Genomic DNA, 144,179 nt, shown 5'->3' with positions numbered 1-144,179 from the left:
CTTATGACTTTCTCCAATTCCACATTCTCTTTTGGGCCCCTGATTAAGGGTTCTGCTGTGGCCTGCGTAGTGGTCCCAGGGGTGTCTCATACCTGAGTCATCAAGTACCCTTTTCCCATCTTTGATAGCTTTCTGCTGGAGGATAGTGTGACCATCCACTCCCAACCCCTGTAGGGGGCCCAAGATTCCTCTTTGCCTCCCAGCATTTGCTTTGTGTCTGTCACCCACTCAGCTGCCCGTCTAGCCCTCTGTGGCTCTCTGGAGAGGCCGGGGTACCACCTCCCAGTTCACAGGTGCCCAGGTGAGTCTGAGCACCAGCCAGGTGTGGCGGGCACTATCTGGTCCTTTTCTCCCTGTTTGGCCCCTGCCGGCATTGCCCCCTACCCTGGACTCTCCATCCTTTCTGCCCCCACCTCTGTGGGGCACGTTTGTTGCTAGATGCCACCTTTCTGAAATTCAGATAGGACCATAGCATTTTTCAGCCTAAAATCCTTCAGTGATTCTTCTTCACTTTTAGGAAAAGATAAAACTGTTTGGCATAGAAGGTCTTTATTTCCCCACTGCTACCCACTCACGCCTTCACCCTTAGACTCTCTATGTACCTGTCATTTTTAATTATTCTTTCTTCTCTTCATGTCTTTGTAGAAGCCAGTTCCCCGCTTGCTGGAATTCTCTTTCCTAATCTCTCCTTGGTTGGCTTTAGCTTGTCCTGTGAGCCAAATCATTATCATCTTCTGGGACATGCTCCCTGGAAGGTCTGAGTTAGACATATGGGGGCTGGAGAGGAAGAGAAGGAAATGAATCCCTGAAGATGAGTTGAGTTGTTTCCCCCTCTCTCAGTGTCGTAACTGCCCCAGGCATGGACCCCCTTCTACTTCCCGTTGTCTTGGTCCTGATGGGCTCTTTCCCTTCTACCTAGAGCCAGGGGAGGGAAGAGGATGAGGTGAGGACACATCACTCAGAAGACTGAGTGATGTGGGGATTTGGGTTCTCAGGATTCAGTATAAGACTGGCATCTCATGTGTCCCCAGAGAGCCTGAGTGCTGGGTTTATAGATACGGTGCACAGCCATGCAAAGCACTGAACCCCAGGGCTGGACGCGTGCTGTCTACTCCTTAAAATGCTTAGTAATAATAGAAATGATTTGGTAGATAAAGGTCATTGCTGAAGACAGAAATGCAGGTGATGTGTCAGGGTTCACACATGTGTGCTGTGTCTGGATTACATGGATGTCATCAGGGACGGGTCCACTATGAGTGAGGGACATGAGTGCGTCCTAAAAATGATGGGGTTTAGGAATAGGAACCTGTAAAATCACCACCTAGAGCCAAATTCTGGAGCCTCAGGAGCAAGGGGTTTTCTACAGATGTGAACAAGGGGGTCTGTAAAGTGGTGCCCTGGATGCGCAGGAGCTCTTACTCAGAGATTAAAACATAGGCTCACTGGGGCTTTACACAAGGAATACAACCTGTATAAGATCACATAAGATTATAAGATCATATAGGATTATACAAATGGTTATAAAAATAATGATTGGACAGTCATAAAGGGTAATCAGGGGAAACAGCTATGTTCTGGAGTGTATCCTGAATGTCTGAGTACACCTCAGGTGTGCAGTCCATTCCCCACCAGAGTTTTACCAGCCTTGATGCCAGATTTAGGACTGTGTAGGCTAGGGGCCCTGGTTCATGTTGTCATGAATAAGAGCCCTCTTCCCAGCTCCTCCCCCTGGGTGCATGCAGCTGTACATGGAGGTGAGGAGCTAAGGAAAACGCTCCTTATTGTGATGGAGGGCTTTTCATGTTAAGGTCACCAGCCAGCTCTTATAAGGAGCTCGGGAGAGCTGAAAGGAGCATTTTCCATAGTCTTGGAGCATGACAAAGCAGTACAATCCTGAAACTCCAGTTGAGTAACTTAAAAACTAACCCTTTGCAGCTGATGAATGATTGTCACAAGTCCAGATCTGTCCCTGAAGCAAGATGGTAAATGACTGGATTTATCATGGGGAAAGCCATTAGGCTCTGGTGTTTTCTAGCCTTTTAGCTTTTAGTATTCAATTGAGGCTCGTAATCTCAGAATGCAAATGATGGTTGTTACTTTTGAATAGGCTTGGTTCAGTCTTGGTATTTATTGTTGATTTTAAAATGAGATAGACTAACTTGTTTCTGTCTGTCCATTTTAAGTGAAACTTGTAGAATCAAGCTGTAAGTAAAAAAGTTACTTAATTAGGCATTATGAATTTTTCATCCCAAATATTTAATTATGTGTAATTGTATGTAAACCTGAATTTAAAGCATTCATCCTGTTTTATCTCCTTTTTCAAAAAGCACTGCCAGTGAAAGATGTAAAAGAGAAACCTGAACGACAGATCAGGATGAGAGACCCTGAAAAATCAGCCAGCAGTACTGACCCTCAGCAACCACCAAGTGCCTTAGCTGCCCGAGGAAGCAGGAAAACCAAGAGTCCTCAGAGGTCATCCACTAGAATAAAAGAACACAGGCACCCGTTTGCCCTCTATGGGTGGGGAGAGAAACAGACGGATACAGGAAGCCAGAAAACTCACAATGTCTGTGCTTCTGCACCCATGCATGAGGTAGGTGCCAGTGAACGGGCTTCTCTGCTTTCCCCTGGAGGGTGGGGTTGGCCTGGCTGCCACTGGCTATCATACCTGTGGTTGCTGTGATGTTTTGGGACATGGTAGGTCTCAGATGGGCCAAGGAAAGCCCAGGACTTGGCATCTGATTGCAAACAGGATGCAGGATGTTAGCTGCCTAGAGATTGGGGTTTTGCTGGGAGTTTTTGCTGACACCGAGCCAGGTATGCAGATGACTCCACTCTTATGGCAGAAAGTGAAGAGGAACTTAAAAGCCTCTTGATGAAAGTGAAAGAGGAGAGTGAAAAGGTTAGCTTAAAGCTCAACATGCAGAAAACTAAGATCATGGCATCTGGTCCCATCACTTCATGGGAAATAGATGGGGAAACAGTGGCTGACTTTATTTTTCTGGGCTCCAAAATCACTGCAGATGGTGACTGCAGCCATGAAATTAAAAGACGCTTACTCCTTGGAAGGAAAGTTATGACCAACCTAGATAGCATATTGAAAAGCAGAGATATTACTTTGCCAACAAAGGTCCATCTAGTCAAGGCTATGGTTTTTCCAGTGGTCATGTATGGATGTGAGAGTTGGACTGTGGTCTAGTCAAGGCTATGGTTTTTCCAGTGGTCATGTATGGATGTGAGAGTTGACTGTGAAGAAAGCTGAGCGCCGAAGAATTGATGCTTTTGAACTGTGGTGCTGGAGAAGATTCTTGCAAGTCCCTTGGACTGCAAGGAGATCCAACCAGTCCATCCTAAAGGAGGCCAGTCCTGGGTGTTCATTGGAAGGACTGATGCTGAAGCTGAAACTCCAATACTTTGGCCACCTGATGCAAAGAGCTGACTCATTGGAAAAGACCCCGATGCTGGGAAAGATTGAGGGCAGGAGGAGAAGGGGACGACAGAGGATGAAATGGCTGGATGGCGTCACTGACTCGATGGAGATGAGTTTGGGTGAACTCCGGGAGTTGGTGATGGATAGGGAGGCCTGACGTGCTGCGATTCATGGGGTCGCAAAGAGTCAGACACGACTGAGTGACTGAACTGAACTGAACTGGTAGCTGGAAGGTTTTACTGACACCGAGCCAGGTGGAGAAGAGGCAGGACGCGGGGCTCTCAAGTTCCTGGGGCCCAGGAGGTAGAGCCGAGGGGCACAGCCAGGGCTAGCAGCTGCCGGTCTAGATTTGCCTCTGGCCTCCTGAGAGGCTCCTGCTCTGTTGGACTTGATAACTGGCATCTTACGCCTCAGCCCCTTTGTTGCTATCTGTCTATCAGATCACATCTGTGGTTCTCCACAGCTATCTAGACTCCTGTTTTCTCTTTGGATTAAATTAGAGTGATTGCATGTCCCCTGATCCGTCCCCCAAGGTTTAGTTCTCCTTGGACCCAGGCCTGGCATGTCCCCGTGCAAAGACCTGAGAACAAGGCAGACGAGGGCGCCTCACATGTGGGGTCATACAGCAATGATTGTGTTAGTGCTAACAGCATCCACCAGCCCAAAGCAAAGAAGGAGTGAAGAGAAGCAGAGGTGCAGGCTGTTTGAATTCCCATTAAATACTGCAGTCCAAGTTTACTGAACAGACTTCTGAACTCTAGCAGATAGTGTTGTTTGGAGTGATATTTGAGATAACAGAGTTGTCCTCTGGCAATCCTGTGGAGTTTAGTTGAATGGGGTTCATTAAACATCTTAGGTGGTAAAATCTTGAAATTTGTTAGTATTTTGCTATAAAATATATAAATTCCTTCAATGGAATACTTATTCTTGCTTAATGCTAAGGAGTTCCAATCCTTTTCCAGAGCCAGTTTCTCAAGGCACATGTAGATTAGTTGCTTACCATTTAAACTGAAATTTAGTCCGGTGGACATTTTCTGTTGCCTAGTTTCTGTATTGCTGACAATGGGTAAGACAGAACTCAGGGGAATGGCTCTTCTGGAGAAACTTTTATTCACAGAAGTCTTGAATATGGTGAGACTGACTTGCCTCTGCCCTGCTGCAGGTGACCTGGAGGAAGCTTCATTGTGAATATTCTGGAAAATTAGTGCCAAAGCCACTTGAGTGACTGTTCATTCATTCTGACTCCCCTTAGATCCATGAATCAGCATTGCGAGCCAAGAGCAGAAGGCAGGTGGAGAAGAGGAGGCTGGCGGCTCAGAGGCAGCGGGCTCACTCTGCTGATGTGGAGAAAAATAGGCGGGTCAAGCCTGCCTCCTCAGAGAACCCATGGATGACAGAGTATATGAGATGCTACTCTGCCAGAGCTTGAGGGAAGGAACAGTTGCTTGGACAACCTCTTTTTAAAAGTGTAAATGAAAGAAAAGAACAAGACAAAAACTATCAAAAGCAATTGGACACAGGTGTAAGAAACCAACTGATTATGCAAGATTTTTCTTGGGGAATTTCCGAAAGATTGCCTCTTTTGATGAATCCTGGTCACCTACCTCAGCAGTAGGGTGACAACTGAAGCCATAGAAATTTGGTTATTTATGAGGAGAATTCCCTAAATCTTTGATATTCTTATAAGGGTTTTGTTTTAAAGCATCTTAATCTTTTAAGATACTGACACCAAATGCCTTTAAATGGCTGACAGATGCTTAACTTCAGTATCTATGCTCAGTTTAGGTGAAGCCTGTTTTCCTCCTGTTCTGAACAGCTTCTCAGATTCCATAGCTGGTAAGGTCACGCCAGCTTGCCACAGAAGATTCCTTTTCCTTATGTGTAGTTTGCTTTGAACATCAAGTTAAAAGTGAGTTTCAACACTACTTTTGATTCCATGTATAGTGAAAGTATTGTAGAACATTGGTAGTTCCTAAGCAATTAAATGTTTTTTGCGTTTCAGTTCAAGTACCACTTCATGTGGACTGTGATAGTTAAGAACTATCCGGGCTGGATGAGGGTCATCTTTTCTCTTTAAATTGTCATCTAGGCACTTATTAATAGTTTAGTTCAAGTGCATTCCAGTAAATGAAGTGTTTAGAAGTAGTACTGAAGTTTCTTTTGAGTCAAAGACTCACTTTTTAATTGAGATTTTTTAAGGACACTTGATGGGGTACCAGTCACTTGCTGCAGTCTCGCCTTTTGGCAGTCACCCACTGTGGACTTTTGCCTCTTCTAGAAGAGTTTAGCAATGATACTTACAATTTAAAATCTGAAATTTTACTTAGTAAATTGAGATTGTCTTGCTTACTGGGGGTGGGGGACAGATTTTAAGCTACCTATTAGAGATGTGGATCACCCCTACTTTTCTCCTCCATGGAACTTACCAATAACAAAGCCTTGATGATGTACATTGTTCAGACATTTGGTTGAAATACATTCCTCACAGGTTCCTAGCTGATAGGTTTTGTGTAGAAGCTAATGTGAGGGGATGTTGCTGTGTGTATGGGCATAGATGTGAGCATTTCAATGAAGTGTTTCCTTCCCTCCAGTACATTTGCTTTTGGGGTAGAAAGTGGTTTTGAGAAACATTTTTTCCATTCAGCAGAGACAGGAATCTACAGTAAGGATGAATGCTAAATTCCTGATAAGAGAGAAAAAAGTTCTTTGCCAGCTTACCATGTAGAGATGTGTGAATGAAAATTTGGTGTTTGATGTGCATTTGAGCATTTCCTTGATATTTTTACTCTGGGTCTTTGAAGTATTATGGTTGATTTCTACAAAAATGTTTCATTCCATGTAAAATCTTCACACAGTATCATCTTACACAATCATATTAAGCTTTGCAAATTCGTATTGAAGAATCATGAGCTTTTAAAAACAACTTAAAATATCTGCGTTATTTTGAGGTGAATATATAGAGAGCTCTCCTAGTCACTACGATGTATGTTTAGTAAGAGAAAGGTCTATGTGTTGTCCAAAATGTCCTTGCTAGGGATTCTGGTGAATCTTGCTGTTATTATAATCCTTAAACACTCCAGGTATCTAAAGATGAAATTTCTGTGGTAATGTGGTGGCAACTGCCTTTAAGACCACTTCCGGCATGTATAGTTTCAAACACCAGCTCCAGTGTTCTGTTCCCGTTGTAGCTGACAGTCTTAGGAAGAGGCTGTGGGGAGTAGCTCAGGTCTACACTGATGGACTGCCTTAGAAACCCGACCCCTCAAGACCCTGAGCAAGCCAGACTCTCTCCTTTAAAACACAGACTTGTATTTAATATGGTTAATTACTACTGCAAACTCCACATGCAGATCTGGAAGAACCTAGAGGGTGATATTGGCCAGTATTTACCCCCCTTTTAAGTAGAAGACCAATGAACAAGATTTTTTAAAGTTTTTTAATGTGCATGAACAATGAATGAGTCAATATGAAGTAACTGGGAGTCCCCTTCCTGTGTCCAAGCCATTGGTTGGTTAGGGTTTCATTTTGTTCTTTCTCTTTAGGGGTAAAGATGATCTTTTGAACCTACAAAAATTTTTAAGTTGTAACAACTTGATGTCCTACTTTTTCCTTCTCACTAATGTCATTGTGATCATGTTCTTATTCCTTAAGACAGCTTATGAAACAGCGAGGTAATTTAAAATTGCCTATCATGTTGAAAAATTTGAAACTGAGAATCCAGTGATATTTAAATTATAGATTGAAATAACTGCTGCATAAGAGTCTCCTTTTAAAATTTTAGTTTTTAAGTTCTTAATTAAAACAACTTGTAACATGTTTTCTGTGTTTACTAAAAGCAATAATAAAATATTAAGTAACACCTGAATACTTTTGCTGGACTGAGGTGAATAAGAATAGGAATCTGTCCTTTTTCTTCCTTTTAAAACCTAGAAGACTGCTCTATTTATGAGGTGTCAAATGCTTGTACTCTCCCATTGCCAGAAAATTCCCAAGTACCTATATACATTTCTTTTAAAGTCTACTAAAAGTAAAATAGGGTATAGTTTATCTGAATTGCTTGTAATGTAGTAAGCATACACTTGTGGTGCTTCTTATGAAATAGCTTTGTCATTGATTCATCAGATGTAGATTACTAGTAATTTGAAAGCTTTAAGCACTTTGATGAGAAAGTACTGACATTTCCGCTGATAAAGTTTACGTCCAGCACAGCCTCAGCACTGAAAAGCCACCTTTCTGTTGTCCATTTTAGCTGGCTGAGTTTGCATGACCCAGCTAAAATGCACAACAGAAAGGTGGCTTTTGAGTGCTGAGGCTGTGCTAGACGTAAACTTTATCAGCGGAAATGTTAGTACTTGCTCATCAAAGTGTTCAAATGTATTGCTGGCAAAGAGGAAGAGGGGCCAAGCATATGTTAAAAGTGAAAACAACTGTCTTGTTGACTACTTCAGTGAAAAATAGCTCAGTGGGCACTTTTACGTTTCACTGGACTAGATAAAAAAATGGTGCTAATATTTATACAGTCTGATTCTGTAGTTGGTTTGGGATCAAATTGCCAATGCCTGACTCATGGGTCCTTACCATAGTCTTATAATCAGTTAAATAGTATTTAAAAAGTGGTCCTAAAAGTGTAACCATGTATAATATTTGAAATGGATTTTGTACAATAGGCTGAATAGGGAGCTGTCCACTCTGTTTACTTAGTACCAGATTCTGTGAGAGGAGCCACGTCCAGGGTTGAGGCCCAGGTTTCCTCCCAGCCTGCTGGTGTGAGAGGAGCAAGCTGCTCCTTTATTATTTATTTCCATTTTGAAAGTCAGGACACCTGAGTGAAGACACTGGAGGCCTCTTTTTGGATTTCTTTACAATTAGCAGAACTGTTTTCCAGAGCTGTGTGCCTGTGTTGTTGTTGTATGTGTATTTTGAGCACTGCACTCACTTTAACATTCTGAAGGCACTAAGGCCGTGCACCTGCGGTCACAGAGCTCAGGCGGTGGGCATTCGGGGCTGTGTTTTCTAAGAACTGTGTGTTGCTTTTAGCTTGTATTTAATATTGTAGTTACTTGGAAAAATGTGAATAAAGTTCATTAATACTACAGGCTAAGCTTCTGTTTTGTGGGCAGTAATTCTGATTAGTACATTAATGGTTGAAGAGAATTCGATGATTATATGGACTCCTAAATGTATTTTTCATTAGATAAATATTTAGTAAGGTATATTACATCCAGGAAAAGATACTTTCTGTGTATACACTTTGAAATAAACTCCACATTTTCCCAGTCTTTCCCTCATACCTTATTGCTTTGAAAATTACAAAACGGATAGGGCATGGGCAAAAGAAGCTTAAAGAGATTTGTTGTTTAGTTTCATTCAGCTCGTTGTGAACCCATGCACTGTAGCCCACCAAGCTTCTCTGTCCATATGATTTCCCAAGCAAGAATACTGGAGTGGGTTTCCATTTCCTTCTCTAGGGACCTTCCTGACCCAGGGATCAAACCCAAGTCTCCTACACTGGCAGGCAGATTCTTTACCACTGAGCCACCAGAGAAGCCCTAACTCAAAGAGAAGTATAGAGTAAAAAGTCAAAGTTCCTTTCAATACCACCCCCTCACCAATATTCTACATCCCTTCTTAGAGGAAACCAGACCTTTTTTCACAGGCACTTGGAGGTACATATACACTGTACTGTTTTGTTTTGTTTTGTTTTGCACAAATATGGAATAATGCAATGCATATTCTGTAACTCCCCAGCTTTCCCTCACCTGCTCTCCTTGTTCATACTGTCCCCCTGATCCTAATTAGCCAGCCAAGCACCTTTGAGAGTGGGCTGCCTGGCAGACCCCTCCTCAGGTCTCAGACTGACCACAAAATTCTGTACATGTGAGGCAGGTCCAAAGAGCACTGCAAAAGCTTTGAAGGCTGAACTGGCATTGGATCCAGCATGCCAGGACTTGGGGCCTGAGCCTAAACAGATTGATTACTTGATAAAACAAAAATGCCAGCATTCTCCATAGGACTTGGTTGTGTTTCATCATGTAATATTCAAAATACCTATGAGGCCCTCCAAATTACTCAGCATATGAAACCATGAAAATGGCTATCATGGAAAAAGGCAATCAGCTGCCATCATAGCCTTGAAGGAAGCTATTATTGAAAAGTTCAAATGAATGATCACACTCTTGAAATAAGTATTAAAATAGAAATTGTCAATAGAGAAATAGATAATAGGAAAATCAAGTGACAATATTAGAACTGAAAAATACTTCAACTGAAATTTAAAAAATCTTGCTGGATAGACAGAATAGCAGGTTGAAGATGACAAAATAAAATAATAGATCAATACAAATCATCCAATCTGAAGAACAGAAAAGGGCTGGAGAAAAGTTTCCAGGTTGTGTTATAGGAATCATAGAGAAGAGGAAGAGTGTAGTGCTTTAAAATCATCTGCAGAAATGATGGCTAAAATCCTTCCAGGTGAGCTGAGTGAAGCTGAAACAGAATAAACCCAAGAAATCCAAGCCCAGATAACATCATTAACTGTTGAAAACTAACAGACATCTTGAACGCAGCCAGGGAAAAGTGAGAGTGACTTACAGGGGGACAGTTCATATGCCGATGCATTTTTTTCATCAGAAACTATGGAGGCCAGAAGTAAGTGGCACATTTCTTAAGGTGCTGAAAGAAAAGAACTGTCAACTTAGAATTCTATATCCAGTGAAATATCCCTTAGGAATGAGGGTGAAATAAAGACATTCTCAGATGCAGGAAAACTAAGAGAATTGAGAGCCAGAAGACCTGCTCTAAACAAACAGCCAAAGGATGTATTCAGACAGGAGAGAAGTGATACCAAAGGAACCTGGGAGCATGGGGAATGAGAACAGCAGTTCTAGAATTTGGTCATTTGTTCTCGGTCCCAGAAACAGCTCCAGAGCCAGAAAGTTGAAAGGAGTACCTTGTCATTCATAATAAGCCCCCTTTTCAACACACATTTTTGAAGTGACTTTTGGCCAGCCCTAAGAATACTGTCTGGTTGCCAGGGAAACTGACTGCAAAGAAAGGGTTGGGACTTTGAGTCCTACCCCCGACCTCTGACCTCCAGGGAGGAGAGAGGGGCTGGAGATTGCGTCAGTCACCAATGGCCAATGACTTAATCACTCACACCTATATGATGAAGCCTCTGTAAAACCCAGAAATCCAGGGTTCATGGAGTTTTCTGGTCAGTGAACAGGTGGAGATGTGAGAATGGTGCCCACAGAGCAGGGAAACTGCACCCTTTCCCCTACCATGCCCCCTACATGTCTTCCATCTGGGTGTTTTTGAGTTATATCCTCTACAATAAGGCAGTAATCAAGTAAGTAAATTGTTTTTCTGACTCCTGTGAGCTGCTGTAGCAAATTAGTTGAACCCAAGGAGGGGGTCCTGGGGTGGTTGCTCAGAAGCACAGGTGACAGCCTGGACCTGTGATTGGCATCTGAAGTTGGGATAGGGGCAGGCTCATGGGGCTGCCACTCTCTCCAAGTATGTTGTCAGAATTGAGCTGAACTGAAGGACACTCAGCTGAGGTTGAAAAACTGCTTGATATGTGGGAAGCCTCTTCTCACCTGGGGTCAGAGTTGGTCAGAGGCGGACAAGTTCTATAGTGGAGGAGACACAGCAGTGGGCTTTCACTCAGACCCTAACAACAGAGCTTGCAAAGAGATGAGCATCTGTGCCAACAGTGAGAGTGTGAATGTGTGAATGTTCCTAAAATCTGCCAGACTCTTGTGGGGAGCATGGCAGACAGCATCTCTACAAAATGACAGAATGCAAGATGAACTGGGGCTCTTGCACGCATGGGGACAGCAGCACTATGACAGGAAACAAAGTGGCTCTGGTGGCTGGATTTTACTGATCTGCCTGTCCTCTTAGTGTAGTCTCTTAAACTGGTTTTCCAGTAAAAGGGAAAAAAATAAATAGTTAAAAAAAAATTACATGCCAATCATCTTATAAAGTTTTAAGGTTTTTATAGCCTGGACTCAGGGCCTTTGATATAGCTAATACTCCATACATCACAGAAGCCATATAAATCACTGTCTTTAATATGGATTATACAATAAAATAAAAATTGCTGCTGCTGCTGCTAAGTCGCTTTAGTCGTGTCTGACTCTGTGCAACCCCATAGACGGCAGCCCACCAGGCTCCACCGTCCCTGGGATTCTCCAGGCAAGAACACTGGAGTGGTTGCCATTTCCTTCTCCAATGCATGAAAGAGAAAAGTGAAAGTGAAGTTGCTCAGTCGTGTCTGACTCTTAGCGACCCCATGGACTGCAGCCTACCAGGCTCCTCCGTCCATGGATTTTCCAGGCAAGAGTACTGGAATGGGGTGCCATTGCCTTCTCCGAAAATAAAAATTATTACTCTATTAAAAAAAATTTAAAAACTACAAAGCAAATTGTCCTGAGGCAAAATATTATGAAGGAACACATCTGACTCCTGAAAAGAGAACTAGACAAATTTACAATTAAAGACTTCAATACTCCTATCAGTAATAGAACTAGTAGACAAAAAATTAATAAAGATATTAGAAGGGCTAGACAACACCATTAACCAACTCACTGACATTTATAGAACACTTTACCAAAAAAGAAGAACAAAAAATTTTCACTGCACATGGAACATTCATCAAGACAAGTCCATATCCTGGTTATTAAAATAATCTTACATTAAAAATTATACAACTCATGTTTCTGACTATGATGGAATTAAACTAGAAATCAGTAAAGAAGGGAAAATCTCAAATCAGTTGGAAATTAAATAACGTGCTCATAAATAATCCACCAAAAAGATGGTCTCAAGAGAAATCAGAAGATATTTTAAATGGGAGAAAAATGAAATGTTGTAATTTAAAAAATTTTGGGCACAGTTACAGCAGTGCTTAGAAGAAACTGATTAGCATTGACAGCTTATGTTAAGAAAGAAGATCTCAGCAATAATCTAAGCTTCCATCTTAGACTAGAAAAAAATAAGCAAAGCAAGACCACATCTTCAAGAATGAAGGAAAAAGAAAAGAGCAGAAATCAATGAAATTGAGAACAAAAACAAATGAAGCCAAAAGCTGTTTCTTTGGAAAGATCAATAAAATTGATAAGCCTCTAGCAAGCTTGACAAAAAAGAACAAGCCATATATTAGCAATATCAGGAATAAAATGTGGTTACACTGTTGGTGGGAATGCAAACTAGTACAGCCACTATGGAGATTCTCCAGTGTGGAGATTCCTTAAAAAACTGGAAATAGACCTGCCTTATGATCCAGCAATCCCACTGCTGGGCATACACACTGAGGAAACCAAAAGGGAAAGAGACACGTGTACCCCAATGTTCATCGCAGCACTGTTTATAATAGCCAGGACATGGAAGCAACCTAGATGTCCATCAGCAGATGAATGAATAAGAAAGCTGTGGTACATATACACAATGGAGTATTACTCAGCCATTAAAAAGAATACATTTGCATCAGTTCTAATGAGGTGGATGAAACTGGAGCCTATTATACAGAGTGAAGTAAGCCAGAAAGAAAAACACCAATACAGTATACTAATGCATATATATGGAATTTAGAAAGATGATAACAATAACCCTGTGTACGAGACAGCAAAAGAGACACTGATGTATAGAACAGTCTTATGGACTCTGTGAGAGAGGGAGAGGGTGGGAAGATTTGGGAGAATGGCATTGAAACATGTAAAATATCATGTATGAAACGAGTTGCCAGTCCAGGTTCGATGCACGATACTGGATGCTTGGGGCTGGTGCACTGGGATGACCCAGAGGGATGGAATGGGGAGGGAGGAGGGAGGAGGGTTCAGGATGGGGAACACATGTATACCTGTGGCGGATTCATTTTGATATTTGGCAAAACTAATACAGTTATGTAAACTTTAAAAATAAAATAAAATCAAAAAAATAAAATAAAACAAACAAACAAACAAACAAAAAAAAATGTGGTTATCTGAATCTGAATTTCACTATTAGCCAGGGTTAGCTTCTTTTTCATGTTGATCAATCATCTATTTTTTTGATGAATGGCGTATTTATGTGCTTTACCAAGCTTAAAATTCTTTGGGAAAAACTGGAAAAGCACACTGCCTTTTAATTTTTCAGTGGGTTTCTATCTGCTTAACTAGCTAGGATCTCTGTATATCTGATACCAATCTTCTGGTAAACACGTTGCAAATACTTTGTCATAGTCCAATGCTATGCTGTGCTACGCTAAGTCACTTCAGTCATGTCCGACTCTGTGCGACTCCATAGACGGCAGCCCACCAGGCTCCCCCGTCCCTGGGATTCTCCAGGCAAGAACACTGGAGTGGGTTGCCATTTCCTTCTCCAATGCATGAAAGTGAAAAGTGAAAGTGAAGTTGCTCAGTCGGGTCCGACTCTTAGCGACCCCATGGATTGCAGCCCAACAGGGTCCTCCGTCCATGGGATTTTCCAAGCAAGAGTACTGGAGTGGGGTGCCATTGCCTTCTCCGATAGCCCAATGCTAACTTTATGCTTTCTTTTGTTGTATTGTTGTTCAGTCACTAGGTGGTATCCTACTCTTTTTGACCTCGTGGACTGCCACACACCAGGCTTCCCTGTCCTTCACTATCTCCCTGAGTTTGCTTAAACTCATGTCTATTGAGTCGGTGATACCATCCAACCATCTCTGGAGCAACCAAGACTGTTGCTCCTCTTTCCTCTTGCCCTCAATCTTTCCCAGCATCAGGGTCTTTTCCAATGAGCTGGCTCTTTGCATCAGGTAGCCAGAGTATTGGAGCTATAACATCAGTACTTCCAATGAATATTCAGGATTGATTTCCTTTACAATTGACTGGTTTGATCTCTTTGCTGTCCAAGGGACTCTCAAGAATCTTCTCCAGCACCACAATTCAAAAGCATCAATTCTTTGGGGCTTGGCCTTCTTTATGGTCCAACTCTCATATAAGTACATGATTATTGGAAAAACCATAGCTTTGACTATTCAGACCTTTGTCAGCAAAGTGAACTGACTGCTTAACTTTGTCATAGGTACTCTTCCAAGGAGCAAGCATCTTTTAATTTCATGGCTGTAGTCATGGTGATTTTGGAGCCCAAGAAAATAAAATCTGTCACTGTTTCCATTTTTTCCCCATCTTTTTTCCATGAAGTGATGGGATCAGATACCATGATCTTAGTTTTTTGAATGTTGAGTTTTAAGCCATTTTTTTTCACTCTCCTCTTTCACCTTCCTTAAGCTCTTTAGTTCCTCTTCGCTTTCTGCCATTAGGGTGGTATCATCTGCATATCTGTGGTGGTTGATATTTCTTCTGGCAATCTTGATTCCAGCTGTGATTCATCCAGCCCAGCATTTCACATGATGCAATCTGCATGTAGGTTAAATAAGCAGGGTGACAATATACAGCCTTGACATACTCCTTTCCCAATTTGGAACCAGTCCCGTTGTTCCATGTCCGGCTCTGTTACTTCTTGACCTGCATATAGGTTTCTCAGGAGGCAGGTAAAGTGGTCTAGTATTCCCATCTCTTTAAGAATTTTCCAGTTTCTGGTGATCAGTGCAGTCAAAGGCTTTAATGTCATCAATGAGGCAGAAGTAGATGTTTTTCTGGAATTCCCTTGCCTTTTCTATGATCCAACAGATGTTGGCAATTTGATCTTTGGCTCCTCTGCCTTTTCTCAATCCAGCTTGTACATCTGGAAGTTCTCAGTTCACATACATACTGTTGAAGCCTAGCTTGAAGGATTCTGAGCATTACCTTGCTAGTGTGAAACTACTGTGTGGTAGTTTGAGCATTCTTTGGCACTGTCCTTCTTTGGGATTAGAATGAAAACTGATCTTTTCTAGTCCTGTGGCCACTGCTGTGTTTTCCAGATTTGCTGGCATATTGAGTGGAGCACTTTAGCAGCAGCATCTTTTAAGATCTGAAATAGCTTAGCTGGAATTCTATCACCTACACTAGCTTTGTTAATAGTGATGCTTTCTAAGGCCCACTTGACTTCAGACTCCAGGATGGCTGGCTCTAGGTAAGTGACCACACCATTGTGGTTATCCAGGTCATTAAGATTTTTTAAATACAGTTCTTCTGTGTATTCTTGCCACCTCCTCTTAATCTCCTCTGCTTATGTTTGTTGTATAGGAAATACTAATTTGTGATGTCAAACCTCAAACACTTTTACAGATGAGGTATTTAGTGTCACCTATAGAAAGAGTCACTCTTTGGTCATAATAAAAATTCTGTATGTTCTTCCAGTGCCTTAAAAAACAAAACAAAACAAACAAACAAAAAAAAACCTCACCTTTTGCTTTTAGACCTTTAATCCAACTAGAATTAATTTTTAGTGAATATGAATTTGAGATCAACCTTTTTTAGAAAAAAATTGAATTAAATGGGTAGAAAAAGGACTTAACACCATCCAGTGAAAGAGCTTTTACTGATTTAAAATGTCACATCGTACTTTTTCATAAACTGCAACAGATACAAGGGAAAGGTATGCTGCTCCTCTATGGATCTACACCTGAGCTCAAAGGTTTTAATTTTGCAGTGAATTTTAGTATTTGGTATGGCAAGTCTTTTTCTTGGGGATGGTCTTGATTTCTGTCTCCTGTACACTGTCACGAATCTCCGTCCATAGTTCATCAGGCACTCTATCAGATCTAGTCCCTTAAATCTATTTCTCACTTCCACTGTATAGTCATAAGGGATTTAATTTAGGTCATACCTGAATGGTCTAGTGGTTTTCTCCACTTTCTTCAATTTCAGTCTGAATTTGGCAATAAGGAGTTCATGATCTGAGCCACAGTCAGCTCCCAGTCTTGTTTTTGCTGACTGTATAGAGCTTCTCCATCTTTGGCTGCAAAGAATACAATCAGTCTGATTTCAGTGTCAACCATTTGGTGATGTACATGTGTAGTCTTCTCTTGTGTCATTGGAAGAGGGTGTTTGCTCTGACCAGTGCATTCTCTTGGCAGAACTCTATTAGCCTTTGCTCTGCTTCCTTCTGTACTCCAAGGCCAAATTTGCCTGTTACTCCAGGTGTTTCTTGACTTCCTACTTTTGCATTCCAGTCCCCTATAATGAAAAGGACATCTTTTTGGGGTGTTAGTTCTAGAAGATCTTGTAGGTCTTCATAGAACTGTTCAACTTCAGCTTCTTCAGTGTTACTGGTTGGGGCAAAGACTTGGATTACTGTGATATTGAATGGTTTGCCTTGGAAACAAACAGAGATCATTCTGTCGTTTTTGAGATTACATCCAAGTACTGCATTTCAGACTCTCTTGTTGACTATGATGGCTACTCGATTTCTTCTGAGGGATTCCTGCCCGCAGTAGTAGATATAATGGTCATCTGAGTTAAATTCACCCATTGCAGTCCATCTTAGTTTGCTGATTCCTAGAATGTCCATCTTAGTTTGCTGATTCCTAGAATGTCGATGTTCACTCTTGTCATCTCCTGTTTGACTACTTCCAATTTGCCTTGATTCATGGACCTAACATTCCAGGTTCCTATGCAATACTGCTCTTTACAGCATTGAACCATGCTTCTATCACCAGTCACATCCACAACTGGGTGTTGTTTTTGTTTTGGCTCCATCCCTTCATTCTTTCTGGAGTTATTTCTCCACTGTCTCCAGTAGCATATTGGGCACCTACTGACCTGGGGAGTTCATCTTTCAGTGTCCTTTCTTTTTGCCTTTTCATGCTGTTCATGGGGTTCTCAAGGCAAGAATACTGAAGTGGTTTGCCATTCCCTTCTCCAGTGGACCACATTCTGTCAGACCTCTCCACCATGACCTATCCATCTTGGGTGGCCCTACACAGCATGGCTTAGTTTCATTCTTAAACAAGGCTGTGGTCCATGTGATCAGATTGGCTAGTTGTCTGTGATTGTGGTTTCAGTCTGTCTGCCCTCTGATGCTCTCTCTCAGCGCCTACCGTCTTACTTGGGTTTATCTTATCCAAGATTCTTAAATTTCTCCAAGCCAGGCTTCAGCAATACATGAACTGTGAACTTCCAGATGTTCAAGCTGGTTTTAGAAAAGGCAGGGGAACCAGAGATCAAATTGCCAACATCTGCTGGATCATCAAAAAAGCAAGAGAGTGCCAGAAAAACATCTATTTCTGCTTTATTGACTATGCCAAAGCCTTTGACTGTGTGGATCACAATAAACTGGAAAATTCTGAAAGAGATGGGAATACCAGACCACCTGACCTGCTTCTTGAGAAACCTGTATGCAGGTCAGGAAGCAACAGTTAGAACTGGACATGGAACAACAGACTGGTTCCAAATAGGAAAAGGGTACGTCAAGGCTGTATATTGTCACCCTGCTTATTTTTTTTTTTAATTTTATTTTATTTTTAAACTTTACAAAATTGCACTGTTTCCCCATCTATTTCCCATGAAGTGATGGGACCAGATGTCATGATCTTAATTTTCTGAATTGTTGAACTTTAAGCCAACTTTTTCACTCTCCTCTTTCACTTTCATCAAGAGGCTCTTTAGTTCTTCACTTTCTGCCATAAGGGTGGTGTCATCTGCATATCTGAGGTTATTGATATTTCTTCCGGCAATCTTGATTCCAGCTTGTGCTTCACTAGGCTGGAAGAAGCACAAGCTGGAATCAAGATTGCCGGAAGAAATATCAATAACCTCAGATATGCAGATGACACGATTCTTATGGCAGAAAGTGAAGAACTAAAGAGCCTCTTGATGAAAGTGAAAGAGGAGAGTGAAAAAGTTGGCTTAAAGTTCAACAATTCAGAAAACTAAGATCATGACATCTGGTCCCATCACTTCATGGGAAATAGATGGGGAAACAGTGGAAACAGTGGCTGACTTTATTTTTCTGGGCTCCAAAATCACTGCAGATGGTGACTGCAGCCATGAAATTAAAAGACACTTACTCCTTGGAAGGAAAGTTATGACCAACCTAGATAACAAATTAAAAAGCAGAGATATTACTTTGTCAACAAAAGTCCATCTAGTCAAGGCTATGGTTTTTCCAGTGGTCATGTATGGATGTGAGAGTTGGACTATAAAGAAAGCTGAGCACAGAAGAATTGATGCTTTTGAACTGTGGTGTTGGAGAAGACTCGAGAGTCCCTTGGACTGCAAGGAGATCCAACCAGTCCATCCTAAAGGAGATCAGCCCTGGGTGTTCACTGGAGGGACTGATGTTGAAGCTGAAACTCCAATACGTTGGCCACCTCATGAGAAGAGTTGATGCATTGGAAAAGACTCTGATGCTGGGAGGGATTGGGGGCAGGAGGAGAAGGGGACGATAGAGGATGAGATGGCTGGATGGCATTGCCGACTTGATGGACATGAGTTTGGGTGGACTCCGGGAGTTGGTGATGGACAAGGAGGCCTGGCGTACTGTGGTTCATGGGGTCGCAAAGAGTTGGACACAGCTGAGCGACTGAACTGAACTGATGGCAAGTCTCGCCCACCCCTACCTTGTTCTTTACTTTCCTTGGTTATTTTCTTTACTATATGAACTTTTGAACGAGCGTGTTGATTTCTATTTTAACATTCCATTCGGCAATTTTATTAAACTGTATTGAATGTACTAATTTTGAGGCGATTGACATCTTTATAGTAGTAGTGAGTCTTTGTACTCCCAAATAGAATATGTCTCCTTTTAAGTTGGGTCTTTACGTATTTATTTAATAAAGTCTTCATTGAAAAAGTCTTTCATATTTCTTGCTGGATTTCTTTTCCCCTTTCCATCCGATTTTGTAAACTGTTCTTAGAAGAGGCTGAACTAGGAGGAATGATGTTACTTTTCTAATGAATGTCAATGAAGACAGAAATTGATGATGCTATCACTAATCATATATTTTGGAATTACCTCATGAGAACCAGAGAATTGGAAACAACCCAGTTGTTTATCAATAAGGAGCTGGTTACAGAAAACATGGCATAGCTGCACAATGGAACATTCTGCAGCCTTCAGTAAGGAGAAAGCTCTCACTCCAAGATACAATGTATATGGAAAAAGACAATGTGTATAACATGTTGCTTTTTGCTTAAGAAAGGGAGGAGTAATAACATCTGTATCCATGTCAAGAAACTGGAGGGATACACACACTACCAGTGGTTACTATGAGGTGTAGGGAAGGCAGGGAGCCAGGGGGAGGCAAGGAGGCCCCAGGGTGACTTTCCACACTGCTTTGACTTTTGACACATAAGAATGTATTATCATTAAAAAAAAAAAACTCCTGGAGAAAACAGGAAAAAGCAGAAACTAAATACCCACCATTTGAAAATATGTATGCCCCTGAAAACCCATACCTTGAACATTTGTTGTTGTTTACTCTCTAAGTCGTGTCTGACTCTTTTGCAACATCACGGACTGTAGGGTACCAGGTTCGTCTGCCCATGGGATTTCCCAGGCAAGAATACTGGAGTGGGTTGCCATTTCCTTCTCCAGGGGATCTCCCTGGTCCAGGGACCAAACCCGAGTTTCCTGCACTGGCAGGCAGATTCTTTACCATATTCAAAACATGGAGATTGTTGGATAGTGAGGTATAAGTCCTAAATTTACACCAAATAGACTAACCTTTCCTAGCAATAAAATTTTAACTTGATTACACTAACAATAGGAGCTTATCAAGTTTTTCAGAAGAACCCGGGCTTGCTTAGGTGATCCAGGCTGCTGGTTTTTCAAGCGTTCCCTTCTGGACACACAAACTCCGCTCCACTTTCCTCTACAGCAGGACTGACTTCCCAGGAACAACTGTGGTGTCCACTTCACGACAACAGCACTCCTAGCCTGTGACTGCTGTTTATAGATTAAACAATACCTTCTTCATGACCACCAAAGGTTAAAATTTAATAAAGACAAAATATAAACCTTAATTGAAAAAAACAGCATGAATTTAAGCTTGGGTCTCCAGCACTGTTGGCCTTCCCTGGTAGCTCTGCTGGTAAAGAATCTGCCTGCAATGCAGGATACCCTTGTTCAATTCCTGGGTCAGGAAGATACCCTGGAGAAGGGGTAGGCTACCCACTTCAGTATTCCTGGCTTCCCTGGTGGCTTAGAAGGTAAAGAATCTGTCTGCAGTGCAGGAGATCTGGGTTTGATCCCTAGGTTGGAAGATCCCCCAGAGGACATGGCAACCTACTTGAGCATTCTTGCCTGCAGAATCCCCATGGACAGAGGAGTCTGGTGGCTGCAGTCCATGGGGTCACAAAGAATTTGACACAACTGAGTGACTAAGCACAGCACAGCACTCCTGCACTGTTAGCGGGAGGGTAAATTGGCACAAGCTCTCTGGGGGGCAGTTTGGCTTTATGGCCCTTAAAGATGAGCACATCTCTGACTGGCAACGCCACTCCCAGGCTTCCCCCATATCCACACGCGGGCAGATGCCCTGGCCCGGGGAGCTGATGACAATGCAGCATCCCAAGCAGGAGGAGCTAATTCACATGCTACTCCCCTCCACCCATCAGGGGCTACCTACAGGGGGTACAATGAAGAAAGGGAAGTGAGGGGTGTCTTTAGCATCAGGAAGGTCCAGCAGATGCCCTCTGCCCACGTCCGCACCGGCGCAGGGAGCCTGGTGGCCTCTGGGCAGGGGACACTATGCCCGTTGCCTAGGATCTTGCTGTGAATGTGGCTTCGATTTAAAGCCAAAACACTGGCCATGTTGACTGTGGGAGGTAGACTGAACTAGTTAAGAGTGAGTACTTGTGACAACTAGGCATCCCTGGTGGCTCAGAGGGTACAGAATCCACCTGCAGTGCAGCAGTCCCAGGTTCAATCCCTGGGTCAGGAAGATTCCCTGGAGAGAGAATGGCAACCCACTCCAGTGTTCTTGTCTGGAGAACCCCATGGACAGAGGAGCCTGGTGGGATACAGTCCGTGGGGTTGTCAAGAGTCAGACACAATTGAGCACTAAGCACACAAGTCCTTGTGACAACTATCATTGCTGTTAACCCATCCTTTACTGGTTTTATGACCTAGGTGTTGACTGGGGCCTGAGATCTTTGAGGACTTCACAAGAATGGGGGCATAGGGAGATTCTTCTGTCTCTATGCTTCTGCCCCTTGAGAGGAACCTTGGGGGTCGGGACCAAATACCTGCTTCCTGCCAAGAGCCCCGTTCAACAGCCCACCTTGCTGGGGCCCTGTGCCGGGCACTGCACCTGGTCCCTCATGGATGGTGCCCGCCCAACACTGCTGGCTGTGCCTTCAATGATGTTTTCTATGAACTAGACTTGTACCCACATGAGGTACATGAGGTGCCACATGAGGCACCCACATGTTCTCATGAGGTCACCCCATGAGAGCAGCTCTGACAGTGAGTGAGACACCATCCACTGCAACGTACCTGAGGACAAAGAGGAGACTTGGCCTAAAGTTGAGGCTGATACATAGATCCCAAAATGTAACTGAATTGGGTAAAAGTCTGAAGTCACCCCCCAGTGTTTAAAGCCAACATTGCTCTTGGAAATTAGAAAAGGAAAGCCAGAGTAGAATAATCAGATAGTTACAAATCAAGTAAAAATAAGTGTGTAAAGACTTTTCTTCTATTGTTGCTCAAGGACCAAGTTAAATAAGCAGAGAAGAGCAGCAGCACAGATGAGGGCCAGCCAGGGTCAGGACTTTATTGGCAGATGGCACAGGAGTGTTGCCATAGGAACCACATACAGTACATGTAGTGGGAAGGGGTGTGAGGCAGAGACCACCCCCACGCCCCCGCTCCAGGCCAGGAGGGCCAGGCCAGAGCACAGGCCCTCAGGCAGGGTCTCACCTTTACAGAGTAACATCTGACCCACAGCAACTTCGATACAGCTTTCACCACAAAACACAAGAATACTGTGACAAGCATTCTGAAAACCAGCTGGCATGCATTTTCAGTCATGCATTTTCAATTGATAATGTTTTCAATGTGTTGAAGGCAAGGACAACAAAACAAGTTATCAAACTTGCAAATTGCTCTTTTTTAAAGCATGGCTTCACAGTGATGAAGTCAACTTGTTTCCCACCTTGAACGGTTAGCACTAAACATGGAAAATACTCTTACCAGTTAGGGTGGGGAGGGACGTGGGAGAGGGGTTCAGGATGGGGGGGCGACACATGTATACCTGATGTATCATGCTGATGTATGGCAAAAACCATCACAATATTGTAATTATCCTCCAATTAAAACAAATAAATTAATTATATAAAAAAGAATGCTTTACAGTTCTTGAAATTCCAATACACATGTGTGTTTGAAATTGCCATCAATTTTGAAGGAAAAAAAAAAAGATTCCAGTCAACAGAAAACCCACTGCTCTGTCTGATGGTGCTGCATGGTGGAAGCACAGGGCTTCCCCCTGGACCTGCCGTCCACTTCCTGGGGGTGGTGGCCCCTGCCTCCGCATCTCAGGCACCTGGGCTGTGGAGTGGACCTACTTCTGTTCTGTGCCACTGCAAAGGGCTGTTTTGAAGGTTCAATCAGATGTTTCATGTGAGAACACTTTTAAATTGTAAAAAATGCTATGCCCCTTTAGGTCTCAGTTACAGACATTTCAAATGACAATATTAAAAATGAGCATTAAACTAAAAATTCTCCATAATTTCTTGATAAACTGTGTTTTTTTTTTTGTTGTTTTTGTTTTTTTTAAAGGAAGAAAAGTGGGCACGAAATCACCTTGATCAGAGACACAGTGAACAACCAAAGCAGCACTTGGGTACTGAATTTCACCAAGTGCAAAAGTAGAGTTCTCACAATTCAGGTAGGACTAAACTAGCTGATTTGAAAAATCAGCTAAAAACAGGTATAAACAACCTAAATAGAAAAACAAATTTAAAAGCTTCAGGTGAAATCATTTCATCTTAAAATTAGAGTAGGGAAACTATTATTTGCCATTCCTCTACTACTGCTTTGAAAAGGCAGCAGTTAATTTTTATAGCTCCAGCTTCTGCTTCGACACAAGGACTTGTCAATTGTAACAGAGTGTGTGTGAACAGAATTGAGAGATTTCACACATTTAACCCCAAACATTTATGACCCATCCTGCAAGTCTTGGATAGCTGAGCGGTTCTAGGTCTGAAAGCAGACGTTTATTGACAATCACAGCCTCATGTACCGCTCAGTGCAGACAGACAAAACAGCATCCTGGACAACTGCTTGCCCACAGGCTGTACGTCATGTAACAATAGGCCAACTAAGAGTGTACAGATGGAGTTTCCAAGAAATACTGATCCAAACCACAAAACTTGCAACTTAAACAGTAAGGCTCTTCACCTAGAATGTAAAACAACTGGATAACTATGCACTGAAGCCAACAGTCACGAATGCCTCTTCATTTGAGAGATTTTAGACAGTTATGATTTTAGACAGTTTTGTTAAAATGTGTCTTGGAGAAGAGTGTTTTGGACGGAAACTTGGATGTCCAAATGCCTACCTAGGTTTGGGAAGTTCTCAGTCATCATTTATTTAAACAAGCTTCCTGCTCTTCCTCCCCCTCTTCTCCTGGGGCTCCATTGATGTGCAGACTGTTTCCTAATGGTGTCTCAGAAGTCCTGTAAGCTTTTCATTTCTTTTCATTCTTCCCCCCAACCCCTTCTCTGGATAATTTCAAATGCTCTGTCTTCAAGCTCACTGATTCTTTCTTCTGCTTGATCTAGTCTGTTGTTGAAGCTCTGTATTAAATTCTTCAGTTCAGTCATTGTGCTCTTCAGCTCCAAAATTTGGTTCTTCTTCATGTTTTCTATTAAACTTCTCATTTTGTTCTTGCTTTCATGATTTTGTTAATGTTTTATCTATGTTCTCCTGTAGCTCTCCGAGCATTTTTAGAACAAGTTTTTGAAATCTTTGTTGGGCAACTCATGTATCTCCATTTCTTTAGGGAGAGTTGCTGGAAATTTACCATGTTCCTTTGGTGGTCTCATGATTCCCTGATTGTGTGATCCCTGAAGTCTTGCATATAGGTGTGTATGCAGTTACCTCATCCAAACTTTATGAGCTGCCTTTGGTATAAGACCTTAGGTTGGGGATGTGCTGGAACATGCTGTGACCCAGGCCCAGTGGTACAGGGTGTCAAGGGCAGGTGTGTGTCTGGGTGGAAGGGATATTGTCATTGACTCAGGTCACTGAGGGTCACAGCATCCACTGTGTGGTTCCTGACAAGCACTGTCAGGGGTCTGCAGTGTCTGCAAGGGCTGGTGGGTTCCCCAGTGGCACCTCCAGGTTCAGCATCTAGGGCAGGGAAGGAAGCAATGATGACCTGGAGCTTGAGGCATGTACACATCTGGCTGGGGAGGCCACCTGATCAGGGCAGGAAGCAACGATGACCTGGAGCTTGAGGCACGCACACATCTGGGTGGGAAGGCCAGCTGATCAGTGAAGGAAGCAACAATGACCTGGAGCTTGGAGCTTGAGGCATGCACACATCTGGCTGGGAGGCCAGCTGATCAAGGCAGGAAGCACTGATGACCTGGAGCTTGAGGCACGCACACATCTGGCTGGGGAGGCCAGCTGATCAGGGCAGGAAGCAACAATGACCTGGAGCTTGAGGCACGCACACATCTGGCTGGGAGGCCCGCTGCAGGTGCACGTGTGACGGCAGGGGCTGGTTGTAGACACACACAGAGTGGTGGGGAACGGAGCCAGTAGCAAGGGTCTGGGCCAACTGTGGGCCCATCAGGCAGGTGGTGTGCTTTCCCAGAGCTGCAGTATCTTCCCACAGGCATGTACACAGCAGTGGAAGCTGGCGATGGGGATCAGCCTGGGCGTGTGCAGGTACACAGCTGGAAGGGGCTGGCCACAAGTGTGCACTTGGCAGTGGGGGTCAGCCTCAGGGCCTAGCCTGGCATCTTACACCTGTGTAGCTTCAGAGGTCTGGGTAGGTTGCCAGTCCAGATCCTGGGCTCTAGTGGGGCCAGGGGAGGGTGGGGAGCAGGTAGCAGATGGTTGGGGACTGGAATTCCCATGGGGTGGTGCTGCAGAGGACTGGGGACCAGGGCACTAGGAACCATGGTTTTTAACAGCTGCATGGTTGACACTTTCTCTGTGTCTCAGCTTTGCCAGTCTCTGAGTGGGATAAACTCAACAGGACCTTTGTTTGATGCCCCAAAAGGCTGGGGAAGCTGGTCACGCCTATGCCCTTTCCTGGGGTGGGGAACTCTTCCTAGTCTGGGAGGTTTCTCTTGGTGCTGAAAAGAGCCTGCCTAGGGGATGGGATGGAGAAGGCAATGGCACCCCACTCCAGTACTGTTGCCTGGAAAATCCCATGGACGGAGGAGCCTGGTGGGCTGCTGTCTATGGGGTTGCACAGAGTCAGACACGACTGAGCGACTTCACTTTCACTTTTCACTTTCATGCACTGGAGAAGGAAATGGCAACCCACTCCAGTGTTCTTGCCTGGAGAATCCCAGGGACGGGGGAGCCTGGTGGGCTGCCTTCTATGGGGTTGCACAGAGTCGGACACGACTGAAGTGACTTAGCAGCAGCAGCAGGGGGTGGGAGATTGCAGACAAAATGAAGCTCTTTTTCCTTCCATTTCTGTGTGATTATTCTCAGGTTTTTGTCCCACTGAGTTGCTGAATTTTCTTAAGTAGACTCCTGAGCTCTCTCAGAGCTGTTTATCTCTGCAGATAGCTAATTGTTGGTCTTTGGGCGGGTGGGTGGGCGGATGGCGGCTGGGGCCTCCTATTTCACCATCTCAGTGATGTCAATTGAAAATGAGCTCTAGGAGTTATGAGGCTCCCTCCCAGGAAGGAAGGGACTGAGCGGGATCACATGACCACTTTTTAGGGGACTTTGTAAAACAGGCACTGTGCAGTGGATAGGCTTGATGTCCATGTACTTTAGAAGGACCTGGGAACAAACCCAACTCCGATCATCTGTTCTTTTCACAAGCACTTCAGTCCCTTCTATGTGCCAGGTCCTGGGCACACAGAAGGCACCCTTTTCAAAGGACATCTCAGCCCAGCAGAGAAGACAAAGACAATACATGGATCAGTGTGACCAACAGCAAAAGAAAGGCCAGGACAGAGACATACTGAAGCAGCGTGTGTCTGCGTGTGTCAGGGGTCAGGGCTGGGGACGGCTCCCAACTGTACCTGTCAGGACAAGAGGGCTTCAGCCTGAAAGACCTGGACAAACAGTGGGGTGCAGTATAGGTGAGGATAACCAAACACAGTCCATACAAAGGCACAGAGGTGATGAGAAATCAAGGGGCGTTCAGACAAACACAAGTGTCCTGTAAAAGCCCCATTTTCCCCAGGAAACAGGCACAGCATGAGGGCATATGACCAATGTTTATGACTACAGAAACCAATATGATGGCTTTTCTGATGCTGTAGACTTACCCAGAAGTAATCGTATCACAAAATTTCCTCATCAGTGTAAAATGATTTGAGGGCTCCTACCCAACATACATAAATCAGCAGTTTTACTCTCATACAGAGTTAGCTGGCCCACAAATATTTAATGAATCCAATTATTTCTATGGTATTTTGGAATATGACATTTTCAGAAATTTAGCATTTTTTCTTAAAATTTTTCTTAAAATGCTAGTTTTCCTTTAAAATGAAATTTACACATGACATCAAGAAATTAGAGAAGGGAGCTATCAGAGCACAGGCTATCTACTTTTCATCCAGTTCCCACAGGTGAAGGACAACATCCATCCTTTAGCATGAAGGAGCAAGCTGACATTCCTGCAGACTCAACCACATCATCCTTGGTTAGCGTTAAGTTCCATAGATGTGTACATCACGTTCAGTACATTCCTTCATGTGGACACACTGAGAAGAATTGATTAAGAGGGCCTTGCGTTACGACAGTGGCCGGGGTGATACTGAGAATGTCTTAACAACCAGCATGACAAGGGCTCCCGCTTCCGAGGCTGCACTGGCTGTGGGTGGCAGGTTGGCTGCCCTGTGTCCCTCTTGAAGGTACACTGTCCTCTGGGCTCGGAGACAGAACTTCCAGTACAATTAGCCACATGCTGGGAAGTCACCTCTAGTAATATTGGATAAAGGATGTGTATCTTGCTTCTTCAATACATCTAGAAAAACAACTATATAATTCCAAGAAAAAAACCATAACCATTCTTGGCTTGTAACAGTATCTCTTCTGAAGTTCCCAATGGTATATTGACAATAACAAATTTTAAATATATATTCTTGTTGAGATGTATGCTGAACTATTTTTGGGTGAAATGACAGAGGTTTTGGATGTTTCCAAACACTACAGTGTAAAAAAAGTGGGGCAAAGGTAGATAAAGCAAGACTGGCATAATGAATAGTCAATTGTGGAAAATAGCTGATGTAGTGGTTCTATATGCTATTTTCTCCATACTTGTGTATGTTCAAAAACCCTCAAAATTTAAAAAAAAAAAAAAGGAAAACAACATAAATTCTATTTTAAAAGAAAAAAAGACTCCCTGATCACATTATTTTCTAGCGGTTAATTTCTAACGTTAGGGGGTGATGGCCAACAATTTATTTCTTCTTCCTGAACCTGGCAAGTTGAGTGCTCTCAAATAAATCCCTCTAAAAATTTCTAAAAACAACTCCTTAAAGAAGTAAACATAATCAGGAAGCAACCAAGCAACAACTGGGACAAACTTGGACTGTTTTCAATTGATTAATAAAATCACTTTTAACTAGTACAAAAAATTATTTAAAATTTACAGGTGTTTTAAAGACTAACTTTCCCCTCTGAAAAAAAAGCAAAAAATAGGACAAATTTGACAGAAAATAAAGTACCATCTACTGTGTCACAGTATGAAATGCAAATCATTTAGATGACTAATTTTAGCATTTTCTTCATTCTGAATAATATTGATCTGCTAGGAATCAATGTTCTTAAGATTTCAAGAACTCTTTTACATTTTCAAGAACTCTTATTATTTTTCAATAAAACCATTACAGTATCCCAATTTGTAATGTTTTCATTTTCACTTAGATGCTGGACTGTGAAAAAATAAATTAAAATCTCAAGTCTAAATGGAGTATAGAATTTTCTTCTAGGAAGACTGAGAAAACGCTTTTCTAGAAATGTAAATTAAGGACATCCTGCAAACTTAACAAATTGTGGGAAATGTACACATTTAATAACATTCACTATTAGATATATTTGGTTTTTATCTCTGGTTCCTGACACAAAGCTCCTAAAAGATAAGAATTTCCTGAGTTTTAGGGGTCCCTTTTGAGCACAGTTTATGCCAATGAAATGACTTCAGGGTCAGCCTGGAGAGGTTCAGGGTGCAGCTGGTCACAAGAAAGATCTAAGGAAGTTTTAGCTCCACCCACTGACCTCAGAGAAGGGGTTGCTAGAGATTAAGATCTAGAAAAAATCTTAAACAAGATTTGAGGAGCCTGCTGTTTGGTGAACAGGAAAACAGCCATGAGCCAGGAGGGTGGGGCACCCCAAACTCCATGGGGACAGAGGCTCTTGTGCTCTTGCCCTTCCAGGCCTGGCCCTATGTGTTCTTCATCTGCTGTTCATATGTAGCTTTTGTAATAAACTAGTAATCTCATGGGCTTCCCTGGTGGCTTAGTGGTAAAGATCCATCTGAAATGCAGGAGCCACGGGTTTGATCTCTGGGTTGGGAAGATCCCTTGGAGGAGGGCATGGCAACCCATTCCAGTATTCTTGCCTGAAGAATCCCATGGACAGAGGAGCCTGGTGGGCTACGGTCCATAGGGTCGCAAAGAGTCAGACACGACTGAAGCGACTTAGCACACACCATAATCTCATAAGGAAACTTTCAGTTCTGTGAGCTGCTCTAGGAATTAATTAAACCCAAGGAGTGGGTCATAGGAACCCCAGGTTTAGGGCTGGCTGGGAAAGCACGAGTGACACCCTGGACCTGTGACTGGCGCCTAGAATGTGTTGGTTTGGGTGGTGGTGGGTGTTGACGCAGGCTTTAACTTGTGCGATCTGATGCCATTTCCAGGAAGACAATGTCAGAACAGAACCCATCTGGTGTCAGAAGAATCAGAGGATTGGCTGGTGGTAGGAAACACTCCAGGGACCAAATACCACATCTTCTCTCCTCTTCATTTTTTCCTAAAGGCCTTTATTATGAACCACCAGGGTTTGGTTCTCCAGCAAATTTTATTGGTCAAGGGATGTGGAATTATATGCAATACCTGGGGTTTAAATTAACAGGCTCACTTATAAACCAACATTTATCTTATTTTTTTAAAATTCTGCTTTTGCATAAACTGATGTAGTCAAACAGACATGCTCCTACCCCATGCAAAAAGCTGTTCAAAAATGAGCAGCTTGCAAACCCACTGTTAACAAGACACTGAATCAAACATTCTTCCAGTGAGGTCCAAGAAGCAGATCAGTCTGAGAATTTGCTTCATATTCTGACTTTTCAAAATCAAATATTCAAGATATAAAGAAGCAAAATTAAAATATCTAAAACAGTTACATCCTGATATTTTTATCCAAGTCACTTCCAGAGTTTGTAGTGCTTCTGTGCTCCATTGGTTAAAACAAAACAACAAAAGCAGTAGGCAGCTTCTAACTTAAAGGTAATCAAATTTACCAGTTTGAGCTAAAAGTCACAGTGGAAGAACACATGTAAGGTGAAGAATGCTATTTAAACCTTTCAGTTTTAAATAGTACTGTATTTTAGCTTTAAAGAAAAGTTCTATTATATATTTTTGCATAAACATTTTAAAATATTAGAACAAGTCTTTGTAATACAATATACATTAACGCATGTGAATTAAAAACATGTCAACTTGATAACTGTTGTAAGGCATTTAAGTATTTAGCAAAAGTGTACAGAAATTTCTTAGAGGTGTCCCTTTAATATTAACTTTAGTGGGTGTCCTTAAAATGAACGCAAAACAAAAGACTAAAAAGGAGGCAGTGATGCTCTAATACTGAATGCCAGAAAAAGCACAGTAGCAAAAATGTGTTTTCTAACAGGAAGACCATATGATCAGCAAACTGGGACCAGGTAAACAGCCCTGTTTCCGCTACTGCACTGACCAGTGCTGAGAGTCACATCTGTTGCCTAGGAAGTTTGTTGAAAGGTACCAGCATCCTTAGTGCCTGAAACACATCAGGTGCTCGGCTCTACTTCCTGAACTGAGTTGATGAAGATGCTTTAAAATCAGAGTGCTAGACAGTTCGTGAGAAAATTTCATTTACCATTTTATTTCAGTATGTGAGTAAATTCTAGTATTTCCAATGTGGCTCATGTAACGCCTTGTGGACTGTTTGTAAATGGAATTAACTAAGTATTGCATCGGCCATCAATGCCAGAATCTCTGAATATCAGGTCACGACATAACCAACTGTGCAATATAACCAACATAATGATCAGAGCACACCTCACAATGAACAGATTTTAGCTCAGACAATTAAAAAAAAAATAAAGTATCAGACTGCATTGAGTGCAGTGCTCTATCATACCGTACGTCAGACACCATGCTGTGGAGATGCACTGCACGAGCGTATGAACGGTACCCAGCCAGGGTCCAAACCAGGCGAAAGGGCGTGTATGGGACAGAACACTTTTACGTACGTGTATACATTTAATGGTCTCGTCCACTGAACTGGATTTATTATACAGTTTGCTGTGCCACATCTACTAGCTTGTATAATATACCAAATTATTATTATTATTTTTTTTTGCACAAAGATCTACTTCCATATAAAGTAGAAAAAGATGGTGGTTAAAAAAAACCTTCTTCTTCAAGCTTCAATAATTGTGTCCCAAATACCACTGTATGAATACCTAAAAAATATTAAGAACGATTTAGAAATATGCATAATTATAAATGTCCAAACATAGCTTAAAGTCACAAAGGGAACCAGTGAACACTTCCAACTTTTATTTAAGCTTACTTATGCCTATTGCCTGGAGAATCCCAGGGACGGCAGAGCCTGGTGGGCTGCCGTCTATGGGGTCGCACAGAGTCGGACACGACTGAAGCGACTTAGCAGCAGCAGCAGCATGCCTATTAGATAATGTTGACTATACATAAAAAAGAGGAAGCTTTATAAAGTTAAAATATCAATTTGCAAATTTTATAAATAAGCCTTAGCTAGAGGCACATTCTATTAGACTTCAACTAACCCAAGAAAGACTCGTCACTGACATGAAGGCAGGAGAGTCTCTAACCCAATCATTGCCATCAACTTTCCTTTCTTTCTGAGCAAGAGCATAAGGATTTCCTACAAATTATTTCAAGCAGAATATCTAATTTTTTTTTAATAGGGAAGGTTTATGCTAGCATTTTGTTCCATATTTTCCCTGTTTGTTCTATGTCCTTTTTCCTTCTTTTACTGTCTCCTTTCAGATTATTTAGAGTAATTATGTGGTTATTCCATTTTAATTCCCATATTGATTTAAATTTGCCAACACTCTTTGTTGTGTTGTTTCAGTGGTTGCGTTAGGTTTTTTCTTAAGATTTAATTTTTTTTAGTGCAGTTTTAGGTTCCCAGTAAAACTGAGGAGGAAACAATTGTATACAGTTCCCAAACACCCCTGACCCTCACACATATACAGCCTCCTCCATTATCAACATCCCGCCAGCTGGTACATTGTTACAGGTGATGAACCTACAGACACATATTAATCACCCAAAACCCATAGTTAAACCACAGTTCACTCTTGTAGATTCTATGGGTTTGGACAAATACACGAAGACATATATTCATCCCTCTCATCCCCAATCTTTTCACTGTCTCCATAGTTTTGCCTTTTTCAGAATGTCACATAGTTGCAATCAGGTAGCATGTACCCTGGCTGGCTTCTTTTACTTAGTTATATGCGTTGAAGGTTCTTCTTTCATTTAGTTATATGCATTGAAGGTATATGCTAAGTCTTTTCATGGCTTGATAGCTCATTCCTTTTCAGTGCTGAATGATATTCCATGGTCTGGATGGACCATGGTTAACCCATGTGCCTTCTGAAGTACATCCTATTTGTTTGCAAGTTTTGGCAATTACGAACAATGCTGCTATAAGCATCCATGTGAGGGTATTTGTGTGGACATGAGTTTTCAAATACTTTGTGTAAATACCAAGCAGTGAGACTGCTGGATTATATAGTAAGAATATGCTTAGTTTTATAAGAAAATGTCAAACTGTCTTCCAAAGTAGCTGCACCATTTTGTACTCTTACCAGCAATGAAAGAGAATTTCTATTGCTCTCCATCCTCACCAGCATTTGCTGCTGTCCCTGTCTTAGATTTTGGCCATTCTAATAGGCTTGTAGTCACAGCTCATTTATGAAGTATCTTTTCCTGTACTTACTGCCATCTGGATACCTTCCTTGGCAAGGTATCTGTTAAGAACTCCAGTGTTCCTGGCTGGAGAATCCCAGGGACGGGGGAGCCTGGTGGGATGCCGTCTATGGGGTCGCACAGAGTCGGACATGACTAAAGTGACTTAGCAGCAGCAGCAGCAGTGGCAGCTCGTTTATGAAGTATCTTTTCCTGTACTTACTGCCATCGGGATACCTTCCTTGGCAAGGTATCTGTTAAAGTCTTTGGTCCATTTTTAAATCGGGTTTGTTTTCTTTCTTACTGTTGAGTTTTAAGAATTCTTTGTATATTTACAGTAACAATTATCAGATATGTCTTTTGTAAACATTTTCTCCTGGTGTGTAGCTTGTCTACTAATTCTGTTGACAGTGTCTTTTGTAGAGCAGAAGTTTTTCCTTTTCATGAAGTTCAGCTTACCAATTATTTCTTTCATGGATTGTATCTTTAGTGTTGTATCTAAAAAATCATCAAAATACTCAAGGACATCTACATTTTCTCTCATTTTATGTTCTATGAGTTTTATGATTTTGCATTTTACTTTAGATCTGACTCATTTTGAGCTAGTTTTTGTAAAGGGTGTAAGGTCTGATGTCTAGATTCATTTTTTGCATATGGCTGGCCAATTGTTTCAGGTCCGTTTGTTGAGAAGACTATTTCTGCTTCACCGTATTGCCTTTGCTCCTTTGTCAAACATCAGGGTCTGGGTCTGTTTCTGGGCTCTCTGCTCTGTCCCACTGATCTCTTGTTCCCCAATACCATACTGTCTTGACTACAATAGCTCTACAGTGCTTTGAAGTTGGGTACCGACAGTCCTTCAGTTTTGTTCTTCTCACTCAGTGCTGTGTTGGCTATTCGGGGTCTTTTGTCTTTTCTCCACATGAACTTTAGAATCAGTTTGGTTTTCCTCATACAGATGTTGTTAAGAGTTCTGCCTAAGTATTTCCTTTTTGGGGAAACTAATGTAAATGGTATTGTGTTTTTCAATTCAGATTGCACTTGTTCATTGCTGGGATACAGAAAAGTGATGGACTTTTGTATATTAACCTCGTATCTTGCAACTGTGCTATTAATATATAATCACTTATATGGGAGTTTGTGGATTCTTTCGGATTTTCTACATAATCATGTCATCTGCCAGCAAAGTTAGTTAATTTCTTCCTTCCCAATCTGTATATCTTTTATTTCCTTTTCTTACTGCATCAGCTAAGACTTCTGGTTTGATGCTTAAAAGGAGTGCTGACAGGGCACAATCTTGCCTTGTACCTGATATTCATAGGAAAGCTTCAACTTTCTCACCATTAGGTCTGATTTTAGCAGTAGGTTTTGGTAGACTTTACTAAGTTGAGTTGATTCCCCACTATTCCTAGTTTACTGAGAGTTCTCATTGCAAAAGGATATTGGAACTTGTCAACTGATTTTTCTACATCTCTTGATGAAATCATGTGATTTTTGTTCCCTGTTGATGTGATGATTACATTAATTGATTTTGGAATGTTAAACCAGTCTTGTATATCTGGGATAAATCCCACTTGGAAGTATGTAATTCTTTTTATACATTGCTGGATTCAATCTACTATTGTGTTGAGAATTTCTGTGTTTACAGAATCTATGTTTACAGGAGATACTAGTTTGTAGTTTTCTTTTCTTGTAATGTCTCTGTCTGGCTTTGGGATTGAGATAACACTGGCCTCATAGAATGCGTTACGAAGTGTTCTGTCTGCTTTTGTTCTGTGAACAAGACTGCAGAGACCTGGCATAATCTCTTCTTTAAATGTTTGGAAGAAGTCACCAGTGGAGCATCCTGGGTCTGGTACGTTCTGTTTTGGAAGGTGACTAGTTATTGGTTCAAGCTCTTTAAAACAGATATAGGCCTTATTCACATTATCTGTTTCTTTTTGTGTGAGTTTTGGCAAATTCTGTCTTCGACAGAATTGGTTTATTTCGTCTATGTTATCAAATTTTTGGGCACGGAGTTGTTCATAGTGTTCCTTTATTATCCTTTCAATGTCCATAGAATCTGTAGTGATATCCCTGCTTTCATTTCTGATATTAGTAGTTTATATTGGTTTTTTTTTTTTTTTTTTTTTTGGCCTGGCTAGTCATTGACTTTACTGTATTTTTTCAAGGAACCAACTTTGGTTTCACTAATTTTTTTCTATTGATTTCCTGATCTAATTTTTATTATTTCTTTTCTTCTTTCTACTTTGGATTTCATTTGTTCTTCTTTTTCTAGTTTTTTATGGAGGATGCATATGATTATATTTAGATCTTTCTTCTTTTCTAATACATGCCTGCAATGCTACAAATTTTACTCTAAGTACTATTTGTGTTGAATCTCCCCCAAATTTTGATAAGTTGTGTTTTTTTCATTTAGCTCAAAATACTATTAAATTTCTCTTGAGACTTCTTTGACCCACTTATTATTTAGAAGTATGCTGCTTAATACTCACATTTCTGGATTTCCAAGTTATCTTCCAACTACAGATTTCTAGTTTTATTCCACTGTGCTCTGAGAGAAGACACGGAATGACTTCTGTTCTTTTAAATGTCTTCATGTGTGTTTTATGGCCTAGGATGTGGTCTGTTTTGATGAGTGTTCCATGTGAGCTTGAGAAGAATGTGTATTCCACTGCTGAGAATAAACTTTTAGTTATGCAATCACCTCTCCTTTTCATAATGCACCTTCAAAAAGCAACGACAACCTGTGTGGGGCTCTGGGTGGGAAAGAGGACAGGTCTGAGGGCGACAGGACTGCTGCAATGTGGGCACCTACCTGCGCGCCTGAGCTGCCTCAGCAGCCACACTCCTGCGCGCTCGGGGCCTGGGCACGGCGCGGGGACCGCAGCTGTCTCAAGGCCGCATCTCCGTACTGGATACCTGAGCCCATTCTTTCTGGGTCCAGCTCACCTGAGGATCAAGTAAATCTTTAGAAAAAGTTTTTATGTTTCTGTGATCCCCAAAATATATTAAGTGAAAACAGCAAAGTGCAGAACACTGTATATATAAAACATTATTTTGAATAAAAAGGAAAAATACACACATATTTGCTTACATGGGCATAAAAATATCTTTGGATGGGTACATAAACTGGTAATTGTGGCTGACTTCAAGAAAGAGCTCTAGACGCTAGGCGATAGGAGATGGGGGAAATAGAGGGTGACTTTCATTGTATCCTCTTTACTTGAATCTGGAATTATGTGAATATATTATGTATACAAAAAGCATTGAAATGAAACCACAAAGACACCATTCTTCACTATGAGACTGGTAAAGACCCAAACATGATAATACACCCTGTGGACATGGCTTTAGTGAGATAAAACACCTTCATTTGTACTAGTGGGATGATAAACTGCCTCAAGCTTGAAAGGAGGAATCTGACAGCCTCTACATAAATTCCAAATGCCTATGTTCTTTGACCCAACAACTCCATTTCTGGGAATTTATCTTACATATACACTCACACACATGTGAAATGATATACAAAGGTTATTTACTGCAACGTTGTTTTTAACATCTGGCAACAACTCAAATGTCCAAAGCAGACTGGTTAGATAAATTATGTCAATATACAAAATTGAATATTACACATACACACTATGCATGTATACATACATTAGCACAATGTGTATGTGGAAGTCTCTAATATTGATTTGTAATGATTGGTAGGTACAGTAAGTGCAGAATGTATAGTATGCTAACTTTTCTGTATAAAGTGGTAGAGAAAATAAAGGTTTTTGGACCATATGAATATTCTGCCTATTTAGAAGATTACAATGAAAAAGTACTGCTGAAGAATTCTAACACATCTGTATATTTTTTTTTCACTTGATGTAATTATGATTTTGATGATTTTAGGAGAAAAAGATCTTGAAAGCTTTATGTGTGTTAACTTATATGCACTGTCTTCATGGGTGGATACCAAAGGGGGAAGGTAATCTAAATAAGTTGAGCCTGATTGTACTCAACACAATGTCAATTTTAATGTTAACTACTTATGCTATAGACTCTTTAAAAAAATAACAGTACTGTACCAAGTTGAGTAACTATTTTGTTGCTATGTTCAGACCAAAAGCCCACAGAGGGATGGAGCACCCCTCTTTCTGCTGAGACCAGAGGTCTGGGCCCCAACACTCTCCCACCACCTTCCCTGCCCTACCCTCTCTGTCAGTTCCCCTCTCACCTTCTCTCCTTTACCTTCCTCTCTCTTCTCCCTCAGCATTTACAGGTGCTAAGACTTCTTCCATTCCTGAAACCTCTCATGTTAAATTAACCCTCTGCCTCCTCCTCCAGGGAGGCACCCAGGCTCTGCTTCCTCATCTCCTCTATGCTCAGTTACTCCATCTCCTCCCTGAATCATTCTGCTGGTAAAGATGACTAGTGACTTCCTCTTGCCCACCCCAGGGATACTTTTCAGCTCCAGTCTTAGCTTACAAGACTTTTCTCCCACGTATTTGATAATGAACAACCTTTTGGCTGAATGAGGGCAGAAGTGACACTCATGTTCCTGGGTATCTTCCTGTATCTCTGACCTTTCCCCTCCTTCTCTCATCCTTCAGTCTCCAAGGCTTTGTTCTGGGCCACTGCTCTTCCCATTCTTCACTGCTCTCTGGGGGAATCACATTCCTTCCCCAGGTGCACCTACTCCTATAGACCGACGGCTCCCAAGTGGGTTCTTCCCACAGGTTCCTGGATGACGCCCTGTGCCTGTTCCAGTGATGCCACCCAGGGAACATTTCAAAACACAACCATCCTGATTCACATGAACTGGCTTCTCCTCTGGTTCTGCCATCTCATCACTGAGCTACCCAGCTGTGACATGGAGTTACCTGTGGCTCCTCCCCTCTTCTGATCCCTGCTCTTCCAATACCCCACAAAGTCAAAAGGCCCTGCCCTGCTATTTAGCATCTGAGTCAGGATGCCACTGCCAACATGTTTCTTAGACTCATCTATGTCTCTTCCTCTCTGCTTCCACATCCTTGTTACAGCTTTAATCAGGCATCTTTTCTTGAATTACTCAAACATGCCTCAGTTGGTATCCTGGCCATCAGTCCTGGGCTCCCTTTGGTCTGTCACTGATGTGAATGCCTACACACACAATGTGTCTCCAGCCACAACCTGACCATATCACTCTTTGCCTCCCACCCTCGAATGGCTTCTCAGCCCTACGGCAGTGGTCCTCTATCTTGGACGAACATGAGAATCACACGGGACAGTTTTTTAAAATGGTGATGCTGAGATTTTAACTCAGCATCTCCAGAGGTGGGGCCTAGAATTAAAAGTTGTATGTATCCCAGGCGACTCTTGCGTCCAGCCAAGGTGGAGACTCAGTCACCCATGGAGCAAAGTTCGAGCCTGGGTGAAGATCACTGGCCTGGCTGCTGCCTCTCCTCAGTCTTTTCTCCTGCCATTCTCCATTGTGGTCTTTCTCTTCTAGTAACTGCAACTTTCCCCCAAATCTCCATTCATGCTGCCCCTCTGATGGCCTACCCTCCTTCCCGGTTCCTCCTCCTCACACTTTGAAAGCCTGAGCTCAGTCACTGTCTCCTCCTAGAAGCTCTTCCTGATATCACCTCCTAAACAAGCAGGCTCTTCTTTGTGTGGCCCCAAGATCCGGTGTACTTCTCAGTTACTGTAGTCACCACACTGTGTTATAATTATATTTTGAGTGTTTCCCTTGAAAGACAGTTTCTTGAGGGCAAGGGTTGGGATTAATTTATTTTTGTATCCTAGCACCTGAAAAGAATAGGCATTCAGTTAAATGAATCAATTAAAAATGTAATGCCCACATGTGATTTTGGTGATATTTACACAAAAATTAACTCCAATAAATGATTACATATTATTTTGTCAGCTGCCTATAGTAGGGTTGTTTTAAACTTATTTTTACTGAAGCAACAAGTAGAACAATAATGAGACAGGTTATTACTGTGACAAGCTCAGTTAGCTTTGGAAACAAATTTTCCGCAATGCCTGATCTGTAACCAGCAGCATTAAGCGAAGTGCCCATAACTCATTTCCCGTCACACAGCTGCTTCCCTGCCACCACACAGCTGAAGAAGTTCCTGTGAAGGAGGCCTGGGCTTCCACCTCCAGTGCAGACAAGACCTTCAAACCCCTAAGAGGCCACTGCAGGTCGGCAGGTAGAGAGAGGAAACTGCATGACCAAATCACTCCTGGAAATACTGAAAAGTGACACTACTGAGCTAGAGAGGAGAATGTGCTAAAGGAAAGTTTATTAATGGGAAGTTCTTACCTGATTCAATTTTGTTAAGTATTTTTCTTGCACACTGTACAAAGGCCTCTTCCACGTTCTCCCCTGTTAGTGCACTTGTTTCCAGAAACATCAGCTCTAAAATCAACATCAGACAAAACATGAAGCCATATTTAGAAAATAATCACAATTATTCAACTCATAACTACGTGCTTAATATATTATTCTCTTAGCAGACAAAATAGAATTTTGTCCTTTTAACCAGGTATTTCTGCAAATATAAAATCAATAAATGTCAATACATATATATTTTTTAAGTCTTAAAAGAATCCCAACTTTTTCTGAAAAGTAACTAGCAGTGTGTGCTAGCACTTAGTGTGTTGAAGAAGAAACTAAGCAAGCAGGATGCTGGTAGGGAAGCAGGCTGGCTGAAGGCACCCAGCTGCTGACATGAGACAAGCAGCAACTTCCGTTCCAACGGGCTTCAGGTCACCACAGATACAGCCTGCAAGTGCTGGCATCTGGGGGCCACATGGCGTGTGGTCCCTGACAGTGAGAGATCTTATACGAACAAGCCCTCCGCTTTCCACCGGGCAGTCACTCACCCAGGGAAACGCCTCTCTCCTTGCTTTTGTGAGCAAACCACAACCTCTCCAGACACTTGTTTCCTTATTAGTAAAAATGAGTGCATGTAAATGATAGAGAAATTCCTTTTGAACATCTAAGCTTACATATTTCTAAACAGCTTCTTTACAAACTCATAACGGCTTATGTTTTTATTGCATGCTTATTTTCTTAGCAGAAAACCTGTTTGTCCCATTGAAAGTTGCTATTACGTATTTTATTTCCTGACTGGTTCTAAAAATTAAAGTTATTTTAAAATGTCTGAATTCTCGTCATTCTGCTGTCTATAAGGAATCATTCATTTTATGTGTCATCCTTATGTATTCTAAATAAAAATTCAGCAAGTTTCAAAGGCATCTTTAGCCAAATGACTTAAATTTAATGTAAGCAAAATAAAGCCAGTAAGTCCAGTATCTCATCTACTGCTTCACTTTCTATTTAGATCTAATATTTCACCAACTTAGCTTCAAATTACATTTTAAAAATGATAATTTCATCGGATTAGGGCCTTTAAAAATTGTTATAGTTTTCACTTCAAACCAAGAGCTGTGATATTAAAGATCCTAAACTGAAACACCATCACAAAATGCAAAGAGATTAGCTTTTATCATCATAGCAACCTCTGCAGGCACAATGCAACAGGGTGAAAATATGCTAAATGTCTAAATGTCTAATAAAAACAAGAGGAGGTTCCACACTCCCCAAATACAGCTTCATCTTAAACCTCCAGAAGCTGTGACAGGTGAAAGGCCACTTGCCATTTTCCTGAGCAAATCGGGAGGCCTCCAGGAAAGTGACTTCCCGATCGGTGTCCAAGTCCTTCTTGTTCCCGCAGAGGATGATGACGATGTTCTGGCTCGCGAGCATTCGGGCATCTGTTAACCAATTAGTAAGCGCATTGTAGGTTTCTCGGCTGCGTAATATAAGATTGTGAGAACAGTACATGTATTTTATAAAGCTAGCAACTCTTTCCAGTCACTCACACCACTCACACCGCCTCTACACACGCAGGGCAGTGCCCACATCCTTCAAAGCACTCAGAGGACCTGGGCGCCCCAAGAGCATACCACATGCTAAGGGTGTGTTCCACCTTGTTTCCAGGGAGATGCCACAGTGAGTCAGACAGCTTGCCACCTGTTGTTTCCCCAAGCAGGGTGCAGTATTTACTGGGGTCTTGGTTCACACAAAATGCGAGCAAGACCTAAGGCTAACTGCTGTCACTCGACGAATCCGTGCAATATCATGGTCCTTTGTTTCACAGGAATTTATCACACTGATTCTCTGTGACACACTCTTATCATCTCCCATTTACATGAGAAACCTGAGGCCCAGAGAGACTAGTTAAGTTGCCCAAAGTCACACACGCAGAGCCAGGACTTGACCAGGTCTGTCTGCCTCCAAGACTGTGTTCAGCTCTTATCTATCTAAGGGCAAAATCCTCATATGTTCTAAGGACCGACCAAGGAACTGAATTTTGAATTAAATTTAATTGTGACACCAAGGTGACAGCTACATGCAGGACAGTGCACTCGGATCCTTAAGATGGGCCAAGAGCTTTATAGGAACCAATTTAACCACCCAACAGCCTCACGAGTATTATGTGGTCATCATGACTCAGTGGAACAGACAAGGAAACTAAAGTCCAGAGGGCTCACACTGCTTTGGGACAGGAACCAGGATTTGAACCCAGGCCATTGCAGCATAGAGCCTGTGCTTGATGGAGGACAATTACTAACAATTTACCACGTGCAAAGCTTCAAGCTGTGAACCTTAAGGAAACACAATGACACTGGAGATACTTTATCTATCTGAAACTTGGGAACATGTTTCACATGGTAAAGGGGTGAAAGGGGCTACTCTGAAAACCTGCAAGACCCTCAGGGAAAGGGCAGAGTGTCTTGCTGAGTCCCACCTCTGCTGTCTGCTGACACACCAGCGGCCTATGGGGAGGTGCAGACCCCAGGGAGCATAGGCTGAGTAGGGGTGTTATTACCTGGTGATGTCGTAGACAAGCAGTGCCCCCGCTGCACCTCTGTAGTAGCTTCTTGTCACAGACCTGGAAGAGTTACAGGCTTTTACTTTCACGGGAGCAGAGCCCTTGCTCATGAGCAGCAGCCTCCCATGCAAACACCCATTTTTTGCCTTGACAACTCCAATACAATGACAGATACCGCTCTAAAGAGAAATGATACAAAGACATTTGAAAGCAGACACGAAGGGCTGTTCTGTCCAAAACAGTATCACAGTATTGATAAGGAGGTGAGGCCATGAGGCTGGGGACGAGTGTGCCCCTCATGGAGTGGGGGAGGCCCCAGCAGAACTGAGGGGACCTTTGAGAACATGTAGGGGAAAGACAGGAAAGCGGCAGCAAGACTACAGCGCACGAGGCCCTCAGTGGCTCCTCTGCTTGCGTGAGGTCCATGTCTTCCAGGGCACGGGCCATCGCATGCTCTGCCCCAGGCCCGGTGGTGCAGCTTGTGCTCCCTCCCTCCTGGGGGCACACCAGTCTGAACTGAGTGCCCACCCAGGTACATCACGTCCATTCTCACAACCTCCGGGAGTTTTCCTTCAGTAAACACTTGCCTGAATCATGACTCTTTCCTTGTTAATTAGATTTTCCCAGGGGCAGAATAAAATGTGCTTGGCACCTCCTGTCTTGAATAAGCATGGTGCAGGCAGCAGGATGCTCCTGCTACTGTTCCAAAGGGGATTCTTTTGCACCCAGACTTCTCGGTAACTGCTTCACCAGTGCCTCTTCCTCCTCCTCCTCCATGACACAGCCCGTCTGGGCCACACAGCTCCACGGACAGATGACCCAGTGCCGCCTGCCCTTCCCCTCTGCTCTTCCCCTCTGCCTTGACCCCCTGCCTCCTCCCTCTGCTCTACAGCCCACTCTGTGTTGTATCACTAGAGACACTCTGATTTCACTCTCATACTTAATGGAGAGTGTGGCTGAGTGTACAATTTTAGGTTGGAAAAAAATTTTTATGATGAGTTTTGAAGTCAAGGTTGTAATTATCCTCCAGCTTTCAACTGCTGCTGCTGAAAAGCCCAGTGCAATGGTCATAGTGATCCTTGAGATGTGCCTGCTTTTCCCTTTTAGAATCTCTGGTATCTCCAGCCCACCCCTGGCGTTCTGAGATTTCACATGGCAGACCCTGGCCTCATCTGTGTTTGGTGTAAGATGGAATTTTATAGACTCATTTCCTTTAGTGGAAAATCTTCAATTGTTGCTTTTATTCTTTCCTCTTCTCCTCTGCCTTTAGGAAGGCGTTACTGGTCAGGTCTTGGCCTTCCTGGACTAACTCTGGATGATTCTCTATATTGTCTCTTCTCTTTCTCACCTTGGGTTTATTGTTTAACTTTCTGGAAGAGTATTACTTTATTTAATACATTATTTTAATTTCTCTTTTATTTCCTTGATGCAACCTTTACTTGTGAGGACATAGTAGTTTTTACTTTTTGTCTATTCCCTGAGAGTTCTTACTTATTTTGGGCTCTTTCTTTTATTTTAGAAGCTTTCTTCACATGTCTGGTGATCCACGTATCATTTATATCGAGCAAGGAATACCAAAGTGTAAAAGATGCTCTTTATGTGTGGGACTGGGGGGCTCCACTGTGAGATGGCTGGACAGAGATCGGGCTATTTCATTGGGGAAACCAAAATGTTAGTACCTTTAAGCCTTTTCCTTGTGGCTATTTTTCTGTGGAGAAGAATCATTTCCTCTGCCTGAGACATACACACCTGGCTGTCAGTAACTAAGGAGGATGTGGGGGAAGAGATAAGGGTCAGCAGCTTTCAATTAACTTCCATCTTTCTAGTCCTTGCTTCACTTACCCCTGCCCTCTAATGGGCCCCTACTTTTAGTTTTTTCAGGAATCTCCACACTACTCTCCTTAGTGTTTGCACCAACTTACATTCCGGCCAGCAGCGTAGGAGGGTTCTTTCCTTTCCACACCTTCCTCAGCATTTACTGTTTGTAGATTTTTTGTGATGGCCATTCTGACAAGTGTGAGGTGATATCTCACTGTAGTTTTGATTTGCATTTCTCTAATAGTTAGCAATGTTGAACATTTTTTCATGTGCCTATTGGTCCTCTGTATGTCTTCTTTGGAGAAATGCCTATTTAGGTTTTCTCCCCATTTTTTTGATCGGGTTTTTTAAATACTGAACTGTACGAGTTTGTGTATTTTGGAATTTAGTAACCCCTTGTCAGTCATATCATCTGCAAGTATTTTCTCCCAGTCTGTAGGTTGTCTTTTTGCTTTGTTTATGGTTCACTTTGCTGTGGAAAAGCTTTTAAGTTTAATTAGGTCCCATTTTTTAAATTTTTGCTTTTATTTCCATTATTTTAGGAGATGGATCCAAAAAAATATTGCTGTGACTTATGTCAGAGAGTGTTCTACCTCTGTTTTCCTGTAGAAGTTTTAGAGTATCTGGTCTCACATTTAGGTCTTTAATCCATTTTATTTTTGTGTACAGTGTTAGAGAATGTTTTAATTTCATTCTTTTACATGAAGCTGTCCCCTTTTCCCAGCACCACTTATTGATGAGACTGTCTTTTTGCTGTTGTATATTCTTGCCATCTTTGTGGAAGATTAATTGTGTGGATTTATTCCTAGGTTCTCTGTTCTGTTCTATTGATCCATATGTCTGTTTTGGTGCAATACCACGCTGCTTTGATTACTGTAGCTTTGTATTCTTGCTTGAAGTCTAGTTATGATACTTTTTGAAGCAAACAATTATTAAGCATTTAAAATACTATACCTGACTTTTTAAGTGAAATGCTGGCACTGGGATTGAATTTTATTTAACTGAATTTTGAAATTGTGAATATCTTTTGTTTGACTTTGTGTACTAACTCAAAAAACACAACCAGAATATTAATCTAGTTTCCTGCGTTAGCAGTTATTATTTGTTGTTTAGTGTTTAAGTTGTGTCTGATTATTTTGTGACCCCATGAATTGTAGCCTGCCAGGCTCCTTTGTCTATGGGGTTTTTCCAGGCAAGAATACTGGAGTGGGTTGCCATTTCCTTCTCCAGGGGATCTTCCCTACCCAGGGATTGAACCCACACCTCCTGCAGGGGGATCGTTTACCACTGACCCCACTTCAGTAGTTATGGAATATCAAACATGGAACTTATCTGCAGTGATCTGGCAGTTATTATTCCAAATTTTGACTATGACTTGAGTGTAACAAAAGTGCTAAGGAGAGAATATTTTGTGGACTGTTTTCAGTTCAGTTCAGTTGCTCAGTCATGTCTGACTCTTTGCAACCCTGTGAATCATAGCATGCCAGGCCTCCCTGTCCATCACCAACTCCAGGAGTTTACCCAAACTCATGTCCATCGAGTCAGTGATGCCATCCAGCCATCTCATCCTCTCTCGTCCCCTTCTCCTCCTGCCCCCAATCCCTCCCAGCATCAGAGTCTTTTCCAATGAGTCAACTCTTCACATAAGGTGGCCAAAGTATTGGAGTTTCAGCTTTGGCATCAGTCCCTCCAATGAATGCCCAGGACTGATCTCCTTCAGAATGGACTGGTTGGATCTCCTTGCAGTCCAAGGGACTCTCAAGAGTCTTCTCCAACACCACAGTTCAAAAGCATCAATTCTTCAGTGCTCAGCCTTCTTCACAGTCCAACTTTCACATCCATACATGACCACTGGAAAAACCCATAGACTTGACTAGACGGACCTTTGTTGGCAAAGTAATGTCTCTGCTTTTGAATATGCTATCTAGGTTGGTCATAACTTTCCTTCCAAGGAGTAAGCGTCTTTTAATTTCATGGCTGCAATCACCATCTGCAGTGATTTTGAAGCCCCCCAAAAATAAATTCTGACACTGTTTTCCCATCTATTTCCCATGAAGTGATGGAACCAGATGCCATGATCTTAGTTTTCTGAATGTTGAGCTTTAAGCCAACTTTTTCACTCTCCTCTTTCACTTTCATCAAGAGGCTTCTTAGTTCCTCTTCACTTTCTGCCATAAGGGTGGTGTCATCTGCATATCTGAGGTTATTGATATTTCTCCTGGCAATCTTGATTCCAGCTTGTGCTTCTTCCAGCCCAGCGTTTCTCATGATGTACTCTGCATATAAGTTAAATAAGCAGGGTGACAATAGACAGCCTTGATGTACTCCTTTTCCTATTTGGAACCAGTCTGTTGTTCCATGTCCAGTTCTAACTGTTTCTTCCTGACCTGCATACAGGTTCCTCAAGAGGCAGGTCAGGTGGTCTGGTATTCTGACTGTTTAATGTAAAGCAAAACCAACCCCCAAAGAGATTTAAAAAAATTCTTTATGTGCAATGCTATAACCTCCTAATGTGCCACTAGGTCTCAAAGAATAAATTATCCTCCAAATTAGAAAATGTTCATTTGGAAGTGATTCCCTAACCCCCAGGGCACATAGCAGGAGATAACTGGTGGGCCAGCCAATGAAGTTTCATCTGCCACTCCTCATCACTTCCCATCGCTCACATTACCACCTAAACCATAACCCCTCCTCGTCTGTGGAAAAACTGTCTTCTGTGAAACCAGTCCCTGGTACCAGAAAGGTTGGGGACCACTGTTCTAACATATTCTTCCATAAATCAATGGTGAATGGAGAAGAATGGAGTTTTAGCTTGTCTTAGAGCTTTCACAGGTGAAGTTTCTAAAACCTGTGGTGGGGGGGAGGGGATTATATACATTAAGAGACCATAATTGATTATTTCAAACCAAATTTTCAAATATTATTATTAAGTTAGAGAAAAAGCTACCTGAATCGTTCTTGGCCTGCTGTGTCCCATATCTGTAATTTTACATATTTACCACCAACATTTATTATCTTTGAACCAAATTCCACTCCTATTGTATGATTTGAGTCATCTTTGACTGCAAAAGAAAAAGAAATTTAATTTTAGGACATTAAGGTAACAACTTATAAATTTAAACAAGCAACATTCAAATCAAGAGTTAAGTCAATAGAAAATGTAATTTACTTATGCCATTCATTTCTCCAAACATAAAATGATAAAAAGCACTCACTGCTTTAAACAGAATACATACAGTTTCTGTTCTCAAAGAGCCAATCAAGTTTTTTCTCAAAACCCCTAAACAAGCCATATATTTTAAAGCCAATGCTTGGTGACCCTGCCACATGAGACCATATCTACCCAATCACTGTTAAGGTTCTCAAGAAGGGTAACTGCACAAAATACTGGGCACCATCTTGAGAGCCTTACTGCCCAGTGACAGACTGCAACTCGGCCAATGATAGTTTCAGCTATTTGGACAAATATTCTAAACAAAAAAAAGTAAAGGGAAGGAAAAGCACTGTAGCCCAAGAAGGAAACTTGATGGATACCAAAGATTAAGGGAAAAAGAGGAAAAGATAGAGTAAAAAAATGCAAATACCACCCCCTCCCCAAACCAAGACCTTGATGCAATTATTACAGCTGTTGAGTTTTAATGAACTTCAGCACTGTGTGTGGCAATCATTTGGAATGAATTTGTTGGCAAAATCAATACTGTCTAAATGGGCAGGGATACAGGCAAAATATGTAGTTTGCCAAACCCAACTGGAATAAGCTGTCTATAAAAGAAAATATCTGTGATGATAAAAAAGGGATAAAACAAACATCCTGGCTACACAGTCCACTGACTGGTTTATAGTTTATCACCACAGGATAAAATTTAATTACACCAGAAATCATCTGACAGCTGTGTTCCCTGCTTCCTGGGGACCTGGGGTAGGAAAGGGTTTGAGTCCAGCAGGCTGTCTCATCCTGGACATTCACCAGCACCCAGCTACTGGGCCAGCCTGGGAGGAAACGCCTCCAAAGATGACAACTAAAAGCCAGGTTAACGCACGGCTGAGAGAAATACCATCGCTGTGGTCATGACAAGCAAAGGGAGGATGTGTGGGGAGAGTGCCTGCTCAGGCCAGTGTCCTGGCCAGCGTCCCCCTGCTGAGATGGAACAACACAACGTCTGAGTGACTGGTTCAGAACCCTGGGCCCACCCAGCAGATGAACGCTTGTTAATGCAGTGGGCACTGGCTCCGTGACTAAGCCCCACTGGGTCTCTGTCACCACACAGAGACTCCAATGAGCTCCTGGTCAATGGAAATGGAAGCAGCAGAAAACATTGTAGAATCTTACTCCTCAAGCTCTTTCCCAGGACACCCTCTGTGTGCATTTTATCCACCATCTAACATATCTCACACACCCTTACTTAGGATGAACTTCATTAAATGAAATTAATTCTGTTTTTGTGCCTTCACCTGACTATAGTAATATACACAGGTCATTCTCCACAACTCTTCCGATAATTATAAAAGAATGGTACATTTTAAGGGCCTTTCAAACCCACCATGTTTTACAATAGTTTGGAATACAAAATGTAACCTCCATTACAACATGGGGCAAATCAATGGCGAAAGATATTTCTGTGGGCAAAAGGCCCGGGTTTGAGTCTCACATGTACAATCACTACCTGTTTCTTTACCTGTAAAATAGGATTGATGACAACAGCTGCCTTAACGACAATACAAGGCCGCCAGGGGCCAAACACTACTTTATCCAAAATGTACAACTAGGGTTATTGGGCCACTCCCTGTCAGGAAATGGAATTCCACAGCATTATAAGGTATTTTAGTATCTGGAAAATGTACAGGACAATTTACTGCATAATGAACAATGACCCACTATGAAACTGAAGTGCTAAAGAAAAAATCAGATTACTAAACATTTAATAACATAAACTTTTACTGTCATTTAAAAATATTTGTAACTTTCTTCCTGAAAACACATTCAGAAGTTTTGCCGTAAACAAATCTGTGTAGGAGCACGCTCTCAGAAGACAACATAAAAGGAGCACTGACCATGGACGTCACTTACATTTTTTTTCAATAAACTGATGAAGCAAGCAAGACTTGCCAGTTCCTGCATTTCCAATAACCAAGAATTTAAACAAAAAATCTGAAACACAAAAAGAGACTGTGAACAATAACATTAAAACAGGTGCTATGAACTTAGACTACAGTCATAAAATTTAATGAGATTGTAATTGTTAACATCACAGAAAAAAGAGGTCACTGAATATTTTGAGAAAATGGCAATAAACACATTGACTTACCTTTCCACCTTTTCAATATCTGGCTTACATGCTAATCCAGTGCCTTTTCTAACTTCTCTGGGGATAATTTCTTTTCTAAAAGTTTGAAATGTAATTACTATAATGACAAAAGTGACTAAAATCTCTCTCTTTGCTATTCAAATAAATATGCATATCCAGTGACAAGTAAAAATCATTTAGACATTTCAAATGCTTTCTATACAGAAGAAAAAACTTGGTAGACTCATGGGCTTTGAGAAGTTCACTCCTTTCTTCTTTTAAAAAACAGGTGCAGCTTCTCCCCGCACTTGCTTCTGTGGCCTGGCCTCTGTTCCTGCACCTACGGCTCATGGGAAGGCCGGCTTCTGGTCAGTATTGCCGAATTTGGTCAGTGTTCCACGTGTGAAATTTGTCTCATTCAATACAGGGAGAGCTCTTCACTTCTTTACACAGAGGAATATATTTAATTTGGGATCTTATTTTGCATAAACTGTAAAAAGAGGCTTTCTAGCATGGAACCTGTAAGTCAGAATGAGGGGCACCAGTAGCCTGACACTGCCCTGGTGATTCATGCTGCTTTTTCTGATAGCAAAGGAGTCTAGTTCTGCTCAGCCGAGCCTTGGGAGCACAGCTCCCACCCTCACACTTTGACTGCCACCCACCTCTGCCAACCCCCAGGCTGCAAGGCTCACCTGTGGCTCTGAAGGCCCTGCTCTACCCACCTCTGCTGACCCCCAGGCTGCAAAGCTCACCTGTGACTCTGAAGGCCCTGCTCTACCCACCTCTGCTGACCCCCAGGCTGCAAGGCTCACCTGTGGCTCTGAAGGCCCTGCTCTAGCCACCTCTGCTGACCCCCAGGCTGCAAGGCTCACCTGTGGCTCTGAAGGCCCTGCTCTAGCCACCTCTGCCAACCCCCAGGCTGCAAGGCTCACCTGTGGCTCTGAAGGCCCTGCTCTATGCTCCTGGTTCCCTTGGCTGCACCTCTGATGCTATCACCTCCACACTCCCGTTTTGGACCTGACCACACATTCCCAGCCCTGGCTCCTTCTCTCCCCCAGCTAAGCCCAAGCAGTCCATTTCTTTGCTTAGGCTTGGCCCAGCCCTGTTCCTAAGAACTACACTCATTATCACTCAGATTAAGCCTATTCCACCTCTCATATTTAAGGGCACTTAAACTTATAAGACAGTGCTATTAGGATTGTTAGCATTTACAAATACAGTTATATGCATCTCACTGACCGTTTTAAAAGCATGCCACACTCACATTCATAACAGCACTATTCACAGTAGCCAAAAGACAGAAGCAACCCAACTATCCATTGACAGATAAATAATAAACAAAATATGGTACATATATACTTTGGAATATTATTCAGCCTTGAAAAGGGAGGAAATTCTGATACATCCTACAATATGGATGAATTTTCACACTGTGCTAAGTGAAATAAGCCGGACACAAAAGAAGACATACCAGAAGATTCTGTTCACATGAGGTGCCCAGAGTGCTCAAACTCACAGAGACAGAAAGTTGAATGGTGGTTGTAGGGGTGCTGGGGGAGAGGGAATGTGCAGTCAGCGTTTAATGGTTACGAGCATCAGTGTGGAAAGATGAAAAAGTTCTGAGGATGAATGGTGGTGATAGCTGTACAGTGAATGTGCATGTACTTAATGCCAGGGACTTTAAAACGGCAAATCCCATGTTACGTGTGCATTTTATCACACACACAAAATAAAACATGCCAGGTCTGATCATTTGCACTGAACAGCTTTTACAGCCCAAGAAACTAAAATTTCTAAGTTAAAATGACAACACTAAAATTTCTCAATTTTGTTCAATATCCTCTCTGAGAAATAAAGCCCAATACATTGTTGCATAAGTTGTAAACACAGGAAGATGAGAACCAGGTAAAAATGCTGCCACCGTGGAGGCAAAAGTAAGTCTTGAGAGAGAAAATAATTTGTACACACAAATGGGAGTGTTCCTTATGCTTCATATGTACACAGCAAAAGGAGTTTCACTAATTCATCTAATCCTGAAACAAAACTCATATGTCTAAGCACAGACTTTGACTTAAAGCTTGTTCCCTTATTATTTTCTGCTTTGGAAGTTTTGCTTAAATGGACTTCATTTCGACAGAGGAGCCTGGTGGGCTACAGTCCATGGGGTCGCAAAGAGTCAAACACGATTGAGTAAGAACGCGCGCACACACACACACACACACACACACACAGTAATTGTCTTCCAGATTACACCACAGTCTCAACAGATAAAAGGGTAACAATGTCAACTGATTTCACCTTGCTGGACAAAAGACAAGTAAGATGTGCAATTTCCATATATGAAAATATTTAATTCCACCAAAAAACTCTTCACACTCTGAATCTTGTAGCTCAAAGAGGTAAGTTTTCTTAGAAAACCTTTTTGTTTGAAAACACTTTTGGAGTCAAACATCTAGAAATGCTGGATAAAACATACCACATTTAAAAAAACTATACAGCTGACCTTTCAGGAAAAAGGACTGGAAAAAGCAGTAGGGGCCCTGGAGGGCTGTCATTTTGGGTCTTAAGACATGTGGGACAGGGTTCAAGAGTGTACCCATGTGAAGGATGGAGTACAGAGGTCAACCTCAACTTTCTTCAAGGCTTGGCCTGAAGTGAAGGACAGGCTGGGAAATCCTCTCACCAGCTCAGGGGGACAAGGAGCCTTCTCTGACTCTGTCTGGCCTCTCAGCAAATAAACAAAACAAAAAAACCCATTCCCCTTTGAAGATTTATTATGGGCTGACTCCACAGGAGTTTGAAATTCAAACCAAAAAACATGTGCATGATGAAACTCCAAGTCAAGAAATTTAAAACAGTAAAAACAGCCCTAGACAGTGATGTCACCAGGATGCCTGGAAGAAGCAAAGCAGATCACTCTGGAATCACACTGGCTCCCAGGTGGTGCTAGTGGTAAAGAACCTGCTTGCCAATGAAGGAGACGTAAGAGACTCAGGTTCAATCCCTGGGTTGGAAAAATACCCTGGAGCAGGGCATGGCAACCCAGTCCAGTACTCTTGTCTGGAGAATCCCATGGACAGAGGAGCCTGGAGGGCTACAATCCACAGGGTCACCGAGCATTTGGACACAACTGAAGGGACTCAGCACACTGCAAGGACACATCCTCCAAGCAGGATACTCAGGAGTCGCGGCCTTACAGCTGCTCTGAAGATGAACTCACAATTTAACTCAACAAAACACTCCAGGAAACAATCCGTCATGAGTGAGTCAGCAGTCCAAAGATATTACACTCTTAAGGATGTGATTTTATTATTATTATTTTTTTTTAAAGAACCTGATAAGGGACTTCCCTGGTGGTCCATTGGAAGACTTTGCCTTCCAATGCAGGGAATGCAGGTTTGATCTGACTGGGGGGCTAAGATCCAACATGCCTCATGATCCAAAAAAAAGAATAAGAATCTGATGAAGTATACTCAACATGATTAATATCATAAAAAAGGAATTGAATCCATAAGCAAAGAATAAAATGATATGAAAGATCGATTTCTAGAATGTGTCTAAAAATAAAAGCTGCAGTCATTAGAAACAGTCAATGGATAAATTAAAGAGCAGAATTAACAAAATTAAGGAGAAAATTAGTGAACTGGAATAGAGACTGGAGAAAATTACCATGAGGCAAAATAGAGAACTGAAGAGAGAGAAAATATGAGAGTTTAAGAAAAATGCAGAATTGAAAGAAAGGGTCCAACATAGGTCTAATATGTATTTTGGAATAAAAAGAGAGAGTGAGAGAGAGAATGCGGTAGAGAATGTCAATGTTAAACTGTAACAACAATCAATAAGAAAGGAAAAACTCCCTACAAGAAACTAGGTTCCTTTGGGGTTAACCAAAGGTCACCATCTTCAGTGTTGGGACAGGAGCACAGAAACAACGCACTGTCTAATGCAGAATTCAACATGCAATGATTACCCTAAGCACCAAGATGGACTTCTGCTTCCAAAATGAGGGAACAGAAAGAAGCACTTTCCCTCATTCCTCCTGCTCAGTACAACCTAGGATCCTAGGCACCACACATAAAAGAAACACAAGGAGACTTGGAAAAGTGTAGCTAAGGTGAGAAACTGGCCAGAGACCTAGGGGCCTGAGGAGTGACACTGGTTTTCCGTGGGTTTTTTCCTTTTCCCTCCTATCTCCCAGACAGGGAGCTGAACAAGCTAACAGCCAACGGAGGCAGATTTTAAGAAGTCACAGCAAAAGCCTGGTCTCTCTTCTCACAGGACCAGGAAAGGCCAGCCTAGCAAGACAGAAAACTTACACAAAACTGCTCTACTCCAGACAATCACTACAGGAAAAACTCACCCCGGGTCTCACCCTGCCCACGCCAGCAAAGGACGGATGGGAACCCGGACCGCCACCCTTTTGAGGCCGTAATGAGCTTCCCCCAATGCCAGAAGGGTGCTGTCACAGAGACCAGGGACAGGGCTGGGGCCCTCATTCCTGAAAGCCAGTTCTGAGCTGTCCTTGCCCCCACTGCATGCCAGGGGAGACACGGCGGTGGTAAGGGGCAGAGGGCACAGGTCACAAGAGCTCTCATCCCAATTTAGCAGCACAAGAAGCAGCCCCTCCACCCGGATGTCCACAGATGCTCAGATGGCAACCTGGACTTCCACCTCTACCTGGCAGTAACAAGGCAGCACCTAAGAGCAGAAATGAGTTAAACAAGATTTAAATCAAGATTTAACGTCTCATAACATAATACAAACATGTCCATGTTTCGAATAAAAATCCCTCATCATAGCAAGAACCAGGAAGACCTCAAACAAAGGAAAAATATCAACAGATTCCAATGCCAAGATGATAGAAACATGTGAAAACTCTGACAAAGATTTTTAAGCAGCCATCATGAATGCTTCAACAAGCATTAAGAACATGTTCGAAACACATGAAAAGCAGAAATCTTCACCAAAAAGAAAGTATTATCAAAGAAAAAGAAAACACATATAAGAACCAAATGGATGTTTTCAAATTAAAACATACAATAACTGAAGTACGGGGCTCTGTGGATGGGCTCAAAACAAAATGGGGCAGAGGAAACAGTGAAATGAGCATCAAAGTGATAGAAAATACCCAATCTGAACAACAAAGAGAAAATAGACTGAAAATGTATTGATACAGGCCTCATGGACCTTTTAGACCACCAAAAAAATAAAAAAGAAATCTAACTTTCATGTCACTGGAGTCTCAGAAGGAGAGAAAACAGGATAGGGTTGAAAAAGTACTCAAAAGAAATAATGGCTGAAAACTTTCTAAATTTAGCAAGATGGCAATTAAAAAAGCTAGATTATTCCAAAGTGAAAGTGAAAGACGCTCAGTTGTGTCTGACTCTGCAACCTGTATTGTCCATGGAATTCTCCAGGCCAGAAAGCTGGAGTGGGCAAGCCTTTCCCTTTTCTGGGGATCTTCCCAACCCAGGGATCGAACCCAGGTCTCCCGCATTGCAGGCAAATTCTTTACCAACTGAGCTATCAGGGAATCCAGATTCTTCCCAGCAAGAATCTAAATACATTCATGTCAAGGCACATCATACTTAAACTTCTTAAAACAAATAAACAAAAAAATCTTGAATGCAGCCAGAGAAAAATGATACCTTACCTACAGGGAAAAAACAATACCAGTGGCAGCATGTTTCTCATCAGAAACCATTGAGGCCTGAAGGGGCACACTATTTTTCAAGGGCTGAAAGTAAAGAACGCTCCATCCAGAATCTTATACCCTAAAAATATCCTTCTAGCGTGAAGGACTGAGACATTCTTAGAGGCAAAAAAGAGCTAACAGAATTTGTCACCAACAGATCTACCCTAAAAGAATGGCTAAGGGAAGTCCTACAAACCGAAAGGAAAGGAATTCCCTGGCAGTCCAGGGGTCAGAACTCAGTGCTTTCACTGCTGAGCCCAGGGTTCAGTCCCTGGTGGGGGAACTACGATTTCAAAAGCCATGCCAAAAAAAAAAAATAAAGCCTGAAAGGAAGTGATAAAAGGAATTATAATCATGGAACATTATACAAAGGAAAGTGAAAGTGAAATTATACAAAGGAAGAACATGGTAAACAAAAACATTGGTAAACATATTTTGCTGTTTAAGCAAAAATGGTTAACACTGTTTGATGTAACTCTAAATATAACAAGAGGAAATATTTAAGACCATTGTAAGTGAGGGAGGGTAAAGGAATGCACAAGTCCAACTCAGACATACTGTGGTTCAGTCCCAGTTTACTGCAACAAAGCAAAGCTCACAATAAAATGAGTGACACAAATATTTTGGTTTCCCAGTACATATAAAGTTATGTTTATACTATCTTTCAGTCTATTCAGTGTGCAACAGCATTATGTCTAAAAAATGCATACACTTTAATTACAAGTATTTTATTGGTAAAAACCTTAACCATCAGCTGAACTTTAGGCAAGTCATAGTGTCATAACCTTTCGCCACAGTAACATCAAAGATCACTGGTCACTGTAACAAGTATAGTAACAATGTAAAACTCTAAAATATTTTGAGAATTACCAAATCATGTCCCAGAAACAAGAAGTATGCAAATGTTATTGGAAAAATGATGCCAATAGACTTGCTCAATGGAGCATTGCCACAAGCCTTCAATTTGTAAAAAAAAAAAAAAAAAAAAAAGTCTCTGTGAAGCACAATAAAACAAGGTTTGCCTGTAAGAGAGGGTAAGGTTTTACACTTCGCTTGAACCAGTAAAACAATGACACAAGTAGACTGCAATATGTACCTGTAATGTAATACCTAGCACGACCACTAAAAAAGCTATGCAAAGAGATACACTCAAAAACATTATAGGTAATTCAAGAAGAATTCTAAAAAATGTTCACATAAACCCAGTAAGACTAGAAAAAGAAAAGAGAAAAATGAAAAATTGAACAGAAATCAAAAATATAAAATGGCAAAAATAAATTCGAATAGACCAATAATTAGATTAAATATAAACTACATAAATATACCGATTAAAAGACAGATTGACAGAAAAGATGGAAAAAAGCCCAACTATAAGCTGCCTACAAAAAAACTCACTTAAATTATGATGTTCAGGCATGTTGAAAGTAAAAGGATGAAAAAAGATCTACCATGCAAATATTAATCAAAGTAAATCATTATCAGATACAACAGTCTTCAGGGCAAAGAAAACGACCAAAGACAGAACTGGTCACTGTAACAATAAAAGGGAAAACCCACCAATAAGACATAGGAAAGCTCAGTGTGTGCACCATAAAACAGAGCTAAAAACACATCAAACTAAAACCTGACAAAACTAAAAAGAGAAATGGACAAACCCCAAATTATGGTAGAGACATCAACACCTGTCTCTCAATATTAACAGAAAAACTAGACAGAAAATCAGCAAAGATAGAGAAGAATTCACCACAGAAAACCACTAGGATGGAGCAGGACACACTCTTTTCAAGGGCCCATGTATCAAGATAGACCACACCCTGGGCCATAAAACAAATCTTAGCAAATTTAAAAGAACTAAAATCATGTAGAATGTGTTCTCCAAACACAAAGGAATCAAAATAGAAATTCATAATATATATATATACAATAAGAAAATCTCCATTCATTGGAAGGACTGATGCTGAAGCTGAAGCTCCAATACTTTGGCCACCTGATTCGAAGAGCCAACTCATTAGAAAAGACCCTGATGCTGGGAAAGATTGAAGGCAGGAGGAGAAGGGGATGACAGAGGAGGAGACGGTTGGATGGCATCACCGACTCAAAGGACATGAGTTTGAGCAAGCTACGGGAGATGGTAAATGACAGGAAAGCCTAGCATGCTGCAGTCCATGGGGTAACAAAGAGCTGGACATGATTGAGTGACTGAACAACAAAGAAAATTTCCAAATACTTGGATACTAACCAATCTACGTCTACATAAACCATGATTTAAAGAGGAGGTCTCCAGGGAAATCGAAAAATGCACTGAACCAAAAGGAAATGAAACTACAACTCATCAAGAGTTGTGGATTACAACTAAACCAGTGCTGAAAGGAAAATTCAGAGCACTGAACGCATATATTAGAAAAGAGGAAAAGTCTCAATTATCTAAGCACCCATCCTGAAGAACCTGGAAAGAGAAGAGCAAAATAAATGTAAAGCAAACAGAGGAAGGAAATAAAGAGCAGACATCAGGGAAATGAAAGACAAAGAAAATCCATAAAATACAGCTGGTTCCTTGAAAAGGTCAATAAAATTGACTCATCAGTCTAGCATAACTGATGAGTCAAGGTCTAGAAGTTGATCAAGGAAAAAGAAGCGTCCTTGAGATGGTCACAGCACACACCACCTTTGTCTTGGTAGCCCTTTGACAGGGTGCACAGGAGGGAAACCCCTCACCACAGGAGGCGTTCCTACTGTCTCCAAAGGGGGAAGAGGGCCTAGAGACTCCCAGACATCCAGCATCGCACCCCAGCGAACTCAGTGTCCACCTGCAGGAGCTCTGTTACAGTTTGGTTAAGCAAAGATGAGTAGATGAGTGTGTGGCTTCACAGGGTATTCAAAGCAGGCAGCCTCTGAATGGCTAAAAATATGCATATTGGGGCTAAATTTAAAGTAACTGAGTGTATAAGTAAAAGGTTGTTGCTGAGCCATGAAAGACACTGGGATTCTTTGCCTCCAGAGGAGAGGAATCAATCCGGGGCCAGTGACGAGCCTGGATCACTCAGCACTTCTGTGAAATAAAGCTTTATTACAGTATAAAAGACATAGAGAAAGCTTCTGACATAGACATCAGAAGGGGGCAGAAAGAGTGCCCCCTGCTAGCCTTTAGCAGTATGTTATATACCTATCAGCAAGCTGTTAATTAGAGAGAGGCGATGTCTGAAACTCAGAGTGGCACCAGGCCCCTCACCCACAACATGCGTTTTGAGATAACACTGGCACCAGGTGAGTCATCCTGGGCCACAAAACGGTTGACATGAATCTTGAAGAAAGGCAGGTTTCCAGGTAAATATATCATTTCATTAACACAGATTAGGAGAATAATGTATGAGTAAAACACACTGGTTTGTTGAGCCAGTATGGCTCTGGTTCTGAGTCTTAAGTGAAACCCTAAAGTTCTTAAGCAGAACTTGAAGACAGAGTCTAGGGTAAATACACCAGGTGTCATCAAGGCAACACAGAAGAAACCTCCTTTAAATTTTGTATAGAGAAGGAAAAATATCTGACACTTGTAGTTTGTTTTCTCCTGCCGCTTAAAAGAGAAATTTAAAAAATGTCTAACCCTTGCAGCCCATTTCCTCCGTTTGGAGACCCCTGGCCTTCTTGCCTGTTACCCTTTCATTAAGAACAGAGTTTGGTGCCAGCAGGCTTCGAACTAACGTCTTGGCTGGTTATGAAGAAGAAAACCGCAGAGGGACTAATATGCAGGGCTATTTTAACTCATTTATGTAACAAAGACTGACAACAACAGCAACCACAAAGAGAGGGCACAAATGGCCAATTTCAGGGCACAGCACTAGACCCAGCAGGGTAACAAAGGAGGAACAGTGCACACTTTAATTTGTCAACAACAGTAACACATGAAATAGACCAATTCTTCCAAAACAAAAAGTACTACAACTCACCAACATAAAATAATTTAAATAGTGATATAACTATTAAGGAAACTGAATTTGTAATTTTAAAACAAAAGAATATTCAGGCCAGGGTGGTTTTACTAGAGAATCCTATAAACATTCAAAAAAGAATCAACACCAACTCAGACATAAATGGTTGCAATATTTTCTTAGAAATAAGAAATAAAAGCAAACATAAACAGGACCTAATCAGCTAAAAAGCTTTGGTACAGTAAAAGAAACCATTAACAGAATGAAAAAACAATCTATCGACTGCAAATATTTGCAAATAATGAGACCAACAAGGGATTGACTTTCAGACTATACAAAGAGCTCAATATAAACTCAATATAAAGAAAATGAACAATCCAATTGAAAAATGGGCAGAAGACCTAAATAAACATTTCTCCAAAGAAGACTAACAGATGGCCAACAGGCACATGCAAAGATGCTCAGCATCACTGGTCATCAGGAAAATACAAATCAGAACCACAATGAAGTACCACCTCAGGCTGGTCAGAATGGTCACCATCAAAAAATCTACAGAGAACAAATGCTGGAGAGGGTTGAGGGAACCCTCCTATACTGCTGGTGGGAATGTAAATTGGTGCAGCCACTACGGAGAAGAGTTCCTTACAAAACTAAAAATAAGTTGCCATATGATCCGGCTATACCACTCCTGAGTGTATATCCAGAAAGAAAAAAAAGCTCTAATTTGAAAAGATACACCCCAATATTCATGGAAGCATTAAGTACAACAGCCACGATATGGAAGCAACCCAAGTGTCCATCAACAGGCAACTGGATTAAGATGTGGTGTAGGGGCCTCCCTGGTGATCCAGTGGTTAGGACTTTGTGCTCCCAATGCCAGGGGTATGGGTTCCATCCCTGGTTTGGAAACTAAGATCCTACATGCCTCGTGATATAGCTAAAAAATAAAATAAAGGTCCACAGAAGTGGTGCATCACTGACCCAAGATGACATTAAAAAAAAAAAAAGATGTGGTGTATATGTACAGTAGAATATTTCTCAACCATAAAAAGAATGAAATATTGCCCTTTGCAGCAACATAGAGAATATTATACTCAGTAAAGTTAAAGACAGATATTATGTGATATCACTTGTGTGGGGAACCTAAAAAAAAATACAAATGAATCTATATACAAAACAGAAGTAGACTCACAAACATAAAAAACAAACTTATAAGTACCAAAGGGGAAAGGTGGGGGGAAGGCATAAATTAAGAGTATGGGATTAACAGATACAAACTTCTATACAAAAAATAGATAAGCAACAACGATTTACCACACAGCATAGGGAATTATATTCAATATCTTATAATAGCCCAGAAGGGAAAATAATCTGCAAAAAGTATGTAAATGAATCACTTTGCTAGATGCCTGAAACTAACACAATATAGTAAATGAACTATAATTCAATAATTAATTAATTAAAAAATCAAACCCAGTTAGAAAATGGGCATACACCATGAACAGGCATATTCACTTAAAAGAATATACCAATGACAAATAAGAATGTGAAGATATGTTTAAGATCATTAACCAATAATTAGGGAAATGAAAATAAAGCCATCATGACGTGTCACTACACATCTATCAGGAAAGGCTAAAATAAAAAGTAATGATAACAACAAAAGCTGACCAGGATGCACAGAAACTAGATCACTCATACATTGCTGGAAGAAATATAAAATGGAACAGTGAATCTAGAAAACAGCTTGACAGTTTCTCAAAAAAACTAAACACGCCACCAGATGACTCAGCAACTGAACTTCCAGGCATTTACCCAGAAAAAATGAAGACTTATGTTCACACAAAACCCTGTACATGAATGTCTATAGTAGCTTTATTTGTAACAGCCAAAAACTGAAAAGAGCCCAGATATTCTTCAACAGGTGACTGGTTAAACAAATTATACATGCAGATCAAGAAACACTACTTGGCAATAAAAAGGAGTGAACCATTGATACTGCAATAAGCTGGATGGATCTCCAGAGAATTACACTGTGTGAAAATGCCAATCCCCAAAGATTCTACACTGCATGATTCTATTTACAGAACAGTTTTGAAACAGATGAAAAGATTAGTAGTTGCCAGGGGACAGGGAGGGGTGGGGACAGGGAGAAAGAGTATTCGGGGGCACAGGAGAGATACTTCTGCTGATAGAAGTGATCTGTATCAGCAGTTATGGCAACATCAACATCCTGGTTACCTTAGACAGTTTTGCAGGGGGGATGGGGAAATTTTCTATTTTTCTTAAATCTGGCTATGAATCTATAAAGATCTCAAAAGGACAATGACTCTGTAAGTTTACTCTGCACATCCCAAACTGAAAGGATTACTGAAGGATGGGCTTCAAGAAGTCCTACCTAGAGGGAGGGAAGCAGGTGAGATGCAAGGTCTGTGCCCTGTTTCCAGTCTGGAGATACACGTGTTTGGATGATGCAAACACAACCAAGGACCACAATGGGCAACCACTCATTCCCTGTAGGTGACAAAATTCCAACTCAGGAAGAGTTTCTACTAAGTTCCTCCTGTGGATGACGGGATGTGAATTTCACAGCCTCTCTCAGAGCTGAGCGCCTTCCTGTACAAACATTCTCCCCTTAGAGCATAAGGTTGGCTAGCTTATCACAGCAGCAAATCTCTTAACATACCAGGCACATAGTCGTGGATTTAGTAGAAAATGTGCTGATTTTGTTTTTACCATCTGTGGGATTTTTTTCTCTTTCTTTGTTTGAAGTTGGATGACATACACATCGCATGTCATGTATGTCTTACATGTCAAGTGCACAGTGCCTAACAGCTACAAAAAGGCTTACCAGGAGCAGAAAACTAGCCATGTCACAGAGTAATTAATGGAGGGATGTAAGATACATTGTTAGGTTGTATATGATAACTAAGTGTGAACTAAATAGTTTTGTCCACTTGAGTGGGATTGATGTTGTTTTATTACAGTGGATGTTACTTTGCTCAAAATTACAAAAAAATTTTCTGCATACAACTTATGATCATTACATTCACCTGATGAGGGTTTCCTCAGAATGAGTTAAGCTGTAGGGTGGTGGAAAGACCATATTCTAAAACAGAAAATCTAAAATAGATATATGCTACTAATGTACTTTGTGGGGGGGTGGGGGGGTGCACGCATATTGCATGGCAGGCAGGATATATTAGTTCCCTGCAGTGGAAGCTCAGAGTTTTAACCACTGAACTGCCAGGGAAGTCCCTGTATTTTTAATTTTGCATGATAAATGTTGAATGAAATAACAGGAAAGGTATTGAGTAATTAGAAATCAGTCTTGGGCAAAAGTCAGTCATTGAGGAACACAGACGAATTCACATCAGGAAAAAAATGGCCTCCACTGAAACAGCTAACACAAAGCCAGGGGAGTAACTCCAGGGAGAAACCTCATTTGGAAGGTACTGACTCGTATTTACACTCATTTCAAGCAACCTCCAATTTCCTGGAGCACGGGAGGGTGGCAGCACATGCTACAGTATGGCCGTGGCCACAGGGACAATGACAGCCAGTGGCAGGGAACTGGGCGCTGGGCCAAGAAGGGGCGCTAAGAGCACCGCACACCCAACAGCTGGCCCGCAGCCTTCAGAGACAGCACCGTACATCCAACAGCTAGCCCCCAGCCTTCAGAGACAGTACCGCACACCCAACAGCTGACCCCCAGCCTTCAGAGACAGTACCGCACATCCAACAGCTGACCCCCAGCCTTCAGAGACAGCACCGCACATCCAACAGCTGACCCCCAGCCTTCAGAGACAGCACCGCACATCTAATAGCTGGCCTCCAGCCTTCAGACAGTCATGCTGGGTAGACCAGATGCCCTCTGCCTTCCTAGTTTCTCCCACAAGCACTGGTTCTGCTTTTAAGGTTCCCAAAGATCTGAAAGGAAGCACAGGTGGAAGATGGCCTTGACTGCAGGATTCGCTCCATGTATTCCACTTCCTGGGACAGTGGGGTCATCTGAGAATGGTTTCTGGCCTCTGATATCAACAACTGAGATAAGAAAGCCTGAAGATCCAGAGGACGCATCCCTGTTGCAGAGGCAGATTCACAACCTACACCTGTGACCATGGAGGAAATCTGGGGAGGCAGGGCCTGTGAGGGCCAAATGTGAAGGGAAGCTCATGAGGGTCAGCTGTGAAATGGCCAGGGTCCGACCCCAAGGGGAGCCAGGTCACCTGAGGTGGGGGCCGCGAGAGGCCGCAGGAGAACTGGGGAAATGAGAGGATGCAGATAAATGTCACGAGCAGCTCTGACCAGAAGCTTAGGTAGGATGGAAAGTAAAGCCAGGGTAGTGAGAGGAGGGGGTAGTGTGGATGCCAGCAGACAAGAAGTGACCACAAGAAAAGTGGATGACTAGTGACGCCCGTCCCTGAGACTCGAGAGATGAGATCTGAGCAGAAGGCAGGGCTGAGTCTAGCCGGGGACACAGGCAGCAGGAACAGGGCTGAGATGAGGCGTGGAGGTAGACAGACACAGGTGGAGAAAGGGCAGGAGAGCAGGGAGGCTCCTCGGTGCGGCCCCTTTCTCCTCCAGTCATCTAGCATAGGGGAGCTTGGGGCTTAAGCAGATCACAGGGAAGGTTTAAAACAACCGATGCAGAGGAAAAGCAAGAGGGCCAGGAGAGGGGGAGGGTGGCCAGGCACCAGCGAGCTCCCTGCCAGAGGCAAAGGCCACCCATCTACAGGATCTCAATGGGAGAAGAGCTCTGTCCACACGGCAGCAGGCAGGGCGGGTGGTGGAGAGTCAGGTCGAGGTTCCAGGGTGAGGGCAGCTGAGGAGCGGACAGGGGAAGGCTGGGCTACGGGCGGCACAGCTGAAGACAGAGCAGCTCACCTCCTGAACAGAAGGGGCCGGAGGGGCACGGAACACCGGCCAGTGAGTAGCTGGGGATGTAAGAGGTAAAAGCTTGGAAGTAGGGGCAGAAGAGAAGCTTGGGAGGGGACTGGCGATGACATCAAGGAATCGAGAAGCCAAAGCTGTTGAGTGACTCCTGCGTGGGGACTCTGCAGCTGCCCAGGGTGGGCAAGGAGCTGGGGTGGAGAGCAGGACCTCAGGATAGGGGACCTTGGGGGGCGGGTGAAGGAACAGCCTCAAGGACACCGGGGAACAGCAACGGGGAGGAGACAGGAAGGCACAGAACATCAGATGACACGTTCTTCAAACAAAGCTCTGGTTTACTGGGTGGCAGGAATCAAGCAGCAGAACCCCTGGCAGAGCACTGGCTGAGGCAAGGTGGCCAGTGTGGCGGCAGGAGAGCAGTGAGCTGCAGGCAGCAGGGAGAGAGAGAGAGACATACACACACACACGCACACACACACACACACACACACACACACGGCCGGGCTGAGGGCCGGGTGCTGGGCTTTGCCTGAGCCACGTGATGGCAGAGAGGACCGTGGCACTGTGAGTTCACGTCCAAGGCACAGGCCCCCAGCGCTGCTCAAGGCGGAGGGCGGGCTCTGTACCGTGTGGACGAGCGCGTGTGGATCTGACCCACTGCAGGTCTGAGGTATGCACCCAGGTTCCTCAGCAGGTGAGTAAGCCTAGCCAGCAACCCAGCATCAAAACCACAAGTTCTTAGGTGATTTCTACTTGATGTAATAGTATTTTTTTAAAAAAGAAAAGAAATTATTCTCCTGAAGTAGAACATGACCCAGAAAAGGAAGCTGGTAGATGGTGAAGTAGATAGAAATGAAGAGAACTAAATAAAAAACATCTATCTTTAACAAGGAAACAAGTTAGGATCCTTTAAGGAGTAGAATGTTAAATCTGATTGAGGTATTTGAAAGGAAAAAATCATTTAAAGAAATAAAGGCAAGTTGTTTGTCAAAAAGTTTTAGAGAACACTCCAACTAGGGTAATAAAAGGGGAAAAGCTGAACGGTTATTTTTGTATTTGAGGATTCACACAGACAGTGTGTCTTTCCAAACCACAAGTTTGAAGCAAGCATTGAGTACATAATAGTATCTGCAACTTTAGAGATTACACATCTATGAAAGCACCCCTCCCAAATGGGAGAGGTTTTCAGCATTAGCACCCACTTCCCAATTCTGTCTTAAGAGTTAGATTTTTGACTCGTATCAAATATCCAATGTTTGTGGAGAACATGCCTCTAGAGCTGTGCAATCCAGGGGGTCACCACTGATCAAAGAGTATAAGGAAGAGACAGATTTCTGTGGGAAAGAAAAATAGAGTACGAACTTGACTACCTTTGAGAATGAGTTCAAATGCCAGCCCCGCTGCCCTCAGCTCTGGGACCCTGAGCAGGCACCTAGCCTCTTAGTTTCCTCACCTGCAAGTGGGTCCCAGTGTTTACCTTACTCTGTCCTGATGAGGACAGAAAGTACTTTGTGTAGATTATTCTAATTTCACCCTTTATCTAGAGATTAAGATTATAATTCAGGCTGACAAACCCATGGCTTCCTTAATAAGGAAAGATTTCCTGATATAAGAGAAACAGAGTAACAGGTCAATACCAGAAGAATCTTATTCAATGATATTGACCTGAAAGGTACTTTAGTCACATGACTGCTAGAAATGACACTGTTCTTGGGAAATGTAACTAGAGAAAATTTACTTTATTACTAAATAATACATATAAGAAGAAATACAGAGAGGGTCAGTTTTAACTTATAATGCTTTTTATAGTTGTGAATATTTATTGAACTTGTTTATCTAAAAACAAACTTTAATATCAATTTTACCAATAAAGTTTTATTGATGTTTAGACTAGGAAGGTCTCTATGGATTTTAATATTAAAAAGACAATCCAAAATAAGGACTTCATTCTTATAAAGGTATGTGACAGGTATAGTATCCTAGTTTACTTAGGTATTTATGACAGAATTACTCATGGTGCTAATTTAAGGAAAGTGGGAAAATAGCAATGGTCATCAAATAACTGACTTTCATTTTCCTTCCAAAGCATTGTCATGGTCAAGGTGGTTCTGAAGGTGAATGTTAGTCTTCAAAATACCAAATACTTCTATCAGGTTCACAAAGACAGTAAGAACGAAGATTAAATGAAAGTATATTGTGTCTGCAAAATAAGAAAAATTTCACTCTTCCTACGAAGACCAGGGATTCTGACCTGTACACAACCATGGCGGGGCCCATGCCCTTTCCACAGCTCTGCTGCAGCTTCCACACCGGACAAGAGACATCTAAGTGTGTCATCTACTTCAGTAAGATAACTAACTGGGAGAAATTAAGTTCAAACTGAACTGCAGCTGACATTTTTTGGGGGCACTAGGAGGCACTACTGCTGTAGAGGTCTATCTAACATTCAGGCTCCTCTGTCTGTGGAATTTTCCAGGCAAGAATACTGGGGTGGGTTGTCATTTCCTAACTCAGGGGATCTTCCAAACCCAGGAAGCGAACCTGCATCTCCTTTGTTTCCTTCACTGGCAAGCAGATTCTTTACCACTGAGCCACCTGGGAAGTCAGAAATACAGGCTTAAGACAATCATAGCCAGACATTACCTGCCTGTAAGTGGTCCAGGGCAGGCACTTGACCTAACTTGGCCCAATCACATAGGAAGGAAGGACTTTATTTCATAAACATGGGAAAGCACTCCTCTTTTCTGTGGATGTAAACAAGGAAGGGTACTCAGATTACATGACTCAGGAAATGAGAGAAGAGGATAACACGGTCAGAGGAGAGAGATGCTAAGAATTTAGGTCCCTCCTAACATGACTGTGCTTCTCAATCAAGCGGTCCTGAAACCTCATGTGTAGCTATTTGCAAAAACACATTTTCATATCATCCATGCCACCTGCAGTTGGAAACCTACTTGATAAAACGACCAAAAGAGCTAACTATTTACATCTATTGAACGGAAATTTTCTTTTAAGCATAATTAAAAAAAAAATTTTTTTTTAATTTTTGGTCATGTAGTCAATTTATAAACAGAAGGTGGTTAAGTAAACATGGATATAAAACCAGGGGAGTACATTTAACAAATACATATTTAATAACTACCAACTGCTACATATTTTAATATTTGGTGAGCACAGATTCAGGTCATCTGGTGTCTGTCCATTCGGTGGGGAGAGGTCTGCCTGGGTGCCCCAGGCCCCAGGGCAGGGCGCAGGGCCCCCTGAAGAGCCTGATGGGCACACCGAGGCCTGCCTCTGGGCTCTCGTAGCTCCAGGCTGCCAGCTGCCATCTGACTGTCATGTTCTCCGTACTCTCAACTGAGCAGGGGTCAAGTGCTGCCGCCCAAGAAGCACAGCAAAGGTGCCTGTGCACCCTCGGTTCCAAGGCACTGGAAGCTGATTTCAGATGTGACTTCTTGAGGGAAGTCCATTTACAAAAAGAATGCCTGGGTAACCTCTTTAGGGGATGTCTTAATTCGAGTTGTGTTTATATCACATACAATGTAAAAAACTGGTAGACTTCTACCATAAAGAAAAGAAACTAATCTTTGAATTGGCTTTTCTGTTCACCCTGGCCTTCTGTTTCATGTTCTGTAGCAGAGAGAGAAATAGACCACCTACCTAGTGGAATCAAAGCAAAGGCTCATTCAGCCTTCCCTGCAGGCTGTCCAGGGACCGGTCACAGCATGAGAGACAGACAGTCACACAAGCAATCCCCTGCTTTCAAAGAGTCTGTGGTCTGGTCTCAAAAGAGACAAGCTTTGTCACCATTGAGAGTTGACTGAATTGCAAAACAGATCTGCTAAGTCCCCACAGGCAGCAACGAGTGTTTCTTTTATGAGGACGGCTGTCATAGCCCATGTAAGCAAGTGAGCCAGAGAAACTACGGTAATGAAGTGAGCACATCGCACATAATAATATTGTATATTACAACAAAGAAGGGAGAGATGCTGTGTTTTTAAGTCCTCAGTCTCTTTTCTGGAAGATTAAAAATTCATATTTAAAAATGATAAACCTCCTTCTAAAATACATCCTCTCTGAACTTCCCTGGAGTCAATTGGTTAAGAATCCACCTGCCAATGCAGGGGACACTGGTTTGATCCTTGGTCCAGGAAGATCTCACATGCCATGGGGAAACTAAGCCTGTGTGCCCCAACGGAGACCCAACAAAGCCAAACAAATAAAGTTAACTAATAAAATAAAATAATACTCTCACCATAAATTATTAGTACTTTATAAATGGTGTCCTTCCCTCCATATCTAAATATTAGCCACTTTAAATGCCCAAAACCTAGCACATAAGAGAAACAGAAAGAGTTATAAGGCTAAGGTCACTAAGTGTCAACACATAGGTAGGTACCATTCTGAGCACAGGGTTGCATCTGTCTGTGGCAGAGCAACCAAGTGTGATTCCTCCAGGTATCACATCTGTCATTATCAGGGATTTGTTTATTGGACAAATTTCTCTCAATGCAAACTTATTTTTGTTTAGAAAGCTCAGTGGGGATTACCAAGGGAGACAATTTGTAGAGACAGAGTCCTTTGACTTATGTGCTGTGCTGAAGTCCACTATCCTCTACATCTGTCTTTCTTGATCCATCTTTTAAATGACAGTACCCTGCACATCACTTCAGATTTTGATTCACAGCTAAAGACAAGCAAAAGTATTCATCAAACACACAGAACTCAATCCATTACCAAGATGAGACCGGCAGGGAAAGCTGTGACATCCAAAGACAAGTGTTACAGGATGCATAGGAATCAAAGGTTTGCCCTCAAACTATTTTCACTGGTGAGTATTCTAATGGTTATTAGAAGTGGGGGAAAAATCTATTACATCAGTCTGAGCAATTTCTAGAGGATGGTTTAAGAGAAAAGGAAAAAAACAAAGAAACTTCAGCTTCCTTCTTATTCCAAAAAATATTCAGAGCAAAGATTATCTCCTAGGCAAATGGGGAAAACAAGAGTCTGCGGGAATAGCAATGGGTAATCAGTTGGATTTGGGACATAGGCCAGGCTACCCCTAGGCCATCCACATGGAAGAAGTAGGTAGGAAGTTGAAACAAAGGTATTTAGCTTGAAGGACTGATGTGGCTAGAAATATTTAGCAGACTTCAGAGAAAGGCAAGTAACAGGCAAGGACTGGAATGCCTCACAGTTCAAAGGAACATGAAAAGTTCTCATAAACTTTTGATTTCTCAAAGACCAGTGTTTTCAAACTTCCATGGCCTGGAGGCACCACACAAAACAGCGCCCTGATAATGCAATTGTGGTCTTTAGACCAACAGCACCTGCATGGCCAGGGAGCTGCGCAGGTGCAGAAGTGAATACGCAAAACCAGACTTTGCATCTTTAACACACCAGTGGGCTGTGGCACGTGCAGTTGAGAACCACGGTGGTAGTGTTCCCCAAATTCTGGTCTTTGTTCACCAATTTTCCATGGTGACAAAAATACAAGCATTTAAAATGACAAATTCATTCAATTTAGGGAAATACCCTTTATTCTGAGGTCACACGCTTCCTCTGTTGACATTTTTTATATGCCCTAACAAAATACAGTAATGGCAACTAAGTGATCTCCCTAACAGCAAGTCATCTCATACTTCACTGGAACCAAGGTGAATCTGAAGACGTATGTCCTGTGCCTAGAATATTCTGCTTACTCCACTTTGCCTTATCAGGCCTAAATTTCTCCTTGAATCATATTCTGACTACTATGTATTGGTTTCCCATGGCTGCTATAACAAAATACCACGAACTGGATCATTTATTTCGTAGTCTTCATAGTTCTAGACTAGAAGTCCCAAGTCAAGCTGCCAGTCAGCTTATCCGAGGACTCCAGCGAAGGGCTCCCTCCTTGCCTCTTCCTAGCTTCTGGTGGCTGCTGGCCACTCTTGGTGGTCCTGGGCTTGTAGTTCTTCAAACCACATTCCTTCCTTCGTGAGTCCACATCCAAATTCCTCTCATTTTACAAGAACTCCAATGCATGAGAGCTCAGCCTAACCCGACATGACCTCCTCTGAACCTAATTACACCTGTAAAGACCCTGTTTCCAAACAAGGTCACATTCACAGGGTGCCTGGGCTTAGGACCTGAACATACTTTTTGGGGGATACAATTCAACCCACAGCAGCATACAGTCATACATTTTAAAAAGAAAATATCCTGATAATTCTCAACATTATATGGTAAATACTGTAATACTTTCAAACTAAAGCACAAAATAAAAATATTAAGAGTACACTGTAATAAAGCTAGTACAGGACGAACAATGTGTGTTCTTGCTTCATAAACTGTTGTCATGGTAGAATGCATAAATTACAGTGTGTATAGAGATCTGACTTAGATTTTTTCCCTCATTCTCAAACTGCCTCAGCCCTTAAATCTTTTTTTTTTTTTTAATTTCTAGCATCTTCTATACCACTTACACTTTTTAGCTCCTTTCTGAACATCACTGCTTGATATTAATATTTGATTTGTTAGTTTTTGTCTCACAAATCTTGGTATCAGAAATCACCTAAAGCCAATCTGTGATCAGCCAATCGAGCTCCTTGGGAAGTCCCAAGCCACATCAACTGGCCAGGCCTTTAAGAATTCTTAAAGTATCTGTGAAGCACTGTTTCAGTTTAGGGATAATCAGCAGGAGCTTTCAGTCAGAAACCTGTATGCTTGAGATTTCAATGTTGTATTGCAATATTACATAAAGTATTACATAAGGTGTGGTATTCATGTGGTTGGTGCTTCTGGAGCAGCAAAATATTGAACACTAGTCACTGGAAGGTGAAATACTGCCTTAAAAAGCTAAAAGGCACGCAGACGCAGCTCATGAACGTACACTCATTAACAGTACACTGGTAAGCAACAGTTCTTCATTTTTCATCATATCCCTGTCAAACTACAGAGATTCCTTTTCCAGAAGATAGAAAGTGAGCACAGAGTACTATGGAGTTTAAAGATTAGGAAAACATTCCTTTACCATCTACCTAACAGGCAAACGTCTGGAAGGAGGGAAACTGTTTTCCATCTGGGAAACAATGCTATGCAAATCTACCAATGATAAGTGAAGGTCATAACTTGGTTTGGGGTGACTTTTATTTTGGGTTAGCACTGTGAAGTGCCACACTTGCTCTTGCTAAAACTAATTTTCTATGTGTTTCACTTAATTTCTTCTATTAGAGGGAAGGACTACAATTAGTTAGTAAAAAGTAAAAACATATTTGGAAGCTACCATGAAATAAGAGTAATAAAGGTCAAAGCCTGATGAACAGAATTTGATCAGTTGACCTGTGATGCTCGATGAGCTCTGTCTGAAATGGAGATACCATGTTTTATCAAGGTTATCATTTCATACGAAATATGGTGTCTCCACTTCAGAGGAAATGGCAACCCACTCCAGAATTCTTGCCTGGAGAATCCCATGGACAGAGAAGCCTGGCAGGCTACAGTCCATGGGGTCACAAAGAGTTGGACACAACTGAAATGACTTAGCATGCAAACATTGTTTCATATGGGGGCTTCCCAGGTGATGCTAGTAGTAAAGAATCCGCCAGTCAATACAGGAGACATAAGAGATGTGGGTTCTATCCCTGAGTTGGGAAGATCCCTGGAAGTGGGCATGGCAACCCACTCCAGTATTCTTGCCTGGAGAATGCCATGGACAGAGGAGCCTGGAGGGCTACAGTCCATAGGGTCACAAACAGTCGGACACGACTGAAGCAACTTAGCATGCGTGTTTCACATGAGACAGATGAAACACAAAAGCTCCATCTTCCAGTCCTCCTCCTAACTCATAACCCCACTTGGTTTCTTACTTGGACTTTGCACTGCTCCCATGTGCTCCTTCTCCAGGTCAGAGAGGAAAAGAAAGTGTGGGGAAAGGAGCACTTGAAAAATAAAAAGCAAAAGCATAACCAACACTTGCTGGAGAAATGGATTTTTTTTTTTTTTTTGGAAATCTGACTATGGTTCTCTACAGAGAGGCAGACCACGTGGATGTGGCAAGTGCAGTAGCATTAGAGGCTCTGACAACACTGATCCTTACAAGCCAGGGGTGTGCTTTCGGACTCCCTAAACCTTCTAGGAATAGCTGTCTTGCTCCCAGTGTTATCAAGAACAGGGCAGGTACCAGGCATAGGAGTGGCTGAAGGTTGAGCAAATGCCTGGGTGCTTGAGGGGCCTCAACCACAGTCCTCTTACAGGCATCCTGGATCCCTCAGGGCCTGGGCACTTGTAGACCAGTTCATGCCTCCGTGCCTCAGGTCTGAGTCACATTTCTTTTTAACATACCTTCAGAGACCACATTCCTTCAGAACTCCAGCCTGGGTTTGTTTGTTGTTGTTGTTTTAACATTCATTAGTATCATAAGTGGATTAACACTGTATCCCCCAATGGACTGTAAGCTTGCCAAGACCAGAACCGTGCAGGTGGGTACCTTGCAGTGTTGGAAACCACACCAGCCCATAAAGCCGGTCCTATCTGCTGACAGAAAAGGGGCAGCAAGCCAGGGCACACGGAAGAAGACATGATGAATTTGACTAGAGGTAATGTTTTTGAACTCGAGCCCCTCCCTGGGGCTGTAAAATCCAAATCAGACTTAATCTGAGAATGCACACATCTCAGAGTGACTCCAGACTGGTAAACACTAGTAAACCTTGATACAAAGCAGAGATGTACTCTATTGCTTATTTTTACCACGCAGGACAAAAACACACAGATTATGAATTGGGAAGGCTTTCGTTTATTTAAAAAAAAAAAATCTCTGCTGGCTGCCTTCGGGTGTGAGTGCTACAGAAGAAGCAAAAATCAAGCAGAATAGGCTCTGCTTCCGAGGTGTTTATAGTCTTGCAAAGACATATTTATAAACAGCCATCATACAGCTTGAAAGATCTCTGAAGGAAGAAATGCCTATCCATAAGTCCTTGTAATTTCCGTGCAAAGGAAGGAATTTCAAGCAAGGAAAGATCAAAGTGGAAGAGCCGAAGAACACACTCAACTGCAGGCGTCGTCCCAAGTCCTTCACATACCTCGCTGGGGACAATATAGCAGTCTCTAATGGGCTTCCCTAAACCCTGAACTAACACCAGACCAAGAAACGGAAACCCTACCGGCAAGTACGCGGAGAAGCAGCAAGCAGACCCTCGGAGAAGCAGATCACATAGCCGGGCTACCCTCGGGCGGCCGCGCCCCAGCACTGGGATCCCGGTCCCCGCGCCCCCGGCTCCGGCCCGCGCCCCCCGCCCCGTACCGTAGGTCTCGGACATGGCCGTCTGCGACATCTTGGGAGCGGCTCCGCCTCTCGCGGGGCGCCGCTGCGGCTCCGCCGAGCCGGCGGCAGGGAGGCCAGGGAGTCGGCCGCGCCTCGGTGGGGTACACGAGGGGCAGGGGAGAGGAGGAGGAGGAGGGAGGGGCCCGCGGTCCCCAAGGCAACTGCCGGCCCCCAGCTGCTGCGGCCCAGCCGGACTGCGGGCTCCGCGCAGGCGCACGGCCCCGCCCCGCTGGTCTGGACGCCGAGGGGAGGGGCAGGGGCGGAGGGGAGGGGCAGGGGCGGAGGGGAGGGGCAGGGGCGGAGGGGAGGGGCAGGGGCGGAGGGGAGGGGCAGGGGCGGAGGGGAGGGGCAGGGGCGGAGGGGAGGGGCAGGGGCGGAGGGGAGGAGGGGGCGCGAGACCCAGTCCGCTGGGGGCGCGCGCACGGGGCGGCTGGGGCGGGTCCGGCGAGGGGCGTAGCCAAGCCGGGGGCGAGGGCGCGCGGGGGCGGGCGGCCCCAGCAATGTCTGCAAGGGTCGGGGGACGCCGGCGGCCCGCAGGCCCGGAGGTGACAGAAGGGGCTAGGGGTGTCCGGGGCTGAGCCAGCAGGGTCCGCTCCCTCACAGGGAAGGCTGAGTGCCCGCCTGGGAGAGGAAGGCCGCCCTTTGCCAGGTGGGCCGCCTCCGCAAAGACTTGGTCGTCGTCATCGGGGCACTCGGCCAAGGAAGGACTTCCTCTGAGCTGTAATGATCAACCCGGGGCGGGGTGAATGTGTACCTAGGAGGCGGTGGCCGCAGGTGTCCAGCGGGAGGCCAGCGCTGCCACCTGGGAGGCAGGCTGACTTGCTGGGGATGGAGCTTTCACTCCTAACCTCCGGGGCCCTCGCCGGTGGGGCTGAGCTGGCCTCTGGGGAAAGCTGACAAAGTCTCAGGATGTACCTGTTCCGAAGAGTCCCTAGAAAACTGTAGTCGTCACCCCTCTGCACTCCACTTTAGGGGAATGTGGCCTTTGGACAGGAAGCATCTCTCGGCCCTCAGCCGCGGGTGCATTTTCTACAGGTAGGAGTTGTTGGTTGAATATTTTGATGTAAGGAGTACAGCTGAATTCAGAATCCCCTTCTGTTGGCAATGTAGTGATAAACAGGAAAAGATTTTTGGATGGGATTTTGCTCCATTGGAGCATGATCAGGACCACGTGGTATCACATAAGACTCAATCTTGTTCAAAAGACACAGTAGGTATGCCCTGGCTAAGCTCCCAAGTGACGTGGATGGTGGGGGCAATGCTAGAAAATACATTTTACTGAAGTCCATTTGAGTCTGTCCTCCAAATTGGCATCAGTCCTTCCCTGGTCATTCCTCTCCTCCCCAGCAGCTGTCTGGCTCTACATGGTTCCTCTCTCTGATTCTCCTAGAAAATAGATACTCTGCTTCTACATCACAGAGGAGCCCTTCCCGCACCCCCTCCCCCCTGGGCAATGTGGTTCAGTTCAGTTCAGTTCAGTTCAGTCACTCAGTCATGTCCGACTCTTTGCGACCCCATGAATCGCAGCAAGCCAGGCCTCCCTGTCCTTCACCATCTCCTGGAGTTCACTCAAACTCACGTCCATTGAGTCGGTGAAGCCATCCAGCCATCTCATCCTGTGTCGTCCCCTTCTCCTCCTGCCCCCAATCCCTCCCAGCATCAGAGTCTTTTCCAATGAGTCAACTCTTCGCATGAGGTGGCCAAAGTACTGGAGTTTCGGCTTTAGCATCATTCCTTCCAAAGAACACCCAGGACCGTTCTCCTTTAGAATGGACTGGTTGGATCTCCTTGCAGTGCAAGGGACTCTCAAGAGCCTTCTCCAGCACCACAGTTCAAAAGCATCAATTCTTTGGGGCTCACAGTCCAACTTTCACATCCATACATGACCACTGGAAAAACCATAGCCTTGACTAGACGGACCTTTGTTGGCAAAGTAATGTCTCTGCTTTTGAATATACTATCTAGGTTGGTCATAACTTTCCTTCCAAGGAGTAAGCGTTTTTTAATTTCATGGCTGCAATCACCATCTGCAGTCATTTTGAAGCCCCCAAAAATAAAGTCTGACACTGTTTCCAATGTTTCCCCATCTACTTCCCATGAAGTGATGGGACCAGATGCCATGATCTTAGTTTTCTGCATGTTGAGCTTTAAGCCAACTTTTTCACTCTCCTCTTTCACTTTCATCAAAAGGCTTTTTAGTTCCTCTTCGCTTTCTGCCATAAGGGTGGTGTCATCTGCATATCTGAGGTTATTGATATTTCTCCCAGCAATCTTGATTCCAGCTTGTGCTTCTTCTAGCCCAGCGTTTCTCATGATGTACTCAGCATATACGTTAAATAAGCAGGGTGACAATATACAGCCTTGATGTACTCCCTTTCCTATTTGGAACCAGTCTGTTGTTCCATGTCCAGTTCTAACTGTTACTTCCTGACCTGCATATAGGTTTCTCAAGAGGCAATGTGGTAGGAACTGTAGTTCTCTAGGATTATTTTGTATATATCCCTGGTTCAGTGGCTGGAACACATTGTTGCTTTCTTCAGGTTAGGTTTGATCTACACTCCTGAGTATAGTAGTCTTACTCTGATTAGAGCTATTTCAGAAGAAAGATAGTGATCCATTCTTTACATGTAAGTGTTCTTGTCAGGAACTTCTGTAGATGATAAGAAGAAGTCAATGAGTTATTGAAATTGGACCTGATGAATTGTAAAACCTGGACAGGGTGATAGAAATAAAAATTAAATGATTGTTTCAAAACTGAGAGCAGTTTTCCTTAGAAGACGAATACTTAGATGGGCCTTCAGGAAAGATTGTTTTTGAAAAACCACCCGGAGAAGCCATTTTTGTCTTAGTTTGCAAATATAAAGCCAAACATCACAACTGGAAGGGGAAATACTCAAGAACTGAGGTTTGAAGGAGCCGGGCTTACTTGAATAATAATGTGAAAGGTGATTTGCATCTCAGCTACTTTTGAATCTTCGAGAGAAAATACACGTTTCTCCTAAGTGTTCTTGGAGACTGCTTTGTTTCTGAGGTAGTGGTGATTGTGTGTAAGGGAAACTTACCACAAAATTAATTTGTGTTTTCTTCAGCTATTTTCTCCTTTCTCCTCACAGAAGACTTCCATAAGCCAAGGCACACTGGAAATACTTCTGAGGGAAATGAAAGGAGAAGGATTTCTTCCAAAATAGATACTGCCTCCTCCTCAGGTCAGTGGGCACTTTCCTTTTTGTTCCCTGACATGCCTCACATTTAACAAGCAATTAGGAGCTTTGGAGACTGCCAGGCTCCCGAAAAGTCCTGTTCCCCAGGACTGGCAGAAGCCCACGTGGCTGGGGACAGTGGGACAGATGGGCTCCTAGGCACAGGGCCGGACCTGGAACAGTGGCCTAGTTCCCTGGAGGGGGCCTTAGAAAGATCTAGGGATGAGAATCCTGCATGACCCTGACATTTCAGGGAGCAGTGACACTGGGAACAAAAGGACGTGGCATCTTGGCAGTGCCAGGCTTGGCGGAAGGCATTGGTCATGGTCTGTGTCGCAGTGACTTTCCTTGGTAACTGAAAGCGAAGAACAGGAGCCAACTTGTGTTTGAGTGTTTGGGGACTCAAAAGTATCTGGATGATACTGTGAGAAAGTGCCAAGTTCTGCACAGGTTGGTGGAGTCTTGAAAAGGTCCCTTAGTTAAACACTCAGGCTGGTAACACCTGTGACATATAACTCATATTTTTAAGGTGGAGGAGCCCGCAGAAGCTGCTGGGCTGGTTGGCCTTCTAGGGCCAAGCAGGACTACCTCTGTAATGGGATATGTGTGGTGTCAGGGCGTATTCAGTCAGCATGGGCTAAGTCAGCTGTAGTAACAGAGAGGCCCCAACATGTCTGTGAAGGCCATCTCTGCCTCAGCCTGCCTGCCCTGCTCCCTCGTCCTGGCAGAGACTCGGCTCTGCATGCTGTTGGCAAACCCAGGCTGACCCAAGGCTAAGCTGCACATGTAGTCCCACCATCTCTGGGGCAGAAGAAGGACATGGCGCCACATGATTAGCTTGTGAGGACCAACTGGGAGCTGACAGAATCACTTTCATTGACATTTTACAGGCCAAAGCAAGTGATGTGGTTACAGCTCAGGCAGAGAGCACAATGTCATTCTTGCTCCAGGAAGAGAGAAGAGGGTTGTGGAGAGATGTTTCCCTGCCCTCCCCTGCCACGCCATCCCTGGGAGCTCTCACCTGTGCAGGTAGCTCATTCTGCTTTTATTTTGAACAATTGCACTGAAGTATAGCTGACATTTAAACTACACACTTCAATAATTTTTGGTATCTGTGTATACCTGTTACTGCTACTTGGATGTCCCTGCTTCCAAGCCTTTAAGGTGGACAGAGGCATTTTTTAATGATTCTGTTTCATTTGCTTTCTGCTTATTAGGAATAAGTACTTGTGAGATTATGTTCGTGGTTGTTTTAGGGTCTTCAGTGGTTGTTTAGTGGTTGTTTTAGGTCTTGGGTCTTCCCTGGTGGCTCAGATGAAGAATCTGCCTGCAATGCAGGAGCCCTGGGTTCAATCCCTGGGTTGGAAAGATTTCCCTGGAGAAGGGAATGGCTACCCACTCCAGTATTCTTGCCTGGAGAATCCCATGGACAGAGGAGCTTGGTGGGCTACAGTCCATGGGGTCACCAAGAGTCAGCCGTGACTGAGCAACAATCACTTCACTTCACTTGGGGCTTCACTGGTAGCTTGGTGTTAAAGAGTCCGCCTGCCAGTACAGGAGACACAGGTTCAGGCCCAGGTCTGGGAGGATCCCACATGCCGAGGAGCAGCTGGACCTGTGTGCCGCAACTATTGAGCTTGTGCTGTAGAGCTCGGGAGCCACAGCTAATAAGGCCAGAGCACCCTAAAGTCCTTGCTCTGCAGCAGGAGAGGCCACCACACTGAGCAGCCCTCACACTGCTGCTGGAGAGTAGCCCCTGCTTGCTGCAACTAGAGAAAAAGCCCGTGTAGCAACGAAGACCCAGTGCAGCCAAAAATAAAATAAACAAAAAATTTTCTGAAAAGAACAATTTTATAGTAAATCCTTTACCTCATCACTGTCCACTTTCCATTCCCAGCACCTCACCCCTAACTTCCCCACCCACTGTGCTGTGCATCTTCTATCCTCACATTTCTTATACACCCCACATATGTTGTTGCTATTTTTGCTTTAAGCAGCCAGTTTACTCTCTTTTTAAAACTGTGATAAAGTTCCTCTCATGAAATTGACCATCTCAACCATCTGACTTGAAGAGTACAGTTCAGTCATTCAAGCCTTCTGTGACTGTGGGGGATTGGTCTCAGCAGCCCTTGTGGATACCCAAATCCATGGATGCTCAACTCCTTTGGATAAAATGATGTGGTGCAGTTGGTCCTGTTTCGGTGGTTCCACAGCCACAGATTCAACCAACCACAGAGGAAAATTTCAATCAGTGGCTGGTGGAATCTGTGGATGCGAAACCCATGCATAATGGGGGTTCACTGTATATTTATTGAAAAAATCCATATATAAGTAGACCCATGCAGTTCAAACCTGCAGTGTTCAAGGGTCACCTCTATTTACAGTGTTCAGCCATCACACCCTCCATTCACAAAATTCTTTCCATCTTGCAAAAATGTAACTGCACCCATAAAACACTGACTCCCATTCCCCTCACCCCCTAGCCCAGAAAATGACCATTCCATTTCTCTGTCTACAAATCTGATTGCATCATGTGAATGCAATCACACATTTGTCCTTTTGTAACTGGCTTATTTCACTGGGCATCATGTCTTCCAGGCTCATCCATGTTGTAGCACATGTCAGAATCTCCTTCCTATATATTCCACGGTATGTTTTACCACGTTTTCCAGCAAATTCCTTGTTCAACAATAAAAGCAAGCACTTCATACTGAGCCCATAGGTGGCATATCTAGGATTCCCCAGTCCCTAGTGAGAATGCAGATCTCCACTGCTGTGATTCCCCTTTTGCCTGCAGGACTTTCCCAGTGGATCTTGAAGCACAGATCTGCTGGTGATGCATTCTTTCAGCTTATGTCCATCTAAAACAGTCTTTATTTCATCTCTGTTTTTGAATATTTTTGATAAATTTTTATTTCTAAACTAATGCATTTTCCCCCCTATTAAAATGTTCTCTGGCTTGTTTCTGGTCAGAAGTCTGCTGTCACTCTTATCTTTACACCTTTGTAGGCAAGGTGTCTTTTATCTCTGCCAGTACTTAAGATTTTATCTTCATTTCTGGTTTAAGCACTTTGATTATGATGTGCTGCAACGTGCTTTGGTGTGGTTTCCTTCATGGCTTTTGTCCTCCAGTTTCATTAAACTTCTTTAGGTATGTGTGTGTATGAGTTTCTAGTTTTTATCAGATTTGGAAGTTTTTCAGCCATTCTTTCTTGAGATAATCTTTCTTCCCCTCCCCTTCTTCTGCACTGATGACTTAGACCACACCTATATTTGAATTTGTTCCAGTTAATGGCTACTCTGTTTTTTTCTGGCCAGTCTTTCTTTCTGTGTTTCATTTTGGATAATTTCTGTTGCCCTATCTTTAAAATCACTATTCTTTCTTGCGGTGTTTCATCTGCTGTCAATCCCACCCAGGGTATTTTCTATTCCAGACATTGTAGTTTCACCTCTGGAAGTGGATCTTGGGTGTGTGTGTGTGCCATGTTCAGTACTTGGTCTCTTATCCTCACTCGCTTCCTCATTAGTTGATCTCATCCGGTCGCAGGGCTTTCAATATCTTGTCAAGTTGATCCTTCCAGATCTTCCTCTTGCCTCCTGTACACAATCGCTTACTTGATATCTCTCACTTAAACAAGTATGAGGTTTCTTAATACCCACAAAATAAAACCCAAACATCAAAGTTCTCAGCAAACCCGTGCCCTCTGTGGGCTTTCCTGTCTCAGCACACGGCAGTTTGCTCAGGACAAACCCTTGCAGTCCTCGACTCCACTGTCACTCACGCCTGCATTTGACCCTCAGCAAGCCTCCTGGGCTCCAGCTTTCTCATCTGTGCTGCCCCTCCCCATGTGCCCTCTGCTCCTTACTGGACTCTCTGCATCTCTCCTGACCTCCCTGCCTTCTACTTTCTATACAGCTGCTGGAACAAGCCTATTAATATGTAGAGATGCTTTTGAACTGTGGTGTTGGAGAAGACTCTTGAGAGTCCCTTTAAAGTCATCTTTTAATTTGAAACTTACCAGTGAATCTTCCATTAGTTCTAATGGTAGTGCTTCTCTGCTTATTTCTGTATTTAATAACACTTATATTCAGGGATTATTCATGAATTCTTTTAATTTTTTTTTCAGAAGAAGATTTTCTGGTTCCTTTTCTTATTATATTTTCTATATCAGATTATCTGCCTGATAATACAAAACTTTTTTTTCTTTACATTTTTCTGATTAAAATACCATGGAATTATACTTATTATATTTTTCTATTTCTTTTCTGTGTGTGTGTGTGTGTGTGTGTGTTAGGGGCTTCCCTGGTGGCGCTAGCAGTAAAGAACCTGCCTGCCAATGCAGGAGACATAAGAAATACAGGTTCCATCCCTCGGTCAAGAAGATCCCCTGGAAGAGGGCATAGCAACCCGCTCCAGTAACCCTGCCTGGAGAATCCTGCAGACAGAGGAGCCTTGAAGGCTATAGTCCATAGGGTCGCAAAGAGTCAGAAACAACTGAAGCAACTTAGCATGAATGCATGTGTGTGTTAGTCACTCAGATGTGTTCGACTCTTTGCAACCGTATAGACAATACTGGAGTGGGTTGCCATTTTCTTCTCCAGGAGATCTTCCCGACCAAGGGATAGAACCCAGGTCTCCTGCATTGCAGGCAGATTCTTTACTGTCTGAGTCACCAGGGAAGCCCCTTTCTTTCTGTACTATGTTTCAAATCAAATGGCCTATTGTTAGCCTGATTTCTTGCTTAAAAGATGGTTTGCAAAAATAAGTGCTTTTTAAAAATTTTTTTGTTTTGTTGTTATTTTGGATTTTCTTCCCAATCACCACCAAACTAATTTTACCTGAATTTTCTTTTTTGGACGGATTTATTTTTACTTTAATCAGCTTTGGGTGCCTGTGTGCTAAGTCGCTTCAGTCATGTCCAACTCTTTGCAACCCCATGGACTATAGCCCGCCAGGTGCATTTGTCCAAGGGATTCTCCAGGCAGGAATACTGGAGTGGGTTGCCATGCCCTCCTTCAGGGGATCTTCCCAACCCAGAGATTGAACCTGCATCTCTTATGTCTCCTGCATTGGCAGGCGGTTCTTTACTACTAGCATCACCTGGGAAGCTGTTATCAGCTTTCTTGTTGTTCAGTTGACCAGTTGTGTTGACTCTTTATAACCCCAGGGACTGAAGCATACCAGGCCCCCTGTCCCTTACCAGCTCCCGAAGTTTGCCCAAATTCATGTCCATTGCATCGGTGATGCCATCCAGCCATCTCATCCACTGTCTTCCTCTTCTTCTGCCCTCAATCTTTCCCAGCATCAGGGACTTTTCCAATAAGTTGGCTGTTTGCATCAGGTGACCAAAATACTGGCGCTTCAGCTTCAGCATCAGCTTTATTCAGGTCATTGTCACTGTCGTTTAGTTGCTAAGTCGTGTCCAACTCTTTACAACTCTATGGACTGTAGTCCACCAGGCTCCTGTGTCCATGGGATTTTTCAGGTAAGATTACTGGAGTGGGTTGCCATTTCCTTCTCCAATAATCAGCTTGACTGAGGTATAATTTACATACAACAAAATACACCAGTTTTATATATAATTCAATGAGTCTTGACAAATTTTATACCATCATGTAACAACCAAGGGAACATTTCATGCAAAGATGAGCACAATAAAGGACAGAAATGGTATGGATCTAACAGAAGAAGATATTAAGAAGAGATGGCAAGAATACACAGAAGAACTGTACAAAAAAGATCTTCATGACCCAGATAACCACGATGGTGTGATCACTCACCTAGAGCCAGACATCCTGGAATGCCAAGTCAAGTGGGCCTTACAAAGCATCACTACAAACAAAGCTAGTGGAGGGGATGGAATTCCAGTTGAGCTATTTCAAATCCTAAAAGATGATGCTGTGAAAGTGCTGCACTCAATATGCCAGCAAATTTGGAAAACTCAGCAGTGGCCACAGGACTGGAAAAGGTCAGTTTTCATTCCAATCCAAAAGAAAGGCAATGCCAAAGAATGTTCAAACTACTGAACAATTGCACTCATCTCACACGCTAGTAAAGTCATGCTCAAAATTCTCCAAGCCAGGCTTCAACAGTACATGAACCGTGAATTTCCAGAATTCAAGCTGGATTTAGAAAAGGGAGAGGAACCAGAGATCAAATTGCCAACATCTGTTGGATCATCGAAAAAGCAAGAGAGTTCTAGAAAAACATCTACTTCTGGTTTATTGACTATGCCAAAACCTTTGACTGTGTGGATCACAACAAACTGTGGAAAATTCTTAAAGAGATGGGAATATCGGACCACCTGACTTGCCTCCTGAGAAATCTGTATGCAGGTCAAGAAGCAACAGTTAGAACTGGACATGGAACTACAGACTGGTTCCAAATCGGGAAAGGAGTATGTCAAGGCTGTATCTTGTTACCCTGCTTATTTAACTTCTATGCAGAGTACATCATGTGAAATGCCAGGCTGGATGAAGCACAAGCTGGAATCAAGATTGCTGGGAGAAATATCAATAACCTCAGATATGCAGATGACACCACCCTTATGGCAGAAAGTGAAGAAGAACTAAAGAGCCCCTTGATGAAAGTGAAAGAGAGTAAAAAAGTTGGCTTAAAGCTCAACATTTAGAAAACTAAGATCATGGCATCTGGTCCCATCACTTCATGGCAAACAGATGCGGAAACAATGAAAACAGTGAGAGACTTTATACTGGGGGGCTCCAAAATCACTGCAGATGGTGACTGCAGCCATGAAATTAAAAGAAGCTTGATCTTTGGAAGAAAAGCTATGACCAACCTAGACAACATATTGAAAAGCAGAGACATTACTTTGCCAACAAAGGTCCGTCTAGTCAAAGCTATGGTTTTTCCAATAGTCATGTGTGGATGTGAGAGTTGGACTATAAAGAAAGCTGAGTGCTGAAGTATTGATACTTTTGAACTGTGGTGCTGGAGAAGACTCTTGAGAGTCCCTTGGACTGCAAGGAGATCCAACCAGTCCATCCTAAAGGAAATCAATCCTGAATATTCATTGGAAGGACTGATGCTGAAGCTGAAATTCCAATAATTTGGCCTACTGATGGGAAGATCTGACTCATTTGAAAAGACCCTGATGCTGGGAAAGATTAAAGGTAGGAGAAGAAGGGGATGACAGAGGATGAGATGGTTGGATGGCATCACTGACGTGATGGGCATGAGTTTGAGTAGGCTCCGGTGGTTGGTGATGGACAGGGAAGCTGTGGGGTCCATGAGGTCACAAAGAGTCGGACATGACTGAGCGACTGAACTGGACTAAACTTAACTGAACAACCAACAACAACCATCATGATATAGAATCTTTGTGTCACCCTAAAAGCTCTTTCATGCTTTTTCCCAACCCTCTCTAGGCTTATTTTTAAGAAATTCTGGTAGAAGATTACAGGCTTTCCTATGGGAAAATATAATATGTTCTGTAAAATTGCAGAGCAGGCAGGGCAGATTTTCCCACTGTGAGGACACCTGCCTTATCCTCCATCTGCAGCCTGCCCTCCTTCCTCCAAACTCGGAATTTTCTGTTGGCCTCCACATCTATTTATTTGGCCCAAACTGTGCCAAATACCACCTCTACTCCTCTATGAATTTTCCAGGGCTGTTGTGACAAAGTATTAATTCCACAGACTCGGAGGCTTAAATAGTAGACGTTTATTGTCCCCCAGTCTTGGCAGCAACATGACTGGGATCAAGGTGTGGGCAGGGTTGGCTCCCTTTGAGGCTGTGAAAGGGGATCTGTTCCTGCTGCTCTCAGCTTCTGGTGGTCATTGAAACCCCCCATCTTCATTTTCACATGGTCTGCTCTCTGTGTGTGTATCTGTGTTCAAATTTTCCCTTTCTTTAAGGACGCCAGTCACATTGAATTAAACCTACCCCATGTGTGCTAAGTCACATCAGTCATGCTTGATTCTTTGAGACCCCATAGGCTATAGTCTGACAGGCTCCTCTGTCTATGGGATTCTCCAGGCAAGAGTGTTGGAGTCGGTTGCCGTGCTCTTTTCAGGTGGTCTTCCCAACCCAGCGACTGAACCCGCATCTCTTAGGTCTCCTGCATTGACAGGCGGGTGCTTTACCACTAGCACTACCTGGGGCCTACCCCAATGACCTCAACAAATTACATCTGCAGCAAACCCGACCCTAAATAAAAGTTCACTTTCTGAGGAACTAGGAGTTAGGACTTCAACATATGGGTGTGGGGGTGGGGACACAATTCAACCCATAAGTAACACTTTTCATCACCCAAATGCCGCACAAGGGTACACAGTATATAGGTCCCACTGTCTTCTCAGACGTGATGCCCAGGCTTCTGCCGAGTCTGAAACTGTAAACACTTAGGAGACTGGCAGGAACACAGACTCTGGATCCCAACTCCAGGGGCTCTGATTCACTGGTCCTGCATCAGGACCCAAGGATCCATATATTTTTTAACCAACCTCTCAGTTTTCTGATACAGGTGGTCCCCACACATGAGGAATCCTGGTATGGGCCAGGTGGGGGTGGGCTTCCTTACTGAAGGACTTGGGCCCTGGCTGCCTGAAGGACATGCAAGGGAGGGGGCAGAGGCTAAGTAGAGTGTTTAAATGCAGAGGATGTCGGAGCTACCATGTCTGGAGGTGAGGATGTCTTGCTGGGAGGTAGTCCTCTGGTTAGAAGTATAGAAGAGTTGAAAATACACCGTGGGCTAAAGTGCAAGCTATCCATTTTGGGGGCTGCTCTCTCCCCTTCAAGACTGCTCCCCCCACTTCCCAGTCAGCAGAGCTCTCCAGGGCTGCAGCCACGCCATGTCAGCCATCAAAGGTGGGAGACAGAGTGTGTGTGCAGGGCCCCCTCCTCACTCTCTTGCCATTCTCAGGAGGCTCTTGAAACTCAGGACTTTCCCTGATCCCCTTTGTTGAGATGGTCCATTTCCATTCTTACAGCCCAATTTGTTCAGTTTCTTTCTTTCTTTTAGTTTCCTGACTCCATAATTGAGCAATGGCTCAGTGTCATTGGGCCAGGAGTCTGAAGCCTTTGACCCAGGAGTGTCTAAGGACCCACTTGACCACTGCTGTGCTCCCTTTTCCTCTCTAGCACCTGCTCTTGATCCAGGCACTTTTTAGATGCCCCTGAATATGTGTGGGATCAGTGACTGGATCAGTGGAAGCTGGTACCACCTGTGTGGGAACAGGAATGATGGCCATGGAGATTATGTGAATGTGTTAGCCACTTAGTCATGTCTGACTCTTCGCGATCCCCAAGGACTGTAGCCTGCCAGGCTCCTCTGTCCATGGAATTTTCCTAGTAAGAATATTGGAATGAGTAGCCATTTCCTTCTCCAGGGGATCTTCTCAACCCAGGGATTGAAGCTGGGTCTCTTGCATTGCAAGTGAATTATTTGCTGTCTGAGCCCCCAGGGAGGCCCATGGAGACCATTACAAGTCTTTAAACCATCCCAGGGGAGCCCCTAGTCCGTGCCAAGGCCGCAAGCCAGCATCCCCAGGATGGGTGAACCACTCAGGGCTGGGACTCAGGGACAGTTATTCTGAGGCTGTTTCTGTGGGTTTTCCTGCTGCCCCTTCTTGCTCAGCTTACAAGCTGCACACTGAATGTGGGTAACGAGGGGCCTTTCTTCATTACTGACCCTCAGGGACTGGCGATTTTCTTTGTTGGAGATGTGCTCTGGGGAACTGAGGGCTTTTGGGGACCTTATGTGCTATGGCATCCCACTCCAGTACTCTTGTCTGGAAAGTCCCATGGACGGAGGAGCCTGGAAGGCTGCAGTCCATGGGGTCGCTGATGGTCGGACACGACTGGGTAACTTCATTTTCACTTTTCACTTTCACGCATCAGAGAAGGAAATGGCAGCCCACTGCAGTGTTCTTGCCTGGAGAATCCCAGGGACGGGGGAGCCTGGTGGGCTGCCGTCTATGGGGTCGCACAGAGTCGGACACGACTGAAGCGACTTAGCAGCAGCAGTGCTGTAGGTTTGGGGGCGAGTCTGTGGGACATGAGGAAAGAGAGGGGTAAGGGGGGGAGCAAGCGGCGGCCAGAACAGACTTCTCTTCTTGGGCAGCTTCTCTGAGAGTTGAAATTCCCTTAGCGAGATAGGAGCTTGAGCCAGTCCGAGAGGGATGACCATCCTGCTCCTCCACGTACTTTTGTATTCACTTGAATCTCAGGATCAGTGGGAGCTCCTGGCCCCTCTAACTGAGCTCATCCCAAGGGAGTGCCCTAAATAAGTACCAAGGAGACACCCTCTTCCTGAAGAACCTAGCAGCACAGGGTGGCTCCAAAGGTGGGAGCAGTGATTTTTAAAGCTGCTCAGAAACCTGTAATTGGAAAGCCAATAAATCCTTGAATCTCACTGGACTAGCAAATGGGAAGATCCTAATTTAAGAAATAAAATTAAGAAACAATTCATGAAGGAATTTAATAAACTAACACATATTTCAGTTATTGTCTGATCAAGTGGTGCCCCCTCGTGGCCATTTGTGAATTCTTCCAGGCTTCACCTGGGGGGAAAGGAGAATCCCAAGAATCCCATTTAGGCCCAGTTCAGTGACTGTCTGTAGACTGTCTACTAGGCAAGAAAATAACTATGAAGGTTTTCTGGGTTAATTTGTGTCCCGGCAAAAGATAAGATGGAAACCTAAGCCCTGGTGCCTATGAATGGGACTTTATTTGAAAACAGGGTCTTTGCAGGTACAGTTAAGATGTAGTTAAAGAAGTGAGATCAGGTCTTTAGGGTGGACTCTTACTCCAGTAACACTGGTGTCCTTATAAGAAGAGTAGAGAGACACAGCATAAGGTGAAATCATGTGAGGATGGTGGCAGAGGTTAGATGGTGCAGTCACAAGGGGACTCGTGGGTAAGACTGCCACCAACACCAGGATCTTGGGAGGCTGTGAAGCACATCTTCCCTCAGAGCTTCTAGGAGGACTTTGCTGACACCTTGAGTTTGGACTTCCAGCCTCTGGATCTGTGAGTGAATACATTTCTACTGTTTTGAGCCATTCCGTTCATGCTACTTTGTTATGGCAGCCCCAGCAAACTAATACAGAGAGAGGCTGGGCTTTGAATCAGAAGACCTGGTTTGAATTCCTGTTACCACGCACTACCTCTGTGACCTTGGACAAATCATTTCAGTTCCCCTGAGCCTCAGTTTTTTGAACTACAAAATGGGGAAATGCAAGTGTTTCCCTTACCCTAAGTTTCCTGTGACGATGAAGTGTGACCATGCAATCTGTAAGCTTTAGAGTGTGGTGCAAATGTTATATTGTTATGGAAAGGAAGCTGGGAGGTTGTGCAGTGCAGAGTCTAAGAGTTAGGCTCTGATGTCCGTTTGCCTTGGTCCATGTGCAAAAATGGGGATTTTTAAGAAGGGATTATTAAGTGGGTCAAAGCAGTGATGCCCAGGAATGGAGTTGGAGGGAGTTAAAGGGATCTGTCATTTATTGCACTGTGACAAATTACACCAAAACTAGTGTCTTAATACAATAAGTGTGTTGCTGCACACAGATTCTGTGACTCGGGAATCCGGAGCACTTTAACTAGACAGTTCTGGTTTGGGGTCTCCTGAGAGGCTGCAGCATCTGAAGTTCAGACTGGGGCTGGGGCTCCATACCAGGGCGGCTCCCTCACGTGACTGCTGATGGGAAGCCTCAGGCCCTTACTATGTGGTCCCTGTAGGTCCGCGTGAGTGTTTTCCTGACTTGCCACCTCCTCATACCTCCCACTGCCCCTGTCTGCTTACCTCACCACCTTCTTCCCTTCCCAGTGGTTCTGACCTTAACAGGGACGCAGACTCACTGAGATCTAAAGAGACCTAGGGACACTCCAGTGAAGCCCATACATGCACAACACGGAATGTCCCAGAGAGAGTTTTGGGAGGCTCCAAGGTCCACAGAGAGCTCTGTGAAACACAAATCTAACTGGGTAATTTCCTGGTTAAAATCCTTCCATGACTCCCAGTCCCCCAAGACAAAAACTCCTTCGTGGCCCAATATGATTGCCACTTACTTTTATTAATATCAACAACAATGCTAACATCATACTCAGTGTCTTCTGTGTGGTGGGGACTTTTCATACTCTTTCTCATCCTTCAACGACCCCTGCAAGAACAGAGTTTTACTATTCCTGTTTTGGAGACAAGGAAAATGTCAGAGCTGAGATATGGCTCAGCTAAGACCACATCTTGGAAAAAAGCCAATTTGGGTTGTATTGGCCATTAAAAACAAAAATCTGAGTTAAGGAGGCAGAAGCAAAGGTGGGCTCCTCTGACTGACTCATGTTCTATGTTGTCAGTGGTCTTTGCTGCAGGTTTCAGAGTCTGGGTCGCAGACATTCACTATATGCCTGTCAGTTTCGGGTCTGTTCTGTTCCTAGGGCTGCAGCAGCCCACAAGCCATGGTCCTGCCCCTGCAGCTCACTTACGTGTCGGACGAGACAGGACACTGGGGAAATAACAAGTCAATACAGAATGTGTCCTCTCTGGGAGAGGAGGGGGTAGTTCCACATGCTGGGGGGCGGGGACTGTTGCCACCATCCTCCAAGATGATAGAGGCTTGTGGGGCATGGGCAGTGAACTAATGGGAAGTAGATGGGTTCTGTATGTATTTTGAAGGTAAAATCAGCTAAATCTGCTGATAGATTAGACGTGAGAAGTGAGTGAACAGTGAATGTCTCCAGGCACTGGCCTGAGCCATGGGGTAATCAACATTTCTAATATCTGAGAAAGAGAAGCAGCTGGTTTGGGAGGTGGGGGAGAAGGGAGCAGGACTGGGGGTTTCAGCGATCAATCGCTGAGTGACAGACCATCCCAAACTCAGTTCTGCTCACAAGCCTGCTGTGTGGGCAGAACTCAGTGGGGACCTGGTGGGTGAGACGGCTCACACGCTGGCTGGGCCAGCTGAGGCTCCGTGCACGCCTGCTGTTGACACTGGCTGCTGGCCACAACCCCCACATCTAACCTTTCTGCACCAGTGTTCGGTCCCTCCCCTCTTGGGGGGCCAGGCTCCAAGAGTGAGACTCAGACAAGGTGAAAGGGTGTGGCATTTTAATGCCCCAGCCCTGGAAGTCCCTTGGCTCATTTCTACTATTCTCTATTACTTGAGGGAGTCATAGAGGTCTGCCAAGCTCAAGGGCAGGGGACACGGACCCTGGATCTCCATGGGGGGTGTCAGTATCATATTCTAGAGGAACATATGGAATGGTGGATATCCTGTTGCCCTCTTTGGGAAATACATTCTGCCACAGGAGGGATGCAGAGATCAAGATCTGTCAAGTGTGAGTTGGGATGCTGTGTAGGCAGGTGGATGCAGGAATCAAAAGAGGTCAGAGTCAGAGAAATAAAATGTGGAGGCTGCTGTATACAGCTGGTATCACAGCTATCTGGGATGAGTGGAAAGGAAGGGGGTTATGAAGCCTGGCATTACTTACTGTGCCTCAAATGCACATATTCTCAGCGTCGTGGGAGACGGTTTGTGGAGACTGTGTAGCTGGACTCGCTGCTGATATTAATGTGGATTTCAGCTTAGTTTCTGACTCTGCATTTTAATCTCTCTCCCAGTGCCCTGGTGCCAGAGCTCCAGGATCAGGTCTAACACAGGCCCTTTTGTCCCCAGGAAACTAGCCTCTTTGCTGTGCTTTGGAAGTACCTTCAGGCTATCCCTGCGTAACAATAGCCATGAGTATTCAGATTTTTATAAAACCTGAAATCTTCAAAAGGGCAATATTGAGAAATAAAGAAATGAATTATTCCATTGTTGAGCAGCTTCATGTCAGAATAAGAAAGAACAAGAAATTATGATGGTTAAAGTACTCACTTGAGATTAAAAAGATGAACAAAGAAATGAGATAAGAACACCATTGTTCATCCTTAAGAGATCAGATGATGCTTAGAAGCAAGGCTCTAGTAAAGCATCAGGAGATCTTTATTTTATGATCAGACTACACAAGCTTCTTAGCATTATGCATAAAATCTTTCATAATCTATCCCTTTCCCATCTCATGTGATAGCAACCCCTGTTAAGCCCCATTATATTCTGGTTACTCCACTCATATCCCCTAAACCTGCCACATCTGCTCACCTCTCCAGGGCTTTGCTCCTCTTTATTATTTCTGGCATACTCCTACAGATCCTTCAAAGGTCATCTTAAATGTCCCCTGCCCTGTAAAATAGGTGTCCCTATGGTCTTTGGTAGTCCTGTAAATGCTTATCCCAGGCCGAACTAGTCCCTTCACGGCTGTAATCCTGGTACTCTTTTCAGCACCCTGCTGCTGCTGCTGCTGCTTCTAAGTTGCATCAGTCGTGTCTGACTCTGTGCGACCCCATAGATGGAAGCCCAACAGGCTCCTCTGCCCCTGGGATTCTCCAGGCAAGAATACTGGAGTAGGTTGCCATTTCCTTCTGCAATGTATGAAAGTGAAAAGTGAAAGTGAAGTCACTCAGTCATGTCCGACTCTTAGCGACCCCATGGACTGTAGCTTACCAGGCTCCTCCGTCCATGGGATTCTCCAGGCAAGAGTACTGGAGTGGGTTGCCATTGACTGCTCTGGCACCTAGCAAAGCTGGGCACAGAACTGTTAAATCACTGCACTTTTTGCTTTTGGAATGGATACACTAAAACTTTCACACCGCACTTTGGCATAGAAAAGCACTTTGTTTCCGCTCCCATTTCTTGGTCTTCCTTCTAGATTTGCCTGCATGGCTGCTGAGGGAGGCCTGACCCTACTGCTGAGGTCCTTCACCCACTTGTAGGGCAGCCCCACAACCTAGACAGGAGGACAGTGTTGTCCCCAAACTCAGCTTCATTTCTGCCTGCTTCACAGCTGCTGGTGAGGGAACCCTACAAACTCACCAATTTCCAAGTCATTGGGAGGCTGGCTCTTATCCTGAGCTGCCATAGCCCAAAGTCTGTTGACTTCTGTTCATAAAACCTGAACTCTTGACAAGTTAATAGGCTTAACAAATCATTTTGATTAACTAGATTCATGAGCTACAGAAGCTGGTCCTTAATGTAGCTTTAAGAAGCTTGAAGGGGACTTCCCCGGTGGTCCAGCAGGTAAGAATCTGCCTGCCAGTGCAGGGGACACAAGTTCAACCCCTGGTCCAGGAAGATCCCACATGCCGTGGGGCAATTAAGCCAGAGAGTCGCAACTACAGAGCAGCAACAAAGACCCAGCACAGCCAGAAATAAAGATAATAGAATAAATAAAGAAATAAAAATAAAGTAAAGAAGCTTGAAGAAAAAGGGCAGAGGGATATATTTGAAGTATCTCGTGGAAGTGGCATGGCTATAAGAACACGTGACTTTATACGTAGCTCTGTTATTTTTATTTATTTAGATTTACCATGTTGTGTTTAATTCTGCTGCACAGCAAACTGATTTGGTTATATATGTATAATATATATGTATATATTCTTTTTCATGTTCTTTTCCATTATGGATTATCACAGGATATTGAGTATAGTCTCCTGCGCTATATAGTAGGGCTTTGTTATTTCATCTGCTAACTCCAAACTCCCAATCCTTTCCTCCCTCAACTCCCTCCCCCCGGCAACCACAAGTCTATTCTCTTTGTAAGTCTATCTCTGTTTCATAGATAAATTCATCTGTGTCGTGTTTTAGATTCCACATGTAAGTGATATCATACGATATTTGTCTTTCTAGTTTGACTTCACTTAGTATGATGGTCGCCTCAGTGGGGTTCTGTGATGTCATCCTCGGCACCTTTGGGTGTCTCCGTGGAGTCTGGCAGAGTTGACCAGACCCCGTGTCCATAGTCAGCAAACCTGCAGATTCCACTGTCACGTAGCTTGGATTTACTTAACGGTCGCCGAGCCAGTAGCAAGAGATGGAACCTTTGAGGGCAGCCCTCCTCCAGGAATCCTTATTGTTGGCTGGCACTGAACAATCCCTAATTGCCAGAAGAGGTAATTGGGCATTTCCCAGTTTACTTGTGTGTCAGCTGCCAAAAACTGCTAATAAGTCAGTATTTTGGAACCTGGAATGTATTTCCTAGAAACAATGCTGTGTCTGGTGGTGAGATGGCAGCCAGCTCAGTTACACGGATTCAACTCCTAGTTACCTCATCTGTTAATCCTGCAAAGACTGGCAGTTGTGTAGGGAGCATTCGTGTGTGTGTGTGTGTGTGTTGGGGATGTTCAGGAGACATTGACAGGATCTCACTCCTCCTCCCCCAGGAGCCCAGGAGCATCACAAGCTCCCTACCCTCTCGCCAACTGCCATCACAGAGGCTGGCTGTGGCTTTCAAGGCTGGAGAAGCCCAGGGGCAGGAGGCAGTGGGTGGGTGGGAGCTGGTGTGGGGTGGGTTCCTGCCCGGGAACCACGAGGCTGCAGCCAGTTCTCAGCTGACTCTTTTATACTGTTGAACATAATAATGTTTATTGTTTTTCTTAATCCAGTAGTCATGGGAATTCATTTTAGAAAACTTTTAAAACATAGATAAACAGAAGAAGGACATTTAAACATCCCATATTCCCACCGATTTGGTGTATAGACTTTGAGTGTTTCTATTCATGTGTCTATGCACAGATTTATGTATATGTTCAATACACTTTGCAAATGATATATTGTGAATATATTTTTGTGTCATTATTTTCCTGCAGCATTTCAAAATGGATAGATACATCATAATTTATTTAATCAACCTCCTGTGGTTGGGCTATTAGGTTTGCTACCAAGATTAACCCTGCGATTTGCATGCATCCACTATCATTTCCCTAGATGATTTGAAAAGAAGACAAAGTGTATATGTGAGTTCAGGTGTTCAATGACTTAGTATCAAGGCACCATTGCCCCCTTCCCTCCCCTTGTGAGTAAGAAGGCTTATCTCCACCTTTCCACCACTTCATGTTAAAACATTTACAAAAATTGTGCTGGGTTTTGTTTGTTTTTTGAGTATTGATGAGCTTGGACATTTTTGTATGCTTATTAGCCCTTTTGTGAATCTCTTCTTTCTTTAAATCAAAACACTGGTGTCCTTGGATTGTTATGGCCCTTTGGAACAGAAGTGAGTGGATCCAGTTTTTATCATGCTTTGAAATGTAAGTACAGGCAAGCCTTCCCAGGGTGGTGAATTGTCTGTCTGACTCCTTAGCTCTTTTTGTTTTGTTTTCAAATTTTTATTGGAGTATAGTTGATTTACAATGTTGTGCTACTTTCTGCTGTACAGCAAAGGGATCAGTTTTACATCTATATTGATATATATCCACTGGTTTTAAGATTCTTTTCCCACATAGGTCATTACAGAGTACTGAGTAGAGTTCCCTGTGCTACACAATAGGTCCTTATTAATTCAGTACTTTATATATAGTAGCATGACTCCCAAGTCCTTTCACAATCCTTCATCCTCTGACCCCAGCTGCCTTGACTGCATAAGCCCGAGGGTATTCAACACCATTTCCCTGCAGCACCCGGCAGGGGCCTGTATTGAGCTACTTTGCCTTTTTGGAACTTTGAGCTTTTAAGGAAAAGGAATGGAGGATAAAGTTAGATCAGCGAAACAGCAGGAAATCATGAATGGCTTTAAAGCCAAAAGGTTGGAACTGTCCATCTGCTGGAGAGATATCTGGGTTCTGTCCAGACACTGGCCATCACAGACAGACATGCCGTGAGTGCCTGGGTGTTTGGCAGACGAGCATCTGCATTGTGTTGGGTATTTACCTGGAAGTGGAATTAGTGGCCCAGAGTGCAGGTGTGTGTTCAGCTTTAGTAGATAATGTTAAACAGTTTTAAAAAGACCCAGTTTAACTTCTGACCAAATGGTGTCTGAGAGTTCAGCTGCTTTAGACGTTTACTGACATTTGGTATTTTCAGTCCTCTAATTTTAATCATTCTGGTAGGTTCCATATTTCTTTCAATAAGCTCATTTGCTGCCACATATTATATTTTTACTTTTCTGTTCTTATTTAGTTTAGTTTTAAAATAGACTTTAATCTTACTAATCTATAGATATTAGATTTTATAGAAAAACTGTACAGGATTTTATATAATACTACCTAGTAAAAAATTCTTGGTATAGTCCCTTTATGATGATTTCATCCTTTTCTGTACTCCTCTTCATGTATATCCTGCACATTTATTTTTGATAATGTGTTTTTACCACTTCTCATGCATCCTATGAAATGGTATCCAATACCTTACTCCTAAGTTTTGTCTTATCCTGCCCTATTTAAGACATGGCATAAATATTAAGCTGAAATAAATTCAGCATGGCTTGTTCTTTATTTTGCCTTCAGGATCTTTGTTCTTCAACCAGGAATTGAACCCATGCCCCACTGCATTTAGAACGTGGCATCTTAATCGCTGAACCACCAGGGAAGACCCTCTTCTTAAACCTCCTTTTCCCCGAGTTACAGTGTGAAGACTGACTTGGGCTTATATCTTGGCCACACAGTTTACTAGCTGTGTGACCTTGGGTTAGTGACTTAACCTCTCAGATATTTGGGTTCCCTATCTGTAGAGTAGGAGTAACAAAACCCCTCCCTTAGAATTGCTGGGATGGTAAATGCGGTGGCGTATGTAAAGTGTTCCACATGCATGACGCACTCTGTCAGTCTTAGTTTCCTTCTGTGCTGGAAGCAAAGGCATCAGGTGCCTCTTTGCTACATTTGCCTCATAAGTTCACAGAGCTACTAAAGTGGGCACGACTTTACTTCTCTGCTAACTGTACCTTGCTGGCTGGAAAGAAGCGCAAACTGCCAAGCATCACCCGGACTACATTTGACTCTTGGTTTCCCCTGCACACGGGGTAAATCTAAACATCCTACACAGAATGTCACCAGACAAAACAGCATTCTTACAGTTGTGATTTTGAGAGCCTTCCACAGATCTGTGGGTTAGAAAAGTGCCCCACTTCTCTGCCACATCTGACACGTTCCTTCAGCACTTGATATTTACACTGATCTTCTAGAGCACTGGGCTGCTGGCTCCCAGTTCAGCTAGATTCTTGCCAAGCAGCCTGGAGCAGGGACCACTTTATGCTCTGGAGCCAACTTCATTCCAGCCAGAGACCCTTTCTTCTGCCAGGTGAAAGTGATGGCATCCATCCATTTGACACTAATCCTACTTTTTTGGTGTAAAGACCTTAAAAATGGTCGACAGAGCCATGGGGGTGAAACACTCGGGATACTATAAAATGCTGGCGCCCACAAGAAAAGGCAGCTGGTGCTTTGAGAGGTGGCTTGAAAATTCTCAGTGCTTCTGTTTTTGTCTTTGTCTCTCGTTCCCACCAAGATGCACACGCACAACAAGGGATTGACATCAAGAAGGCAGCAGCTTGTAGTAAGGATAAGTCATTATCAATCAAAGTTTCAAATGCTGATTCTTCTTCCCCCAAGGTTAAGCTCCAGTGCCATTGGGAACATGCAACAGTAATGGAGAGTAGGATTTATGGTGTCTTTTTGGAGACAATCTAGAACTCACCCACAGTGCTGTGAGCCTGCTGGACAGGCCTCGAGAAGGCTCATCTCTCAGTCCTAGGGCAGGGCATTCATGGTCTCGGCCATCAGGACTGTCGCATGGGTTTCCAAACCCATTGTCTCTCCTGAGCTCCAGGGCCAGGTCTCCAAATGTAGGAGCTGTGTCCCTTGGGAGGTTCATTAGAACACCCCATGTGAGATGTGGAGAAAAGGAAACCCTCCTATACTGCTGGTGGTAAGGTAACTTAGGGCAGCCATTATGGAGAACAGTGTGGAGGAGCCTTAAAAAACTAAAAATGGAGCTATTCTATCATCCTGCAATCCCACTCCTGGGTACATATCCACAAAAAAATGAAAGCATTCAAAAGGATACATGCACCCCTGTGTTCATAGCAGCACTGTTTACAATTGCCAAGACATGGAAGCGACCTAATTGTCCACTGACAGAGGAATGAACAGAGGAATAAAGAAGATGTGGTACATATACATAATGGAATATTACTTAGTCATAAATAAGAATGAAATGCCATTTATAGCAACATGGATGGACCTAGAGCTTATCCTACTAAGTAAGACAGAGAAAGACAAATATGATATATCACTTATATGTGGAATGTAAAACTTGATACATGAACTTGCTTGCAAACCAGAAATAGACTCACAAACATAGGAGACAAACATGGTTACCAAAGGAGGGAGGTGGAGAAGTACAAATTAGGAGTCAGCAGATACAAGCTTCTATATATAAAACAGATAACGAACAAGGTTCTCCTGTATAGCACAGGGAAGTATACTCACTATCTTGTCAGATAAATTATAATGGAAAAAAATCTGAAAAAGAATTATGTATAACTGAACCACTTCGTTGTATACCAGGAACTAATGCAATATTGTAAATCAATCATAATTCAATAAAACAAACAACATCCCCACAGGAATTAATCATCTCGCTTGTCTTGCTGGCCCCTCCTCACTCCTCTTGTTTCTGTTAATGGTCCCATCATTTTCTTGGGCCATTCTTTCCACACTGCTCAGAAAGGTCTGGTTTATTAATTTAGGTGAAGTGCTTTTGTAACAGAAACTGCAGGTGACCCCTCAGCAGCCATCTGTCCCTTTTTCAGGGTTATGGAACTTTCACCCAGGCTGCCCATGACACCGACTCCATCTCCCAAGTTCTCTGCCTCTGGATGTGGCAACACATTGGGTCTGACCAAAGGTGTAGGTGCAACTTGTAGGTCATTTCCTTAAAAGGAAATGGTGTTCTCTCCTTCCACACCTTCCTCCGTCCTGCTGCCAAGACCATGGAGGCTGGAGCAAGCCAGTTCAGGGAACACTAAGAAGAGAATACCACAGGGATAGTAGAGCCACTGGGGAGCGGGGAGCTGGTCTGAGATACAGGCGACCATGGGCCATCACATGTGGACGATTCAGTTCAGTTCAGTTGCTCAGTCATGTCCAACTCTTTGTGACCCCATAGACTGCAGCACGCCAGGCTTCCTTGTCCATCACCAAACCCAGAGCTTCCTCAAACTCATGTCCATCGAGTTGGTGATGCCATCTAACCATCTCATCCTCTGTCATCCCCTTCTCCTCCACCTTCAATCTTTCCCAGCATCAGGGTCTTTCCAATGAGTCAGTTCTTCACATCAGGTGGCCAAAGTACTGGAGTTTAGCTTCAGCATCAGTCCTTCCAATGAATATTCAGGACTGATTTCCTTTAGGATGGACTGGTTCAATTTCCTTGCAGTCCAAGAGACTCTCAAGAGTCTTCTCCAACACCACAGTTCAAAAGCATCAATTCTTCGGTGGTCAGCTCTCTTTATAGTCCAACTCTCACATCCATACGTGACTCCTGGAAAAACCATAGCTTTGACTAGACAGACCTTTGTTGGCAAAGTAATGTCTCTGCTTCTTAATATGCTGTCTAGGTTGGTCATAGCTTTTCTTCCAAGGAGCAAGCGTCTTTTAATTTCATGGTTGCAGTCACCATCTGCAGTGATTTTGGAGCCCCCCAAAATAAAGTCTCTCACTGTTTCTATTGTTTTCCCATTTGTTTGCCATGAAGTGATGGGACCAGATGCCATGATCTTAGTTTTCTAAATGTTGAGCTTTAAGCCAACATTTTCACTCTCCTCTTTTACTTTCATCCAGAGGCTCTTTGGTTCTTCTTTGCTTTCTGCCATAAGGGTGGTGTCATCTGCATATCTGAGGTTATTGATATTTCTCCCAGCAACCTTGATTCCAGGTTGTGTTTTATCCAGCCCGGGATTTCACATGATGTACTCTGCATATAAGTTAAATAAGCAGAGTGACAAGATACAGCCTTGACATACTCCTTTCCTGATTTGGAACCAGTCTGTTGTTCCATGTCCTGTTTTAACTGTTGCTTCTTGACTTGCATACAGATTTCTCAGGAGGCAGGTCAGGTGGTCCAGTATTCCCATCTCTTTAAGAATTTTCCACAGTTTGTTGTTATCCACACAGTCAAAGACTTTGGCATAGTCAATAAAGCAGAAATAGATGTTTTTCTGGAACTCTCTTGCTTTTTTGATGATCCAATGGATGTTGGCAATTTGATCTCTGGTTCCTCTCCCTTTTCTAAATCCAGCTTGAACATCTGAAAGTTCACAGTTCATGTAGTGTTGAAGCCTGGCTTGGAGAATTTTGAGCATTACTTTGCTAGCATGTGAGATGAGTGCAATTGTGCAGTAGTCTGAAGATTCTTTGGCATTGCCTTTCTTTGGGATTGAAATGAAAACTGACATTTTCCAGTCCTGTGGCCACTGCTGAGTTTTCCAAATTTGCTGGCATATTGAGTGCAGCACTTTCACAGCATCATCTTTTAGGATTTGAAAGAGCTCAATTAGAATTCCATCCCCTCCACTAGCTTTGTTTGTAGTGATGCTTTGTAAGGCTCATTTGACTTCGTGTTTCAGGATGTCTGGCTCTAGGTGGGTGATAACACCATCGTGGTTATCTGGGTCATGAAGATCTTTTATGTATAGTTCTTCTATGTATTGTTGCCATCTCTTCTTAATATCTTCTTCTGTTAGGTCCATACCATTTCTGTCCTTTATTGTGCCCATCTTTGCATGAAATGTGGACGATTACAGGAGAGATAAATCCATGTCTACCTGAAGTTCTGATTGTTTGCGGTCTCTGTGAGAACGCCTGAAACTTTTGCTAATGAAAATAGCCTCAAGGGGCCTCAGAGCTTAGTCCACTGGCAGGAGCAGATTCCAATGTGCAGGTCGAGTTTGGATGTGACAATGGTGGCAGCTAGAGAAGCTTCAATGGAAGGTTCTACCAAGTTGGTTGGAAACAGAGCTCAGCATCTGCACACGCCTCCCTGCCCCGCTGCCTGCTGTATCCCCTGGACCCAGAGCCTCGCCCTTCCCGACACGGAGTAGCTGTCAGCTTGCCTGCTTCCTCCTATCTCCTCGGTCCTGAGCACGCGAGCTCTGGGAGCTTCCTAGAGACTCTCTCTGTTTTTCTTCTGTCTTCTGTCCTGTCTATTCTTTGATACCAGATGAATCTCTGTAAAACATTGATTTCAATATCTTGATTCTCCTCCTTAGGAGCCCAGTGACTCCCATATGACTGATGACCTCATCCTCTCTCTCCTTCTCAAAGGAAAGTTCCCCACCTGCTGGGTGGATCATATGACCTCAGAAATCTGTAGGTTTTGTGTGCACTTCCCATCTTTGCCCACTTTGTTAGGTGCCCCTGACAGCTATGCCTTTGCCTTTTCTTGTCCCAAATCATCCCAGTCCTCCTGCAAAAAGGCCAAGGTCCCTGCCCACTCTGCCTTCTGCTTTGTCTGGGCTTTGCCAGCAGCTGCTCTTTCCATTACTCTTGGTATGAAGTGTCTCTTACTCATTTCAATAGCTCATAGAGTTTTGGAGTTTGTCAGTGACACACATGTATTTTTCCCCAGTTGGAATATAAATTCGGAGTCCTAATCAGAGCCCCATTTTACAATGCCCCCTCAATTACCACTTTCATAATAAGAGAATAAAACTCTAAATTGCCCAGGTGGCTGTCACGAGCTGTACACTTACAATGCTTTCTCTGAGCAGCATGTTTTACAGGTGGCGTTGGCACTCACTCTACCCTTTGAAGGAAACCCCAGCCCTAGCCTCCTGTTTGGAGAAAACAGTGATGCGACAGCCCACCAACCACAATGCAAGTTGAGGAGTCTCCTGACCTCCTGAGCTTTGAGTTGAATCAACGGATTGCAGTGCATCTCTGGCACCCCTGCGTCAGAAACAGAATCTCTTCTGTCATAAGAAGCAGGACAGGAAAGGCTCCATGGGCATCTCTGGATGATTTAGATTGCTAAGGCTGAATTTCTTTTTCCAGAAGAGCCCAGATTATCTCAGAGACAACCTCAAACTCCAAACTCAACAGCAGCACATTGTGGGAGCATAAGAAACACTTTCTTGCTGTCTGATAATTGCATGGCTCGCCCTGTTGTTAGCTGGGTAGTTCAGCTCCGATCTCAGAGAAGAAACCATCCACCCATTTCCCTTTTCCTTGTCACTTTGCTGCTTCAAACTTTCCTATAGCTCTGGCTAGCCTAGTTTTTATTTCCTGCCTAATTTCTGCTTCTCCATGTTTCTACAGCAACCATATGGAGAGTGAGCTACTGTGGCCTCCCTCTCAAAAAAATAAAAAGGCTTTCTTGTGGGCTGTGTTTTTTAATTTCTTCTTCTTCTTCTTTTTTTTTTTTTTTGCAAAAGGCAGTAGACTTCAGAGGTTTGGTCTGGCACTGAAAGTTGGGTGGGCACTCAGAATTTCCTCCAGCCCAGTAGGATTGAAGAGGTCTGGTAGAATTTGTTTAAAGAAAGAACTTAGCCAGCCTAGTGCTTTAGCATTTGCTCTGTTGACAGTAGCAGGTGTTTGTTTTGAGGCTTAGCAATAATACAAGGTAAGTGTGAGCTGTTGTGTCAATCAGTTTTTTTCTGGCATATATATATATATATATATATATATGTATATATATATGTATATGTATATGTATGTATATACATTTCTGTTTAGGAAGCTTCTAGTCAGTGAAAAGAGAGTCAGGCTCTGATGATGATAAACAGAGGCCCAAGAGGAGCTGGGGTGTGGCTTGGAGCAGATGGGAGAGGGGAGTGCAGTGCAGCAAGCCCTCTTCCTCCCTTGTTCCCTCTTCCCCAGCAGGTGAGGAGCAGCCCTGGAAGCCCCAGGCGGTCAGAGCCCAGCAGGCCTGTCACCATGATTTAAAGCCCTGAGGATATAAACGAGGCCAGACTGTGTCACCCTGACCCAGAAAGGCCTCCATCGGTCAGTGACAGCACAGCCCCCATAGCACTCCCTTCCCGCTGGTTTCCTGAGGCCCCTGCTTGCCCTGCTCTCCCTGGTGGGGGTGGGGAGGTGGGGGGACACTGTCCAGGCTGCCTGACCTTCCAAATCCTAAAGGGACTGGCCTGGAGTCCTCGGCCCAGGCTGGTGCTCAGGGTCTGGCCGAAGAGGATCTGCCTTTGGCAGGGATGATTCCTTACTGCACCAGTTCTGTCTTGGATAAACACGATGACGCTCTGACCCGTGGACAAGCCAGATTTGTTCCTTTTCCTTTGTGCTTTGTTCTGGGTGTGTCCCTGGCACAGCTGTGCCCGGGTAAGCTGCCAAAGCTCTACTTTGCCCTTGAGTAGGGCAGGGACATCTCGAAGGTCAGCCCTGTCTCTCCCCTGAGGGCAGAGGAGAGGCTGAGACCCTGCCAGGGTCCCCAGATGCTGTCAGTCTGGAGGTTTAAATGCACTCCCTGCCCTGCATCTGCCCAGGTCACGGGCTTGCTCTCCCTCCTCCCAGTGCAGAGAGCCTGGCTCAGGGCGCCCTAATGCCCCTGATGCCAGAAGCCACCCAGTGACTGGTCTTGTTTGTATTTTATGGAAGGCCTGGGAGTCACGCAAGTCAACAGGGCTGAACTTTGCCCTTTGAAATCATTGACCTCTCCTGCTAGGCAGATAGGCACAATTTCATCTTTTAGTAGAAAACCAAGTGAGAGAGAAGACCGGGCAGTGACTCCGAGGAGCCGAGGAGGCAGATTCAGGTGACCCTGCACCTCCAGAATGAACCCCAAACCCCAAGACTGCCCAGCCGCTCCAGGGTCCTCAGCTTGCCCCACCCCTTCCCCCACCCCCTCCTCCAGCTTCATGCAGGTGCAGGAGATCACCTTCTGGGAGGGGACATGGGACTTCTCCACTGTGGGTGGCGGGGCCCATCTGACCGTGGACTCACACACGCTTTGTTGGTTGGTTGATTTTAGTCACCAAGGGAGAACGAAGGAGGAGCAGTAGACAGACACGACCTGCTGCGCTGGGATCACGGACTCCGCATATCAGCGGGGTTGGGGGGTGGGGCTGGGGTGGGTGGGGGTGTTACCACTCCTGCACACCAAGGGTTGGGTCACTGTCCTTGCATACCCCGGGAGGGGATGTTCCCTAAGCAGACACTGCTCCCGTGGCCCTTGCTGGTGTGTCTGTCTGCCCCGCCATTCTGGCCAAGTGGCCTCACAGGTTACTTCCCACTTCTGTGCCTCACCCCTTGCTGCTGCTGCTGCTAAGTCGCTTCAGTCGTGTCCGTCTCTGTGCGACCCCAGAGACGGCAGCCCACCAGGCTCCCCCGTCCCTGGGATTCTCCAGGCAAGAACACTAGAGTGGGTTGCCATTTCCTTCTCCAATGCATGAAAGTGAAAAGTGAAAAGTGAAAGTGAAGTCGCTCAGTCGTGTCCGACTCTAGCGACCCCATGGACTGCAGCCTACCAGGCTCCTCCGTCCATGGGATTTTCTAGGCAAAAGTACTGGAGTGGGGTGCCATTGCCTTCTCCGCCACCCCTTGCAGCTACTAATTTAATTCATAACAGCACCATTGCAGAGGAGTACTGTGAGACAGTAAAGGCAAAGCTCCTGAACAGTGCCTGGCTCACAGAAAGTGCACACATACTTTCTGTTTCCTGTCTGTCCTTATATGTTTTTTCAGTTCAGTTCAGTTGCTCAGTTATGTTCAACTCTTTGCGACCTCATGGATCACAGACGCCAGACTCCCTGTCCATCACAAACTCCCGGAACTTACTCAAACTCGTGTCCATCAAGTTGGTGATGCCATCTAACCATGTCAACCTCTGTCATCCCCTTCTCCTCTCCCTTCAGTCTTTCCCAGCATCAGGGTCTTTTCCAATGAGTCAGTTCTTCACATCAGGTGGCCAAAGTACTGGAGTTTAGCTTCAGCATCAGTGCTTCCAATGAATATTCAGGACTGATTTCCTTTAGGATGGACTGGTTTGATTTCCTTGCAGTCCAAGAGACTCTCAGTCTTCTCCAACACCACAGTTCAAAAGCATCAATTCTTTGATGCTCAGCTTTCTTTATAGTCCAACTCTCACATCCATACTTGACTCCTGGAAAAACCATAGCTTTGACTAGACAGACCTTTGTTGGCAAAGTAATGTCTCTGCTTCTTAATATGCTGTCTAGGTTGTCATAGCTTTTCTTCCAATGAGCAAGCATCTTTTAATTTCATGGTTGCACTCACCATCTGCAGTGATTTTGGAGCCCCCCAAAATAAAGTCTCTCACTGCTTCCATTGTTTTCCCATCTGTTTGCCATGAAGTGATGGGACCAGATGCCATGATCTTAGTTTTCTAAATGTTGAGCTTTAAGCCAACTTTTTCACTCTCCACTTTCACTTTCATCAAGAGGCTCTTTAGTTCTTTGCTTTCCACCATAAGGGTGGTGTCATCTGCATATCTGAGACTATTGATATTTCTCCCAGTGATCTTGATTCCAGCTTGTGCTTCTTCCAGCCCAGCGTTTCTCATGATGTACTCTACATATAAGTTAAATAAGAAGGGTGACAAGATACAGCCTTGACGTACTCCTTTCCCAATTTGGAACCAGTCTGTTGTTCCATGTCCTGTTCTAACTGTTGCTTCTTGACCTGCATACAGATTTCTCAGGAGGCAGGTCAGGTGGTCTGGTATTCCCATCTCTTTAAGAATTTTCCACAGTTTGTTGTGATCCACACAGTCAAAGACTTGGGCATAGTCAATAAAGCAGATGTTTTTCTGGAACTCTCTTGCTTTTTTGATGATCTAACAGATGTTGGCAATTTGATCTCTGGTTCCTGTCCCTTTTCTAAATCCAGCTTGAACATCTGAAAGTTCATGGTTCATGTACTGTTGAAGCCTGGCTTGGAGAATTATGAGCATTGCTTTGCTAGCCTGTGAGATGAGTGCAATTGTGCAGTAGTTTGAGCATTCTTTGGCATTGACTTTCTTTGGGATTGGAATGAAAACTGACATTTTCCAGTCCTGCGGCCACTGCTGAGTTTTCCAAATTTGCTGGCATATTGAGTGCAGCACTTTCACAGCATCATCTTTCAGAATTTGAAATAGCTCAACTGGAATTCCATCCCCTCCACTAGCTTTGTTTGTAGTGATGCTTTGTAAGGCCCACTTGACTTGCCATTCCAGGATATCTGGCTCTAGGTGAGTGATCACACCATCGTGGTTATGTGGGTCATGAAGAACTTTTATGTATAGTTCTTCTGTGTATTCTTGCCACCTCTTCTTAATATCTTCTGCTTCTGTTAGGTCCATGCCATTTCTGGCCTTTTTTACTGTTGTTTTATTTTTAGTCAACGATCAGACTCACTTGGGTGGTGTGTTCTGAGTTCAGACCGTGGGAACACCATCCACCTGACTTCGACACTTTTCGTTCTGAAAGGTCATTTGCGTCTTAGGATCAACTCTCGTTTGAAGTATTCCCGTCTTTCCTCTTATGTCTGCAGGATGTGTTCCAAGTCTAGAGCAGCTTGCTTGTTTGTGAGCATCCTTGCTGCGTCTCCGGTTCCTGCCTGCGTGCGCGACGCTCTCGGAGGAGCCGGCAGGGGGCGCTGAGCGGCCACGTCCCAGTTTCAGACCCGGACTGAGTAGCAACTGCCCCGGAGATCCTGCTGCGGGAGGACAGGACCGTCCCTTAGCTCTGGGTCTCCGCTGTGCACCTGTGCAGCGTTGAGAAGGCAGAAGAGTGCGTGTTGTATAATAGCTGTTGAGAGCTTTGCAATCAGACGGCCCCGTGGTGAGGTTTCTTGGTTCTGCTTCCTTGGTTTCTACCCACCTGAGGTACCAGGAAGGTGGCCCTGAAGGAGTGCAGGGGTGATGGATGCTCTTGGAATCACTGGGTGGCTGGTAGAGATCTTAACAACTGAGGTGACTTTGGGGCCTGGCCGTTTGCGCTGATCTTTTCCCTCCTTGCCCTCACCTCCTTTTCCTCTCCTTAGCTCTGCTCCCCCTGTGAGGCCTCGGCTGCGGCCCGCAGTGATACTGAGGTGGCCCTGGCCCATCCCGCTGGGCCAGGATGACTAGAGGAGAGGTGAGCCACCAGAGTGCTGAGAGCAAGGCTGGGCAGACCCTCTCCTGCTCTCACTTCACCTCTTAGGAGCATTCCGCAGACTGCATCTGGGCTCCTGGTCACTTGCAAGGCAAAATTAGCCACAAACCTCTTCCCATCCCCACCCCACCCCACCAGGGATGGGAAATGTCACACGAGTCTGACCCATGGAGATCTATCTGTATAGCCCAGGGATCAGAACTGGCAGTGCTATGTGGTCATTGCCCTTGGTGGGGTCCATCCTGCTCAGGGCTGGGCAGCTGGACAGCCGTGGGTGGGACTGCTTCAGGGCACTGGGAGCCTGGTGGTGGCAGTTGGGTAGGAGGCGGTCAGGCTCAGTCTAGGCTGGGCATGGCTGGAGGACTGTTCAGGTCTGGGTTAACCCTGGTGGTTTGCTTTTGGATAGCTCTGGGAGTGAGGACCGGCACACCCTGCGACTGGGGGGCTGGTCCTGATACATTCTGATCAAAGGGAGGTTTAGCTTGTTTGAGACCCCGAGTCTCTCTGTGGAGGGATGAGGTCCCTGTGGGCACAGTGACCAAATTGTCTTGGTCATAACCCTGAAAGTCCTGGGCCTCAGTATACCGGCCGCCCCATGGAACATAGCACACAAGGCATCCACCTCAGATGAGGTCCCTGCAGGAGGGCTGTGTGGTCTGTGGGGGACAGGACCCTAGGAAGGGAGGGCGTGTATCTTCCATAGCCCCAGAGCGGGCGCTGCCTTGCCAGGGGCACCTCTCATAGCACCCAATGATGATGTAGCCAGGCCAGGCCTCCATCCTCAGGAGAACAGCAGGGAGGGCGTCAAAGACAGACTTGGCTCCAGAGAGGGCACCTGAGCATGGCTCCAGGAGCTGTGCTCTGCCCCAAAGCGCGGCCTCAGGAGCAGGGCTGAGCACGCAGCAGCTTGCTGACTTGTGCCTCTCACCCGCTGCCTCACCACACACAGCCTGGGCCAGAGCTTGGAAAAGTCCAGGCTTTCTTCCAGACCTTTGAGAAGTTCAAAGAAATCCATATCCTTGGATGATCTGGCTACAGAGGCATCTTGATCTGAGGGTCCTAAGGACTCAGTGCCCCCTCCCCTGTCCTATACTGCTCCCAGTGTCAGGGTCTCTTGCTCTGGGGGAGGGGAGGCCCAACCTCACCAAGACCAGCTCTGTGGGGTTTTATGGGATCAGGCTGTGCCCTTTGACCCCACACAGCATCTTGAAGCAGAAAGCCTCCTGGCCACAGGCCCCGTGAAGCAGATGTCAGGCTCAGCCCAGAGCAAGGGTGTGGCAGGGCCTCACTCAGGGCCACGGTGGCCGTGTGTCCATTGCACGCTGTCTCTTCTGTGGGACCCTGGGTCCTGTGAGTGACAGGGAGCCCAGGAGCAGCTGTATGCAGGCTGGGGGTAGGGCTCACAGGCTCTCATGATGTTTGTACATAAACATCTTTGCTGCTACCCTATACCTGTGGAGAGTTTCTAGGGAACAGTGAAGCAGCTCTGTGCCCTCTGTCCCAGTTGGTGGTACTTAAAGTGCTCAGGAAAATCTTGTTGAATGGATGAATAAACTCCACTTACGGAATAAGTGGTCTTTCTTGGTGGCTCAGCTGGTAAAGAATCCACCTGGAATGCAGGAGACCTGGATTCAATCCCTGGGTTGGGAAGATCCCCTGGAGAAAGGAAGGCTACCCACTCTAGTATTCTGGCCTGAAGAATTCCATGGACTGTATAGTCCATGGGGTCACAAAGAGTCAGACAAGACCGAGTGACTTTCACTTCACATGAAACAAGAAGCTGGGCTCTCCAAAGGGAACCCAGTTTAGTAACTTACAGGTATCTAGAAACGGCACAGGGCTAGTGTGCAAGGGAAGAACTCATTTTATACATTTCCCTTCCCCTAATGACCTTCACACTCCTCTACTGCACCAGGGTAACGGATAAGATGCGCTCATAAATGCGCTGATGTGACCAGTGGCAGGCTGGCTGCGCTTTCTCAGTCCCCTGCAACCTGGTTTCTGTCCCTTCGCCCTCTGCCTCCAATCCTCAGGGATCAGATAGCCTCAGGATGGCTCAGTTTGATAGAGATCCAGAACCCAGGCCCTCTGAGTTTTCCTTCACTTTGGTCTTTGGCTGAGCCCCTCCTGTGGCCAGTGGGCAAATATTTGGCATCTGTGTCCGCATAATTCATGGCACCTTGGGCTAGAATGTGTTTGCCTGTTGTTTCATATCTCCAGCTTTTGGGTCCTTCTGAGTGGAGGTGAGGATTGAGTGCCCCCTTTTTCCTCAGCGTGCATGCACACACACATGCATACACGCACACACACACACACACACCCCCCTCCCCCACCCCTATGACCCCAGGTCCTCCCACTGGTTGAAGGATTGACTCAAAGGACATGAACTTGTCATATGTCTGTACTTATTCACAATGTGCTGTACAACAGTCATTCTTTAGGATTTTTCAACCTATGCCTGATTGAAACTGCTCTAAATTTTACTGGTAACAGTAGTTTAATGCTATAAAAATAGATATACTTTTTATGACTTGCAGCCTCTGAAACATGGTCATTTGCTACCTGCCTAAAGAATTTGAGGCAGCAACATCCCTGAAGGCTTTTTTATGTTATTAGTTTGCTCCTCAAGCTCTTCTCCGAAATCCCACTATGGTTAGTGTCACCAGCCCCACTCAGGTTACAAAGGCCATCACTGAGTTCTGCATCAATGAAGTTTGAATTCAGCTTGTCTGGCAACCTTTCTGATTGTGATCCATTTTGGGCAGTAGGTCACTCTGCTGACCAAGTCCAGCATCTCCCTGCAGTGGGGAGACTGGGGGCACTGGTTTCCTCTGGATCAGCCTCTATCCTTCAGGGATGGACAGCAGCTCTCATGAGCCTGCAGACTAGCTTTGACTTCCTGCTTTGTCCCTGGTGAGTATTGGAAGCTTGAAATTCCTGTGACAGTCTGCTTCTTGGTTTTCCTGCTACATGAGCATAGTGGTACCTGTCTTTCAGGACTCTTGTAAGGAGCAGATGAGCTATTTCAGTAAAACATCTGACTCTGGTTTTATCATCTGCAGTTGTAGCCGAAGAACCACAAGCTGGAATCAAGATTGCTGGGAGAAACATCAATAACCTCAGATATGCAGATGATACCACCCTTATGGCAGAAAGTGAAGAAGAACTAAAAAGCCTCTTGATGAAAGTGAAAGAGGAGAGTGAAAAAGTTGGCTTAAAGCTCAACATTCAGAAAACAAAGATCATGGCATCTGGTCCCATCACTTCATGGGAAATAGATGGGGAAACAGTGGAAACAGTATCAGACTTTCTTTTTGGGGGCTCCAAAATCACTGCAGATGGTGATTGCAGCCATGAAATTAAAAGACGCTTACTCCTTGGAAGGAAAGTTATGACCAACCTAGACAGCATATTGAAAAGCGGAGACATTACTTTGCCAAAAAAGGTCCAACTAGTCAAGGCTATGGTTTTTCCTGTGGTCATGTATGGATGTGAAAGTTGGACTGTGAAGAAAGCTGAGTGCCGAAGAATTGATGCTTTTGAACTGTGGTGTTGGAGAATACTCTTGAAAGTCCCTTGGACTGCAAGGAGATCCAACCAGTCCATTCTAAAGGAGATCAGCATTGGGTGTTCTTTGGAAGGACTGATGTTAAAGCTGAAACTCCAATACTTTGGCCACCTCATGGGAAGAGTTGACTCATTGGAAAAGATTCTGATGCTGGGAGGGATTGGGGGCAGGAGGAGAAGGGGATGACAGAGGATGAGATGGCTGGACGGCATCACCGACTCAATGGATATGAGTTTGGGTGAACTCCAGGAATTGGTGATGGACATGGAGGCCTGGCGTGCTGCAATTCATGGGGTTGCAAAGAGTTGACATGACTGAGCGAATGAACTGAACTGAACTGAACTGAATGGAATAAATTTGGTGTGTTGTGACTAGCATTAAAAAAATAAATAGGACTTTCCTAGTGGTCCAGTGGTTAAGACTCTGGGCTTCACTGCAGGGGTTGTGCGTTTAATCCCTGGTTGAGGAAGTGTGTCCAAAAAATAAATGAATAGAATAGGTATTAAGTATGAAGTTTCTCTTTGAGCTGACGAAAATTTAAAAATTCTAGACGCTCCAAAGTTATTATGGCAATGATGGCAGAACTCTGAGAATTTACTGAAAATTATTGAGTTGTACACTTTGGGTGAATTTTGTGATATGTAAACCATATCTCAATAAAGCTATGTATAAAAAAGTTTAGCAAGCCCTACAAAAATCCTACAAAAAAAAAAGCTATATGTTTGAGATTTATGCACTTTATTATGGTGTGTTAGACCTCAATTAAAAATTCAATATAAAAAATAGAATAAAAAATATCAGAGTACCTCACCTGTAGTAAGGGCAAGCATTGTTTTTATGAAGTGTGTGTGTGTGTGTGTGTGTGCATGTGTGTGTGTGCATGTGTGTGTGTGTGTGTGTGTGCTGGGCTACAGTAAAACATTTCTTACTATAGATTGTTGTGTAAAATATTTTTATGTCCAGGTAAAGGAGGCATTTAACATGGTTATTAAGCCTCTCCTTCTTTTCTTTCTGGAGTCCACACCCATGTTCAGTTACTAGCCTTGGATAGCTGGCCCATCTGTGACTCAGAGAGTGGACATTTTGAGTTCTAACGGAGGTCCCTAGCCCTCCCAGCCTCAATGTGCCTGTGTGCACACACACGCACACACACACACACACACACACATACACGCACCACCCAGTCAAACTCTTCTCCAGTTAAACAAGCATCACATTGTCCAGAGGAAGAGCTGATAACTGGCCTGTCCCCACAGGAAGCGCACCTCTGATCTTCCGGTTTTGGAGGTTTTGTGATGTTTGCTTTTCAGGTTCTCTGCTTGACTCCTTCCTTCTTTCTTTGGCTTTTAAGCCCCACAGTTGACATCAACTGCCTGTGCACGTGGCCCTGGGAGGGGGTGGTGCTGTCTCATGGTTGAGAGATTCCCCAGCCCCTTCCTCCTTCAGAAGGGAGAGTGGGAGGAGCTGGTACCACAACCTGGAGAGACCATGGCAGCGGGGTGTGACCAGTGGGGGCCCAGCCACCCAAGGCCAGAGCCTGCTGGACTGTAGTTCAGTCAGAGAAACAGATCAAGTTACCAAGTGTGCAGTGACCTTCTGGAGATGACCAAGTCACAACAAGCTCTCATGACTGGCAAACCACCCACACAACACCTTCCATGACTGTCAGAGGGGCTGGCACAGGTGTGTGGAAGGAACGACCACTTTGGAAATGACTTCACTGATGTCTGAGAAATCAGGGAATTGACCGAAGCATTACTAAAACTTACTTCTGTTTTGTAACTTCTGTGTGCAGTTTCCATTTCATGGTGTAGAATAAGACAACATTGCAGCTGTTTGGGTTGGGGGTTAGTCTCTGATTGGAACCAGCTGCCCTGGGGAGATCAGTCTCAGGCCACTTGGACCTCTGATTGCCCAGAGCAAGAGTAGAAGTTTTTATTACTTAATTTGTTTACTTATTTATTTTTTTTACTGAGTACGTGGTCAATGGTTAATACCCATGGCCAATGGTCGATGGCCAGTGACAGGTGGTAGTGTTGGATCGCTGACCTTGGAGTCCACCTGGCCGATGAGGATCCTGGCTCTGCCTCCTTCTTACAGCACCTCCTTTATGCTTCAGTTGCTACACTGCAAAATAATAGGGCTTCCCTGGTGGCTCCAGCAGTAAAGGATTGGCCTATGATGCAGGAGCCACAGGAGAAGAGAGTTTGATCCTGGTCTGGAAGATGCACTCCAGTATTCTTGCTGGCACAATCCCATGAACAGAGGAGCCTGGCAGGCTTCAGTCCACAGGGTTGCAAAGAGTTGGACACAACTGAGCATGCATGCAAGATAATAGCACCTCACTTGTAGGAATTTGTTTTTATTGTGGTAAAATACACATAACAAAAAATGTACCATCTTAGCTATTTGAAGTACACTGTTCAGTGAGATTAAATACATTCTTACTTTTGTGTAGCCATTACCTCCATCCATCTCCAAATCTCTTTTCATCTCGTAAAACTGAAACTCCATCCCCACTAAACACTAACTCCCATTCCCCTCCCCAAGCATACAGTACCCTTCTACTTTCTGTCCCTGAATCTGACCTCTCTGTGTACCTCATATGAATAGAATCATCCATTATTTGTTCTTTTGTGACTGGATTATTTCCTTTAGCATTATGTCCTCAAGCTTCATCTATGTTGTAGCAGGTGTCAGAATTTCCCTTCTTTTTAAAGCTGAATAATGGCCCATTGTATGTATATACCATATTTTGTTTATCCATTAATGTGTTGATGGGTTGTTTCCCTCTTTTGAACATGAGTTCAAATGAACTTTTCATATGAACATGAGTGTACAAATGTCTGTTCAAATCCCTGCTTCCAATTCTTTTGAGTATATACCCAGGAGCGGCCTCCGTGGGTCATATGATAACTTTATTTTTAATTATTTGAGAAACCATCATATCGTTTTCCATGGTGACTGCACCATTTTACACTCCTACTAGCAACACACAAGGGTCCCAGTTTCTCTACTTCCTTGTCAGTACTTGTTATTTTCTGTTTCTTGTTTGTTTGATAATAGCCCTCCAGAATTTTATTTTTGAGGGTTAGATGAGAGAATGCATGAAAAGTACATATGTAGTCTTGGCTCAGTAAGCTAGAGCTGCTTTTGGTATTTCAGGTTTTGCTTCTCTTTCTGTGAAAGTAGAGTAAATAATCGCTTCCTCAGAGGCCCCCCAAATGCCTAACTGTCACCGCACAGACCACTGGCCCCAGACCTCAGGGGCGCACTTGAGAGTGGATTCAGCTCTGCTCTGAAAAGGCCCTAAATGGCTCGGGGCCACGTCAGGCTTTGAGGTTCTCGAGGGGAGCAGCGTGGCTTTCAAGGCACCGGAGAAGAGGGCATCCTTTCCACAGTCTTTCTCTTGCCTAGGTTCCCACAACCTTGCTGTTTTATTACCAGGCCTAGTAAACACAGGCTGTTTCCATAAATAGAAGAGCAATGAGAATATCCTGTCCCATGAACTTCTAAGAAGAGATATTGTGAGTAAGAACAAGGTTTTTCTTTGATTTATTATGGAAAGTTTAGAAAATGAGCGTATTTAACGGTCAATTTTTAAAAGGATATTTTAAATAGATTAACTAGATGAACAGTGGTCTTTATTTTCCTGAATGAAGCTGCCTGTTGATGAAAAGGACAGGATGAACTGAGTTTAGATGGGAAGACAGTTGGTTGGAGTGGTGTTTCTTCCATGACTGTGACATCTGGAGGAGGGCTGAGAGAGGACCCACAGCACCCTCTAGGCACTGGTGCTCAGGTGAGACTTGGGGTCATCCTTTGAACTGGGTCCCTGTTTCTTTAGCAAAGGCTGTGCGTTTTAGCTGCAGATTTCTGTACACGTGGACTGTGTCTGGGAAAGAGAAAGCCATAGAAGTGGTTTTTGGATTAGAAAACCAGAAAGAATCCAGTCATCGTAAAAAAAAGAGAGAGAGGCAGAAAGAATAAAAAGCTTCCTTCAGTCTGGTGTTTTACTCAAAAGAATCAGGGCAGGTCTTTAGTAGGCATAGTTTGGTCAGCTTGATAGTATCTCACCTATCTATTTGAAAACAAAGAGAAATGTCAAAGTAATTTTTAAAAAAATTTTTTTAAATGTAAAAAATTGAAGTAGAGTTTATTTACAATGCTGTGTTAATTTCTACTGCACAGCAAAGTTATTCAGTTTACATATATATATATTCTTTTCCAGACTAACAGTTTTCATTTAATTTTGATTTTCCCTAAATGATCTCATTGGATGACACTATTATTATATGCTATATTTATCTATGTATGCATGTGTATATTTGTCTTTCCTACTGTAGGCACACACACACATACAAATATTATCTGTATATATAAGAATGGATACCAGTTTCACACGGTAGTAGTTTATAAAATTAGGGTGGTTTTTTTTAAAGGAAATACTATAAAGAATCTTACTTTGGGAAAGTTTACAGAAACATGCCTGCATTTAGCACATCACTCAGCCACTCTCCACCCACCCCTTTCCCCTTGGCTCTCCCCTGAAGCCTGAGTTCTGTTGTCCCCCTGGAAACCTGGTCCGGGTCCTGTTGGTCCCTGTGAAGGGTCCTGTTCAGACGCTCCCTGATAGTGATGAAGCACTGGTCATGGTAACTGGCAGTCAGAACTCATACTCCCTCTAGGTCCTGGCCCCTCCCATCTTTACTGATTTAAGCAAATACCAGGAAAAATATATTTTAGAGCAAATCCAGATGCTCTGGTCTCGAAGTGAAAAAATGAGAAAAACAGCGACAGAGGCAGGAGTAGAAGGGAAAAACAAAGAGGAAGAGGGCTGGGAGCTGTGGGAAGGGGTGACCGATGGGGATGGGGTGGGCAGCTGGGGGAGGGGACAGGGGAGCATCTACCTTACAGGAGGGGGAGGACACAGAGCAGTCATAGTTCCAGACTCTCCCTCTGACCCTGAGCAGGAGGCTGGAGGCTGAAGTATTCATGAGGAGGAAACTGGCAGCTCAACTTCTGGAATCCCACTTGGTAAGAGCACATGGTTTAAAACAGAGCTCAGTCAGGTGCTTGGCGCCCAGGTCTCTGGGTCTCAATTGTGTCTGTCTCTCCTGAAGCTCCGGGAGCCAGCCCTTGGGCCATGGGGAGCCACACCGCCCTCTTGGGCGGAGGGGTCAGGCAGGACACAACAGTGACATGTCTTCAGGGCCGGCCTTGTCATCCCGCCTCTGTCCTCTCCTGTGTGTCCACCTGCGATCAGAGGTGCACGGTCCCGGCTGGCGAGAGGAGAGACAGAGCCATGTCCATACGCAGCAGTCCATGGGGGAGAGTGGACAGAGACCAGGACAGGCAGCTAAACCCACGTATAGCTGGGATCGAATCTTGGGCTGGTAGTAGAGGATATTATTCAATGTTTGAAAAAGTTTGACGTTTGAAGAACTTGGTATTTGGATGAAGAATATATAGTTGCATCAGTTTTTAAATTTTCTAAATTTGAAAATTTTAGTGTTATTATGTATCAGAGTATCTTTGTTCTTAGGGGAAAATGCTGAAATATTTAGGGATAAAAGGGAATGCTGTTTTTGCAACTTACTTTCAAATATTTCAGAAAATAATTATTAAATATGTAAATACACACACACACACATATATATATGGAGAGAGAGAATGTAGCATAATGTGAATATCTGATGGGTTATAGGGAGTCTTTTGTAGTATTCCTACAAAATTACTTCTCTCTTTTGAAATTGTTTCAAAATAAGAAGTTACGAAATTAAAAAGTAGAAGATACAGAACTCTTAGGATCATGTTTTTGGGGCGTGTTTCCCAGCTGTGTTAGAATGCCTGCGTGTGTCTGCTCCAGCAGGTTCGGCCTGAGCCTGAGGTGAGCAGCTGCTGCTTTAAGATACATTCCTTCTCCAGGAAAGCGTGCTCACAGTCTGAATGGACAGACAGATATGCCCTGGCGGAGCCTCTTAATCCCACCCCTGTTGTCCCTGGCTCATTTGAGTCCTGCCTGCACTGTGCAGACTCAGTTCTCAGCTAACTCTATTGAGACAGGCGTGATCTCTGGTGGCTGTAGGGTGGGGCAGCTTGAGGTTGGTGGCTGGGAGCAGGGCCTCAGCTCTTCTCTGCTTTGAAGAAAGAGTTCAGCTAAGAGATGAAGAGTAGTGAGGCAAGTAAAGTGTTGATTAGCAGAGAAGATACCTGGGGAGAAAGTGCTGGGCTGAAAGAGAGAGAGAGGGAGAGACCTGGGCACTCCCCTGTGTGCATGTTATCTTTTAGCCAAGATGGATTCCAGTGCGAGGGTCTCTGAGAGGTTTGCAGACATTTTATGGGCTAGTGCCCCTTCCCCTGAGGATCCTTTCTGAGCATGCACAGTCTGGGAGGTCTCTTTGACCCCAAGAATGAGGAATATGTGGCCTCCTTATCGTTGACCTAAGCAGGGCTTAACCCCTCTCTGTTCTGCCACTCCTTTTATCTTGAAGTGCCCACAGGAGACACAGTCCAGCTGCTTATCCTATTCCTTTGCTATTATCTTTGTCTCAAAGCATAAACAGGAGGCTAGTAGTAGGTGTCTAACCTGGGGCCTATCTATCTCCTTCCTCAAGAGGCCTAAGTCACCCACCCAAACCCAGGGGTGTCCCATGTTGACTGGACCTCAATTTTCCCTGTGTCTTTTTGCTGGCACTGTGGACATGGTTTTCCTAGAGAGGGCTCAGAGTCCCTCGGTCCTTCCAGAGCGCAGAGGTGAGAGTACTGACACCCAGGGAGGCTCCTTAGGAGGCAGTGGAGGCGCTGCTGCCAGTGAGGAACTGGGAAAGAGTGACAGTTCAAGTTTTGAAATTGTGTGTTTGAAAGTTTGAAATTGTGTGTTTGTTCACCAAATATTTTATGGCTGCATATCCAGGCACTACATGAGGCACACAGTATAATCACAGGTACAGCCCCTGCTCTGTTCTGGAGCTTGCAGAGGCTAGGAGACTAGGAAGGCTGGCTCTGATGTGTAATGAAGCCTCATGAAGTGAGTGGGTGAAGGGGAAATGGTACTGGTTAGAAAGTTTGGTCCCATACGATGGGGGATGAGGGGAAATTCTTGAATATCAGGGAACCCATTTTTCTGCAGGTCCCATCAGCCTGACAGGTAAAACTCAAACTATATGTCCCAATAATAGTAATTATTTTAAAACTCAAAGTTTTATGGACTCTGCTGGTGGTCCAGTAGTCGGGATTTTGCTTTCCAAATGTGGGGGTGCAGGTTGGATCCCTGGGCAGGGAGCTGAGATCCCGTATGTGGGGGACAGGTTGGATCCCTGATCAGGGAGCTGAGATCCCATATGTGGGGGTGCAGGTTGGATCCCTGGGCAGGGAGCTGAGATCCCGTATGTGGGGGACAGTTTGGATCCCTGGTCAGGGAGCTGAGATCCCGTATGTGGGGGTGCAGGTTGGATCCCTGGGCAGGGAGCTGAGATCCCGTATGTGGGGGACAGGTTGGATCCCTGGGCAGGGAGCTGAGATCCCATATGTGGGGGTGCAGGTTGGATCCCTGGGCAGGGAGCTGAGATCCCATATGCCTCACAACCAGGAGGCCCAAGCATGGAACAGAAGTGATGTCATAACAGGTTCAGTAAAGACTTTAGAAATGGTCCACATTAAAAAAAAAAATAACAAAAACAAAAAACCACAAACAAAAGCTTTTCATCTCAAGCTCTCAATAGTGGCCTTGAGAATCAGGGATTTCAAAACTTCAGGACCCTTCCCCTCTCTGGTGCCAGGGCGTCCCTGTCTTCCAGCAGATGAGTGACATCCATGCCCAGGCTCCGTGTTGGCCTTACCTCCAGGTTGCCTCTGGCTTCTCCTTGTAGGGAAGTTCTCAACCACCTCCCTCTCTTCTCTAGAAGGAAATGCATTTATTTGGTTCTTACTTACTTTTATTTACCATTTACTTGTTGAATAGTAATGTGCTCCAGAGTTGAAAAATAACAGGTACATAACCATAAAGGGTCTGTCCTTCCTCCCAGTCACCAGTCTTCCCAGAGGATGTATTTCTTTTGTATTTCTCCACAGATAGTCTCTGTATTAAGGAGTGCATTTTTCTTCATTTTAAATAAATTCTAGTACCTTTTTGATACTGTTTTGTATTTGCATCCGTCACTTATTTAAAATAAGTTCCATATCTTGGGGGAACTTCCCCAGTAGTCCAATAGTTAATACTTCACCTAATGCAGGGAGTGTGGGCTCCATCCCTGGTCAGGGAGCTAAGATCCCACATGCCTTGAGGCCGAAAAACCAAAACAGAAAACAGGAGCAATTTTGTAATGAATTCAGCAAAGACTTTAAAAATGGCCTGCATCAAAAATATCTTTAAAAAATCAAGCATTAAATATATCTTGGAATATTGGGGCTTCCCTAGTGGCTCAGACAGTAAAGAATCTACCCACAATGTGGGAGACCTAGGTTCAGTCTCTAGGTTGGGAAGATCCCCTGGAGAAGGGCAAGGCAACCTACTCCAGTAATCTTGCCTGGAGACTCCCCATGGACGGAAGAGCAACTAAGCACAGCACAGCACATGGGAAACAAATCTGAAAAAGAATATATATGAAGGAGGAAACAGACAGAACAGGCTCCATCTTGAAAGCAGGACTCCATGTTGGGCCAGACTGTGGACTTTGAGCTCTATGCCCAATATCTATGGAAACGACATACTAACTGAAAAACCAGGCCCCCGGAAGGAAGAGCCCCAGGACTCGTACCTAGACTCTCTGTTGCCTAAAAGAAAACCCTAATTATTTGTGTAACAGAATAGAATCATACATTCTATTATGCTTATTGAGGTATGACCACAGGTCTATTCATAATTATCCAGTGTTAACTACCTAGGCTTAACGCATATGAATCACGGGTTGAATTTGATTGTATCTTTCTTTTCCTTTGTTCAGACTAGTTTCAGGGAATTTAGGGAGGTGAGTTTGGGCACTTGTATACTTAGGGTATATAAGGTTTTCACAAAAACTGGTCGCAGTCCTTGGCTAAGAGGGGACTCTTCCTTGAGCCCTCCAGTGTAATAAATTGAACTCCCCTATCTGCACCGTCCTTCTGAGTGAGTTTGTTTCCTGGAATGCATGGCTACAATATATACTTATATGTATAATTGAGTCATTTTGCTGTACACCCAAAACTCACACACACTCTTAATCAACTATACTTCAATAAACATTTTTAAAAAATCATCTTGGAGGTAATGCACCATTGTTGCAGGAAAGGGGACCCCTTCCAGGGCCCAAAACTGGGCTCTTGTCTAACACTCGGAAATGAATTGTCTTAGGAGACACATCTGCTGACAAAGCAAGAGATTTTACTGGGAAAGGGTACCCAGGTGGAGAGCAGTAGGGTAAGGGAACCCAGGAGAACAGAACTGTGGCTCGAAGTCTTGGATTAGTTTCCGGGTTGTCTTTAGCCAATCATCTGACTCAGAGTCCTTCCTGGTGGTGCATGCCTTGTTCAGCCAAGATGGATGCCAGAGAGAAGGATTCTGGGAGGTGGTCGGACATGTGGTGTCTCCTTTTGACCTTTCCTGAACTCTTCCGGTTGGGGGAGGCTTATTAGTTCCATGTTCCTCACCAGGACCTCCTGTTGTAAAACAACTCATGCAAATGGTTACTACGGTGCCTGGCCAGGGTGGGCGGTTTCAGTCAGTGTGCTTCCCCTAACACCTTTAGTATGTGAGGCTTGTCCCATTCTTTCTGTGACTGCATTTATTCCATTATATATATGACCTGTGATTTAATTGATTCTCTCTCTATTAATGGTTGTTTAGGTTTTTTTCAAACTCTCCCCAATATAATACGTATACAAATATAATGCAGGTGAAAATCCTAAAAGCGGAGTTGTTGAGTCAAAGGATATTAATGGACCCTGCTGGATTTCCTTCCACTGAAGTACTGATCACCATGACCACCAACCATTTTATCAGCGCATATTTTACCCCACGCTTGCTGCCGTAATACTTACCATTTTTTGATGTTTATAATTTTGTAGGTGTAAAAAATGGAGACCCAATGATATTTTAACCTGCATTCCTCTTGTTATGACCAGATCTGTACATTTTTCATGTTTCATTTTCATTTTATTTTAGAAGAACTTTCCTTTGATCATTATCTTTTTCAATTATTTTTGTTTTTATTGAAAAGAAGCTCTTTATATATTAGACCAGATTGGCTCTTTGTTAGTGATATGAGTTGCAAAAGGTATTTTTCAGTTGATTGTCTTTTAGCTTTACTTATGTTGATTCCAGATGTTCAAGCTGGTTTTAGAAAAGGCAGAGGAACCAGAGATCAAATTGCCAACATCCACTGGATCATCAAAAAAGCAAGAGAGTTCCAGAAAAACATCGATTCCTGCTTTATTGACTATGCCAAACCCTTTGACTATGTGGATCACAATAAACTGTGGAAAATTCTTAAAGAGATGGGAATACCAGACCACCTGACCTGCCTCTTGAGAAACCTATATGCAGGTCAGGAAGCAACAGTTAGAACTGGACATGGAACAACAGACTGGTTCCAAATAGGAAAAGGAGTACGTCAAGGCTGTATACTGTCACTCTGCTTATTTAACTTATATGTAGAGTACATCATGAGAAATGCTGGGCTGGAAGAAGCACAAGCTGGAATCAAGATTGCCGGGAGAAATATCAATAACCTTAGATATGCAGATGACACTACCCTTATGGCAGAAAGTGAAGAGGAACTAAAAAGCCTCTTGATGAAAGTGAAAGAGGAGAGTGAAAAAGTTGGCTTAAAGCTCAACATTCAGAAAACGAAGATCATGGCATCTGGTCCCATCACTTCGTGGGAAATAGATGAGGAAACAGTGGAAACAGTGTCAGACTTTATTTTTGGGGGCTCCAAAATCACTGCAGATGGTGATTGCAGCCATGAAATTAAAAGACGCTTACTCCTTGGAAGGAAAGTTGTGACCAACCTAGATAGCATATTCAAAAGCAGAAACATTGCTTTGTCAACAAAGGTCCATCTGGTCAAGGCTGTGATTTTTCCAGTGGTCATGTATGGATGTGAGAGTTGGAGTTTGAAGAAAGCTGAGTGCTGAAGAACTGATGCTTTTGAACTGTGGTGCTGGAGAAGACTCTTGAGAGTCCCTTGGACTGCAAGGAGATCCAACCAGTCCATTCTAAAGGAGATCAGCCCTGGGATTTCTTTGGAAGGAATGATGCTAAAGCTGAAACTCCAGTACTTTGGCCACCTCATGGGAAGAGTTGACTCATTGGAAAAGATTCTGATGCTGGGAAGGATTGGGGGAAGGAGGAAAAGGAGACGACAGAGAATGAGATGACTGGATGGCATCACTGACTCGATGGACGTGAATCTGAGTGAACTCCAGGAGCTGGTGATGGACGCGGAGGCCTGGCGTGCTGCGATTCATGGCGTCGCAAATAGTTGGACACTACTGAGTGACTGAACTCAACTGAACTGAACTGATGTTGATTTTTGCCATGCAGATTTTAAAACATTTATATGTAAGTGGTTGACCAAGTTTTTCTTTTATGGCTTCTATAATTTGTTTCATGATTAGGAAAGTATTCTTTATGCCAAAATTATTTTTTAAAACTATCCCATGGGATCTTCTCATACTTTCATGATTTAATTTTTTATCTTAAAAATGTAAATCCACACTACATTTATCCTGTTGTAAGATGTGAAGTGTGAATTCCACTTCATGCCTCCACAGATGGTTACCCACTTGTCCCAATGTCATATTTTCTGCACTGATTTGACGTGCTATCCTTTCACACACTACATTTTCACTTATGCTTGGGTTTATTTGTGGACTCTTGATTCCATCCCATTTATCTGCCTATTTTTCCATCAGTATCACACTATTCTCATGATTAACTGTCTTAATAGCTGCCTAGGCTGACCCATCATCACCCTTCTTTTTCAGAAATGTTCAGACAGCTTTGCTTGCTTATTTCTACATCTTATCTTCGTCATCAGTTTATCTAGTTAAACAATCTTTTTTTTTTTTTTTAGTTAAACAATCTTGTTAGTATCTTATTTGGATTGCTAATTTATCGGCTATTTATTTAGACAGTAGATTGGGAGAAATTACATTTATGATGGTTCTCAATCCAATAATACAATAGGCCTTTCTATTCACTCAGGGCTTCCCTGGTGGCTCAGATTCAAAGCGGTAAAGCATTTGCCTGCAATGCGGGAAACCTGGGTTGGATTCCTGGGTTGGGAAGATCCCCTGAAGAAGGAAATAGCAACCCATTCTAGTACTCTTGCTTGGAAAATTCCATGGATGGAGGAGCCTCGTAGGCTATAGTCCATAGGATTGCAAAGAGTTGGACATGACTGAGCAACTTCACTATTCACTCAGGATACATTTTTTTATGTGTCCTACAGTAACATTTTAAATTTTTATAGGAATTTCACTTGTTTCTTGAGGTTTTTTTAAAGTAAATTTTCTTTTCTACCAGAAATTACTCTTTAATATATCTTCGAAGTCACTGTGATTAATTCAAGTGCATATTGAAGGAGACCTAGTTAATTATTTCTGTATATTAATTTAAAATTCAGTCTCCTTGACACATACAGAGAACAGACTTATGGACACTGGGGTGGTGGAGTAAGGAGAGGGTAGGTGAAATGGAGTGAGTAGCATGGCAACATATACACTACCATATGTAAAATAGACAGCCAATGGGAATTTGCTGTATGACTCAGGGAACTCAAACCAACGTATAACAACCTAGAGGGGTGGGATGGGGTGGGGTGGGAGGTGACAGGGAAGTTCAAAAGAGAGGGAACATATGTATCCTTATGGTTGATTCATGTTGATGTATGGCAGAAATCAACACAATATTGTAAAGCAATTATCTTTCAGTTAAAAATAAATAAATTTAGTAAATTCAGTCTCCTTACTGAATCTTCTTATTGCCTATGAATAAGAAATACTGAGTGAGAATATTAATCATTGTACTGGAAATGTGGTTCATGCTGAACCACCTGCTCTCCTCTGGGGGCCTAGGGTACCTGCTGGGCAGGTGTGCTCACATGATCAGCTCCCAGTACAATCCTTGAGCACTGAATGTCTCATAAGCATTTTACTCGAATTAATGCCACCTGTCTCCCCAGGGTCCTAGAAGGGCACCTGGTTTCCTCTAGACTTCACCTCTGTGCCCTTTCCCTCTGCTGTGTTCTCACAGAGCCCCAAAGTCCTCCTAGTGAATTACTGAACCCAAGGGGATCTTGGGGACCACAACACCACAGATACTCTATTTGTAGTGCAGCCCTCCCCACCCTATCCTCCTCATCTGTGGACCAGTTATTAGCCCAACAGCTGGTGCTCTCAGAAAGCCCTGCTTTTTTGCTATTCAGCTGAAGCACTGTCTCAGAGCCTGGGAGGCCTGTTAAAGGTACAAAGTTTGACTCCCATCCTGGGAGCTCCTGTAAGGAGGTCTGGGGAGAGAGGGCCCAGGTACCTGCATGGCAACCGGGGCCCCAGAGATGTGACTGATGGTTCTCGGGCAGCCCATGTGTCTGCTTGCTCTTTCCTTGGAGGTTTGTCCTCAGAGGTTTCTCTCTGTTCTTCTTGACTTCCCTGTGTACCCCACATCTGGCCCTGTCCTCTGGTGTGTGGGCATGGGGGTATGGATACTTCTTTGTGCCGTTGTTTATTTTCAATCATTCCTCTTCACAGATACTGCTCTTCTATCCCCCAGGTCAACAAACTCTCTTTTCAGGGCAGACATCTGCTGGATCCATGTCAACACTCGAAAGGCTGAGAGGGGGTCTGGATTCCCTGATGGGCCCAAGAGCCTCCATCCCGGGTCCAACCGGGCTATCAGTTTCTCTCTCCTCTAAGGTAGGCAGACCCCGAACTGTCCAAGTGCACAGTAGTGGGTCATGCTGCTTAGACTTGCCCTGGGACCCCATCCACCACTGGCTAAGAAGCTCCAATCAGGGATTAAGATGATGCATAGGAAGTTCTTTAAAAGATTAAAGCCATGTTCTGTGGTGATTAATCTGAGTGTATTGGAATGTGGTGGGAAGATGCTTTGATGTCAGTAGGAACCTGGTACCATCATCCGAGTGTGAAGTAATGAGACATGAGGGTCAGGGCTAATTGGAAGCTTGGTGGAGGAGGACACATATGATAATGATGAGACTGGAGTCAGGACCCTTTCACCCATGGGGTCAGTATAATGTTTTGCAAACCAACAGATTCTTCCAAGCTCCCCTCCCTATCCCCAGCCCACTTGGCACAGCAGAGAAGAAACCTCTCCACCAGCCACTGCATCATGTCACTGCCCTACTTGACAGCTGGGGTGTAGCCTGCATCTGGAACTGATTGATGGTTTGGGCTTTCCTGATAGCTCACTTGGTAAAGAATCTGTGTGTAATGCAGGAGACCCCAGTTCAATTCCCGGGTTGGGAAGGTCCCCTGAAAGAGGAACAGTATACCCACCCCACTATTTTTGGGCTTCCCTTATGACTCAGCTGGTAAAGAATCTGCTTGCAATGCAGGAGACCTGGGTTTAATCCCTGGGTTGGGAAAATCCCCTGGACAAAGAAAAGGCTACCCACTCCAGATTCTGGCCTAGAGAATTGCATGGACTATATAGTCCATGGGGGTCACAAAAAGTCCAACACAACTTTCACTTCAGGGCTCTTTTAAGTCAAGTTCCAAGGGCTTTTGGCAGCTTCAGTGCTGTCCTCAACATGTCCAAAGGCAAGTGTGAGTTTGATGTAGCCAAGCTGGAGGACAGCAGAGTGAGCTGTGTGACTGATCTGAGGCTGTGCTAATCCACTAAACCCTGTGCTGAGCGATTCCAGGCCGAAGCAGGGAAGTCCTATTACTTTCAGCAATCAACAGAGTGAGTTTAGATGTAATATAGTTTTTACATTGTATCTGCAAGAATGATCAGATACAGGTTTAATCAGAACATTGCATTCAATTACACACCTCTAGCAGCATATTTTTTAAAAACTGGTTATTATTTATATAAATAACTTGTGTCTATTGTAAAAATTAATAGTCAAAAATTATTAAATAAACATTTCTTTTGAAATTACCCAGTTTTAACACTTTTGGGGGGAATCCTTTCCAATGCTCTATGCATAATATGTACATATTTATATATATATATGCTTATACATGCTTTTTTTTTGCATAAATGAGATCATCCCATATATATTATTGTTTATGTCCATATTGGCATGTAGAGATAGCTCATTGTTTTTAATGGGTGGAGAGTATTTTGCTATATGGATGTTTCAGTATTTATTTTACATGGTCCCTTTTTTGTTGTTTTCAGTTCTTTTGCTATTAAAGATAATATTGAGATAAATATCTTTGTGCCAAAAAACTACTGTACACTTTTGAAAGTTTATCTGTCAGAGAAATTCCTGGAAGTGTAATTGCTGGGTAAAAATATGCATTTTTATAACTTCGATAGATATTAACAGGTTGCTCTCCAGAATGGTTGTAGTACTGTATACTCAGCTCCAGCATTTGAGAGAATAGCCATATCTTTGGCTACAAAGCTGGGGAGGGGATATCTTTTCACTGTTCACATGCTGACACAGCAGTGTGGAGCAGTCAACGAACCCTAAGATGGGACTCAGGAAATTCTTATAGTTTGGTGTGGCACAAAAATTGGAGTTTTGGAGGTCTAAAGACTTTGATTTTAACCTTGATGCATCATCCAGTAACAGGATGAAACTGGGGCAATTTACTTACTTTCCCTGAGTAAGCATAATAATGCTACCCTTGCAGTGCTGCTGCAGAGGTGAAATAAGGTGGCGCTTATAACGGCAGTGTTTGCCGGGTCCTGTTTCCCTTACCCATCAGCCTCCATGTCTTAGGCTCCCTTGCAGTGGGAGGGGTCACATGATTGGGTTCTGACCAATCAGATGTAGGCAGAAGGGATGAAGGCCATTTCCAGGCCCTTTCCTTGACTCTGGAATAACAGGTTCATGGGTCCAGATATTACAGGCATGTGAATCCTGGGAGCAGTGTGCTCCCTGCATGGAGGAGCTCCACACTGTGTCCAGCCCAGGTCACACCACACTAGACCAAGTAGTGTGATCTACCAAGTAGTAGAGCCTTTGGGATTTCAGGGTCTGTGGTTCAGACAATATGGCCAAGCCCGCCCTAGCCAATTCGAGGGCCAAGTTAGCATTACAGGCACTCTGAAAGTATGTGTGCTCCTTCCAGGCCCACGATTGATCTGAGGCTTAGGAAGTCCCTTCCTGAGGCCTCGCATCCCCATCTGTCAAGTGGGAGAGAGGAGCTCAATGAATCCTAGTGTCCTTTCCAGTTCTCATACTCAACATCTCAGATTCAGTAGAGAGCAGTGTATTGGTGTAAATCGTAGGTACCTCAGACCCAGATACCAGTAAACCTCAAAAGCAAATCAGTGTAGCTTGGCGGTTATAACACAGACGTCATGGCCTAGTTTCATATCCTACCTTCCCCTGTATAAGCTGTGGGAACTTAGGCAGGTTAATGAACCTCTCTGTGATTTAGTTTTCCATAATTTTTATAGTTTTCCTCATATATATCTTGTCCATATTTGTTAGATCTAAGTATTTCAATTTGGGGGTGCAGACCCCTGGCCAGAATCCACAGAAACCTTCCAGGATGTGGTTCAGGGGAGAGTTTCTCAGGGTCCAGAGAGGGTGGCGGGCATTTCCTCCAGAAGAAATCTGTCCTGCTACTGGGGCCCGACCTGTGGGGCCCTCCCTTCCCCGGCCCTGGGAATGGTGGCCTGTCTGCCTGTTCCTCCTCAGCCTGGGGGGAAGACAGCAGACACTCACCTCTTCCAGGTTTTGAGTTCTGGACTTCAGATGTAGGTATAAGACTCTGACCGCCTTGGACACTTCAGGAGATGGCCAGGAGGGGAGAGGGCTCAGGCTTGCTGCTGCTGCTGCTGCTAAGTCGCTTCAGTCGTGTCCGACTCTGTGCGACCCCATAGACGGCAGCCCACCAGGCTCCCCCGTCCCTGGGATTCTCCAGGCAAGAACACTGGAGTGGGTTGCCATTTCCTTCTCCAATGTATGAAAGTGAAAAGTGAAAGTGAAGTTGCTCAGTCATTTCCGACTCTTCGTGACCCCATGGTCTGCAGCCTACCAGGCTCCTCCGTCCATGGGATTTTCCAGGCAAGAGTACAGCAGTGGGGTGCCATTGTCTTCTCCAGGGCTCAGGCTTAGGGAAGATGAATTGAAGAACTCAGGGGGTTTCAGCCAAAAGCTGTGGAGTAGGGGAAGGAAGTGGGCAGTCATGCCATCTCAGGGCTCATTCAGAGGGGACACACCAGCCACCACTTGACTCACTAGCTGCCTCTCTTTTGTGGGTGTGTAGCCACCACCCACCGGAGAAGGCAATGGCACCCCACTCCAGTCCTCTTGCCTAGAAAGTCCCATGGACGGAGGAGCCTGGTAGGCTGCAGTCCATGGGGTTGCGAAGAGTCAGACACGACTGAGCGACTTCACTTTCACTTTTCACTTTCATGCATTGGAGAAGGAAATGGCAACCCATTCCGGTGTTCTTGCCTGGTGAATCCCAGGGACGGGGGAGCCTGGTGGGCTGCCGTCTATGGGGTCGCACAGAGTCGGACACGACTGAAGCGCATATCATCAGCAGCAGCAGCAGCCACCACCCACACACCAACAGTGCTGAAGGGAGGAGGGAGCCAATTTGTCCACCATCCTTGCAGAACCAGAGGGAAGACTGGCTTAGGCTTCATGGGACCAACCTGATGGGGGAACAGGCTCTAACTCTGCATGGAGCTGGGTGACTTGGTGTCAAGTGGCAAACGACACCTCACCTCTGGATTTGTGGCTGTGGAGGAGAAAAACACTGGTTTGAAGGGAGACAGGCCAGACTAAAATCTAGCTCCGTCTCTTACCATTTGGGCAACCTGGGGAAAGTCTTCTCCAGTTGTCTGGGTTCCATATTAATGCACATGCTCAGAATAGGAGGGCATGACATACGGCTTTTATGATGGAGGAGAGACTCTGATTCTGTCATTTTGTGTCTCCTCCAAGTGAGTGATGAAGCCTCCTAAGTCATAAGCTTCTGAGGCACACTGTCAGAGGCAGCAGGTGGTCAGACATACATGTGCCAAATGCGGGGAAGCTGGGGTGTGAGCTGCACTGTAAATTGGAAACAGCCTTGTAGCAAAGCTGGGACTAACTGTGTCACTAGGGGAAGTTAAGGAGGCTCCTCCATATCCGGATCACCGTGTTAGAGACAGCATCTTGGAATTTTCAGATGTCGAGTGGTGCACACAGTGGTCTCATCCTCATGGTCTGAGCTCCTGGGGGCGTGGGACGTGCATGTCCTGGGCCCTAAGCGCCGATGGTACTGGGCGGGGGGCAGGCTGCACTTGCTCCTCTCTCCTCCTCTGGCCTGGGCAAAAGCTGGCAGGGTTCCTGCTTCTGAGATGATTCTGGGATCACAGCATTTTTCTTCCCATGGGCTACATGAGTCCGTGTTGTGCAGGGCGGGCAGGGGGCATAGAGGGAGGATGGGCAAGGGCTTAGAACCCAGTCTTTGAACACAGACCCCCTTCCTCTGCCCAAACATGCGCCCACCTGCTAGTGCCCCTCCATCTCCCAGGAAGCTTCGAGTGGGACCCATCTGCCTCAAACATGGCTTCTCTCCAGGCAGCAGCCTGGCTTTGTCTTCATACTGTAGGAAAGATACACATCTGGCCCACATCTGCCTGGTGTGTCTTTGAATATCCAGATCTAAAGCCATGCCAAACTGCAGAAGTGTATTTGGTCAAAGCACAGGGAGATGGCTCAGGTGCCTGGCCCCTGGCTCATGGAGTCCTGTGTTCCTGGGTGGATCATGTGTGGTGCCCCCAACAGCCTCCTGGGAAGTGTGACTGCCATGTGGGCGTGTGTGCGGGGGACTGCTCTGCCCTGGAGACACTGGAGGTTCAAAAAGGCAAGGCCAAGCACATGTTCCTGGAAAGAGAGCTTCTGTGCTATGTGAGGCTGCTCCAGTGCCTGGCCCTGACAGCCTGGGAAGTCACCTCATCACATCTCTTGTGGACGCCGGCGGAACCCACAAGCCTCCTGAAGCTCACTGCTTGGAACAGACACCATGTAAAGCCAGCCTACTGTTTTTGAGCACCAAATTTGTGCCAGGGACTCACACATGTGCTCTCCTTGAATCTTGACAATTTCTCTGCCAGGGAGGCACTGTTAGGCTCACTTTACAGCATGAGTGTAAAGTGAAAAAAAAAAGGCTCACCCAAGCATGTGTGTGAGTTGCTCAGTCGTATCTGACTTTTTGCAACCCAATGGACTGTAGCTTGCCCGACTCCTCTGTCCATAGAATTCTCCAGGCATGGGCCTTGCTCAAGGCCCCAGGGCGGCAGTAATGGAGCCAGCCCAGCTAGTCTTGGGGCCCACGTCTCCCAGCACACTGCCTTGCACACAGGTCCCTGGCTGGCAGCCAGCCTCACAGTGGATGTTCACACAGGAAATGGATTGATTGGAGCTGGAAGATGGGGATCAACAACCCAGAAAAACTGCCAGAGCCATTCTCGGTCTTGTAGCTTCTTCGTTTTCTTTCTGCTTTTAAAATTTTGGGACCGAGTCCTCACCCCTAGACTCAGTGCAATTGGGAAGTTTTTCTTCTCCAGGGTATCTGTTTCCATGGACAAAATGGAATAATAAAAATCACAGCAGGACTCTGAAGGGTTTGGAGCACTAATTCCAGAGAATATTTGCTGCTTTGGAAAATCAATTAATTTTTGGAGCACTAATTCCAGAGAATATTTACTGCTTTGGAAAATCTATTAATGAGGGTTTTTTTTTATGTTAATGCAAGTAAAATACACAAAAGCCCCCAAATCCCACAAACTGTGTGTATAATTCAAAAGTCAACTGGGGACAAGAAAATAGCAACTGAGTTCAACCAGGGCTTAACCCAGCCTCCCATTCAGAGAAAATCCTGGATTCCACAGGTTTCATCCCTGTAAACCTTGGTGAGTTAGTACTAAGTCATGTAGCCAATGAAGTTCTGTATCAGAAGCATTACATCATGGAGGAAAAGGCTCATTGGTCGTCTGGTCTCTGGGACCCACCCCCCAACCCTCTGGCTGGTGTAAAACTGCTTGTCCTTGGAGTTGGGGAGACAGTGCTTCTCGGAATGATACTCTGCCAAGCTTCGAGCATCCATCTATTTCTGAAGGCTGTCCATACCTGGAGGTTGGTTCCTGGGGGACCTGAACATGCTATCCTCCTCGGAATCCATAAGAAAAGGATCTCTTTCCAGGTCCATAAGAAAAGGGCACTGGACTGGAGCAGATTCGGACTCCTGCAGCAGCATTTCCCATTGGCCCTGCCCATGCCCATGGCCATGGTTTCACGGGCACACAGCCTACCTCTTGCCCGTGCTTTCATGGCAGAGTTGAGTTGTTGCAGGGACCACATGGCATGCAAAGTTGACACATTTACTCTCTGGCCCTTTACAGACATAGTCTGTGGCCCTTGGACTAAAGGTTTGAGGTTTGGTACGCTGGTGTTGTAAGATCATTTCTTAAATTCCTAGTGAACTTTTAAGCCCTTGCTACTGGCTCATTTTCTTCAAGAAATATTTGTAGCAAATCCTTTTATAGAAGCTCCCTTGCATTCTGTGTGGTGAGATGTTACCCATAGTGATGCTGAACCCCTTGTTGCCAAAAGCCCACTGTACCAGGACGGCCCTGAGGAAGGAGGAGGCAGAGGGCCACCTCCTCTGCTTTGTTTCAGGAACTGAATCCAATCCCCAGGCTCACATCCACTCTGCCCATGTGGAAGGTGACAGGTGCTGAGGAATGTCCTGGAAGCATATTTTTCTGTTGAAAGATGCATGGGACTGATGCTCCTAAAGCCTTTGGGATTCCCAAGGGCGTAGCTGGGTGGGGCCTGCCAGGCCCACCCTGGGCTGGCCCTGCTGCCATGTCTTCTGCTGGGGCAGCATATTGTGGCTGAAATGTGACTGTCTGGCTTCGCAGCTGCCTATGACCTACCTGTTAGTTCCCAATCAACTCACATATGGTACCTATGGAGGTGCTCAGGCAAACAACCAATGGGTCATTAAGGAAACAAAAACACACCTGAAGACACACGAAAGTGAAAGCACAGTGATCCACAATCTATGGGATGCAGCAAAAGCAGTTTTAAGAGGGATGTTTACAGCCATACAAGCCTACATCAGGAAACAAGAAAAATCTCAAATAAACAACTTAAACTTTACACTTAAAGGACGAGAAAAAGAAGAACAAACAAAGTCCAAAATTTTTGTTTGGGTCTTTTGAACCCAAAGCCTTCAAGATTAGAAGGAAACAAATCATAATGTCAGAGTAGAACAAATGAGATAGAGACTAAGAAAACAATAGAAAAGTTCAATGAAACTAAAAACTGATTCTTTGAAAAAATAAACAAAAGATAAATGTTAGTCCAGATTCATCAAGAAAAGAAGAGACGGAGCACAAATCAATAAAATAAAAAATGAAAAATAAGTTACAACCAACAGCACCTAAATACAAAAGATCATGAGAGATTATTATTAACAATTATATGCCAATAAAAAGGACAACATAGAAGAAATGAACAAATTCCTAGGAATATAAAATCTTCCAAGACTGAATCAGGAAAAATAAAAAATGACAACAGACCAATTATCAGTAATGAAATCAAACCAGTAATGAAAAAAATTCTCAACAAATAAAAGTCCGGGATGAGACAGCATCAGAGGAGAATTCTAGCAAACACTTAGAGAACAGTTAACACCTATCCTTTTGAGACTGTTCCCAAAATTGCAGAGGAAGAAATCTTAAAAAATTTTTTAAAGATATATTTTATTATTGATACAGAATCAAACACACAGTATAAGCTGAGACATGTTTGAGGACATCTGTACTCTAAAGCAAGTGTTTCTCAAATGTTGTGTTGTTTTTTTTTTTTTTTTTAGTCTATTGCTGTGAAATAAGAAGCCTTGAAAGAGGCTTTAAAATTTTATCATTAAGTTCACTGAGGTTCTCAAAGGCAGTGGATTAAATATTTCCTCACTTCTCACAGTAAACATTGCTGAAGAGCTGGCAGATGTATGTTCTTGCATCTGTATTTTTGCTCAGTTTTCAAATGTCTTGCTAATCAGGATGGCTTTGTGCTATTGTTAGCCAATAGCTCAGCACAATACATCCTTTAGGGAGACTGGGTGACTGTAAATCCATTCTTCAGATCAGCTTCCTGATTATTTCAATGTTTTGCCGGGTCTGACATCAGGTCTAATTAGATTGTCTCTGTTTTTACTTGTTAATGTGGCCAATGAAGGGTTTGTATCAGGGATGGTAAGAGGGTCATTGGCTGGAGTTGCATGGTTGACCTTATCCTCATTCTGCTGTCTTCTGGCAGGAATCTTCTGGGGCTATTTTGTAAGAGTGAATCTAGTTAAAATGAACAATCTAATTAGGCCCACATCCCTGCCTCCTCCCACTGCCACCCAGTTCTCCCTGGGTCCCTCAGGAGCCCTGCATGGTGCAGCCAACATCTGATATGTAGAAAAGGAAAAGCAGCTGCTTCCATTGTAGAGTAAATATCATAAAGTTTAATCTTCTCATTTTCTAAGATAAATATTAAATTTCTAACATTTCTTTTCATCCCCATCCCCCAGTGGATGGGCATGACTCATTCTGAGGCACATGTACCTTCTTTGGAGACCATCTGCTCTACAGGTATTTTAAAGTATCTTTTAAAGACAAAGACAGCAAACACATTTGATACATATTTGTTTTTCAAAAAGAAAAAACCAAACCTCCCCAGAGGCCTGTGGGCATAGCCCTATTCAACAGATGAATTATTTAATGATTTTATTGGAAATCTAATTTTTTAGACAAAATAGTCTAAATAGATAAGAGAAGCCCACAGGCTTCTGATAGATGAATGAACCTTATGATAGATGAATCCATTGTGTAAAACAAATGATTAGGCCCAATTGTGTTTCATAGTTTGGGACTTTTTAAACCCCAGATATAGCCAATTCTTGGCTCAGGCCACAATATCACCATGGTCTGTGGAAGATGTCACTCTAGTTTCTAATTTTTATTATTAATTCCTTTTATAGGCCTCTTTCACTCCTCCTTTTCCCCCTTCATAGGCAACCACTCCCTATAACACTCCTTGTATGTGTTCTGTGTATCACTTTTTCTAGGTTAAAGCATTTCCTTTCTAGTTGCAGCTTTTTTCTGTTTGTTAAGAGCTTCCCCCTGCCCCCAGTTAAAAATAGGTTTTGAACATTACTAAGTGTGTTCTGTGAAAACAGATGATAGAACTATCTCCTTTATTCTAGTAATGTTAAATCTACACTGAAGATTTTTTTTGACATTGAATCATGATTGCCTTCCTGAGATGAGTCCTACTTAGTCATAATTTTTCTTAATACTGTTTTAGAGTCAAATTATGAAACATAACTTGTTTCATAATTTTTTGGAAAATTCTTAAAGAGATGGGAATACTGGACCATCTGACCTGCCTCCTGAGAAATCTTTATGCAGGTCAGGAAGCAACAGTTAGAACTGGATGTGGAACAACAGATGTTCCAAACAGGGAAAGGAGTATGTCAGGGCTGTATATTGTCACCCTGCTTATTTAACTTATATGCAGAGTACATCATGAGAAATGCTGGGCTGGATGAAGCACAAGCTGGAATCAAGATTGCTGGGAGAAATATCAATAACTTCAGGTATGCAGATGACACCACCCTTATGGCAGAAAGTGAAGACGAACTAAAAAACCTCTTGATGAAAGTGAGAGTGAAAAGGTTGGCTTAAATCTCAACATTCAGGAAACTAAGATCATGGCATCTGGTCCCATCACTTCATGGGAAATAGATGGGGAAACAATGAAAACAGTGAGAGACTTTATTTTTGGGGGCTCCAAAATCACTGCAGCTGGTGACTGCAGCCATGAAATTAAAAGACACTTGCTCCTTGGAAGAAAAGTTATGACCAACCTAGACAGCATATTAAAAAGCAGAGACATTACTTTGCCAACAAAGATCTGTCTAGTCAAAGCTATGGTTTTTCCAGTAGTCATGTATGGATGTGAGAGTTGGACTATAAAGAAAGCTGAGCGCCAAAGAATTGATGGTTTTGAAGTGTGATGTTGGAGAAGACTCGTGAGAGTCCCTTGGACTGCAAGGAGAGCCAACCAGTCCATACTAAAGAAAGTCAGTCCTGAAAATTTATTGAAAGGACTGATGCTGAAGCTGAAACTCCAATACTTTGTCCACCTGATTTGAAGAACTGACTCATTTGAAAAGACCCTGATGCTAGGAAGTATTGAAGGTGGGAGGAGAAGGGGACAACAGAGGATGAGATGGTTGGATGGCATCACTGACTTAATGGACATGAGTTTGAGTAAACTCTGGAAGTTGGTGATGGACAGGGAGGCCTGGTGTGCTGCAGTCCATGGGGTTGCAAAGAGTTGGACATGACTGAGTGACTGAACTGAACTGAATAAAACTTAATATCTATTCCTTGGAAATTTGACAGAGCTTTCAGGAATTCAGGTATTATTTCAAGTTAGAAAATCTTTTAACACAGTACCTACATAATAGATTGTAGGAGGAAAGCAATGTAATCATCTCAGTGTTGCAAGTTGAGACAGAATTTTCAGCCTTATAGGTTGGCTAAATATCTAGCTATATCACTTGATGAATGGAGAATAGTCAGTGAGTTTCTAATACAATCTTTGTGGGAGTATAAATTTTGTAGCATCAATTAATTTTTAAATTAATTTTGATAATTAATATGTAATAGGCATATCCTTTAAAAAAGAGAGTACACTTTTTACCTTGAAATAGAATTGCTCTTGCATAAATACTAAGATATATGCAAAAGATTATTTGCATCAGCATAGTTTGAAATAATAAAAAATTTAAAACAATATATATTAAAAAATTATTTATTTTTAAATAATTTGGGTGTGCTGGGTCTTAGTTGCAGCATCTGGAATCTGGATCCCTGACCAGGGATTTAACCTGGGCCGCCTGCATTGGTAGTGCAAAATTTTAGCCAATGGACCACCAGGGAAGTCCTTCAATATTCTAAACTAAGTAAAATATGATACATGTGTATGATGAAATAATCTGAGTATGTATTTTAATAGCTACTAAAAACTTAATGTTGTGGGTGATGTGTCTAATTTGGTATGTTTATATAAATTTTAAAACACTGAAAAAAAAAGACAATTTAACAGAACCTACATATGAAACCGTCTGGGCTGAAAGCCTCCAGATTTTGATATGCAGTTGTCATTGTTAGTTCACTGCTGAGTATTTTGAAATTCCACTGATGGTTGAAGCATGTGGTGCATCTTTGTTCATGTTTTTGGTCTGTTGAGTTACTAGTATTTGGGAAACATGTCCTAAGTCACCACTCCCCATGGTTGACTTATTGATTTCTCTTCATGGGTTTGTTAGCTGTTGCTTCTTATATTTTGAGATTATATTGCTTTGAGTTTAGGATGGAGTTCACTTCAAGGTCACTGTGGCTTTCTTTTCATTTAAGTTCTCCACATAAGCACCTGACTAATACAGGGAAGTGGGTGCTTTGAGATTCTGAAGACAGCTTCCATTGGAGTTCTAGGGACTTTAATTAATATTAATTACCTAGAAAAGAGCGTGGTTTCTTGGTGGTTCCTGGAACTTGTTTTGTCTCTTGAGTTCCTCCTTGAGCCCCATGACCTGTTCCCACATAGACTGTATTGTCATTGGAGACTGGCTGAGACAAGAGCTTGGACTGTCTCTAGAAAGGCTGGTTAAGTGCTCCTTAGTTCCTGTGGTTTGATCTGACTGCAACAGGGCTCTGCTCTCCTGGGTTCCCGGGGGCTCTGCTCTCCTGGGTTCCTGGGGGCCTGGTGTGCAGCTGGCTATCTGGGTCTCCCAAGACCTAAATCCCAGAAGGAAATTGACTGATAGCATCTGGTGTCCTATTGCTCACTGTCCCTGGAGAGTGGACAGTCCCACACCTTCCTGAGCTGCTTATTGAAGCTGAAGCTTCAGTGACAGTGACTGTAAGCCACAAGTTCCCTTTCTGGGGGGAAGATTATGCTGTACAAATTTGGTGAGAAGGAGAGAGGATCTAGGGCATAGAATGCCATTAGAGAAGGGTTGCTGGGTCAGCGTACCCGAGACCCTCAGAGGCAATGGTGCAGGGACCCTGTGCTTCTTGGGGCACATGAGGCCAGGGTGGGCCTAGGGAGAGAGCAGACCTCACACCATCGTCTGCCAGCTCTGTCTTGCTTTTCTCCTTCAAGCTCTTCCAGAGCACAGGGCACCTCCAGGATTGGCCTGGCCTTGCCATGCACCATGCACCCTCTCCTCCCTCTATCTGCACCTCAGCCTGTGTGCTGTCAGCTCGTGCGAGAGCCCTCCAGTGCCTGCTTGTGTCCTGATGAAGGTTGGACGCCTTCTCTTATGGCGACACTTTATGCCCAGTGTAGTGAGGAGATATCTGCAGAGAAGCTGCCGGGAAGGGGTGGTGCTTTGGGGCTGGTGGGGCTCAGTCTGCATACCTTCTGATTCCATCCAGGGGATGCACACTGGTATCTCCCAGACCCCTTGAGGTTCATGTTCCAGAGACCATGTAGGACCCTGATTAAATGTCTTGGGAGGGACCTGCATTCTAAGCCAAGTCAGTTGGGGCAGGAGGCAGAGATTGTACCCTGTTGGTCAGTGTGGCTCACGTAGGAGCCCTGGAGCAGGGGTACCATGGCAAAGGCAGCTCCTTGCATCAGTCCAAAACCAGTCATGCACCAGTCAGTTCAGCTGTAAATCATTTACTGTGACGAGAAACCCCAATGTCTGTCTTGGTGGTAGATTCCGTGCTGTGTGGCCAAGCTTATCTGATACAGAGGGGATGGCATCGTAGCTGCATGGGAAGTGATTCATTGCTCATTTCCTCTCTTGCAGAGGAACAAGAAAGCAGGAAAGTCCTGGGGGCCTGGCAGACACAGGCAGGCAGGGAAGGTGTGGAGAAAGTCAGGACGAATGGCTGAAGGTGACTGAGACCCACAGCCGCATGTGCTCAGGTGAGCTGTGCACATGGCTGCTACATTCCTGCTGGCAGTGGGTATTTGCCATGTTGTTTAGAGGATGTCAGCAGTTCCTAAAAGCCCCACCTCTAGCCACACTACCTCCCCTTCCATGTACTTGATTTCTTCAATGGCTCATCCACCTAACAGGGTCACAGGTTGTTGAGAAGTTTAAAAGCATCTAATGCACCCCCTCCACCTTTGTACCCCCAAGAAGAGATGCAGATGGAAGCCTCTTCCCCCTTCTGCCCAGCCCTGATTCCTTTCTGTATCCAGGGCCTTATGTGTGTGGGGAAGTCACCCCTCTGCACATGGCCATGCAAGCCCAGGGGTTCACATAGCATCTTCTGTCCTAGAGAGGAGGGTCCAGAGAAGAGGCCTGCTCGCTGCCTCATGCTTGGTGGCAGGAGCTTCTAGGGTCTGGCCCAGAGGGGTCATGTACCTGGTCCCTGACTTGCAGACTCAACCCACAGGGAGGGGAGAGGCCCAACAGGAGCCTAAGGGCAGGACCGTCTCAACTGGGGATGCAGGAGTTAAGGTGGCTCAGATCTGGGTGAGGGTGGAGGTGCTGTGACAGCCATTAGTCAGGAAAGATCTAACCCCTCATACTAGCTTAAGGAAGTCAAACTTGTTTGCCTCATTTCCTTGGGAGAAACAAAAGTAGGGTAGAAAGATGCACAGATCATGTCAGCATAACAGCCCCAGGACAAGAGGGACTTTGTATCCTTCACATTAAAAATACCAAGTAACAGGCTCATCCCGCATTGTGGTGTCCAAGCAAGTCAAAGCAGTGAGGACTTGGGTGGGGGGCAGGGTCAAATCTGAGGTGCAAACCCACTGTGTGGGCAGGGCACTTTCCCTTGGAAGGCATCTCTTATGAGAAGCTCTTATGCAAGGAGTTGCTTGGTTCCTATGTCCTTTACTCCTGGTGAAGTTGATACTTTCTTTTATTGATTCTCCATCAAAGTGGGAGCCTAATACTATAAGAAAAGTCCTGCACCTGTAGATTTGAGCTCAGAGCTCTCTCCTGTTCCCCTCCTCTCACTGCCCCACTCTCCTTATTTCCCCCCTCTCCCTTTTTCCTCCTCCCTCTATCTTTTCTCTCTCTCTCCAACCCTCCATTCTTCTCTTGGTCTCTCTCACATCTCTCCTTTCTTACTTCTCTCCCTTCCTGTCCTCTTCCCCCTCCCTGCTTCACCCCCCACTCCCAGTGGATTTACTTAATTTCTTGGTTCAACAGCTGGATCCACATGTGAACAGATGTTTTCATCAATGACTGCTGCTGCTGCTAAGTCACTTCAGTCGTGTCCGACTCTGTTGTGACCCCATAGACAGCAGCCCACCAGGCTCCCCCGTCCCTGGGATTCTCCAGGCAAGAACACTGGAGTGGGTTGCCATTTCCTTCTCCAATGCATGAAAGTGAAAAGTGAAAGTGAAGTCGCTCAGTCATGTCCGACTCTTAGCGACCCCATGGTCTGCAGCCTACCAGGCTCCTCCACCCATGGGATTTTCCAGGCAAGAGTGCTGGAGTGGGGTGCCATTGCCTTCTCCGATAAAGTACCTAGCTGCATGTAACTGGTGCACAGTAGGAACTCAATGAATAGGAGCTACTGCTTGACCAGTATGAGAGGTGTTGGATATCAAGTCAAAAATTCAAAATATTAAGAAGTCTTTTTGTACTTTAATTTTCCCAGGAAGAGACAGAGCATCCAACATAGGAGGCAGGTCTGACAGACTTTGTCTAAGGGAGGCTATCACCATGATTGAAGTGCACATTTAGACAGTCTCACAAGTATGGATGACTATTGCAATATGGACACGTACTGCAATAATACAATAGTACCTTTGTTTTCAGAAAATACAAGAGCATGTGAAAAATCTATGCATCCACCTGTTGAACCTTTAGGCCGAGACTGGCCAACTAGGCTGTTTTTCTACTGGTTGTCTGTGTACTTTCAAGAAGTGGAATTCTGAAAACTTTAAAGCAAAAGATTGCTCTTTAATAGTCAAGAGCAGAGAATTTTAAATTCCCTTTGAGTCACTTGGTTCAGCCTCAAAACCTGATGCAAACTCCTAAATCCATATGACTAAATCTAAGCCTTCCGCATTTTCTACTTACAGATTGTTACCCACTGCATCTAGATAGTAAGTTTCAGTACAACTTCGCTGTCAAATTGTCACTTAAGTGACTCCAAGTATTCCTTGAAGTGGGCCACTGGTTGAAATCTATAAATCATTATAAATGGCAATCTTCATAGTTCAACCATATATCCCTGTTATTTTCATGAATGATATTTCACATTCCAATCCATGTCTCTTTAGAAAATGGAATAATCTCCAGAGTAATTGCTAAGTAGTAGTGAGTTAGAGCAAGATGCACAAACGCAGTGTAACTTTCCTAAGGTTAACAGTAAAGGCTTGAGCAGAATCAGTGTCAGAACGGGAAAGGAATAAAAGGTTTGAAAGGAAAGATTAAGATGCCTGGGAAGCATATAAAAGGTCTCAAAATTTCAAGAATTTAGATTTGACACCATGATGTAATGGGAATGTGGGTATCTGTGTGGTAATTATTACAGCAATTGTATAGGACAGAGTAGTGAGAGAGATGAAGTAGGAAAATTAGGAAGAGAGTTGTAACAAATGAGAAACTGACTTCTTAGACACACAGCAATGCCTCCCAACCTGCGAGTCTTAGATTTAGGGGTACATCAAGCCAACCAAATGTGAATTTCCTCCCTTAAAAGATTAGCTCCATAATGGGAGAAGACTGCCTTGTGCCCACTGTATACTTTTATTCTTTAGAACATTATTTAGCATAAAGGTGGCTCTCTAAAAGTATAGTCTAAATCTGAGTGTAAACGCTATTGTAATTAATTAAATAATTCACTTAAAAAGTATTGCTGAATTCCCACAATCTTTTAACACAAAATTTCCAATCAATTAATGTAGTCAAGTACAATCATTAGTTCCCATGGCTAGTCTGATAAATGTCTTTTTCTACATTTAATCCTGCAAGATTAAGAACTACAATCCTAGGATAATAGACAAAGTAAGTAGAAGACCTCATAGAAGAATCAGTATGATTTAATCAACAGAAAATCCAACAGAACAACTATTAAGATTGCAACCCGGAAGATCAAAATGTGCTCCCCAAACATGTAATTCTTTCATGGTTATGTAAGAAGGAAATGGCAACCCACTCCAGTATTCTTGCCTGGAGAATTCCATGGACAGAGGAGCCTGGCAGGCTTCATAGTCCATGCGGTGGCAAAGAGTTGGACATGACTGAGCAACTCTCACTCACTATGCAAGGTTCTGTTCCCTTTGCCAGATGCTGCCTCTTGTTATCCCCAGCACCAGCTGAGTGCCAGGAACACATGTACTCACTAGATGTTTGTTAAATGAAAACCCCAAAGTGCAGAACAAAGGTAATACGGTCTTTGATTCTTCTGCTTCTTGTGATGACATTGTTTTACAGTAGTGTTCTGAATTGCAGCTGCAGGCTGTATTTTTCCTGATGTTTAAAGGATTTACTCCACCCACAATCCATACAAGGTTTTAAGCCTTCAAATCCAGTTCCTTTCTGATTGGATTTGCATGCTTCTTCCTCAGTCAGCAATTAAGCTGTCATTTCACCCACAGGCATGTTCTTGGATATTTGTTGTTAATAACCCCCCAGTTTTCTGTTCTTCCTCTGGGCAGGTATATGAAGACTGAGTCTGCAACAAAAGGCCTGTTTCACTCACCTGTGGACACAAAGCCCCTTTGTGTTTGTGGCCATTGTGCCCCATGACTTCAGGCCCTGGCTGAGGCTGGTGCCAGCCAGTGTGCCATGATGGTGTGGTCTCCACAAGGGGCCAGTGGTCACCCTAGAAGCATGAAGGACCCAGTTCAGGGCAGAGGAAAGAACTGCTTTTATAGAGAGCAGTTAAGAAGTCCATGATGCGGACAGTGTCAAAACATACTAATCTGTACGTCTGGAGGCATAGATGGTAGAAATGTGGTGGGCCATCGGCATGTCTTCTGGTAATTTTATTAAGATGGTCTGTTTGAAATGAAGGCTTCCCTTGTGGCTCAGCTGGTAAAGAATCTGCCTACAATGTGGGAGACCTGGGTTTGATCCCTGGGTTGGGAAGATCCCCTGGAGAAGGGAAAGGCTACCCACTCCAGTATTCTGGCCTGGAGAATCCTGTGGACTGTATAGTCCATCGGGTCACAAAGAGTTGGACACGAAACACTTTTGAAATGATCCTAGAATCATCAAATACCAGACAGGGCACCATCCATCTGAGTGTCTCACCATGGAGCCTGGCTGATCTGCACAATCCCTGGTACATGGATTGACACCTGTGTCACAGGGCTCTCAGCATCCGAGGACCCTCAGCTCTAAAGGCTAGAGTCCCCCACCCCATTCATGGTGTCAATCAAAAGCATGCCCACACATTTCTGTAAATGCTCCATGACTCTTTCCTTTTGGTCAGGAAAATCAGTTGAGAGAGTTGAAGGTTGGCCCAAGTCAGTTGGTTCCCGGTCAGCCTTCCCAGATCAAGAATCCTTGAGCTGCAGGGAGTGGGGTGGGTGAGGGGAGTGAGAGGACAGCACTGTCTGTCCCAAGGTTGGTTGGAAGGTTAGGCCTCTCTCCCCACCTCACCCACACATCCACACTCACCATTACCTTTCTCTGGGGACCAAAATCACTGCAGATGGTGATTGCAGCCATGAAATTAAAAGATGCTTACTCCTTGGAAGGAAAGTTATGTCCAACCTAGATAGGACCTTGAAATGTTGAGGCTCCTCGGATGAAACCACAGATCAGAGCATGAGATTTGTTATTCCTTTGTTTGTTAATTTCACTGTTAGAGAGGCACCTTGAAGATAACGGTGGAATCTCTCCCCCTTTTAAGCCCAACAGAATGACATTTATAGCCCTGCTGGACCACAAGCTTCTTTAGGGTGGGATGTCCTTCCCACATTTGTGTTTCTAGTGGTGACCACAGTGCCTGGAAGACCCACAGGGCTGAGCATGCTGAGTGCAGAGGCCTCAGTTGTCCTGACAAGTTCCATGTCTACCCCACAAGGTTTCTATGACACAAAGAATTGCCTAAAGTCAAAGGGCACAGGGCCCTCAGAGGGGAGGTTGAAGAGGCTACAGTGAAGTACCAACTCTGTGAAAACAGCCCATTGCCTAGAGTGACAGGTGAGTGGGAACTTGAGCAGACAGGGCAGTCTGGGAAGTGTGCTACTGATCCACTTCAGTACTAATGTGCGTGCTCATGCCAAGTCGCTTCAGTAGTGTCTGACTCTCTGTGACCCTTTGGACTATAGCCTGCCAGACTCCTCTGTCCATGGGACTTTCCAGGCAAGGGTACTGGAGTGGGTTGCCGTACCCTTCTCCAAGGGATCTTCCTGACCCAGGGATCGAACTCACCTCTCTTATGTCTCCTGCATTGGCAGGTGGGTTCTTTACCACTAGCACCACCTGGGAATACTCATGTAGCACATGGCAAATTCTTGCACAACCAGAACTTCCCTGACTAGACCTTTGAGGTGAATGATGTGTTCCTTCCTACAGTTGACTTTCAGGAGAAGTTATCAGCCAACTTTTTGCTGGGACCACAAACTGCTGACATCTTGTAGTGATTCTTCCTCTTTCCAGGGCAGGGTGGCTGCCTGGTTTTGTTCCTGGTCAGGTCAGGTCTGGGGCTTTCTGATGGGAGAAGCCTGGCCATCTGGGCACTGCTCCTCCCATGGTCTCTGCAAATCCTTGGGTACATTCGAAGTTCCACCTGGACAGGCATGGGTCATGCCTGTTCACACTCCACTGGCAGGTCTCATATCCAGGCCCAGTATCTAGGGGCTGGTGTGTGTGTGTGTGTGTGTATCTGCCCCATCATGGCTACAAGGAAACCAGTTTGTCTGATTCTCCTGTTTCATACTAAAATGACACTGCAGTTTGTTCATTTTGTTGCAACTCTACTCAAAATTCGTCATTTATCCCCAGATAAGGCCCAAACCCTCCTTCTAGCATGGAGAGTTTTCCCCAGCAGTGCCTGATGTGCTTTTCCTCCACCTACCCCACAGGGCGCTCTCACCTAGTCCCTTGGCTTCTGACCAGGCTGGCTTCACATCTGCCTTCACTCCTTGGTGAAGCCTTTGAAAGACCCTCCCACCTTCTGTAAGCCCACCTTTGATTCTTGCTGTTTTCTGTTTGTACCATCCTTTCTGTGATTAGCCATGCATCAAAAATTTTGTGATTATGTGATTACCCATGAAAAAACTCATGTAATTACCCTTGAAAAATTTTCCTGTCAGATGTTTTCACTTTGCATTTTGTGTGCTTATGTTTTCCTGCTCACTGAAAAAGAACATCTCCCAGGAGGCTGGGCCCTGATGTAAGGCGTGCCTCCCTGTAGGCCTTACCAAAGACCCAGAGGAGTCAGGTGTGCGTGTGGGCTGCTCTCAGGGCACACAGCAACGTGGGTGATGTGATGGGGATACAGGTGCAGCATCCCCAGGCCCTCCTGACGATGGCCTGATGGACCTTGATAGAGATCAGGGAGCATTTTCCCCAGGCCTTGTGATGACCACTTAGGGACACAGCAAGTCTCTGAGCACCACATCACCTTGAAATCATTGTCAATTTGTACTGACTGAGGTGAGAAATTGGGCTGCTGTCACATTTCTTCGAAATATTTTCAATAAACAGAGAAAGACAAAGTTCTTTTTTAAAGATAAATTTTAACAAACTGTCATTTTCTAGATGTCATTTTCAATATATGCTTATTGAAGTGAAATTAGAAAATGAAAGTTAATAAAAACAAAGAGAAGAAATCATCTGTAACCTTAACTACAGGTAACATTTTGGCATGTTCTTCCAGGTGTGCACATGTGTTTTCTTGATTCTAAGGTACCATCATTTCTAAGACACACTCTTGATCAATTAATAGCCTTTTAGAGAAAAAAAGGAAGTACTTTCAGTGGTAAGATGATTCCATTTCAGAAATAGTAAAGTCCCATAGAAAACAGACTTATGGTTACCTAAGGCGAGGTGGTTCTTCAGTTGCTCAGTTGTGTCTGACTCTTTGCAACCTCATGGACTGCAGCACACCAGGCTTCCCTGTCCTTCGCCATTTCCCAGACCTTGCTCAAACTCCTGTCTGTTGAGTTTGTGACGCCATCCAACTATCTCATCTCTGTCAACCCCTTCTCCTCCTGCCTTCAGGGTCTTTTCTAATAAGTTGGCTATTTGCATCAGGTGGCCAAACTATTGGAGCTTCAGCTTCAGCATCAATCCTTCCAGTGAATATTCAGGATTGATTTCCTTCAAGATTGACTGGTTGGATCTCCTTGAAGTCCAAGGGACTCTCAAGAGTCTTCTCTAGCATCACCGTTCAAAAGCATCAATTCTTCATCATTCAGTCTTCTTTATGGTTCAGCTCTCATACCCATACATGATTATTGGAAAAACCATAGTTTTGACTAGACATACCTTTGTCAGCAAAATAATGTCTCTGCTTTTTAATATGCTGTCTAGGTTGGTCATAGCTTTTCATCCAAGGAGCAAGCATCTTTTAATTTCATGGCTGCAGTCACCATCTGCAGCGATTTTGGAGCCCAAGAAAATAAAGTTTGTCACTGTTTCCATTGTTTCCCCATCTATTTTCCATGAAGTGATGGACTGGATGCCATGATCTTCATGTTTTGAATGCTGAGTTTTAAGCCAACTTTTTACTCTCCTCTTTCACTTTCATCAAGAGGCTCTTTAGTTCCTCTTCACTTTCCGCCATAAGGGTGGTGTCTTCTGCATATCTGAGGTTATTGATATTTCTCCTTGCAATCTTGATTCCAGCTTGTGCTTCATCCAGTCCGGCATTTCACATGATGTACTCTCAGTTCAGTTCAGTTCAGTCGCTCAGTCGTGTCCAACTCTTTGCGACCCCATGAATCACAGCACACCAGGCCTCCCTGTTCATCACCAACTCACCATCATTTCTAAGACACACTCTTGATCAATTCACTCAGACTCACATCCACCGAGTCAGTGATGCCATCCAGCCATCTCAACCTCTGTCATCCCCTCTCCTCCTGCCCCCAATCCCTCCCAGCATCAGAGTCTTTTCCAATGAGTCAACTCTTCGCATGAGGTGGCCAAAGTACTGGAGTTTCAGCTTTAGCATCATTCCTTCCAAAGAAATCCCAGGGCTGATCTCCTTCAGAATGGACTGGTTGGATCTCCTTGCAGTCCAAGGGATTCTCAAAAGTCTTCTCCAACACCACAGTTCAGAAGCATCAATTCTTCGGCGCTCAGCCTTCTTCACAGTCCAACTCTCACATCCATACATGACCACTGGAAAAACCATAGCCTTGACTAGACGGACCTTTGTTGACAAAGGAATGTCTCTGCTTTTCAATATGCTATCTAGGTTGGTCATAACTTTCCTTCCAAGGAGTAAGCGTCTTTTTATTTCATGGCTGCAGTCACCATCTGCATTGATTTTGGAGCCCCCCAAAATAAAGTCTGACACTGTTTCCACTGTTTCCCCATCTATTTCCCATGAAGTGATGGGACCAGATGCCATGATCTTCATTTTCTGATGTACTTTGTCTGATTCTCCTGTTTCATACTAAAATGACACTGCAGTTTGTTCATTGTTGCAACTCTACTCAAAATTTTCATTTATTCCCAGATAAGGCCCAAACACTCCTTCTAGCATGGAGAGTTTTCCCCAGTGGTGCCTGATGTGCTTTCCCTCTACCTACCCCAGGGCGCTCTCACCTAGTCCCTTGGCTTCTGACCAGGCTGGCTTCATATCTGCCTACACTCCTTGGTGAAGCCTTTGAAAGACCCATGCATCAAAAAATTTTGTGATTATGTGATTACCCATGAAAAAACTCATGTAATTACCCATGAAAAATTGATGTACTGATGTACTCTATGTGCAAGTTAAATAAGCAGGGTGA

At 44.0% G+C, this 144,179-nt stretch overlaps 2 protein-coding genes and 1 long non-coding RNA gene across 6 annotated transcripts in view; 2 read left to right on the top strand and 1 right to left on the bottom strand.

Moving 5' to 3' along the window:
* CCSAP (centriole, cilia and spindle associated protein) overlaps positions 1-8,523 on the top strand; it is a 19,836-nt gene extending 11,313 nt beyond the window's left edge. For 2 of the 3 annotated variants that reach the window (XM_055587750.1, XM_055587749.1), the window contains 2 exons: positions 2,328-2,593; positions 4,683-8,523. In XM_055587750.1, coding sequence (XP_055443725.1) covers positions 2,328-2,593; positions 4,683-4,859 — 443 coding nt within the window. In that variant the 3' untranslated portion in view covers positions 4,860-8,523. Of the gene's footprint in view, positions 1-2,327; positions 2,594-4,592 lie in introns of all 3 variants that reach the window. The other variant, XM_055587755.1, reaches the window with a different exon arrangement.
* Positions 8,524-29,490: 20,967 nt separating this feature from the next.
* Positions 29,491-72,686, bottom strand: RAB4A (RAB4A, member RAS oncogene family). Of its 2 annotated transcripts, none has more exons than XM_055587739.1 (8): positions 72,423-72,686; positions 48,409-48,489; positions 46,288-46,402; positions 41,520-41,582; positions 40,285-40,439; positions 38,945-39,040; positions 35,462-35,595; positions 29,491-31,154 (listed from the first exon to the last, which is right to left on the bottom strand). In XM_055587739.1, the coding sequence occupies exons 1-7, from the start codon at positions 72,451-72,453 to the stop codon at positions 35,480-35,482; spliced, it is 657 nt and encodes a 218-aa protein (XP_055443714.1). In that variant the 5' UTR covers positions 72,454-72,686; the 3' UTR covers positions 29,491-31,154; positions 35,462-35,479. The 2 variants fall into 2 exon arrangements, with proteins under 2 accessions (XP_055443714.1, XP_055443719.1); XM_055587744.1 differs by lacking the exon at positions 72,423-72,686 and adding an exon at positions 61,978-62,125.
* A 264-nt stretch (positions 72,687-72,950) lies between these two features.
* On the top strand, positions 72,951-99,755 carry LOC129641794 (uncharacterized). Its single transcript, XR_008709440.1, has 4 exons — positions 72,951-73,092; positions 75,557-75,649; positions 76,534-76,672; positions 99,180-99,755. It is a non-coding gene; the product is annotated as an uncharacterized LOC129641794 (long non-coding RNA).
* The last annotated feature ends 44,424 nt before the right edge of the window (positions 99,756-144,179 follow it).

Source organism: Bubalus kerabau, chromosome 1 (assembly GCF_029407905.1).
Source record: "Bubalus kerabau isolate K-KA32 ecotype Philippines breed swamp buffalo chromosome 1, PCC_UOA_SB_1v2, whole genome shotgun sequence".
Classification (NCBI taxonomy): Eukaryota; Metazoa; Chordata; class Mammalia; order Artiodactyla; family Bovidae; genus Bubalus; species Bubalus kerabau.
This window is presented reverse-complemented; position numbering and strand designations above follow the sequence as displayed.

Bases quoted from the DNA above. Each gene is read 5' to 3' on its own strand.
- RAB4A (XM_055587739.1), bottom strand. From the start codon at position 72,453: ATGTCGCAGACGGCCATGTCCGAGACCTACG. The intron at 40,440-41,519 runs GTAATAACACCC...TATATTACGCAG, and splicing joins CTTGTCTACGACATCACCAG to CCGAGAAACCTACAATGCGC. The intron at 35,596-38,944 runs GTAAGAACTTCC...CTTGATCCTCAG, and splicing joins ACTTAACAAAATTGAATCAG to GTGAGCTGGACCCAGAAAGA.